This window comes from Neolamprologus brichardi, chromosome 5, assembly GCF_056152115.1.
Source record: "Neolamprologus brichardi isolate AB-2024 chromosome 5, ASM5615211v1, whole genome shotgun sequence".
Lineage (NCBI taxonomy): Eukaryota > Metazoa > Chordata > Actinopteri > Cichliformes > Cichlidae > Neolamprologus > Neolamprologus brichardi.
This window is the reverse complement of record NC_142108.1, coordinates 30,070,177-30,213,342: the sequence shown is the minus strand read 5'-3', so window position 1 is coordinate 30,213,342 and position 143,166 is coordinate 30,070,177. Positions and strand designations below refer to the sequence as shown.

General features: G+C 40.5%; 8 protein-coding genes across 15 annotated transcripts in view; 5 read left to right on the top strand and 3 right to left on the bottom strand.

Moving 5' to 3' along the window:
• arhgap40 (Rho GTPase activating protein 40) overlaps positions 1-9,855 on the top strand; it is a 24,482-nt gene extending 14,627 nt beyond the window's left edge. For all 7 annotated transcript variants that reach the window (XM_087841012.1, XM_087841011.1, XM_087841008.1 and 4 more), the window contains 7 exons: positions 1,159-1,318; positions 2,072-2,154; positions 4,670-4,876; positions 5,644-5,784; positions 6,220-6,371; positions 6,507-6,562; positions 7,059-9,855. In XM_087841012.1, the coding sequence (XP_087697138.1) occupies positions 1,159-1,318; positions 2,072-2,154; positions 4,670-4,876; positions 5,644-5,784; positions 6,220-6,371; positions 6,507-6,562; positions 7,059-7,165 (906 nt within the window). In that variant the 3' untranslated portion in view covers positions 7,166-9,855. The remainder of the gene's footprint in view (positions 1-1,158; positions 1,319-2,071; positions 2,155-4,669; positions 4,877-5,643; positions 5,785-6,219; positions 6,372-6,506; positions 6,563-7,058) is intronic.
• Positions 9,856-43,505: 33,650 nt separating this feature from the next.
• slc32a1 (solute carrier family 32 member 1) lies at positions 43,506-48,193 on the top strand. The gene is made up of 2 exons (XM_006782743.3): positions 43,506-44,463; positions 45,612-48,193. The coding sequence occupies exons 1-2, from the start codon at positions 44,071-44,073 to the stop codon at positions 46,797-46,799; spliced, it is 1,581 nt and encodes a 526-aa protein (XP_006782806.1). The 5' UTR covers positions 43,506-44,070; the 3' UTR covers positions 46,800-48,193.
• A 1,712-nt stretch (positions 48,194-49,905) lies between these two features.
• On the bottom strand, positions 49,906-56,988 carry aurka (aurora kinase A). Its single transcript, XM_087841361.1, has 9 exons — positions 56,671-56,988; positions 56,154-56,219; positions 54,526-54,865; positions 54,397-54,439; positions 54,105-54,296; positions 51,150-51,288; positions 50,807-50,955; positions 50,496-50,670; positions 49,906-50,409 (listed from the first exon to the last, which is right to left on the bottom strand). Exons 2-9 carry the CDS (start codon positions 56,214-56,216, stop codon positions 50,227-50,229), a joined length of 1,284 nt encoding a protein of 427 aa, XP_087697487.1. The 5' UTR covers positions 56,217-56,219; positions 56,671-56,988; the 3' UTR covers positions 49,906-50,226.
• A 3,245-nt stretch (positions 56,989-60,233) lies between these two features.
• On the bottom strand, positions 60,234-66,353 carry prelid3b (PRELI domain containing 3). The gene is made up of 6 exons (XM_087841005.1): positions 65,563-66,353; positions 64,296-64,464; positions 63,081-63,170; positions 62,299-62,369; positions 62,081-62,183; positions 60,234-61,696 (listed from the first exon to the last, which is right to left on the bottom strand). Exons 1-6 carry the CDS (start codon positions 65,592-65,594, stop codon positions 61,580-61,582), a joined length of 582 nt encoding a protein of 193 aa, XP_087697131.1. The 5' UTR covers positions 65,595-66,353; the 3' UTR covers positions 60,234-61,579.
• Positions 66,354-67,291: 938 nt separating this feature from the next.
• On the bottom strand, positions 67,292-71,077 carry tubb1 (tubulin, beta 1 class VI). The gene is made up of 4 exons (XM_006782745.3): positions 70,987-71,077; positions 69,509-69,617; positions 69,258-69,368; positions 67,292-68,807 (listed from the first exon to the last, which is right to left on the bottom strand). The coding sequence occupies exons 1-4, from the start codon at positions 71,041-71,043 to the stop codon at positions 67,657-67,659; spliced, it is 1,428 nt and encodes a 475-aa protein (XP_006782808.2). The 5' UTR covers positions 71,044-71,077; the 3' UTR covers positions 67,292-67,656.
• A 7,264-nt stretch (positions 71,078-78,341) lies between these two features.
• Positions 78,342-114,590, top strand: LOC102788485 (guanine nucleotide-binding protein G(s) subunit alpha-like). 2 transcript variants are annotated; one of them, XM_006782747.2, is made up of 12 exons: positions 78,342-79,170; positions 81,079-81,151; positions 87,172-87,226; positions 87,873-87,992; positions 95,200-95,297; positions 107,728-107,782; positions 109,035-109,108; positions 109,238-109,296; positions 109,483-109,603; positions 110,450-110,580; positions 111,373-111,440; positions 112,056-114,590. In XM_006782747.2, exons 1-12 carry the CDS (start codon positions 79,032-79,034, stop codon positions 112,200-112,202), a joined length of 1,140 nt encoding a protein of 379 aa, XP_006782810.1. In that variant the 5' UTR covers positions 78,342-79,031; the 3' UTR covers positions 112,203-114,590. The 2 variants fall into 2 exon arrangements, with proteins under 2 accessions (XP_006782810.1, XP_006782809.1); XM_006782746.2 differs by having other exon boundaries at positions 111,373-111,461.
• Positions 114,591-116,983: 2,393 nt separating this feature from the next.
• Positions 116,984-132,549, top strand: ipo9 (importin 9). The gene is made up of 24 exons (XM_087841004.1): positions 116,984-117,260; positions 118,776-118,837; positions 118,946-119,032; positions 119,573-119,774; positions 120,017-120,105; positions 120,291-120,377; positions 120,537-120,656; positions 120,798-120,898; positions 121,317-121,375; positions 121,466-121,617; positions 121,710-121,808; positions 123,450-123,556; positions 123,639-123,778; positions 124,037-124,199; positions 125,513-125,739; positions 125,891-126,039; positions 126,444-126,572; positions 126,692-126,967; positions 127,088-127,254; positions 128,489-128,622; positions 128,714-128,833; positions 129,106-129,219; positions 129,341-129,417; positions 131,760-132,549. The coding sequence occupies exons 1-24, from the start codon at positions 117,113-117,115 to the stop codon at positions 131,868-131,870; spliced, it is 3,120 nt and encodes a 1,039-aa protein (XP_087697130.1). The 5' UTR covers positions 116,984-117,112; the 3' UTR covers positions 131,871-132,549.
• A 3,075-nt stretch (positions 132,550-135,624) lies between these two features.
• The window catches only part of shisa4 (shisa family member 4), an 8,800-nt gene continuing 1,258 nt past the window's right edge, over positions 135,625-143,166 (top strand). Inside the window, exons 1-5 of the mRNA XM_006782748.3 lie at positions 135,625-135,900; positions 139,000-139,177; positions 141,375-141,511; positions 141,593-141,784; positions 142,624-143,166. The exon at positions 142,624-143,166 is cut by the window's right edge and continues 1,258 nt beyond it. Of these exons, the coding sequence (XP_006782811.2) occupies positions 135,822-135,900; positions 139,000-139,177; positions 141,375-141,511; positions 141,593-141,784; positions 142,624-142,664 (627 nt within the window). The 5' untranslated portion in view covers positions 135,625-135,821 and the 3' untranslated portion in view covers positions 142,665-143,166. The remainder of the gene's footprint in view (positions 135,901-138,999; positions 139,178-141,374; positions 141,512-141,592; positions 141,785-142,623) is intronic.

Genomic DNA, 143,166 nt, shown 5'->3' with positions numbered 1-143,166 from the left:
AAATAAATTTCAAACCAGCCGAAATATTGACACTGTAAAATGTCAGAAATTCCAGATCAATAGAGGAAAATCAAATGGCTTCTGCCGACTTTAACTACAGCTGACATTTAGAAAAACAAGGTCCAATGAGACAAAATCGATACTGCTTTTGCAGCTGCCGGTGTAACGTATTTAATTTCTTACACACTCAGGTGACGGTGAATCAATTAAATATCAGCAGCCACTAGAGGGTGCCAGTTAGCTCTAGAGAAGGAAAAACAGCTAGAACAGATTCTGTGGTTGATAACAGCGATTACACAGAGAGATGTAACTGGATGGGTATTTGTTGAGTTTATTGTTTTGGCAGCAAATCAAACAGTTAAAATGTATTAATGCATTTAATGCTTACACAGCGTGACCCACCGGCGTCCACTGGCATTTGGTGTTTTGATTTCTGCTAAGGAAGACTGAAATACTAACACATGAGTCCAAAATGCAAAAAGTACAAAGACCATCTGACTAAGATGAAGAGAGGAATATATACTTGGTGACTGGAAACAAGGCACAGGTGGGAATGATTAAACAGGTGAAACTAATGAGGGCGAGGCAGACAGTCATAAAGGAGGGACAGGAACTAAAACAGGAAGTAACCAAAAAGAGTAACTTACAGTGAAACATGAAGACAGAGACGGGGAACACAGATTAAGATGAACAAAATTAGCACAAACATTATTCTATGAAAGTTTAACAAAATTAATTTGATTGAAATTATAAATGGATTTTAGTTTGTCTAGTCATCCAGTTGGTCCTGTTACATATTTTCTGCATGACTTTTCAAACACAATTAGAGCTAAAAATAGAAAAATGTTTGCAGCCTTACACAAGCCACAAATAAAGACTGTTGTCAGTTAAATGTGCACATATACAGATGCACTTGTGATGAAAGTACATGAAACACCTTTGACACCTTTGTTCTGAGGTCCATCATCATGAATACATAATTTATTACTATACGGGTTTTAAATGCATACAGGTCAATGTGCTTTCAAATTGTCAACGCTGAGTTATGCTGAAAATTTTAAACGATGACTGATCCTCGACATTATCTGTGCCGGGTCGATAGTTTGAATCAACATTTATGTCACGTAGCTCTTAAACCGCCGTCTTTTGTGTCTGCAGCTGCTGCAGCAGAACTTGGAGGCCAACTTCTACTCACGGCATGTCAGATGGGATGAAGTGAGTCCGAACGACGCCGCTGCACTGCTCAAGAAGTTCATCCGGGAGCTGCCCGCTCCTCTGCTCACCGCGGAGTACCTCAACAACTTTAGCGCCGTCAGGGGTCAGTCAAGACTAAGTGACAGCTCTTGCTGGATGCATTTGTGTTATATTTATGGCACAGTGTTGTATAACTAAGTAATTTGGATTGGACGAGAACTGTGTCTGATGTTTGTATTAATCCTTAAAGGTTTTCATTTTTAGGACAGGGCTTTATATTTACAGTGCAGCCATACAGTCAATCAGCATTTCACCGCTAAAGTACCCGAGTATAACTTGATTCATTCATTGTTGCCAGGTTGTATCAAATTACTGTACAGAGCATCAGCTCTTCTTCCCCTCCTCTTCGCACTAATCTGCTGCCCACTTTCGCAGACAGCTCAGCAGGATTCACATCATAATTATCGAAGTCGCTTCACCTCGACGGCAGCGCCGTGTGACACTTATCTATTCTACTCTGGCTGAAAAATTAAAATTAAGATGAACAAGTTGATACCATTTTAGGAAGTATCCCTGCACTGCCACAAATACATGTGCAGTGACACAGCTGTACTGTAGATCAGTGCATATGCATTAGTTTCACTTTAATAAAAATACAGATTGATATTAATAGAATCTAGCTGGGGTGTAGCTTGCGAGGAGGATCACTGCAATGATGAATGATGTGCGACCGCAGAGACATAAGCTAACAAACCTAATGGCCACCTGTCACACTGTCATTAATCCTTAGACATACCATTATTCTTTGTCAAAGAGAGGAAATGAATTACGTGTGCGTGTGTGTGTGTGTGTCTTACCTACTTGTTTCTTCTTTTAGAAATCACAGAGCTGAAACAGAAACTCCACATGCTGAACCTGCTCATCCTGCTGCTGCCCGAGCCCAACAGAAACACACTAAAGGTAAAGACAACACAACACAGACACAAACAGTGAGTCGTGCTCTCAGACGCAGTAAAGCCTTTTTGTTCTGGCAGCAATCCGTGCAGCTCCTTATTGTGGGCTTGTTCGATAATGGAATATGACTTTTCTGTTCACATACCACCTTTGTGCTTTTTATTTACTATGTTTACTCACTTTAACCTGTTATGATTTCGTTTAGGAGCACAGCTAAAACAGATCATTTTGATATATGTTAAGTCAAAGTCAAACTTTGTCTTTACTCAAAAACGAGAAAAGTTCTTTTGACGGCATAAATATTAATAACTGTATATTGTTTTGTGCTAAAGGACTCATATAGTTTTAATTCTTTAGTCACATTTTTTAATACTTGCAGCAACATTTCCAAAAAAGTTGTAATGCTGCACAACATGTAAATAAAATAACAGGAACAATGATTTAATCATTTGGTACTATATTTTAAACAGAAAATGTTCATCAAAGCAAATTTCATCAAAGCATTTAGAGATTCAGTGGCTTGCTTTAAAGAAAATAAAATGCTGTAATCTTCATGCAGTACTGCATTAAAAACAGACACAAGTCTGTCCTGGAGGTCGGTGCGTGGGCTCAGGAATACTTAGTAGGTGAACGCTGTCGGATAACTTGATATCCAACAAGTCCAGTTAAACCTCTGGATCAGAGCTCATGTAAGATGTGCTTTGGAAGAACATCAGGAAGAACACTCGCTTATTATTAGCACTCAGATCAAAGGTCAGAATGTGTGAAAGCTTCACATCTGTCTCATTAATGCTGAACAGCAGTGTTGGTCAAGTTACTTGAAAAAAGCAATCTTCCCCAAAAAAGTAATCCCATTACTTTACTGATTACTTATTTTCAAAAGTAATTAGTTACTTATTTACTTTAAAAAAAAAATACAACCTGAATAGGTAAAAAAGCGATAGATCTTTCAGCCCAATTCTATTTTTTCTGCATAACCCATCATATAAAATGTAATCAAATGAAAAAGTCTCTTTTTGAAACTAGTTTTATTAGTTTTAATCTTTTAAATTTACGCATGAAGCAAACAGTAAATTATATGCAACATTCTCTGACTGGAAGAAATTTGTTTAACATTTAAAACTATTTTCTGCACATTCCAGCATATAAAATAAAATATTTTTTGTGTGTTTACACTCACTCTTTCAAATAAATGCACGTAAAACACAGCAGAAAAGAAATAAAATCAAAGACTCAGCGGTCCTGTTGCTCTATTTTCACCTGTATAGCAGGCGGAGGTTTACCCTGGTGCAGGTGAGCCGCAGCGGTCAGCGGAAGGATCTGGGAGTTTCACATTCCCGTGGCAGCGTACTGTCGGTGCTTTAGTTTAGGTTTTTTTCGCTGTAAAAAGAAGTTTTCTTCCCACGCAGTGAGCAGCAGACGCTAATGTTTTTGTCACTTTTTACGGAATCAAACTCAAAGTAAGGTCAGTACGTCCACGCTTTAAACGCTGCACGTCATACTCTCCGCCGCATTCGTTATATTATCCGTTGTTGATCTGCACACAGCTGTTGCTACGAACGTCGCACTCGCTTACGTCATTGTCTTGGGACACTCGCAAAAAACTCCCGTTTTTAGTAACGCAGTAACGCAGCGTGCTTACAGGAAAGTAACAGTAATCTAAATACCTTTTTTGCAATAGTAATCCCTTCCTTTACTCGTTACTTGACAAAAGTAATCGGATTACTGCAAAGCGTTACTATTAACCCGTTACTGCCCATCTCTACTGAACAGTAAATACATTTAAGGATTCTCTCTTTCTCGGGAAAAGCCTTATATTATTTTATTTTTTATCAAGATGATACTAAACCACCTTCTGCATTGAATTAATCTTTTAATGTTAATCAAGTTTCAAGTGTTTTTGTAGTGTTACATTGTTCCTTTCACTTGCATGCACATGAAGAAGATCTCCAAGTTTCAGAGCCAAGTTCAAAGTGTAAAACACTACATGAATGTTACAGAATTTGTGAATGACCCCAGGTGTTAAAACTGTACTTGTGAACAACAGGCTCTGCCACGTTTGATGTCACACTCTACAGACTCTACTTAGATTTTCCACAAATGTATCCAGGATGACACTTGACCAAAAGCACTGTTTCATAACAAATTACTGTATTGCTCTGCTCCTATTCCACATTTTAAACACTCTGCTCTGTTATATAACCGCTTGCATTAACCATGACTCATTTTCACTAAACACAAGTATGCAGTCATCTCCATTTATAGCGACCAGGAGCTTAAAAGCCACCTGAACTAATTACTTTGACTCCAGCGTCACAGCTGAAACTTTCTGTGCATTAGCATACTTCTCAGCAGAGGTGTTGCAGATGATTCATTCACTGTAATCATTCACTTCATCGTATTTTGTCCTGCATCTAAGTGCTCTCTATTCGTTTTGAAAGACATTTAGCAATAGATCAGTGCATTAAAGCTCCGAGCTTTAACAAAAGGAAACCTGTATCTGCATCCGTGTTTGCTTTAGGCTCTGCTGGAGTTCCTCAGTAAGGTGGTCTCCAAGGAAAAGAAGAACAGGATGAACTTGTGGGCCGTCGCAACCATCATGGCTCCCAACCTGTTCCTGCATAAGGCCGTCCCAAGCAGACTAACTGAGGGTGGAGAGAAAGGACAGGCGGAGAAGGCGGCGGATGTTATGAGGCTCCTCATCCGCTACCAGGACCTGCTCTGGACGGTAGGACAGAGATCTGAACCTGCAGCTCCTGAGCCACATGCAACTCCTTTTGTCGATCTCCATAAACATTTACATTTTTGATTTATTGTTGTTGCACGTGATTCTTTAAATTCTCAAAATGTAGTAATATGCAGCCTATACACCAATAAGCCAATAGTATCGTAATAAACTAGTATTCTGCAAACTAAAATGTGCATGAAAGCTTATGTTACTGCTGGCCTGCTTGGTCTGATGCTGGACTGGAGTCCAAATCAACCAAAAATCTGATTTTGCAGCTGGTACACTTCTAAAGTGTTGTCTTCATTATCATTGTGGGCTAATTTTAATCAAAATCATTGCACAAACACAGGCAGGACTCAGAGCCGACGTAACTTTCTAGCTGGTCAGTTTTAAGCAGTAGCTATTTTTCCTCAACTTCTAAAGAAAATGATTGTGTTTTGTATTTTCACCCCCTGCAGAGTAGTCTTGTGGTAAAATAGTTTAATTATTTGCACCTTTTGGGCTCATTTGTACCTAATAGACTGTGTTACGTCCCTTTATAAGTCCCAAATGTGTTTTGAAGCTCCACGCAGATGTTTTTGTAGGGATAGGTTGCCAACTCCTGCTGTATTTACTTCACAAGTTTAATTGGTTTGACAAGGTCACTATAGAAACTTCCAGAGTGAGGCTGTGTTTTTGTTTTTTTCCTGCCAAACAGTGTGTGAATATTTCTTGGCATGAGAAATGTACTCGTCACAAATATTGTGTCATGTTGCTCCTCTCTCCAGATCCCTAATTTCCTCATGAGCCAGGTGCGTAGGCTGAACGAGAACAGCAACCGGCGTTACCAGTTATACGATCGTCGCTTCAAGAACCTGCTGAGAAAGATTCACACGGACAGCAGGGAAAAACCGGAGAAAAACTCCGAGGTGAGCTGGTGTCACTGCTTCTTTCACTAGAGACGCTGCATGCCAGGCCCAAAGGACCATTTGACATATGAGTATTAGAAACTTTCAGTTCAGACTGATGAGAAACTGGATGTTAAGGGTTTTCTTTTTTGGTTTTTAAGACAACAGAGTAGGTTTCAGCTGGTGGTGGAGCCGGACAGATTTCTGACATAAGCCGGTTTGGGATGAACAAGTGCACCATGTTTGTGGGAACTTCTACAGTGAACTGTTTTAGCAGTTCCCTAAATTCCCTTTGTAGAAAGAGAGGCATAAGTGTTCAGCTACTGAGAAATCAATTTCAAATACAATAACTGTGGGACTTTATACTATATAAGTATCGATGCGTTTGATATTCAAAGTTATTCCAGATGATGACCAAACAGGAAGAATAAATTGTGCTCTTTTTGGGTCCTGCAGCCACATCGTACAGTGAAAATCCAGGTTGGAGAACTGGAAAGCAGCACGATGGATTATCAGCTTAACTTAAATTCAAGAGCCTCCGACCTTCTCGCCCAGTTTTACCGCCAGTTCCTCAGAAGCCCTGAAAATGGAAAAGGCAAAATGCGCAGGTATGATATCACAATATAAAAAAATGTTTTTAATGCATCCAGCTGTGTTGCACGAATCTGTCTGCTCATACATGTGATTAGTTAAAAACAAAAACAGACCCTGATGCATGGTGTCGCGTGCGTGTCTCTCAACAGGAACGGCTCGGTGGCGCATTCCGACTGCGCCCTGTACGAAGTGGGCGGGAATATCGGTGAGTGAAAGTGTTCTCCGACCGGTGCGGCGCTGACATTTGCGTGTCTTTCTGCTCACTGAGCCCACGAGTGTAGCAAGGTCTTACGTAATGAAGTGTACAAGCGCCAAAGAGACACGAGCAGTGCATCTGCAGTTATCAGAGCAGACAAATGCTTATTACACACATGTCTGCGCGCTCACATGAGAGCTGACACAGTACAAGCGAAACTTTTTGTAATCTGCACTACTTTTGTGGTCGAAAAACTCTAATCTTTATGCTTTAATACAAGTACAAGGATTAGAATTGATTAAGAGTCAGCACATTCATAATCAGCTGACAGAAAAATGGGTAGAAACCATAGAGATGATATAAACAAGTTCATATTCTTTTTTTGTTAAAGGAAAAACAAAATCATTATGAACATTTTTGTAGTGATCCATGCCATAATTGTTTGATCAATAAATTAATTAATTGATATGTCTTGAAGTTCACTTTTTCTGTGTTATTTCTGCAGGTGAGCACTGCCTAGATCCAGACACACACCTTCTAGATTTGTACAACAGCAATCCTGGAGGAGAGTGGATCATCAAAAGGAGACCCAGCGGCAGCAGGGGGCTGTGATGGATGGACTGAACGAAAACTCAGTTTCAGACTAAACATAAAGGCATCAAGGTCTACGGAAAAATCAAATCCACACAGCCATCACTTCTTCATGTCCTGTTCATCCCGTGAGCAACAAGCGAGAGGGAGACAGATGGAGGAAGCGGGAACGGATAGATGGAGAATCTGCCTGGAGCAGAGCCTAAAAACTGTCTGCGATCACATGAACACACACTACACTCTGTCTTTCTCTTCCTGCCTCTCTCCATCTTCTTCTTTTCCCTTCGCTACATCATTTCTCTCCTGCGTTGCAACGCTGAGAGCCTAAAGCTGCCGACGCGACTCATTACTTCCAACAGAGAACCTGCTGCACAGAAAAGAGGAGAGCGACCGGCTGGACAGTTTGCTTCGCCATCTTTTCTCTCAAGCAATCGTATCCAACCATGAGCGAGCAGATGGGGATGCAGAGCACCTCTGGCTATAGAGAGCTCACCCCCTCTGTCAGGCCAGCATCTGCTCCACAAAAGTGTTTTTCTATCATGACTTATCAGGGCTTTGTAAAAAGATCAAACATGATACAAGAGTTTTATGTGCATGTTTGAAGAAAATGTATTGTCTAATGCTAAAAGTCAGCGTAAATATTTGCCCGCCTGCATCTCCAGTGATTAAGCTATTATTACATCATCATCTCCAGTGTTACCACTGCTCAGTCACTTGGATACCCTGGATATTCAAGTATTCAGTGAACAAGGACACATGTAGCAGGTCAACTTTCAGTCTTATTATGAAATTCTGGATTTCTCAACTTTTATCCTAAAAAAATAGTTGACCATGAAGTAATACATGAGGTGCTCCATACCTTGATTTCTTTGTTCACCCACCAGTGTTACTTTACCATAAATCAGGAGAAACACAGCTTTTAAAAGCTGATTTCTTTATTCTTCTATCCTGACTTAAGCAGCAAGTTTTCCTATTTACATTCTCTTTACATCTAGAGCTACTCGTAACCTCGTGTAAACAAATTTGAACATAAAACCCTTGGATCATTTTTTTGAAACAAAAATAATGAGAAAACAGCAGCATGAAAGAAGACACTGGGCACTTGCTGGAGCAGAAGCTAACCTGGAAACAGACAGTTGATCCAGATCGATCCAGATCGATTCTGCAGCTTTGATGACTTAAGTAAACAAAGATGGAGGTTTGTCGGTGTCAACTCCCTTCTTCACCTGTGCCATTCAATGAGGGAAAGAGACCCTGATGAACTGATATCCCTTTATCTGTGAAACCCTGCGATCTCCTGGGCATTAAAATTAAAGAAAAATCCTCAGACTTCCTGAGCTGCACAGAGCAGCGCTCAAAGAGACTCTCTTGGACACCACGAGATTTGGTGTTGCGACCTCAAGGACAGTGACTGTACCGCTAAAGGGAGTTGTAAAGGACACACAGTGAAGCTGGTCTTCTCGTCTTTTTTTAAAAAAAACACACGAATGAAGGCGAAAATGAGCAAAGTGACTCAAGGGGTGTACCGGGATTATTATTATTATTATTATTATTATTATTATTATTATTATTATTATTATTATTGTTATTATTTATATGAATGTAATACCGTTGTTGCTTCTTATTCAGTGAGTATTGTGTAGGATAGCGAGACTCAGTGTAACAGTATGATGTGTTAAGCTGCCCATACTCGGTGTGGGAGTTTGCAGTGTTTGTGCTCATAATTGTTCGTATGCTGGCGTTTTTTTAATGGATCTCTTTACATCTGTTAGTAGGAGAAGTTGTATAAATATGGCTCGTTCATACACACTTTAAGGATAACTCTCTGCAGTAGGACTGTTTGTTGTGAGGCTACTCGAAGCTTTTTCCGAACACAGTCGAGCAGCAGATGAATGTATTTAATATTTTGTACCGATCGCCAGATGCGAATCGTTTGCTCCTCGCAGACGGAGCCATGTTGGTGCGCCGCGGCCATTTTGTGGGAAGCGTTTCACACTCTCCACTCGATAGACGGGGTAATGACAGCCGGCCCGCACCCGACATCTATCACCGCCCTCCCCTCCATCTCTGTCGCTTCCCTGTAATGGACCATAATGGCAGCGCAGCATCAGAAATGCACACGGAGGAATCGCATTTCTTTGATAAAGCAGAACGTAATAAATGGGCGTTATAAATTCTGCTGCCCTGGACCTGATGACAGCAGTGTGTGTGCGTGAGTGTGTGTGCATGCACGTGTGTGATCAGCTTCATTACACAAGTCCAATTGGCCCGTCCCAGGGTCCCAGGCACAGTTCAGTGCCTCGGCACAAAGCGAGCTGATGAAACTGCCTTCTGCTGACAATCAGGAGAACTAGGTCACCTCTGAAGCAGCATCCCGGAGGGCGAGCACCCTGAGGAGCAGAGCACGTGGACACGCATTGTCTAAACACACACGCTGAACAACAGCGTAAACGGGGGCACAGGTTCACACTGCAGCAGCTTTCTATGATCTATGTTTGTATGTGAATGTATTTGTGTGCGTGTGTGTGTGTGAGAGAGAAGACGCTTCCTCTCTGAAACAGTGTTATCTGTGTGATTACCCAGGGACTCTCACACAACTACATGAAGGCCATTTACAGTTTTTAATATACCTGTGAAAATATTTCTTTTCCGTAGAAAGAAAAACTTTTGAAAAACGTTCCCTTTTTTTTGGTCAATAAATGTGAATCTCATGTTGTGTGAAGCATGATTTATTTTTTCAATATGAGTTAATGGCTGTCGGAAAGATTGCATCAACAAACGCATCATTCATCAGCACTACAGTTACAACTGCCACCTGTCATCCATTCCCTGTGCGCTTATGCACCAGCAGAAAACAAACCATAGACACGTGTGTGAAAACAGAGAAAATCTGGTGGTGAAGCATTCGTTTAATCTGCTGCAATAATCAATAGAGAGATTAACCTGGTAATGTGGGCGCGCGAAGAGGCCAGAGCTGCTCTGTTCCTTGATTAATCATCACCAGCTCGCCTAGAAAAACCATTTACGACTAAGTGCCTCATCAACTTCGATTATTCAAGGTCTCAGCGTGTCCAAAAGGGCGCGTGGAACACAAAAAGAGCAAAACTGATGTATCATATACTGTTCGATCATTCATTCTTCCAGTTTTGGCTTGCAGAAAATTTGATTTTAAAGATGCATTTTATATTTTTGGAGATAAATATTAAGCTTCCACAACAGCAGATGGAGTTCGTTGTCTTATTATTGTATAAGTTTGTGATGCCAATGTAAGTGTGTAGAAGATATCTTGACAATTGGGATTTTTAAAACAAAATCTAAAAGAAAATGACAAATATTTCACACATAATCCCCCTTCAGACCCTACTTTTCTGAGAATGTGCTGTGTGTTTGGTTCCTTTTCAAGCCCCATTCACTCATTTCTGACAACAAGGAAAAAAAAAAATCAGACACAGCAGCCAGCCTGCCAGACGTAGGCCCCTTTGGCCTGCTCCAGATCTAAATTACTGTAATCAGCGGATGAATAGCAATCAGCAGCCTTGTATGAGCTGCTGGCAGAACGCCTGACCCCCGGCTCTCTGCACCAATCAGACCGCCGCATCCCATTCACATCTAATCATGACGTGCGCTCAGAGCTCGCCACTTCCCTCACAGTTGATGGAGGAAGCACTCTTCTCCTCCTTTTTATCTTTTTGTGTCAGGTTGACCGGATTGAAGAGGGGATGACAGTTTTAAATGAAGCTCCTTCCTGTGCTTACGTGGTGGCAGCCACGGTTTCCCTCCTGGCACTGGCTGTAGAGGAGCCACCACCAATGACAGCTGACAATTTGCACAAAAAAGTAAAAGTTTTTTTTCAAATCCTGCTAATGATGAGTTCAAGTGAAGCAGGAAACAGCATTGCTCTAAAATTAACAGGTTTACGGGATTGCAGCTCGTCCTGATTGGAACAGGATGAGCGAGCGGAGAGTTTGAGCCAGAAGAAAACCTCACAGTCCTGATTACAGGTTTAAACCGGCTGAGTTAGAGTCAAGTATTGCTCGCTGTGAGTCAGGGCCTTAAACACCACTGTGTTGCCTTCGGTAATGCGGGGGCTTTATTGAGTTGAGGAGTACGTTTTATGTGACAAATTACACATTTAAAAAACACAGCTGAAAGGTTTCTGGAGCTCAAATTAAGGCCTTTTAATCATTTCTATATTTAAACAAACAGCAAAAGCAAAGAACAGATGTTACTCAAATGACTCCCAAAGAGAAAAGCAAATATTATTATTATATTGAAGCCAGTATTTCTCTTATATGTCATATATTTGCATGGCAGCATGTTTAGCCTTCAACAGCAGAGCTTTTTTTCAAAAAATGACTGAACAAATTTTATTTTGGTAAAACCAGAACCACAATAATCAGACTTTACGGAGCCCCGCAGGGGACATGGGAGAAAAAAAATTAAGACGGACTTTTGCGAGATCTCGCAAAACAAACTCGGGATCTCGCAAAAGTTTTAGCCGCATTCTTCGGAGGCCGCCAGCTCGACGCCGACCGTGATGGTCGAGGCACGATGTGCCGGGAAAGCGGTGTTCCTCCCGGCTGTAGTAGGTCCCGACCTCCCGTTAGCTTCGAGCTAGTGGATGTCAGATCTCCGAAAACGTCGGAGCACTTTTTGATGTCTTGTAAACCTAGCAGGTATCTGACGTTTACACAACTACATTCACGCCTCAAAATATCTTAAAAGTGTATTTTGTGACCCAGAAAGAGTAATATTACAACTAAGTAGCTGCCGCCATTGTTGGAATTCAACTTTTGCGAGATCTCGCAAAAGTTTTGCAAGATCCCGAGTTTGTTTTGCGAGATCTCTCAAAACTTTTGCGAGATCTGTTGTTTTGCGAGATCTCGCAAAAGTCCGTCTTAATTTTTTTTCTCCCATGTCCCCTGCGGGGCTCCGTGAGATTTCACTTCATTTTACAGCTCTGAAAAATCCAGCATGTGAAGCAAGGCACTCAGATGAAGGTTTTAAAGTCAAGATGGCCTTCATTAAGTCCAGTAATTTAGACCTGATACAACAGTTACTTCAGTTGGATGTTTGAGCTTTGATGTCCAATATGACGTGTGCAGATTCTAGTTTGTTGACTTGTGCTGTGTAAATTAAAAAGCTTTTTTTTTTTTTCAAAAAAGCTTTGAAATACATATTTTTTAAAACATTTTTCTTCATTGGGGCTTATGCCACTTAGATCAAATGCCTAAAACAAGGGTTCTAAACAGGATTTGCCAAACTGCTGGGTGACGTCATAGTGTTCAAGCTTGCATTAATACAAAGTGCAGCGTACAAGTTAGGTGCAGCTGGACCAGGTCGGGTATTTGGCTCTGCAGTGAGCACCTGAAGGCTCCCTCGAGAGGTGCTGCTACATTATTGCACTAAAACTCTATGGGAAATGAATGCTGAGTAATGGAGACTAAATTAAATCTTTGAAACAATGAATTTGCTGATTTAAAGATTTTTAAAGATTTTTTTTAAATAAGGAAGATGGAGTAGATACAATATGTTTTTTGGGGAGAAAAACTGTATCTGGCACAGACGATTAGGTTTCTAGGTGTCTGAGTGGAGAGGATGAGTTTTTACTGATTAACAAACAAGAAGACAAGAAAACAAGAGAGGTAATAAAGGGGGGTAATGGAGGGAGAACAGGGAAGCTTATCTGCCGTGAACAAAAATCCCTCTGTCTCTATCACACGACTCACACCCTCCACTCTCTTTCTTACCCTCTGCCTCCCCCGACTCTATCCCACCCCTCCGCTCGCTGCCAGGGGTGGATCCAAGCGTTTATCTCCACCATCCAGCCCCGATGTTTCCTAGCAACAGAGCATGGATCATTTAACTGCCCCTGCATCCTGTGTTTCATCCATCCAGTTGTTACATATGCCAACTGCCTTTATTCACATTTTCTCTGCTTTTCTTTCCACCTCTGAGGCCTTTAAACTCTCATCAGGTTCTTGGTGGGCTTTTTTCCCCCCCTACTACGTCTCTCAGGTTTGCAGCACTCGAACAATATCAGTGCCACACTTGAGGCAGACAGACAGGCAGGAGAGGCTTTTCTGTCAGGATGTGTCACTCCAGGATCCAGCAGGTGCACACACACACACACACACACACACACACACACACGCACAATCAATGTGAGAAGACAAGGCTTGGCCCTCGGTCTGAAAGGCCCTCGCAGAATCAATTAGCATTTAAATTAATGAAGCGCGTAATGAAGAGAGTGCTATCACTCCTGCAGACAGCCGACAGACAGGCGGAAGGCTGATTGTGAATCTGCATCAGGAAGACGCACTGAAAGGAACATCAAAGATATTCAAATGGACACTTTGGCCCTTATTTTTCGAAGGAAATGTGCCAAATTAAAAGAAGAGCGGCTTTAAATAAACCTGCACTATGTATGCAGTGGTAATATAATCGCATTTCCATATAAAAAGTGCCATTAATAAAACACATAATTAAAGATGAAATGATTGCATGGAAAAGCCCGTTTTTATCTTTCAATATTCATCAGTGCAAATATGCTTAAAGGAGGCTGCCTCCGGTGAAGATAATGCTGACTGATTTATTCAGGCAGACAGGAATGTGAGTCCATTCTGTTTGAAATGTGTTCTTCTATGGGAATATATTCAAGTTTTAAAAAATTTAAAATAAAAAACCCACAATATTAATAGAATAACAGGTGAGGCACTACAAAATAGCAAAAGGTTAGAAAACAGGCCAGGATTATGATTTTCAAATTACATTCACATAAAAAAATACATTTAATTAAACAAAGGAAGCTTTTCCAAGATCTCTGTTCAGATAGAGAAGAAAAATGGGGTTTGCAGGAGAAACCTCTGAAAACTGCAGTTCCTCTAGTGGCCTCTTGAGGCTGGTTCCAAAAGGGAGTAAATCCTCATAGACTGTCCAACCTTATAGCATTGAAGCGCATATTTCCACCCTGGCACTAAAAACATTTTTAGACTTGATGCATAGATTTCCCCTATATAACAACTCTGAGTGGAGTCAGATGTTTTCATCTTTGCACCATAAGTAATCAGTGTTGGGGAGTAACGGAATACATGTACCGCCGTTACGTATTTAAAATACAAAATATGAGTAACTGTATTCCGTTACAGTTACCGTTTAAAAAGGTGGTATTTAGAATACAGTTACTTTGTTGAAATAAATGGATTACACGGCGGTACTTCCCTGTTTCATATTGTGGCGGGTCAGGACTGTTTGGGTTTTGTTTGACAGCTACGTTCTGTTGTTCCAGGTGGCAGCGTTACGGTTCCCATGGTTACAGGGTGACGCTCTCTCTCTGCGTGTTTCCTGGGTGAGAGAGGCCTTTTTGTTGTTGTTGTGCTAAGCTAATAGGCAGAATGCTACAGGTATAGCTCTAAAGAATGTAGCATCATAGGCAGCGTAGTCCGTGCTGCAGGGAGAATGGACTGCCATACACGTTATGTGTCTGTGAGCGAGGGAGGGAGAAAAAGGAAAAGTACGAGGAAAAGGAAAAAACGGGAGCTGGAAGCATGTAAATATAATAATTACCACTGCAGCCAAGAAGAGTGCCTGACGAGCCCAGTTGTAAGTAAGCTATTAAGACTCGACTGTACACCGTGTTCGTGTTTTCCTCTGAAACAATAAGTCCCGTTGGAGCAGCCTTTCAACGCCTCTCTCTGTCTCTGGCTAGCAAAGTTGACCCAGACAACAAAGTAAAGCTAGTTTTCGGCTACGAGCCCGACACAGAACCCACCGTATTAGCCAGAGGTCCCTTTACTACGGTTTGGAGCCGCGGACCTTCAGTAACAGTAATAAATCACAGCAATAGTACATTCACGTAGTTGTAAACAGCATGATAATATATTAAGTAATCCAAAGTATTCAGAATACGTTACTCTCATTGAGTAACGTAACGGAATACGTTACAGAATACATTTTGGGGCATGTATTCTGTATTCTGTAATGAAATACATTTTAAAAGTAACCTTCCCAACACTGTAAGTAATGCAAAAGCACAGACCCCAAACTAAGTAAATACATAAGCCTGCAATGTGCCATGTTGCAGTTGTTGATCCTTTGTACTGTTGAGTCAGATTCAGAGTTTCAAGCCGATCTGGGACATAAAAGTCTTCCAGCTTTAAGTCCCAGAACATTGCCCACAAAGAAAATAAATGGGAGTTTTATTAGCAGAAACAGGGGCACAATAAATCTTCCCTCCCACTTTGCAACTATATGTGAAAGCAAGGAAACGTTGGGAGGTAAATGGCAAATGTTGCATGGGGAAAATAATTACATGCTATAATGAAAGGAAAAGGAACCAAGAAGAATTTGACTTGAAAAATAAAACAAATAGAGCTGAATTATTTACATCAGCTGAATGTTTATCGCTCATATAGCCTGTGATTCATAGATGCCATAATTACCTCCATAGCTGTTTGTTTAACCTGGAGCTTGGCTCGGCTTTTTTCTTTCTTTTTTTTTTTTATAAATTTTATTTTCAGTCACAGCAGCATGTTAATAACAAAACATTGAACATAAAGTAGTTTGCTGTTCAGTATTTACAATACCCCAAAAGATAACAGAAATAGAAAAGGAAAACAAGCAAACAAACAAACCAAAGAAACCCCTACAAAACAACAAAAAACAAACAAACAACAACAAACAAATATAAAAATAAAATGTATAAGGGACATTCAGTGTACAGTTAACTATGATAGTGATATAGAGATATGGCATCTGGTCATGATAAGGTGGTCATTTTAAACGTTTCCATGTACATCAAGAATGGCTGCCATGCCTTAAGAAATTTGGTATATCTCATCTTTTCTAAATGTAAAAACCTCATGAGCTCTGCAAGCCACTGTTCATGTGTGGGAGGAGCTTCCTGCTTCCATCTTAAAAGTATAAGGCGCCTTGCAATAAGTGAAGCAAAGGCAATAGAATTCGAATAGTATTTTGGCAAAGTGATGTCTTGAGGTATCACCCCAAAGATAGCCGTTAGAACAGAGGGATCATATTTAACGTTATACATCTCTGACAGAGTGTTAAATATAGACACCCAATAGTTATGAAGATTGGGGCATGTCCAAAAGATATGAAGGAGCGAACCTGTTTCTGCTTTACATCTGTTACACAGAGGGTCAGCTCCTGGATAGAACTTGGCTAACTTTTCCTTGGAGATATGTAATCGGTGTAGGACCTTGAATTGAAGGAGCCCATGCCTGGCACATATCGAAGAAGAGTGTACCCTCCGGAGAAAAGATTGCCAGAGTTCATCTGTTATAGTCATCCCAAGGTCTTTCTCCCACTGTGCTTTAAGAATGGAGAGAGAAGGAGATTGAAGATCTAATAATATAGCATAGATTTCTTTAATCGCCCCTTGAGCTTGGCTCATCTTTTGAAATCAATCCCAGATCTATGAATTTTTTGAAGGAGGTTATTTTTTTTCAAGGCCAAGACTGGACAATTTGAGTCTTTGCAAATGCCACAACACCTTCAACATGTCCAGTTAAAATTATCCAGAAGACTCCAAAGCAAGTAAAATAGTTTGGAGAAGAGTCAGCACATCACTCCGGGCTCCCCAGCATGTGTGTTAAATAAAGATAAACAGACTGGTACTTACATAGCGCTTTTCTACTCTGAGCACCCAAAGTGCTTTCTTACTACAACCCTCATTCACCCACTCACACACACATTCACATAAGCGCTTTTTCCCCCGATGTCTAAGTGCTTTTAGCTTAACATTCACACATTCCCACTCAGATGGATGCACGAACTCAGAGTTGAGTATTAAGTATCTTTGATATGCAGATTAGAGGAGCCGGGGATGGACCCACTCCAACCCATTCTACCATCTTGAGCCGTAGAAAGGACAAGAGTACACTGGGATGAATTGATTGAAGTCCCAGGTCTAAAAAAAGTGTGTTGAACAGACAATTTTTTTTGAATAGAGGTTAATGCCTCATATATCTGTTTTCACATTACAGCTCATCTGTGTTAAAATGGCCAAAACATAAAAAGGGGTTTATAAAACAGCTTAATTTACAGATCAGTGTGTTTCAGTTTGTGGCCTTTACTGGGGTTACATTAAAACAGCATTTTAAATGGAACATGAATAAAGAAAAACAATACACCAAGCAGCAGGTCATCGGTCATCGTTATCCCTAACAGACGTGAGCACACAATATAACTCATGTAACATCAAATTACTGTATATTTGGTACATAAACAACACGAGTTCATTGAAAAAGGTGGCTGAGTTTTGACCCAAAAGTGTGTGTGTTTGAAGTCTGGCATGCTGCTTGTAAAACACTTAAAAAGCCTCCAGTATGTAAATTATAAAAAATTAAATAGAGAATTGTTCATATTTACCAGTCATAAGAAGACTAACAAACAGTGTTGGGGAGTAACGGAATACATGTACCGCCGTTACGTATTTAAAATACAAATTATGAGTAACTGTATTCCGTTACAGTTACCGTTTAAAAAGGTGGTATTTAGAATACAGTTACTTTGTTGAAATAAATGGATTACACGGCGGTACTTCCTTGTTTCATATTGTGGCGGGTCAGGACTGTTTGGGTTTTGTTTGACAGCTACGTTCTGTTGTTCCAGGTGGCAGCGTTACGGTTGCCATGGTTACAGGGTGACGCTCTCTCTCTGCGTGTTTCCTGGGTGAGAGAGGCCTGTTGTTGTTGTGCTAAGCTAATAGGCAGAATGCTACAGGTATAGCTCTAAAGAATGTAGCATCATAGGCAGTGTAGTCCGTGCTGCAGGGAGAATGGACTGCCATACCCGTTATGTGTCTGTGAGCGAGGGAGGGAGAAAAAGGAAAAGTACGAGCTGTCATCGAGCAAAAACGGGAGCTGGAAGCATGTAAATATAATAATAACCACTGCAGCCAAGAAGAGAGCCTGACGAGCCCAGTTGTAAGTAAGCTATTAAGACTCGACTGTACACCGTGTTCGTGTTTTCCTCCAAAAACAATAAGTTCTGTTGGAGCAGCCTTTCAACGCCTCTCTCTGTCTCTGGCTAGCAAAGTTGACCCAGACAACAAAGTAAAGCTAGTTTTCGGCTACGAGCCCGACACAGAACCCACTGTATTAGCCAGAGGTCCCTTTACTATGGTTCAGAGCCGCGGACCTTCAGTAACAGTAATAAATCACAGCAATAGTACATTCATGTAGTTGTAAACAGCATGATAATATATTAAGTAATCCAAAGTATTCAGAATACGTTACTCTCATTGAGTAACGTAACGGAATACGTTACAGAATACATTTTGGGGCATGTATTCTGTATTCTGTAATGGAATACATTTTAAAAGTAACCTTCCCAACACTGCTAACAAACCGCATCACACAAAGCACATAATGAAAGCGAGTGTAGCTGGTAAAAACAGTCAACCAAAGGTTGTTGGTTTGATTTCAGTCAGAGACACAAATCCCCTTTGCAGTTGTCAGCAAAGGCACCTTGTGTTAAAAACACTGGAATCAAAGTAGCTTTACACAAATAAAAACATCCAAACTACAGTAAAACTGCATAAATGAAAGGCCATTTTTACACATCTGATAACGTTTCACTGCCTCCAATGGACACACACACAAACACATGTACACACACTGCTGGAGGTACAGCTCACACAGGGACAGACACTCCATCCCCTGGGTCTCTCTCTCTCTCTCTCGCACACACACACACACACACTCGTTTTCATATCTTGGTGAGGACATCTCATTGACATAATGCTTTACCGTATTCCTTACCATCAAAAATGAAAAATAAACCTGGCCATAACCAAGCTGCAGCCCTGACACTAAAACCACATTTTTAGCCTCAAAAATGCCTTCAAACTCATGGGGACGGGCATTTTGTCCCTATAAGTGACTGCTGGTGTAGTAAAGTAGCATGCCAATTTTCTGTCCTCACAAAGATGCCTAAACATGTACACACCACACACACCACACACGCACAGGGAGACACACAGTGACACTTCAGACTGACAGCAGTTCTCAATCTGAACAAATCTGACTGTATGTATACATGAGCTCATGCATTCACACTTCAAAGAATAAAAGGAGGGCTTCTGCATGTCTTTGCATAGGCTGGCACACACACACACACACACACACCTTATCAGTACAGCACATAACAATAGAGAGCTTTCACCCTGAAGCATGATGTTGGTGCATCGTTCCTCATTTCCAAAACCCCACAAGGGAGGAGGGGGGCTGTGCTTCTCCTCCTCAACATGACTCATGACTCAAGACCACCACACCCTCCACCCCCGACACACACACAATGTGTCACTACCATCACACATAAATATACACATCAAATGCCCCCACACTTCAAATACTGTACCCTTGACATTGAAAGGAAAGGAAAGGAAAGGAAAGGAAAGGAAAGGAAAGAGCATTTAGGAAAATGGATGAATAGACTGTAGAAATTAAAGAAAATACAAGTTTTAAAAGGGACAGCAAGCAGAAGTGGAACGGCTGAACATGCAGCTCTGTCCTTCAGGTTTGCCCTCAAATGTCCAGCACCTCCTTGCACCACAGTCGTGATCGTGCAACGCAAATCCGTCATCCAATGAAAAACCACAACCTCAACGCACACCTACCACGTCATCGCCTCATTGTCCCGGCTGTCACTTCACTTTATGCTGCATGCGTAGAGTAGAGAAGCACCCACGCTGCACGACTCCCTCCAGGGGGCTTTTCCTGGCCACGGCATGGGGAAGGAGGGGAGGGGGGGAAGACATGTGGGTGGACAGTAGTAATGATGACAGCTGGATGCCGGAGGTTAACAAACCAGTCTCAAATATGTGTGTGTGTGTGTGTGTGTGTGTGCATGAGTCAGGGTGGGGAACACCCCTGTGATGACAGTGTGTGAGAGGATGATGTTGTGCTGTTCTGTTATGACAGAGAGACGGGACAGCGCGCTTCATTCAGCTGCAGACTGACTGTGGCAGGCCTGATAACAGCCATACAGAGAGGGTTACACACAATGCTGAGAGGCACAGCCAGAAAACACAGCTGGAGGATTTCAGTTGTTACACAATCTCAAGCTAACGCAAAAGTAGCGAGAGGCCAAAACACCAATGAGGACTTATATTTAAAAAATATGATGTTTATACACCAGATACAGACACCAATAAAGAATACAGGGCCTGAGGGTGGGTGCAACGTCTGGGCTCTATACTCTCTACTCGTGGGTCAGACTCCACCCCTCTTTGGTTTCAGCCTTCATGTTGGTGTCATCCACAATCCAAAGGTTTTAACTTGCACTGCTGGGTTAACCAAATCAGACAGACAGACGTATAAACACCTGTCAACAAAGCTGTTTGTGGCAGCTCCTGTAGCAGCAGGCATCCTCGGGACCACATTATAGTGCGATGTTTCACACACACTGGAAGAAACTTAGACAAAAACTAAATCAAAAACCGTTTCAAAGATATTTTAGCTTCAGAGTCAGGCAGCTCAAGACATATGTGTGTTAATGTTCAGCTTATACGCATTGTGGCAGCATCAGTCTCTACTCCACGGCTCTGTGGGAGCATCAGCAAGGAGGTCCTGAGAGACTTTTGGTTTTCAGGTGGTACAAGGGTGGAGTGTTTCTGCGTGGAGTTGGCGTGTTCTTTCCAGGTCGTCCAGTTTTTGTTAGGCTAACTGGCAATTTCAAATTGGCTGAAGATTTAAGGTTGATAAAGTGCTTGAAGTGTATTTAATAAAGTGTTTTTTAAATGCTATTAAAATGTGACTTGTCATAGGTGATTGTGATGAGATTAGAAAAGCACTACATAAATGTGAGAACACTGTATCCCAGTGAGCAGTATTAAAACATGTAATCTTATACATACTTATCATACACAGTTTTAAAAACTGATGTAACCATTGTGAGACTGAAAACAATTTTTTTGCTATTTCATATTTAAATTTTAGCTTAATAACTCCAGCTGTCCATTTTTCTAACACAGAGAGACCCACGCAGACAAAGGAAGAACATGTAAAAGAAACACACAGCCTGGCCAGATGCTGGATTTTAATCCAGGACCTTCTTGCTGTGAGACAACAGTGCTAACCACCAAAAAAAATGGTCACAATTGCTAATTTTGTGTCATTTTTTCAGCATTTTGTGTCAAAATTTCAAAAAAAATAACCCAAAGTTTTGACTTACGGGGATTAAGAAACAAGCATCCGTACATCGAGCTGGATATATGTGTTAAATTTAGAGTCAGACTCATTGGGTGAAGGGCGTGGTCTATTTGATGCATTTACATGACATCATCACCGTGAGGCCAAATTAATATTTAAACTTTCCAGTTCTTAGCCTAAATGTGATTTTTCTGGCTCGTTCCTGCTTATTTTGAGGCAACAAACAATAATTATTAATAGATACAAGAGTCACAGGTTTCTAATCCTTTTGGGATTTGAACCTTCATCAGTTCTAATATCAACATAGACAGGACTTGAAAACCAACAGCACATTTTTGAATCTTTTTGAAGTTTGTCATCTTCCTGGCTGTCAGGGCAGATTTAGTCTATAACCGATGGACTTCTACTGAATTACAATACAATAATATTGTATTGTATAACTGTACAGTGTGTCAGCACTCATCAGCAGCTAATGTAGTACCATGTCTTGCTGCTAGTCTGCAGTGTTGCCTCAAGCCTCTTTTTCTTAAAGTCAATTGTTGTCGCTCTCTTTTTTTTCTTTGTCTCTCCCTCTGTCTGAAGACATAACGAAAACATCACACACACACACACACACACACACACACACACACACATGGTCCTCCTCTCTCTCGTTGTTCTGCTTCCCAATTATTGTGACCATGGCAACTATCTTGGAATATGGCCTGTGGATACATTCACTATTACCAGGTCACTGCCTTGCAGCCTATCTGTCGTCCTATTGACACACTCAGACACACACACACACACACAAACTCCTTCTAGCTGCTGTCGGCTCCAATCATTGGCCACCGAGGAGGCACAAAGCTTAAAAGAGAGAGGAGAGAAAAATAACCATGGCAACAAATTTGAGGCAATTTCAGTAATAATATGAATTAGACGCCAGGCTGAATTATTTCGGGGAGGAAAGAAAAAGCTCTCAGCTCTTCTTTTGAAGCAATAGGAATAAGAAGATGCTGCAGAGGCCGTGTTTGTACAGTTGCAGCTTTATTTGAAAAAAACGGGTTTTAATTTGTTTTCAGAGACGATCTGATGATAACGCTCTGCTGTGATGATGACACTGTTTCTATTTTAATCTGGATGCTACATTATACTGGCCAAAATAGGACACACACACACACACACACACACACACACACAGTCACTCATACAGAATGAATGTCTGAACATAAATGGCAGCTGGCAAAACAGGCTTAGCCAAGCATGAAAATCAACATGAATTCCCACTCGGCTGGAGCTCGATGCCCTGATGTGGTGCTGCCTGCGACCCGTGTCCACGTCCCCAGACACCCCTTCACACGGTGGAGTGGAGAGCCACGCCACTTCATGGGGCGGAAATAATCTCAGAGTGTTTGAGAACAGAAATGATCTCAGATGATGCAAAGAGCAGCACGGCAGTGTAACTGAGATAAATTATACTTAACCAGACATGGAAGTTATTTATTAATCTTAAAAAAGCATTTTGGTTTGGGGGTTTTCATGGTACGTGATTCCTTTGTAGGGAAAAAAAGAAAAGTTTGGAATTCTGGAAATATTGGAGAGTAAATATTAGTGCGATTATGCAGAAAGAAAAATGTTTTTTTTTGTGCGTATTTGTCTGACATGGCTCCAAAGACATGCTGCCTTTATTAGTTCAGGTTCAGGTTACTCACAGCAAGCCTCTGTAACTGGATTCAGCTGTTCGACCTTTTAACAATTCTATTAACTGAGTTTTCTGTGCTTTACGCATAAATATCCAAACCACGACACAGAAAAAGGATCAACTTAGCACAGATTGCTTCAAGATATTTATCAGACTGAACCACCGTCTGACCATTAATGCATGTGATGTCTTGTGTATGACTTCATTTCCTAAAATCAATGTCCTCAAATCAATTTATGAGGCCGAGTTATATTTTTGCAACTTTCTGTCAAGGAAAAATCTCAGTTAGCTTTGTCTCTTAAAATTGGGCAGCGACTGGGTTTTTTTTTTTCTCATTTATGAAACCAAACCTGTGAAATAAATCTGCCACACTGACTCAGTTTCTGTGACTGAGTGAGAAGAGAATAACTGGCAGCTTTAGACTGTGTGCACACTGCAAACAGACCTCATTCACACCTCCTTCCGCTCTCTCGTTGAGCGATGCAGGTGCAATATGGAGGGCAAACTGATTCCCATGAGCACGAATTCAACCATCAGATGTTACACATTTAGTCAGGAGCAGAAGAAAATCACACAACAGTTGTGTAATCATTTCACATCAGTGAGTCATCTGCTGTTTTTTCCCCCCCTCTGACTGCAGACAGGAGCGACAGCACTGTAATCTGAACACAATGAGAGGCACTGTGTTGTTGGGTGAGGACTGACACATTTAACGTACTTTGAGGAGAAAAGCAAAAAAACTGCGGGACATATGCGACATAGACCATTATTCAATTATTAGTTGAATAAATAATTAGCCTACACACAGAGAGAATAATCGGCACCTACATTTTAAGACTAAAATCTTACAATTTTTGCTTCTTGAATATAACTTTTATCTGGTTTATTTCATAAGTAAGTAAATATCTATTTGTAGCCTTTCAGTATACAAATCACAAGGAGCTTTACAGACATGAGACCAAGATTTAAAGGACTCCAGGACAGCAAAATACAGGTGAAATAAGACAGAAACAAAATAAAATGATACATGAATCTGAGTTTGAAAAGGTGAGTCTTCCACTGAGATTTCACACTGAAGGCCAGAGAGCGAATGTGTTTTGGATTTTGGGATCTGAACATCTAAGATTCCTGCTGATGGCATAATGCAGCAAAAGTTCACTGATGTAGGCATGTGATTCACCATGCAGGCTTTAATCTGAAAACTTGAAATTGAATTTTCTATTTAGTGGGGAGCTGGTTCAGTGAGATCAACAGAGATGTGAGGAAGGAAATATTTGCAGCAGCATTTTGTAAAAGTTGTAGATGATGTAGGGCGGGATTACTGAGCCAGGTGAAGACTGAATTACAACAGCCCAGGTGAGATGAGATAAAAGCATGAACAAAAATGTCCAGATGAGATTTTACTGATTTTTCTCAACTGATGAAAACAGAGCAGAAGCAGTTCTTTGATATGCAAAACAGAGTGAACCCGTGAAGTTTCTCTTGCAGGTTTCTAAAAGTTGTTTTGATATAGAAGAGCGCAAACCCAGATTTGGAGCGGGCCGGGACACAAATAAGGACTTCAGCTTTATCTACTTTCAACCAAAGAAAGTTATCTGAAAACAAGGATTTTATGCAGTCCAGTTTTGTAGAATCAAACAGGTTAAAAGCAATCATTTGATGGCGGGTTTGGAGAAGGAACTCCATTTAAACAGGAAGAAGCCATCATTCAAACGTCTCGGTGAGGAGCAACAACACTGATTAATTGTTAGTTTCATTTTTGAGTAAAGAGGGTTTTTAAACATGTACACTTAGGACAGGAGAATAAAATGAATTTATTTAAATTTTCCTAAAAGGAAAAGATTGAGGTACAACGTAACACACTGATGGCAGATTTTCATCAGGGTGCTGCAATTTTCGTATGGCAAAAAATAAATACGTTTTTAAAGAAATTTGAATTGCTTTTAGGGTTTAGAAGAGGAAAAATCAAAAAGATGAAGCTCCAGTATGACGTTTATAGAAAAGGACAGGGAGTCAGTGCAGGTTGTAGCCCGGATCTGTTCCGTCTCCCCTCTTGTCTCGGCCACAGCAAAGTGTTTTTGTTCAACCTGCCAGTGTGCCATTTACACAGAGCTCTGCAAACCACTCCTCCCCTCTGCCATTTAAATCACACTGGGCTATGCTGCCTTGGGTCAAAATTGTCCTTTTTCTAATTGCAAGAGCAAACGAGTCTTTTAATAGCACCTCCCTTCTCCCTCCATCATTTAAACTGGCTTTGATGATAAGACACTTTAATTTTCCTGTAAACAAACTTATTTAAACTAAATAGTTAATAGAGGTTAAAATGTTACAAAATGTGTTCCTATATGTAAAATACGAGGAGGGGATACTTCTACTGTCATAATGTGCAACTTCATGTGTGACATGATCATCATCTCCTCCTACAAAAGCCCATAATTTACAGCTGCTGTTCAGCAAATTCAAAATGGGGCATTCAAATGAAGCTGGGTCTTTTCACCCTTCAGAAAGCACCAGCTGTAGGAGAAAGCACTGACTGAAAGTGGAGGAAAGGAGGGGAAAAAAAGGGAGAGATGGAGAGAGTGAGGGGGTGCTATTAATCTCTGTCATTCACAATTCTACAATGAATTGCAGCTGTGGCTGCAGATAAAAACTGAGCTTTTCTCTTTCTTCTTCTTGGGTGATTATCTGCAGTCAGGTGCCTGGATGGAGGTATGATCACAACAAAGAAAGAGAGCGCTTGCACGAAGGGAGGAGAGGGACAGGAGCAAGGGCAAGTGAGGGATACGGGAGGATAAAGATTAAATAATAAGACAATGAACGAGGGAAAAGAAAGGCTTGTAGAGAGGAAAGCAGGAGATACGAAGGAAACAAAGAGAAGGCAGAACTGTTAATGACGACCAATAACAAAGAGACAGACACAGTCAAACATACTCAACAATTTCAGAGCTTTAAACAATTATTATTGTGTTAGTGGCTAATAAGAAACCCAATTTCCAAATGAAACACCAAACAATTTGGTCCAAAAACATCAGCTAAATTTGAAAGATTTATAAAAATACAGACTCTAAGTGATGATTTGAACTTTCACATAACCAGAGAGCATTAGACATTTTGAGTCAAAGATTCACTTATAATGCTCCAATGTTACAAGTAATTATAATACTTTTATTACTATTGAGGACAAGACGTGGGAGAATATTGACCCTCTATCTTGATACATTTACTTCAAAGGTAGCACCTTATGATGTGGTCTGTGACTCCTCTAATTAAATGGAATTTGAATGTATTGTATTATATGTACCTTTAAATTCTTAAAGGTATGCACACGAGGAAGTAACGAGTCAGTTTTACACGACACGAAGAAATAATTATACTGTAATTTTTGTGTGTTTTAGAGAAAAAGAGACACAAATGATACTGGAGTTTATCTGGGAGCATTTTATAATAAACAAATTGTGCAGAACTGAAGGACTGAAGTTTGTCCCAGGTGCCATAGGTGAGAGGCAGGGTACACCGTGGCTGTATCCCAATTCAGGGTCTGCAGCTTTAAAGGCCGCATTTTAAGGCCGATTACGTCACAGCGACGCGACGAAGGCTGTCCCAATTCAAAGGCTGCTCAAAATGCGGCCCTCAAATGCGTCCTTCATTTCCCTGAATTTTAAGGACGTGGCGGTGTAGACTTCGTGGCCCAACATATCCCAGAATGCATAGCGCAGCGGTGGGTGTGGATAATTTTGTCATAAAAAACGGCGGACTAGGGGCGCCAGAAGAGTCAACTTTAAGTAAGTACTGATTATTATGTCACTTATTTATGTGCAAATGTTTAATAACGAAGAACATGAAAACATTACTGTTGGCCACATGTCGGCAAAGTTATGTGACATTAGTGACGTTTGTACTAACTTAAAGCCTTTACTTTGAAATATACGCCGTTCAATAGCTGACCTTAATCTTACAGAGAACGATCAAAGCTCATGTAGAAACAAACAAACAAATGAACAAAAGATTTTCTCCTTCATTTCTGTCAAACAAAGCTGTATGAAACGTTTCCAGCTGTTAGTATCATGGTTGCTAGGCAACCTGGGCAGCGCAACGGAGGCTAGACCGTCCCATCTCACAAGCCTCGCACTTCCGGCCTTAGCGGTCCTTAAGTACGCGACCCTTGAGGATCGTTGAGGCTGCGTACTTTAAGGCTGCAGACCCTGAATTGGGATACAGCCCGTGTCCAGTTCAGAGTCCCTAATTGACCTAACTTATTTGGAGTGAATGAGCACCCAAACAGACACAGATCATACCAACTCCACACAGAAACGATTAAAATCCACAACCCTCTCATTATCAGCCAACAGTGCTTACCACCATAGCACGACCAGTCCAATAAAAGAGTAATGCTAATACTTGTATATATTAATCTAGTCTGATCCTGGCCTGTAAGGGCAATAAGAAAACTCAGGAACTCACCAGAGTCTGTAGAATGTGTTCTTTGGAAACCATGATGCTATGTTTTATATATGTATTAGTGCTGTCAGCGTTAAAACGTTGTTAACCCCATAGCCGCATTAACGTGGCAAATCTCCATTAGCAAGTTATCACGGATTGCCCTGTGCGTTGGGCTGCACAGCATCAATGCGTTAGCACGGTTAGCTCGTTAATGTGTTAGCACCATCAAGCCCCACGCATGGGGCGATCCGCCCTAACTTGCTAACGGAGATTTGTCGCGTTAATGCGGTTATGGCGTCATTTTAACAACATTTTAATGCCGACAGCACTACTATTTATATATTTCACTTACCAGACCAAGGTGTTAAAGCCGCTACAGAAGATCTGGAAACAGGCTGAACACACCACCATTGAGCATAGTGCTAATCCAGCCAGGCCATGAAGTGAAGTTCAACCACAATCCTGGCAGATCAGCTGATTTCAGGTCTAGTCCACTTTAGCTGATGGCTGAGCTGACACCCTTTTGCATATAAAGTGAGTTAATGTCATAAAGGACTGACTACATTACATAAGCTGCTTAAGCCTGCTCACAGTTGTTGCACATTTGCAAGCCTCTTTGCAACCCACCTTCACATAGTTCCTCCTTCTCCACTGTTTCTCTCTTAAACGGGGCCATTTCTGTTGATATTGATGTCCGTTTCTCTTCTGCATCCAGTCTTCTACATATGTACACAGAAAGGCATGCAGGTCTCCCAGCAAAGCCATAACATCTAATATAAATAAGTGCAGACACAAATGGCAATCTTCTTTTGACTATAAGTGGTCCTGGCTCAACTACACTAATGGTGGTGGTGTTGATACTAATACATTCAGAAGAGGTGGGGGTGAGGGTTGGGGTCATTAGAGGACAATACAGAGAGTGGTGAGATTGAAATGCAATAAGTCAGCAGTGAGAGTCATATCTGGATCGTGTGAGAAGAGGGAACGGGTAAGGAGCAGATATGGAGCTGTTTAATATTGTTTGCTGTTTATCTCAACTAAACAGAAGCGCACGATCGAGATGGTATCACGTCCACCTGAGGGTGAAAAACGGTGGAACCGTGATAGGCCACATTCAAGATTGAATTAGGGAGAGGTGCATGCTGATAGTCTGAATTCTGTTGCTGCATAAATGGCCAGATCTGGTTTTTATAGGAATGTAAAACACAGGATTAAATAATGTGGGAGCATCAGGTCCTTGTGGTTATGCAAATGGATTCAACTTTCCAGTCCTGTGACTGAATATGTGGTTACCTCAGATAATGTCTGCTACTTTTTTAGTAGCTATTTTGGCCGCATGAAGTGTGTCACGGAAGTGGGATAGGGACCAAAAACGGCAAGACATAGAGTCAGGACAATGCACAACAAGCAAAATAACCAAGAAAGAAAACGATCATGGAGCACAATTGGATAATGCTCACACTGGCTGGTGAAACTAACAAGGGAGAGACAAAAAGTCACAAAGCAAAGCAGGAAGTAAGAACACAACAAAACACATGAGAACATTACCCTTGAAAGTAACACAGGAAATAGCAAATGACAAAAACCTAACACTGCCACATGAACAGTGTCTGTCATGGAAATGAAGACAACTGGACTTCTTGAAGATATTTCACATCTCATTGAAGAGGCTTCTTCTAAAATCTGATAGACAATCCCAGGTATTTAAACCCAGTGACATTTTCCTCTTGGGTCACATTCTGAGGTAACCTTGGCTCATGTCACCCTGTAATCATGTAGGTCAGCGGTCCCCAACCGTTTTTGCGCCACGGACCAGTTTATGCCCGACAATATTTTCACGGACCGGCCTTTAAGGTGTCGCGGATAAATACAACAAAATAAAACTAGTACCGGTACCGAAAAAAATAAGATTTATTCATAACACACGTGAAAAGACCAAGGAAAACCGAGTTAACGATAAAAACGATAACAAAATAACACTGAAAACCGATAAAAACCCTGAAAACCATACATTTCACACCTGAGCCCAAACAGTACCAAACGACTCACGGACCGGTACCGGTCCGAGGCCCGGGGGTTGGGGACCGCTGATGTAGGTCAATAACTTTGCAGTACCTTGAACTTTCATTGGTTTTTAGAATCTCTAATTTCCTGGTTAGAAATAAAATTGAGGTTATTTTACCCCATAGGTGTCAAACTCTGGCCCGTGGGCCAAATTTTGCCCGCAGCCTAATTACATTTGGCCCGCAAAGCCATACCAAATTACTATTAGAGCTGGCCTACTGGTATTATACAGCTAATATATATATTGTTTAGTATTAAGCTTTGCTTGTTCCATATTCAGTTTTTCAGCAAAACGTGTTTGAGTCCATAAGAAAAGATTCATTCTTATATCTAGAGGAAGATTTTTTTTTTCAATAAATATTAACGTTAGCCCGCAACTTTGTTCCAGTTTTGAATTTTGGCCCACTGTGTATTTGAGTTTGACACCCCTGTTTTACTCCATCTTAAAAATCTTTGACTACATGTTTAATCTGGATGCTATTACCTTTGCCTCCAGTAGCATCTTGGTGTCTAGGGCATGTCTTTCAGTGAGACCACGAACAAATATGTAGGACTGCCTTCATTCATTTACGCAATATCCCTAAAATTAGAAGCATCCTATTTCAGAGTGATGGTGAAAAACTAGTTCATGCATTTATTACTTCTAGGCTGGACTTAAATGGACTCCTCACATAGAAAATCCTGAGTAATCAGACCCCATCTTATCTTAAAGGCCTCATAGTACCATCCCAGTAGAGCACTTCACTCTCAGACTGGTTTATCTGTGGTTCTTAGAGTGTTTAAAAGTAGAACGGGAGGCTGAGCCTTCAGCTTTTGGGCCCCTCTTCTGTGGAACCAGCTCAAGGGTTTGGATTGGGGGAACAAACACATTCGCTTCTTTTAAGATTAAACTTAAAACTTTCCTTTTTAAAAAAATAGTTAGGGCTGGATCAGGTGATCCTGTATCCTCTCTTAGTTACGCTGACTGCTCGGGGTTTCCCATGATCCATTGAGTGTTTCTTCTTCAATCACCTCTTTTCACTCACTATGTGTTTAATAATAATTAGTTATTAATAATCTCTGTCTCCTTCCTTTCACCTTCTCACAGCAGATGGTCGCCCCTCCCCAAGCCTGGTTCTGCTGGTCGTTTCTTCCTGTTAAAAGGGGGGTTTTCCTTCCCGCTGTTGCCTAGTGCTTCATAGAGGGTCCTGTGATTTTTGGGGTATCTTTCAATATAAAGCACCTTAAGGTGACTCCTGTTGTAAATCCATCCATTTGCTTCCCCTTGTCCTTTTCAGGGTCTCGGGGGGCCTATCCCAGCTGTCATAGGGCGAGAGGCGGGGTACACCCTGGACAAGTCGCCAGTCTGTCGCAGGGCTAACACACAGAGACAGACAACCATTCACGCTCACACTCACACCAATGGACAATTTGGATTAATCAATTAACCTATCCCCACAAACTGCATGTCTTTGGACGGTGGGAGGAAGCCAGAATACCCGGAGGGAACCCACGCAAACATGGGGAGAACATGCAAACTCCACACAGAAAGACCCCAGAATGATGAACTCAGGGCCTTCTTGCTGTGCGGCAACAGTGCTAACCACCATGCCAGAGTGCTGCCCCCTGTTGTAAATCGGTGCTATATAAATGAATAGGACAGAGAAGCCTTTGGTATGAGAGCTGAAATGTCTTCACGGACCAAAAGGAAGTCTAGTTTGGCTCCAATCTAGTCTAGTTAGCCTTCACATGAAGGCTAACCTTAAAAATGACAACAGAGACGGGGTTATCCAGAATGCTGGAGAAACTAGATATACAAAGACACACAATGTCAACGAATTTGGGATTAACCGTTTAAAGCCTAAACCATTAAATAATCACCATAAAATTCCATTTCTTTGAAATTTTTGTGTTTATTGAAATTGTCCAAGTGCTCCAGCGCCCCTGAAAAGGATAGCCAGAAGCGAACAGATGGATGGACAATTTTTTAAATTTGTATCAGATTTGCTTACATTTGCTTACAGTTTGTTGCTTTAAAATGTATTGTGCTATTTATTGATGTTTTTCAGGTTGGGGGAAAAATCACAGTGATGATGTAGCGCTCTTAAAAACTCAAATATCTGAAATATGATACACTGGGCATTAAAGGGTTCAGATGCAAAACATCAGTGTTGGGAAGGTTACTTTTACTTTTTTTTCCATTACAGAATACAGAATACATGTCCCAAAATGTATTCTGTAACGTATTCCGTTACGTTACTCAATGAGAGTAACGTATTCTGAATACTTTGGATTACTTAATATATTATCATGCTGTTTACAACTACATGAATGTACTATTGCTGTGATTTATTACTGTTACTGAAGGTCCGCGGCTCCGAACCGTAGTAAAGGGAGCTCTGGCTAATACGGTGGGTTCTGTGTCGGCTCGTAGGTGAAAACTAGCTTTACTTTGTTGTCTGGGTCAACTTTGCTAGCCAGAGACAGAGAGAGGCGTTGAAAGGCTGCTCCAACGGAACTTATTGTTTCAGAGGAAAACACGAACACGGTGTACAATCGAGTCTTAATAGCTTACTTACAACTGGGCTCTTCAGGCACTCTTCTTGGCTGCAGTGGTTAATATTATATTTACATGCTTCCAGCTCCCGTTTTTTCCTTTTCCTCGTACTTTTCCTTTTTCTCCTTCCTCGCGCTCACAGACACATAACGGGTATGGCAGTCCATTCTCCCTGCAGCACGGACTACACTGCCTATGATGCTACATTCTTTAGAGCTATACTGGTAGCATTCTGCCTATTAGCTTAGCACAACAACAACAAAAAGGCCTCTCTCACCCAGGAAACACGCAGAGAGAGAGCGTCACCCTGTAACCATGGCAACCGTAACGCTGCCGCCTGGAACAACAGAACGTAGCTGTCAAACAAAACCCAAACAGTCCTGACCCGCCACAATATGAAACAGGGAAGTACCGCCGTGTAATCCATTTATTTCAACAAAGTAACTGTATTCTAAATACCACCTTTTTAAACGGTAACTGTAACGGAATACAGTTACTCATATTTTGTATTTTAAATACGTAACGGCGGTACATGTATTCCGCTACTCCCCAACACTGCAAAACATACACAACAAAAACCTGGGATCGTAACATCGTGTTTGTTAGACATGAACAGAATGTCCACTTCACATGAAAACAAGAAGCCGTGGTCAGACGGCAGGGAGAGAGACTGCTGACAGGACCTGATTTGTGTTGCTGTCAAAAAACAAAGGTTAATGAATTTGGGAATGTAAACCAACCAAGAGAAAAGATAGTATTACCTACATATATCAAGTTATTTGTGTATTAAATATACAAAGGTTTACATTATATCTTACAAAGGGGTTGTTTTACCTGTGGAGAACCATTCTAAGGTATTGAAAAGCCTATAAGATGTGAAATTGTGTGCTTGTTCTGTGTCTATTTGCCCTCTGCAGTCGTGCATGTGCTCCTTTATGTTCTGCTCAAACAGGACAAGAGGGAGATCAAAAAGCAATCGGCGGTGAAATGTAGAGACACAGGACGAAGGAGCCTGAGGGTCAGCGTGGAGCGGGGTCGGAGAAGTTGGGCTTATTGACAGGTTTGTATGAGACGTGTTACTGCAGTCACCCTCGGGGATGCAGCTCACTATAGAACAAGTAAGGCAGAAACCAACTGGAGAGATTAACCTCTGTGTGTCGATGAAAGTGAATGAAAGATGGACTCGAGGGAATAACAGAAACACACTTGAGTGACTTGCGGATCGGTACTGTTTTTACAGTCTTTTGATTGCACTCTCAGTCAGCTGCTTACTTTAAATGATGTTTAAATCGATAAATCAACGTTTTTTTACGTTATTTTTACACTGGCTTGACTGCTTTGGTCACTGTCACATTTAAAATCTGATCGGATGACACCCAAAGAGTCACGAAGAGCAGATTATCTGAATCATCTTGAATCCTGCCCAATCATAGCTATTATTTTTACTTTGAGAACTTTGATTTAAAGCCAGTTTTTAGGACTCAGAGACAGCTTGTATACTGCATTATTATGTTTGAATAAACAAACCTTTGATTTTATATATTTCAGTTTCTTACTGACAGAAAATCCCACAAAAACACTAAACAAGTGTTAGATTACACAGTTGTGCACTGTACTTTTTTGCAAATGTTACTGATTTTTTCGAGGCTAGCATCAACTGGAAATTAGAAGATATTTAACATATCAAAAATGTTCATTCCCACTAGACTCTATAGCTTAGCATAATTCACAACAATCCTTATTCATCTTCGGCAGGCCCAAAATTCATCCTCTGTTTGAAACAAGATGCTTTAGCTCCACCTTAAACCAACTTTCTCCTCATTGGCTGACCTTTGCAAACAGAAGGTTTAAATAGCAGAGAGGTGGGGCTGGTGTGTTCCCATCCACAGATGGCCATATTAAGCATGGCCGCTCTCACTGACATGATACAGATCCAAGGGTAGAAAACTAAATTTAGAGCAGTCTGAACTCCGGGCTATTTGGAGCTTTCTTGAATTTGCGATTTGTTTTTTAAAAATATTTAAGCTGCCACTTATCTCTATAAGAAGGTGAAAGTGGCTGAGCTCGGACTGAAGCTTGAAGCAGTCCACAGCTTTACTGACCTAAAGTCTAAACATAGATCAGTCATTGGCCTGGTGTCGCAGAACAATCATAGCTCTCGAAAGACAAAACACCTTTTGTAGCCCGGCCTCAGTATTTGTGCGATGTCTCGCACATCAGCGCAGAAATCAATAGTAACACCCATTCTCCTGCTGTGTGTTGTGCATTTTTGTGTGTTCCTGTATGTGCGTGACTCCTGTGGCTGAGCTCATGATAAGTGCTGGAGTATTTTTTTTTTTTTGCTCCTGCACTTGATTGTGCTGCTGACAATAGCAGTTAATGACAGCCCAGAGTGGCTGCACGGTTCGACTGCTGGGGGAGGGGAGGACACGGAGGGGAAAAACCCATTTTCAAAAGCATACATGGTTTTTGTTCCTAAACCTGTATGCAACATGGCCAGCGGTTGCCTCTATTAGACTGCAAGCACTCTCCACGAGCACGGCGAGTTTCAATTAAATCAAAGCTGTTTGAAGGCCTGCCGACATCACAGGGGCTGAACAAAAAGCTTTCAGCAGGTTGTGAATGTAGTCAATTGCAAACAAGATGTGCATTTCAATGACTCATTCAGAGTGGATGGGGAGAGGAAATGGAGGGGTTACGCTAATAAAAACACTGGGATGCATTAGAATAAACAAAGCATCGCTGCTAATTTAAAAAATAAGGGATTCCCTGTATCACTCACCTGAATTTGTTTCATCTAATCTTTTGATCCAGTCTCTTGTTAAAAGAAATATAGCAATTTAGGCTATCAGAAGAAGCACTTGGCATATTTTTTTTAAAACATAAAGGTTAGCAAATGCAAATAACTCCAGGACAAAAGAAATAACAAAATATTCCAGTGGGGGTTTTTTGCTTATGGATACAAAACCTACAATTTATGTTTTTCTTCTGTATAATCTTAGCTGATTTTAAGATGCTTCTGTACTGAATAAACTATGGTTACATTAATTACTAGAAGTGATCACATCCTCTGTTAGATGGACAGTGTTTCTTGAATGGCAGATGGAGTAAAGTTAGCTTTTTGCCTGCGACTACGGTTTAGTGAAAGACCTAGCAGCAGCTCTTGAGCTCGGCAGAGCCCTGGGTACTAATTAGAGGCTTGAAAACTGAAAAAGGTGGACGGTAGGGTACAAAAATGAGAAAGAAACCTGTCTCAGGAAGTCAAATATAGTCATGGAACCAGAAGAAGGTGAAATTCTGACTGAAGTACACCTTGAATAAACATTTTGAGTCCATCTGGGTCCAACAACTTTTTAGCGATAATGTTTGACTAAAATAATATACATGACTTTAGAGAATGTTTATCAAAAATAGCGTTATTGGGAAGGAAATATTATCTGCTGACAAAAAACAGTCTTTGTCTGACTAGACGATCACAATGATTTGTCAGCTACAGCCTTACTTGTGCTTTTTTGTGTGTGTGACATATTTTGATAATGAAACCAAAATCTGAAAAGTACTCTTATGATTTCTGTACCCACAGTTAATCAAGTGACCTGGTGATGCTGTCTGTGTGATGAACAGGAATCTGTAGTTAGCATATCTTAGCTTAGTTTAGCATAAATATTGACATCAGAGAAACTATCAAAAGCTTCCTGCGCATACTTGATAAGGGAACCTTTGAGCAAACTGTTAATTTACAGCTAGTTTAAAAGTAGCGTGTACTCTCTGCTGTCACAAGTGACTTCACAGCCGCTGGCACGACTGCGTCACACTTTCCCGCCATTTCAGTGACGCCTTAGAGATTCTTACATTATACAGCGGGAGATGCTAACAGCTTTTAAAGATGAGGCTTTCAAGAGAAAACTCGGAGATGTCCTGTGACATGATAGGTGTCGCCACTCAGAACTTCCACATCAGTGCTGGTGTGAGGGTTTGGGTTGTTTGTTTGTTTGTGTGGGGTTTTGCAGTTTCTTTAGAAAGTCTCTTCTTTTCACGCCATTGCAGCATCTCCCTCTGTATAATTTGGAAATATCTGAACTCCTGTTCTTCTGGCAGACGGTACAGAAGCCTGCAGACCAGGACCACCCGACATAGGAACAGTTTCTTTCCCCTCGCCATCTCCCTTCTAAGAACCAAATTCCTTGTATGTGTCTGCACATATACTTGGCCAATAAACACGATTCTGATTCTGATTCTGATTCTGATATATAATTGAAATGGAAGAAAACTTTTTGTACAATTGCATCTTCTACCCAGCAACCCCACCTAAGCCACCTTTGCCAGGTTACAAGCTGAACCAAAACAAAGCCTGGCTAGCACCAGGAGTAGTGACATCACTTTTGCTGTGTGCTGCTGTTGGTGAGGGTAGCATCAGGTATAAACAGGCCTTTGTGGGACTGTGGTGATGACACAGTCACCACACACAATAACCAACTATAAACTATGCCTTAACATTCAGGTATTGGCTATTTGGAGGAATTTCTGTTATAGCGAGTAATTATTTATGGAAGAAGGTAAGTTTTAAAATTCTAATAAAAAAAATAAAGACTGTCTCCAGCCAATAAATTTAATTTAATTTCTGTTTTCTTCTCCATATAAAGTGTTCACACCTAAAGTTCACTGAGTACATAACTAAGTAACTAGGTTTAGACTGTGTTTAAGTAGTGTTTATGCTAAGGTAGCCAATCTATAGTTCATATTTAATGTATGTTTATATAATAATGTGACAATTTCAATAAAAAGCCAACATAAAGTGTTTTAGTAAACCACCAGAACAGCTATAATTATTTACGTTTCTGCAAATCAAAGGAAGAAGTGAACACCAATCTTACTACAGGTGTTCCCTGATTTGGTCTTTTGATGATGATGGTTGAGACGACTAATACGCTTATCAATAGGTGTTTAGCTGGGTTGAGATCTGGTGATACGCTTCACATATTTTTTACTCATCAAACCATTCAGTGACCCCTTTTTTAATATAAACAGAGACCATGGGATAAAAATGATCATTTAGAATAACTATTGATTGTGAGTGAATCTTTCCTCCAGTAAGTGGACACTAGCTGTATCCCTCCAAGCCACCAGATCCCATCTCTGACATCAGAAGGTGAGACTCTTAAACCAGATACCCTGTTTTTCTATAAGGTGGCTACATGAAGCCATGTACATTATAAGCAGAGATGGGCGCGTTACTGTAATCCGATTACTTTTTTCAAGTAACGCGTAAAGTAAGGGATTACTATTGCAAAAACGGTAATTAGATTACCGTTACTTTCCCGTAGGAACGCTGCGTTACTGCGTTACTAAAACCGTGATTTTCTTGCGAGAATGTCTCATGACAGTGTGATGTTCGTGACAACAGCTGTGTGCAGATCAACAATGGATAATATATCGAGTGCGGGAGAGAGTATGAGCGTGCAGCGTTTAAAGCGTGGAAGTACTGACCTTATTTTGAGTTTGATTCCGTAAAAAGTGACAAAAACATTAGAGTCCGCTGTGCGTGGGAAGAAAACTTCTTTTTACAGCGAAAAAACCCCCCTAAACTTCCAAGCAAGCACGAGTAGCTACAACGTAATGACAAACTCACAGAGAAACTGCGGTATCCTTCCACTGACCGCTGCGGCACACCTGCACCAGGATAAACCTCCGCCTACTCTACTCCTGCTTTACAGGTGAAAATAGAGCAAACGGACCGCTAGTCTTTGACTTTATTTATTTTCTGCTGTGTTTTACTTGCATCTGAAAGAGTGAGTGTAAACACAAAATTTTTTTTTTATATATATATATATATATATATATATATATATATAAATTTTTTTTTTATGTGCTGGAATGTGCAGAAAATAGGTTTAAATGTTAAACTAATTTCTTCCAGTCAGAGAATGGTGCATATAATTAAAATTTTGCTTCATGCATAAAGTTAAAAGATTAAAACTAACAAAACAAGTTTTAAAAAGAGACTTTTCCATTTGATTACATTTTGTATGATGGATTATGTAGAAAAAGTAGAATTGGGCTGAAAGATCTATCGCTTTATCACCTATTCAGGTTGTAAATCATGTTTTTAAAAAGTCACTAAGTAACTAAGTAACTAAGTAATTAATTACTTTTGAAAATAAGTAATCAGTAAAGTAACGGGATTACTTTTTTGGGGAAGTAATCAGTAGTTAATTACTGATTACTTTTTTCAAGTAACTTGACCAACACTGATTATAAGTGCTTTAAAAGATGAACTGAAAGCTTGAGCTTATCAGGCTCTCACTCAGGGAGTGTGTTGTGCTTCAGTATGAAACACATGTGAGCCTTTCAGCTCTCTCAGTCAAAGTGCAGCCTGATTCAAGCGTGGGAATCCCTGTCAGAGCGACAAGATGTCGCTGCTTTCATGGCATAAAACTTTAATGAGAACAAAACTGTTACACATCCGTTAAGCAGCCACTGAGGTCTGCTCCTTTATTGACTTGACTCTGGATGACAAGACCACACACACACACACACACTGTTAGACAACAAACACACGAATAGGAGTTCCAACTGTGTTGGAGAATGGAGATTAGGTGAGATAGATATTTATGGTTCTTGCTGTGCTATTCATCTTCATACAAATATTATGTCTGACAAAAATGGAAATGAATGGCTAGAATCATTTTTAACTGATTAATGGAGCATTTTAAAATAATAATTAGCTCTGTTAATAGACTACTCATGTATTTTACCTGAGGGCAAAATACATGATCTCAAGTGTCAGATATACACCAGACACCCTACATCATTTGAGCTGAGAGAAAAACACGCATGCCCAGGTCAGAACTGTGTCTGGTGATGGCTGAGATTTTTTTTTTTTTTTTATGCTGGCAGTGTGTGAAAAATCGATGGTATAGCTTTGTGCCAGCCCCGGGCCGTGCAGGTCCCCGCGGACTGGCTCCGTTTATTGTGCTCAAAAAAAGGCAATTACAATGTTAATGTGTCGCAGCAGGAGAGTGAACCCGAGCCGATCCGGCAAGGGCGACGTCAGAAGGTGATGGAGAGAGCGGAGTCACCGTGGGTTAACAGCAAAACAGCGTCTGGGGAGCGTTTTATATCAAATACACAAGCAGGAGGAGAAGGAGTACACTCACCAATGCTTTCAGTTTATATTAATAGTATAATATAAAAGATAGATAGATAGATAGATAGATAGATAGATAGATAGATGATAGATAGATAGATAGATAGATAGATAGATAGATAGATAGATAGATAGATAGATAGATAGATAGATAGATAGATAGATAGAGTAGAAGAATTCCTCTTGCTATTTGTCATTGTTCTCGTGCAGACAGAAGCCACCAAGCAGGACTAATACAAACCCATCAATGTGGAAGTCTCACGGGAGCCCATAATAAGCCATTAAACAGGCGCATTAGGAGTAATGAAAAGGCTCTTAGTGGTTTACCACTGCAGGCCACCTGGATTACTCTTCGTGGAAGTGGGCGGCGGCTGTGATTGTCTAACGGCTCGGCTGCAGCACAGTGAGGTCAGAAAAAATATGATAATGTGAGCTCTACTCTGCATATCTATACAAGCTTTAAATGCTTGATTTGTAATTAAAATGTTTAAACTACTGCGAAAGGCAAATTACGCACAGACGACGTGGCTGATACGGCAAAATTACGCATTCATATGAACACATTTTGACGAGGACCTCCTCCTACAGAAGGCACCGGTAGCCCACTTTGAGGGACACCTGTCTGGACTCTCAGCTGTGCTGCTGGTGTCAGTTTGACTTAAGTGTTTTTGTTTGGGTTTTTTTGTAATGCGAGGTTTAAGCGGTAATACCCATAAAGTTAATCTCACGCTTTTTTCTGGCCTAATCTACAGTTTAGATTCCAGGTATAACTATATAATAAAGTTGCCTGAACCCAAATCCTGCAGTAATATATATAAAAAAAGACAAAGACACTCGGCTGAAAGTGATGCGTGGTGGAGCTGTACCCTGAATTTCACGTGGCACAGAGACTCTTTTTTCTCTGCTTTCAAAACGATTCACAGCAGACAACACACAATCCAGTCGATAGCACAGGCAGAGCGCTACCTGTAATTGTGATGCAAATGTTAATGGACTCTGAGGTCCTCTGATTAGCCTGATGTGGGCTAATTTCCCTGCTCTAATCCCCAGAGAGCGAAGAGTGCCATTTCACCGTCCCTTATTAATTGAGGAGTGTTGGGGTGGTATTTTCTGCCTCGCTGAGCAGGCGCAGCAGCCAGACAGTCGTGGGTTAAATGGAAGGTAATATGGCACAGGATCCAGAAATCTTAACCAAAAAAACCCCCACATTAAAACGGCCACATGTGCGCGTTTTGTTGGCATCACTGTCTCGTGTCGGCTCGGCTTAGTTCGTGCGTCAAACACACAAACACACAAATAGTGGCACAGTGCCATATCTTTCTATTGTTTCATTGAAAACATTCATGGCTGAGCTGAAGACGCTACAAAAGCAAAAGTTGACTAATTGTATTCAGCGATGCCATGGTAACATAAAACCACTGTTAATCTTTGACACTGCACCGGCGTAAAGACGTCAGAAGCCCAACATTATGTATAATTTTCCTTTTGATCCAATAGTCTGGCTTATGGTGGCCAACAAAAGCAAACTGCCGCCCCGGTTTATCCGGTTATTTATTTGTTCGGCCTTGTTCTCGGAATGATCTTTCTGAGAGAAAATGTTTCCTGCAATCGAAAATTATTTTATGAATCGAGAAATGGGGAGGGGCGGGGGTGGGTGGGGGTCTTGTGCCAGCTCACCCATGTGTGTAATGCGAAAATTTTAAAGAAAAAAAATGGAGGGCCGAGAGGGGGCTGAGATACTGAGGAGAGAGATGGGAGGGAGGGAAAGCTGTGCATGCGGTGGGGGTGCGTGGGCTGCAATACTGAAATAAAATGAATCTGAGGACAAACTGAGATCACGATGCAATTTTGGATTCTTCCACCACAAAAAAAGGCCGAATGGCAACGTAGATGACTCGAACATGTGAGTCAACATACAAAAGCAGCGCAAACTAGACAAAGAGCTTTGATCGGTCATATCTGTGTCGACAGAGATGTGGATCCTCCTGGGACGTGGCACCCTGACCCTCTGACGACTCTCGGGATGGGTGATAAACTGGGGGGGAAATCACTTTCTTGCAAGGATATCACAGCAGCGTGCTGGGATACAAACACAACCAATACTGGCATCGTTACCTGTGTATGAAAAGTGCGGTTTGAAACCCTTAAATCTTGCTCATTCCGCCAGTTTATCATTTTAATAATAATAATAATAATAATAATAATAATAATAATAATGTGACAAAAAAGGGCTCTTATTTGTTTGAAAGTTGTTTGTTATCCTTGTGCACGATTTTGCGTCCCCATGCTTGTGTGGGACTCATCACATGACCATAAAACCAAACTTTACTGTAAAGTCAGACCAAATATCCACAAATGTATTATTATTATTATTATTATTATTATTATTATTATTATTATTATTATTATTATGTGTACAGCAGGTCGTGAGGAGGTCTGCAGCCGCTGTAACCTGCTGGCTGGTGGTGTCACGGCTGCTCTTTTCATCTCGCAGCACACTCCATCAGACAGTGCGGAGCGCAGATCAGAGGAGGGCTGCAGCCCGCTGATAACAGCCTCTGTCATTAACTCCTTCATTCAGGCCAAGGGAAAGCGGCCATTTTCGTTCCCACAGCTGGAAGTTTAAAGGGAAAAAACGGCACACAAAGGCGCGTTTGCCTCGTATTTTCTGATTTAAACGCACTGATTTAAAAAGGGCTGAAGCTTTTAATGCTGATGCACAGGCCCGATAGAGCTCAGGCCTGCACTCCAGTCTGAGCCAGTCAGCGCGATCGTCGTGATGCAGTTTGGCTCCGGGGTGGATTTGGCTTGACACCGTTCATTTCTGCTAAAGAGGGAAGAAAAATACATCTTTCTAGCTATTTTGCTACAAGGTTTACATCACGCATTTTATTTGAAGCAAAATGGTTAATTATAGTTTAATATAATGGCTCTTAATGGTTACGGAGTGTTAAAAAATACTAGGGAAAAACAGTCTGATACATACAGATACTTCTCTCATTAATCAACTGACCTCTCACACTAATTTGAGCAAAATAAATAAATAAATAAATAACACCGTGAGAGTCTTTGTTGTGGTATTGTGGTTGCTGTTTGCTGTATGATGGCCAACTGGAGATGAGTCAGCTGTATTTCTAGGGAGATGCATTTCTGGTCTTATCGGGTTACAAGCTATTGAAGAACTCAATGTGAACGCTTTTAATAGGCCGCATTATTTATTCTCAGGTCCAAGTAAATGCTCTCATCAATGGAACTCACACAGACGGCAATACAGCACGCTGTCTGTTAGTTCAGGCTTCTTTTTTGCTTTTTTGCTTTTTTCTCGTACCGAGCAAGGCCCCGGCTTTGTGTTACGGCGATGAACTCTGATACTGCAGCCTGAGGAAACACTGAACATGGTGTGCACATCGCACAAAGTGCTAGTGACAAGGCAATGTCAACAAACCGTTTACAGCAATTTGAGCCTTTGTTACCGCCTCACTTAACCTACATTTACAAAAACAAATAAAAGCCGAATGATTTCAAGCATTTTTTGTAAAGATGAGGCGAACTCAGATCAGCCAAAAGTTAAAATAACGAAATTTATTAATTCTACTTACGGTATGTTTAGAGGATAGTCCTCTAGACCTGACCAGACCCAATCATCTGGGTTTAATTCAGGCTGACATATCACTAATTCCCTGTCACGTTTTTCCTGTTCAAACTACGTATTTTATTTTCTTAATGAATAAATCTCGCAGCGAAATATAGTTTTCTTAAAGAGAACATCGCCACGGGTCAGACTGTAACATCACAGATGCAAAATCATGAATGAGTGAATGTGAGTGAATGAATGAGTATGCTGAATGAAGGCTTCAGCCTGCAATAGAGCCACTAAATGAGCTGCGGTTTTCAAACACAAGCTCAAATTCTACGTCTTACCACCTTTTAGCAAAGACAAAACGCGCGAGATCATATCCCCTGATCAATCAATCAACCCCAAAGCGATGCTTGAAACCCCGATCCAGGTAATCCCAGAAATAATTAAGTTAACTATTACGCTGCTCCGCGTCCTCTTCTTCTTAAAAAGAAATGACATTTGATAAAAGAAGAAATAATTAAACCTTTTATTCCTACATCATACAATCTGGTCCGGAGAGCTTGGGGTTTCGTCAAATTCCAGCTTCCTTTTATATGGGTAAAGTTATGCAAGGTTTGAGGCCCCCGGAATGCCATTGGTTGTTGGGATGAGGTATTATAGATTATGGGTTGGGGGTGGTGGGGGTACTGCAAGCACCTCCCCTAGAAATGCAGCAAATCTCTCCCGTTTTCTCCTGGTGGGGCACTGGGAGGGCTGGAGACGTGCTTTGCATTGGCAGGCTGGTGAGGACACGTGTCTCCTCCCTGCCTCCCCCCCGGGCTCCACGGTACCGCATTGGCATCAGTAAAGGCACCTGAAAGACGAGAAGTAACTCCTGGAAGCGCTGCCTGCCACCTTATAACCCAAAAGAAAGCGATCTTACAGGCCTGCAAGAACCTGTGGCTCGCCTTTTGTCGTGCGTAAAGCTTTTGCGCACGCCGCTGAACTGCCTCAGAGACTGAGAAGGTGCGCTACGCGTCGAGCATCAGAGCGCAGTGCCAAGATGCAGAAACGGAGCAGCGACGTCTGAAGGTGACATGAACCTGGGGATAACGACAGGCTGCAGACGAGCAGTGACTAAAAAGTGGAGATAGCAACTGAAAACCGACGGTGTCTTCAACCAACATTTGCGCTTTCCCTCGTGGCTTTATCTAATGCAGAGAATCAAGAGCTGCAATCCAAAGTAGCCTAATTTTTTTTACTGACTGGAGGAGACAAACACTAATTAAGCTGCAGACAGTTCGGAATCCGGAGAGGTTCGAAAAATGGCGACGTTAATCAGAAGCAAGCTTTCCAATAAACTGACAAATGCAGCCACGGCTGTGTCCAACAAATCCCAGGCAAAGGTGAGCGGGATGTTCGCCAGGATGGGGTTTCAGGCCGCCACCGACGAAGAGGCTCTGGGTTTCGCCGCTTGCGATGACCTGGACTACGACCACCGGCAAGGCATGCAGATGGACATTTTAACATCCGATGAAATGGGGGGAGAGGGGAGCGGAGATGGAAGCGCACTGGAGGGGGACAGCCACTACCAGAGGGACGGCACCGGTCCACCGCACTCTGCCTCAAAGGACGGAGATCCGACGAACGAGTTGACCGAAGTCAGACCAAAAATCACCGCTTGGGAGGCGGGCTGGAACGTCACGAACGCAATCCAGGTAAAAACGCACTCCCTCCACGGATTGTTCTGGGTTCCAAATGGCTGAGCCGCTTCCGAAGCATCCGAGAAATTCGAGATAAATAAATATCTATGAACACATCAAAATAATTATACACAAAGAAAAAAATCAGCAGGCTTTTCCCTTTGAAGCAACTTTGTGAAGTGGCTGGTTTTTAAATTAAAGTCTGGCAAATATCCACTTTCTTTAAACCTTTTAAGTGAGTTCTCATGATCTCTGATCACAACAGTGCAGAGATTTTTTAGACGTTTATGCGCTATAAAGGGGGGGGGGGGGGGGGGGGGATAGTTGATGCCCTGGGCCCCCTCCTTTTCTCGACACGCACATTCTTTGTCTGGAGTAATGTGCTGTGTAGCTGATGCACGTCCCCGATAAATGCTCTCACAATACTCCGCGTGGGAATAAATAAGTGAATGGAGGAATTTTTGTGTAGACTCTAGAATAAAAAGAAAACCAAAATCTGCATTTTAAAAATGTTTTATAATTTTGTTTATATTAAAATCTAAATCCAGTTAAGTTAAAAGTAAGAATAACACTGTAGTTATGCAGGAAAATTGGTTTTATGATCAAGTCCAAGTGACATTTTGGACTAAAACCATAAAGACGCGGCTGAAAAATATGAAATTTCAAATTACAGAGATCAGTGTGTGCAAAAAGCTACATTTTGAAAAAGCATTTATTTTTTATTTTATTTTTTCATGTGGGGGAAAAAAATCACCACTTTAAAGTGGAGGATTTACTCGAGAGAGCCTGTGTGTACGCGTGCGCGCGCGTGTGTGGAGGCTATGCGACAAAAATCCCTCTAGACGCCTTTTTATGCTTTATCGGGGCTGTGGTCACGGCAGTCACCCTGACGTCAGAGTGTGTCTCCTCCAGCTCGTGATGACGTCAGAAGCGGGCAGATGCGCTCAAAGCCAAGTGGAAAACCCACAACATGAAAAGGGGAGTGAGATTCACTGAAGGGTCGGGCAGAGCAGCTTCAAAGCACACATTAAAACACCATCTAGTTACACGAATAAAAAATACTATGATAAGAAATTAATTAATGATTAAATTAATACTTTTCATTTAACAACTTAAAGCGCACAGCGTAATATTAGCGATGCTTTATTTGTCTGTGTTTGTAGGGGATGTTCGTTCTGGGCCTGCCCTACGCCATCCTGCACGGAGGATACCTCGGACTCTTTCTCATTATTTTCGCCGCTGTGGTGTGCTGCTACACGGGGAAAATCCTCATTGCCTGCCTGTACGAGGAGGACGAAGACGGACAGCTCGTCCGTGTGAGGGATTCTTATGTGGACATTGCCAACGCTTGCTGCGCGCCCAGATTCCCGGCTCTAGGTGGCCATATCGTGAATGTAGCCCAAATCATAGAGCTAGTGATGACTTGCATCCTGTACGTGGTGGTCAGCGGTAATCTCATGTACAACAGCTTCCCCAACATGCCAATTTCCCAGAAGTCCTGGGCCATCATCGCCACCGCTGCTCTCCTCCCCTGCGCCTTTCTCAAGAACCTGAAAGCCGTCTCCAAGTTCAGCTTGCTTTGCACGTTAGCCCACTTTGTCATTAACGTCCTCGTTATAGCGTACTGCCTCTCCAGAGCGAGGGACTGGGCCTGGGACAAGGTGAAGTTTTACATCGATGTCAAGAAATTCCCCATCTCCATTGGGATTATTGTGTTCAGCTACACCTCGCAGATCTTCCTGCCGTCTCTGGAGGGGAACATGCAGAAACCGAGCGAGTTTCACTGCATGATGAACTGGACTCACATCGCTGCCTGCATCCTCAAGGGTCTATTCGCCCTGGTGGCCTACCTGACCTGGGCTGATGAAACCAAGGAGGTCATCACAGACAACCTGCCCCCAACCATCCGAGCTGTCGTCAACCTCTTCCTCGTGTCCAAAGCTTTGCTGTCGTATCCGCTGCCGTTTTTCGCTGCTGTCGAGGTATTAGAGAAAACATTTTTCAACGAAGCGGGACGCGCCTACTTTCCAGATTGCTACGGAGGCGATGGACGCCTAAAGTCCTGGGGACTCACTCTCCGATGTAGCCTTGTTGTGTTCACCCTGCTCATGGCGATCTATGTGCCACATTTCGCCCTCCTCATGGGCCTCACCGGCAGCCTGACGGGCGCAGGCCTTTGCTTTCTGCTTCCCAGTCTCTTCCACCTCAAGCTTTTATGGAGAAAGCTGCTATGGCACCAGGTTTTCTTTGATGTCGCCATCTTTGTAATAGGAGGTATATGCAGCATATCTGGTTTCATCCACTCAATGGAGGGGCTCATAGAGGCTTTTAAATATAACATACAAGAATAGATGCAAGCTATTGCTGGAACTAGATGTTAACTGCAAGTCTCCATTTAGTGAAAAAAATAAAATAAAATAAAATAAAATTTAAAAAACACATGACTTCCTGGCGAGCGCAGTCCCTTCTGCTTAATTCATGCGTAAAAGTGCGCGCAGAGCACACGCGGACATTTTCGCACTCATACAGTGCTTGCATCAGTCTACACACACACACACACACACACACACACACACACACACACACACACACACACACACACACACACACACACACACACACACACACACACAGTTGGTGGCAGTGAGGGAATCTAATGCATCCACAACACACTTTAGCCTACGGACAATACATGTTGTATAAATATGCCAACAAGAGTACATATACATATTTTCCAGTGGAGTGAACGTTTACAATATCGACCTTAAAACAAAATTGCAAAAAGGGCAGTTCGCCTTTTCGTCGCTCTTGTGGTGCTTCCCCACACGAGACTTCACTTCATGTAACGCTCGAGTTTGTGATGGACGGACTTGTTGTGATTTAATGATGTTTAAGATGTTTTAAAGGGATTAAAACACACGCGCGCGCACACACGCAACACCACTTCTTTTTTTTTAGGTGATTCGCAATTTGACTGCGGGCTTTGAGTGTGGTGTTAAACCCCAAATCGAACGCCTGTGCATCTAAAAGATAAAATAAGACAACGGCAATAACCGATAGAAACACACGACGGCGTAAAGACGATAAAAAGTAATTGTGAAGTTTCCTGAGAAATACGCAAAAAATTACTTTCCCCGATTATTTAACATTCTGGCAATGCAAAATATCAGAGAGTACACAGCAGCTAAACAAACTATGCATTGAATGTATGATATTTTAGACACAAATACATTGAAACTGGGAAGTGGAAATTTAATAATCCTTTAAATTTCGGTTCATCCTCGTGTAACAGTAACGCTTTGTTGATAGGCCTGGTTTGTTTTTTTTCTTCGATATTTACTTTAATTCACTTTTCAATCGGCAATAACGTCCAGCCCCACAGATCTCAGCAACACGGGGAGTATTAAATGAAATGATACACACACATAAGAAATAGAACGAAAACACGCACATGCACGCACACACACGCGGCCTGTTCGTTTTTTTATTTCTAATTAATTTTGAAAATCTCATGTCTCGGAAAAAAAAAATTCGGTGTCTGAAAATCTAAAAGAGAGAGATCGTTAAAGAGGAAAATGTGCATACAGACATTTTTCATTCTGTGCAATCCAATGGGTCCTGTGGAAATGTTATAAAACCGTATGTGTAGTGTGTTATTGTGGTTTCAAAAAGATGGAATGTATATCTCAAAGTCGTTATCATATATCGTGAAAATTAATATTAAAGAATAAAGAAATAAGTGAAATTATATTGTAAAAATGTGTGTGGTTTTATGTAAAACGAGAATCGGTCAGAACATGTATTTTTTTTCTCTATAATAAAAGATAGAAAACGATGGTTAGTCGCATTCATATTTGTTAAATTCAAACTGAGGTTAAACGCGCAGAGTTAAGACTGCGCAGGCCCGTGACTTAGAAAGATAACCATATAATGTGTGTGCGAGTGAGTGAGAGAGGAGGGTATGTGGTCATACTACTACTACTACATAATCCGATTACCGTTTCAGCTCCACCCGTCATAGACCTGAGTCTGCAGAGATATCCACAGCGCGCACGTTTTCCACCAGGCCTCACATTCCTGCGTGTTCACATAAAATGTCGACAGATTTTCTGCTGCAGGCACGCATCAGGGCCTCGTGGCCGACCTGTTCATCCACTCTGTTGATTTTATCCCGCCTACTCTCAAGCTGTCAAGTTTCAGCTTTACCAAGTGCGCCATACTAGTCAGTCAGGTATGGATTTTCCTTATAGCGCGGAACCCATCAAAATGAGTGCGCATTTAAAGGCGGGGTTACTGCAGAAAACAGATTTTACAAAGCTCACTAGCTTGAATGTGATTTATGGCTCTCAAAAGGTGGAGATGCTTCACAGGTTTAACTGCAGACAAAAACAAAAATGAAAAAGGCTTAGTTTGGTTTCTATTACACGTTGAAACCAAACAAAACTCCATCACGCATCAGTATTTTAAGTGAGCCACCCAAGAGAGCATGACATGATAGAACCAGAATTTACGGAATGTATGGGTTGAAAATATTAACGAAAACAACGAATTTTGTTACTAAAAATGAGTCTGATCGTCCCGTGATGATCTCAGTGACACATGGCAGGGGAGCCCCCTAGTGGACACAAACTGCAAATACCAGCTGGAAGCAGAGAGATTTATTGACTCTATTTCTTAAAATCTTTTCACAATAGCACGAGTTCTTTCGTGACCATTCCGGGACAAAACGACATTATTTTTACTATAAACACAAGACTGCACAGTTGTTCTTGATGCTTTATTAAATACAACTTTGAAATAAGCTGTATAACCATGCTGAGGCACGCCATCCACGGCTGTGGCTCAGGAGGCAAATTATCTACAGATTCAGTCCCAGCTCTTGCATTACGCTTGTCAGATGGTCTTTGGCCAAAAGTATAACTGAATTCCAAATTGCTTGCAGGCACACTGAAGGCAGCATGTAGTAAAAAGTTGGTTGCTTATTGAGTAGAAAAGCTCTACAGACTATGTCAGAGAATCCGAAATAAAAGTGTGAATTTCACAACAGGAACGAACAAAACATCCTGGTCAAGAAAGGTCAGCAAACCTTTAACATGTTTTTCATATTTGGCACATGCAGTTTTAATCTGTGACTTATTGAAATTAAAGTCAATTCCACTTATTTAGGACTCACACACACACTCCCTCAAAACAAATATCTAACCAATCCAATTACCTTTCCAAAAAACCCACAAGTCACACTTACATCACAAATAAATGAAACAGGAACTTTTCATAAATGATAAATTCTTGTCCACATAACCAGCTCCCTGTGCAGCCTGGACACAGCTGGCGGTGTATGAAATCAATGAGAGCGCATCACTCAAACGTCAGTGTGAAGATGGGTTACCAAGTAAAATAACTGAGCCTGAAACACAAAAACTGTTAAATACACACTGGACAAATTCCAGAGTGAGATTCTTTGATGATAATTTATTTTTTAATTTCAAGTAACAACATTTTAGAAAAGCTCAGTAAAACTCTCATAATTCTGCAGACAGTAAAATATTTACAGGCAACAGAATGCCACAGAAAGAAAGTTCAGGTAAGACAGAAAACATTAAGTTTAAAAAAAGATAACAAATACAGCTAAGTGGCTCAAGATATTTGCAAACCAAAATACTGTTCCACCAAGTGGTTTTAAAGTCAGAGATAGAAGCAGATTTTCATACATCAGCTACACCCTCGTGTTTATCTTGTACAGTCTCCATCAGACGTGCGGTCGTACGTAGAGACCAGTCACTGGCCGGGCTCTTCACTGTTTAAGGTTGTTGGCTTCTTGGTCGAGTACTCGACCACCCAGGGGTGGGACAGGACTCCCTGGATGGGCAGTCTGTGCATAGGGTTGTGCTTCAGCAGCCTGGCAACCAAGTCTTTAGCTCCAGCACTGATAGTGGCCTGTGGTGGGTAAGAGTACTCCACCTGGAGGTCAAAGACAGAAAATGGGAATAAAAATTCAACTTTTGAGAGAAGCCGTAGAGCATTTCTATACTGTGGTGGTGTCATACCCTTGAAATCCTACGGTAGGTCTCCTCGTGGGTTTTTGCTTCAAATGGGGGTTTTCCAACCAGGAACTCGTAGCAAAGGACCCCGAGACTCCACAGGTCCACTTTCTCGTCATGAGTTTTCCCCTCAATCATCTCTGGAGGCAAGTAGTCCAGTGTCCCACACAGAGTGGACCTCCTGAAGAAAAGAGAAAAAAAAAATGTTTGTTTCTTTTTAATCATATACAATTTCTTACCTGTGTAGGCTAAATCATTTCCATAGTTTCACCTTCAACTTAAACGTGATTAAAAGCAAAAAAGTTGCATGAACATACCTGGAGGACGGGGTGTGAACAGACCAGCCGAAATCCGCGATCTTGAGCTCCCCATTGGCCCCCAGTAACAGGTTCTCTGGTTTGATGTCCCTGTGGATCACCTTTTTGGTGTGGCAATAGTTGAGGGCATCTGCTAACTCCATGATGTACTAGAACAACACATTAAGCACACAAGTATTAAGCATACAACATGCATCACAGAAGAGATGCTTTTAGTGAACGTTAAACATCCTGGAAACACGATTCTCTACAAATAAAAGGTTATTTTCACTCTGTAAAACTAGGGAAGCTCCTTAGATTATAGAACAAGAGTGACGAAAAGATCTTAACTCTGCACTCTTACCGTGGCGCTTATGTTCTCGGAAAAATGTCCACAGCGCTGCAGCTCGCTGTACAGCTCTCCCCTGGGTGCAAACTCCAGGATGAGGTACACACGAGAGGCATCGTGGAAGTAGCCATAGAGTCGCAGGATGTTCGGATGCCTGTAAGAAAATCAGGACCATTAGATATTTTGACAATCAACATTTCAAATATGTATGGACTCCCCAAACTAAACTGCTATTCATTACTATGGTAAGGGGTAATTTTTCTGAAGGGAATGTGTAGTTGGCATATTTTAGTGCCATTTTTCTGCAAATGAATCCATGTGGTCATACTAAAAAAAAAAAAGTTGGGCATATGGAAGTCCACAGAGAGTCTCACACTCGCCATCTGATGATCGGATTTGTTGAGATCCAGAAACCATAGCGTGCCTGTGACGTTCTCCATATCTGAAGTAAAATCCAATCACTCTGAGGGAAAAGGTTTTAAACCTGACTGATCTACAGTGTTAACATTTAGATAAACGTGAAAACCCCACAGCATCTGAACATTTGTCTGACAGTGACATGAAGAGCAGTCTGATTTCCACAGATTAAAATAAATAAAAAATATATAATAATCAAAAAGATAAGTTATCATCATACTAACACAGGTCCTCCCAGCCGTGCAGCAGGAGATTACCAACACAGCCAAACAGAACACAAACCACATTTACACACTTTCATATGTGATGAGCCTCATTAAAGCGATGGACCCATTCATACAAGAGACAAAAGGCATTCACAGGTTAAACTCTAAAACCATTCGCTGTTGCTCGTAAAGAGTTAAAATCATCAATCAGCAACATAAATATTCCTAAAACCAACCAGATATTAGTTATGGGCTAATGTTTACTTTGAGGTGTTCACCTCCTGCCCACGTCTTCTTGGCTCATTTATTTGCATTATTACCAGTCGTAAAAAAAAAAATTCCTGCAATTGAGATTTAAACGACATTTTAATACTTTATTTTCCTAAATTTAAAATTTAAAGGTCTGTATTTTTAAGCCAGAACCCCACAGACACATTTACAGTCATTACAATTACGAAGAAACTAATTCAATGCAGTTATACCCAATATGAACAATGAGCACAAGCCACAGATAATCTTCCATTTTGGAACATGTGTCCTAGACTTAAAAAACAGACTTTATTATTTATGACCAGACGAGTGTCTGAGCCCGTGCACAAACTCAGAAGCAGCATTTAAAGAGTTGGAGTCAGAAAGCTGTTTTTTCATAGACTTCTAAAAGGACTTTCTGCAACCACATCCATCACAGTCTGCTGGCCTTCAGGAGTGCAGGGTTTGTAGGTACTTCTACATCTGCTTAATTTTTCTGACCTGGAATCTATGATTGTGTTTTATACCCTTTGTTTGAGACTCAAGACCAGGACTGGGCATCGTCACCAACTTCTACAACTGATTCTATTCTGATTCGCAAGGTCCCGACTCCATTCCATTCAATTCAACTTAGAGTCAGAAATATTATAATTATAATCATTTATCTTTGATTCGTACTGTCCAAAGAATGCTCTAAAAATGGTAAATTAAAAATATTTCATTTCAAATTACTTGAAAATTTCTCTGCAATTACAAACTCAGTGTAAATCATCTCGGTATAAAAACAAAGCTGACACCTGTGAAACGTCATCAGAAGTGCAAGCCTCACAGCTGATGCCTTTGTCTCAAAGTAGCTAATGATTAAACACAGAAAAATATGAAGGAGAATTTCCTGGCCTGGCGTTTTATAGCAGAAAGCCACTGCTGGAACTAGTTATTAACTACAAGTCTCCATTTAGTGGAAAAAAACAAAAAAAACAACTTGCTAGCGAGTGCAGTCCCTTCTGCTTAATTCATGTGTAAAAGCATGCACATAGCACAAGCGGACATTTTCACATGTGATCTACTGCAAATATTAAAATAGCCGCAGTACATTAAAAACAAGAAAACCATGAATCAACATACAAATTTTGCAATTTGGCAGAATTTGTAAAAGCGGAAATTTCTGCGATATGGAACAGCAGAAATATCTTGTCAGAGGTAATTTTTGGGAAAAAACAAAACAACAGCGGCTAACAACGCTGTACACAACTGTAGACTGGTGCAAGGGAATAATGCAGAAAATTAAGACTTTTGATGGTAAACTGGTCTTGAAGTGCTGTGCAGGAAGTGTGATTTTGTTGTGGTGGAAGCAAAACGGCCAAAGTAAGAGTGAACTCATGACGATGTTTTCAAATGTAGTTCTGATCTTCTTTTGCTGCTGGTTCAGTGAATTTTGGTCAGAGAGTAACGGAACCTGCAGTTAGGGAATGTGTGCGATGTCGGCTTTCAGCATCCAGCGGCATGTCTGCATACATGCTGTCGGGTCGCGCTTTGTGTTTACATCTTTTTGTGGAATCAGTTCACCAGCTCGTTAATCATTTGCCGTTTTACCCGTTTGGTGGTTGTTGAAATAGTTTTCTAGGCTTCAAGCTGAGATTCTGACATGTCTACCAAAAATACATTTATAATTTAAAAATCTTTTTTAGGATTTAATGAATCGATATCACATTATTCATATTAAAATATTTTGGACCAGAAAATAGTTTGTTTTTTTTTTAAACTCACTCCTACTCAAGACAGTTTTGAAAAATCAGACAAGGATCCAAGATAATTTGAGTAGAATAATGCTGTTGTGCTGACTATCAAAGTCATTTCGCTTACTTTCCCCACAACAATCAGTCACTTCAGTTTGACCCCATCTATTTTCCCTCATCTGTAGCTCGACTGCAGTTGGTCTATTCAACTTTTTCAATTCAATTTTATTTATATAGCGCCAAATCACAACAAAAGTCGCCTCAAGGCGCTTTATATTGTCTACTCACCACAGTTTGAGAAACGCTAGTCTGGGGAGTAGTTAATTACAATTAACAGTAAAATATAATTCGACAGATGTTACCTGAGGTGAGACTGGATCTCCACTTCTCTCCTCAGCTGGTGCTCCACCCCAGCCTTCTCCAGCTGCTTTTTGAAGAGCACCTTCAGGGCCAGGATGAACTTAGTCTGTCGCTCCCTGGCGAGGTAGACATTCCCGAACTTCCCCTTTCCCAAAGGACGACCAATGTCAAAATTTTCCAGACTCCATCGTGTCCTGTGTGAGCAGAACAGCACACAGTTACAGCAAGAGCGACATAAACTTTAACCTGTCATAAAAGTATATGGATGAGACAAGGAACCACTCTTAAACGTACTTTGATGTAGAGGTTTGTGCGTGATCGTTCTTGGCAGGTTTGTCTGGACAAAGAAAGAGGAGGATACATTTTAGCACCCAAAACACAGACACAAACACCATTGTTTTCCCAGTTTAGTATTACACTTACCCTGTGGCTTCTCTGGCTTTTGTGGTTCCAACTGGGGTTTGGTCAGGTTTGGTTTAGGAGCTTGCGTTTTCAGCTGGTTTTGCTGGGTGCTGGGTTTGAGCTGTGTTGCTGCATTTACATTCTGAGTAGCGGGGTTCACATTCTGATCAGCAGGGTGTGTCGACTTGACAGTAAGGGGCAGGTTTGACACTGGTTTCTGGTGACTCATAGGCCTCTGAACGCGCTGAGGTCCATTTGATACACCTAGAACTCGCTGATGTGGGGTTGGTGTGACTACAGCCTTCTGAATGGGCTGTGACTGCTGCAATACAGGAATCCGCTTGGGCCCATCACTGCTTGACTGCAAACAAACAAGATAAACAATAATAATAATTGAAAAAAGCTTCAAGCTTTTTACTTTTTGAAAGTATTATAAATTAGCTTTACCTTGAAAAAAAATTGTAATTTGAAATTCATTTCATTTCTAAATTTTCTTAACCATCTATTCGACCTAGTCTCTCACTGAGCACATCCTGGACAGGTCGCTGGTGTGTCACATGGCAAACAGAGACAGAGACAACCATATGCTCTCGCCAACGTCCAATTTAAGGTCACCAATTCTGCTCATATTATCAGGATTAACAATACCCTTTGTGGTGTAGTCAATATGGTCAGTTTAGTTTATTTATAAGCTCATTTAAAAAAAATAACTGCTGGCTACCATCCTGTACAACTGGATGGGTAAAATACATAGGTAATAAAAATAAAATAGATTTTAAAAAGAAAAAATGAGAACATGAGTAAAGCAGTATCAAGAAAAAGTAATCCAATTAGAGTTAAAAGCCAATGATGAAAACAGGTTTTGAAAATGTCTAATGCTGGAGGGGTCCAGATGTGCAGATGCAGTTTGTTCCACAATTTAGGAGCAAAAACCTGATCAGCTGTTTTAATCTAGGAGAACCTGCTAAGCAGATCTCCGTGATCTAATGGAAGTATGCAAAGTTAGCAAGAAGTAAGCAAGAAGGTGCAAACGCATGCAATGCCTTAAAAATGATATGTGGTCTGTCTTGCACATGCCAGTTAAAAGTCAAGCTGCAGCATTTTGGACCAGTTGCAGTCAGGGTAGTGACAGACTGTCACCTGAAAAGTCAGGACTCTAAAAATCTGAAACTTTGATATCTGTTTACCTTTGTGAGTTCCCTAATCTGAAGGAAAAAAACAAAAACAAACAAGTTTTAACAACAGCATTTATCTTTTACCTCAAAAGACAAGGTTATCTAAATTAACAAACACCAATTATGTTTTGATCACATCCATAGATGGGATCAGTGGATCAATACTCCTATGATCACATACAAGTGCTTAGTTCTGGCCATGTTCATTTTCACCCATCCAGCTTTGTGGGTAAATTCTCTCTTAGCTCCGTTTTTGGTGATGCATATGTCGAGTCTCTATATACACTAGATCTTCTTAATAAGCCATATAGAAAAGTGTCCAAAGACACTGGTATGCCTGGAAGCGCAAATCTAATACCATACACAGTAATCAAGGATATTTACCAAAACAAAACAAAAACAGAAGAAAAAGAAGAAACAAAAACACACATTTAATAAAAATTTTCAACCAGCCCCGGGTTTATGATGAGTTACCTTAATTTCAGGCCTTTGAAGTTTCGTGCCTTTTGGCATCTTGTGCATAGCAGTAGAGTCCATAATCTAATAAAGAAGTAAACGGAGACAGGTTTTATTCAAAGAAATTGTTTTTAAAAAAAAAAAAAAGTGATTGGAATTAAGAAAAACATGCAGTTTGTTTAACTCTTTAGTCTGTCACATTTCTTCTAGCTAAGGAGGTTGGAAGAGACGCTTTTCTTTTCAACCTCCTTAGACTACGATGACTGAGAACCTTCACAGACATTTCTTCTAGCTTACAAAAAACAAACAAACCCAATAACAATCCTGTTTGGATATAGACGCTCTTGTATTCATGTCTGAAATAACTGTTTAAAAATGTATATACAATTTACAACGTTTATTCTGTCAGGAAGATTAACAGTAGCCATCATCGTCACGTTGTTGCCGATTAGGTAAAGTTAAATTAGCATCCACACCAAAACACCACGTTAAACATCACCTTTTTGCAACAAGCTAGTTGTATAAAACCACTTACCTAAATATATTATTGCAATGACCCGATTCAACGCTAAACGATAATTTTTCTAGAACATAAACAGGTCGAAAACAGCTCCAAGGGAGGCTAGCTAACAGCTACGTCGGCCAGTAGACCACAGCTGGCGTTTGTGGCTCGCTACAAACATAAGGACTATCCAAGAAGATGTTACGACGAATCTACCTTAGTATCACTTCTTTTTTCTGAAAAATACTACATGAGTGCTAATAAAACAATAAAGTCGAAGCACAAAGCTGTAGCAGTACAGCGACTGACTGAGATTGGCTAACTCTCCGAACACTGCTTGTTTAATTTCAAACGGCCCTCGGTTTAAAACCTTTAAATACAACACAGGCTGCTATTGGCTGAGGGAATGCTCAGTACTCACTCTCCATTGGCTAAGGCTACACGCGGCGGCCGGTGGAGAGTGACGTACAAACGTCGAAGTGAATCTTCCAAAACACTAGGGGGCAGTCCACAGACACTGTCAGTACAGGAACTCTTCCATACCACATGCTATTACACTTAAGGATTTTATTATTACTTCGGCGGCTTGAAAAAAAGTTTTTTCCCAAATATAAACTCAGAAAAACAAGTAGTTTCATAGTATTTTCTTTCTTTTTATTACTATCAATGATATCGCTTTTGAAATCTATTTAAATTTATTATTTTTGATTACCAGTAGATCAGAAATTACAAAACGAATTTATTTGTCTTTATATTATTATAATTATTATTGAACGACTTTCTTTAAAAAGAAAATTAAATCAGCAACACATATAAGGAATAAATACAATGCTTAAGTAAATAAAAAAATGCAATTTACATAATCAACTGCAAATTATAAAGCGAGTTTAGAGCCCTCCTTTTATTTGTTTGTGTTGTCTAAATTACTCTAAACTATGTATAAAGCCTTTTATTTATTTTATGTTTCTTTTTGTTTTTGCTAGTTTTAAAACTTTGGCTGGAAAATGTAAGAAAAACAACTTCTGACACCCTCACAGATAATTATTACACAAACTAAAGGCTTATATAACCGAGAGGCTTATATAACCGAACAGCAAATGATTTATTAGAAAACTACGTGGATTTTTTTTAATTACATGTCTTCAAACCTTTGCTAAGATGTGTATTACTAATATACGAGAAACTACATCCACGGAGAAATAAACATTAATTAAGGAAATGTGATTTCCTTTGCAAGATATCTTTGGGCATCTCTTGGTGGGTAATTAATCTAATTACGTGGTGATGAATCCAGTTTTATCAGTACAGTAGGGTCAGATATATCCAGCAAAACAGGCTTCCAAGAGATTCAGAATAATCATAGGATACTGTTATGATTTTTGTGGATTAAGAAAATAACTTATATCCCATTTGTGATGTTTTATTGAATTGTGCTAATGACTCAGACACAGACGATAAGGACATTTTCTCTGTTTTCAAATACATTATGAGAATTTTATTTTCTTCATGCAACTGGTTGTGCAAGGGCAGCTTACATTCTTCAATATCACTGATGCGCGTCAGTGACCATTAACTAACTATCTAACCATTAGCAGCTAACTGGCCAGAAAATGTATTGAAAGAAATCTCATTATGTCCCTGGAAGTATCTGTAAATAAGAGAGCAGGGGCATGCAGATGTGATGGGTGTGAGGTTAGGTCAGCCGAGGTTAAATATGATTTATTGCAGTAATCAGGGCTGCAAGACAAGTGACACCAAAGTGCACCATGCACCTGCAGTGGTGATGCCATTTTTGGTGTGCATCACCTTTTGTAAGGACAACACTGAGAATAAACTATCTATGTTTATTCCGTTTGAACTGAAGAGCTTTTTATATGCTATTTATGTATTTATATGCTTAATTAGAATAAAAAGTAATGCATTATAAAAGAAGAACAACTACAAGAAAACAATGTATACTGAAAAATAATATATAAAAATCTATCAAAAAAAATTGCACCATGTTGAGAAAAAAAAAACTAAAAACGTAATAAAACAGTACTTAAATAAACACAATTTCAGTGACTTGCATAAGTTTCCATTCACACTGTTCAAACTGGTTTGGTATAAAAATGTGTGTATGATGGTGTAAAACTGTTCCTTAGAACAGTATTTCTCAAACCACATGAGTGTGTGACCCATAGCCAAGGGGATCTCAAGTAATTTTTGAAAATTTCAACACCTGTAAGAGATCTCAGCTAAGTTTGAGAGCCGGCCTTTACCATAAGGCCCATGCTTCTTTGAACTGTATTTGCTTTATTATTATTGTGTACTTTTTCCATACCAGATATGCAGTGTTGGGGAGTAACGGAATACATGTACTGCCGTTACGTATTTAAAATACAAAATATGAGTAACTGTATTCCGTTACAGTTACCGTTTAAAAAGGTGGTATTCAGAATACAGTTACTTTGTTGAAATAAATGGATTACACGGCGGTATTTTCCTGATTCATATTGTCGCGGGTCAGGACTGTTTAGGTTTTGTTTGACAGCTATGTTCTGTTGCTCCAGGCGTTACGATTGCCATGGTTACAGGGTGTCACTTTCTCTGCGACTGTGTGTTTCCTGGGTGAGAGAGCGTCTTTTTGTTGTTGTTGTTGTGCTAAGCTAATAGGCAGAATGCTACAGGCATTGTAGCCTCATGGGCAGTGTAGTCCGTGCTGCAGGGAGAATGGACTGCCATACTTGTTATGTGTCTGTGAGCGCGAGGAGGGAGAAAAAGGAAAAGTACGAGCTGTCACCGAGCAGAAACGGGAGCTGGAAGCATGTAAATATAATAATAACCACTGCAGCCAAAAAGAGTGCCCGATGAGCCCAGTTGTAAGTAAGCTATTAAGACTCGACTGTACACCGTGTTCGTGTTTTCCTCTGAAACAATAAGTTCCGTTGGAGCAGCCTTTCTCTGTCTCTCGCTAGCAAACTTGATCCAGACAACAAAGTAAAGCTAGTTTTCGGCTATGAGCCGCGGACCTTCAGTAATAGTAATAAATCACATTCATGTAGTTGTAAACAGCATGATAATATATTGAGTAATCCAAAGTATTCAGAATACGTTACTCTCATTGAGTAACGTAACGGAATACGTTACAAAATACATTTTGGGGCATGTATTCTATAATCTGTAGTGGAATACATTTTAAAAGTAACCTTCCCAACACTGCAGATATGGAACACAGCTGCTCATGCACTGGTTCAAAATAAATTAGTCTGACTTGGGGTTCAGTATTTTTAAAATTTCAATAATCCTGTAGAAATATGTCACCCAAAATATATAAAATATGAATCATTTCGTCTTCCACAAACATTTTAAATAATTCTTTTTAATTAGCATCATTTCATTTCCTTCATTTTTTCCCAGAAATTGTAACTGCGACATTTGTCCACTACGTGGCAGCATGTGGCGCCTGCATGATGAAGTCAGAACTTCAAGCATCCTGTCAAATGTGCAGCGTTTCCCGTTTATGTCAGGTAACTCCTTCTGTGTTTAAAATATACAACCATTGCCTCCAGCAAGAAACCAGAAAACAAGAAAGAATATCTGACAAAAGCTCTTAAAAAAAAAAGGGTTCAAATATTTTATTCACACATTCTGCATTTGGTGAGAATCTTTTACACAATAACCCATTTAGAAAACAAATTATAACGTGAACATGTTGTTTTGCCTTTAAAAATCAACCAAACTCATAGTTTACTCTTCCAAATTGTTTTTTTTTTTTCAAAAATAAATATCCCTGACATAGATAAAAAATATTTATAAATATGTTATATACAGAAAGTTGTGCGTTTACCATCGCCACACAGATTCCCACTATGAGACTATCTCAAACACAGAGTATCCACTGAAACAGTTTTATCAAAATGCTTGCTTAGCACATGTAGCAGCTTTTACTAGTAATAAGTGTGAAGCTTTCGGCCCCGGCATTCAGTGATCATGCTTACAGGATTATGCATGTGCTGATAAAACTACTTCAGTTGAAACGACCTCAGGTTTAGTATGTAAAAAGAAGTCTGACCCTTGTTTCTACACAGTAAACAGATTCATGTTTATGTTACATTAAAGCAGCATTTGAGAAGGTCTACTATACATTTTTAAAAGTATAAATATGGCAAGTACTTTGATCCCTTAATTTCACTTAAATACCCCAATGACATAAGTTACTACATTACATCAGTACAGTTTAGTATCAGGCTTGCATTCGTACCTAGTACAGTCTGTTGTTGTAACTGAGGTCCCATACGAAAACACTGTTGAGGTGGCTCTCTTACACAAATAAACCTTACTGTGGTCACTGTGGATAACCCAAACCGTTTAATCTGACCTGCTTGCATGCATTTGTGACATTCGGTGCGCTTGACCTGCCGCCTCCATGGCTAATATCAGCCATCATTTCTCAGTGTACGCATTTGTTAGAGTCACTCCCATACGTCTCACCATGACCTGTTTTTCTGCTGTAAACGTGAAGCTCAGACCAGAGACGATGTGCTGGCATTCTGACACATTTCTGCCAGATGAAAACACACCTGGAGAAGGCATTTGTAAAGACAAACAGCAGCGTCTGCATTGGCACATTTCTTGTGTTTCCAGTCCTTCCACATTGCACCTTTTTTCAAAGACACAAATGGCAGTAGTGTTTAAATGTCCCTGAGTGAGCCACCAACTTTTCAGCGCCCTATCAAAGCAGTCCCGCCAGGCCGCATCACTAGAAAACACTCAGACCTCCTTTAGGCAGCAGTCTCCGGCTTAGAATATAACTGGTAAAAGTACACAGCATGCCAAATTGTACCCTTAAATAATACAAAAATCCCCAAAGCACCAAACAGGACCAGAGTATCATAGAAGGAGGCTGGCTGTTCTGCTGTGCAGTCCAATCTGAAACTTAGCTGAACACCAGAGTTGGGTGTCATTTCTCTGTGACTGCAGCAGCCATCGGGGTGCGTATGGTCCCACGTGCTGTGGCTGCCAGCTCCTCAATTTCTGTATTCAGTCGCCTGATAACCCACTCCACAGCCTCACGGCCCTGTTCGAGAACAAAGTGAAATGTTAGTTCATGGGAAAATGAGTTGCATCAAGTAGAACAGAAGAGACGGCGTGCCTGAAACACGTAAACCCACTTCATGCAGCGACTGGTCTGGAGAGAACGTTAAGCTGTTGACTAGTCATCTCGTAGTTTTTAAAGATTTTTCCACACAAGTACTTTTGGATGTACAAGTGAAATGCCACAAATCTGCTGCTACTGCCCCAGCATAACAGTTATCATCTCCCTTCTTTTCTTGCGATTTGCAATGGCTATAAATACCTATATGTAATTACAGCTAGGTTTTAGTTATTTAACCAACACTAGTCACATGCAAAACTACTTAAAACTTGACCAATCTCAGTACAGTTTGAAGGAACCTCTTACCTTTCCAGCATTAGTAGAGATGGTGCTGGCCATAACTCCCTCCAGGTAGCTGCTGAGACTGACCCCTTTCACAGAGATGATAGCCTCCTGGGTCAATATTGTTCTAAAAAAAATTGTGAAATCAAAGTTTAAAAAAAAAATGCCTTGAACAATCTGACACTTCAAGCTCAGAGTGTTTATAACACATGTTACATCAGTGTAACAGTGTTAAAACTTACTTTTCTGGATCTTCAGGGTGTGGTTTATATGTTAATTTTTCATCCACAGATACCATGTTTGTGAATGTGATCTGGAGAGAGGGAAATGCAAATTGTGAGATTATGGAGAGATCATGGTTATTGTCCTACTGCTGTAAGGCATAAGTCAATTGTTAAAACACCAGAAAAGGCATTAACAAAAAGAAAAAAGAAAGAACTTAAATTCTTCCATTATTGCAGGTGCGGTGAAGCAAGTTCACAAGAGACTAGTTACAAATCAGAATACTTATTAATCCATAAGAAAATGATCTGCAGATTATATGGTGTCTCCAAGACAATAAGAACAGTAAGAGACTGAACTAAATCAAAAACATATCAGACGTGAAGATTTTCATGCTCTTAATAAGTTGATTGAATCACAAAGTTGAAGTTCTTTTTTAGATCCAAAATACTCTACATGTGCCTCTAAAGTTAAAATGCACTCTGCTAAGAAGTGACTTCTCACGCAATTTAACAAGTTGGACTTGATTCCGGGATTAAGTCACAGAAACTCTTCAGGTGTGTGCATGTCAAACAGGTCTCATAAGAACATGTAAGAAAGATTCTCCCATTCTTAGCAGTCAGAAATGAAATCAGATTTGCCAGCATCATGGTCTATATTCAGCTGGCAGCACAATGAGGTACGACCGTAAAAGTGTGCTTTGATCCGTGCTCCGTAATCTGGTTTTTCACCCACTGTGAGCCAAAAAGCAGGAGGTGTTTATACAATATTTATAATTTTTTTAAAACTTTTTAGTACTCACATTTGAGGACTGAAGTTCAAAAGTCTGCTCTTTGGGATCAATAACTGATTGTTCCTGAACATAAGTGTATGTTCGTGCGTTACCAACGAGCTGAGGACAAAAAGAGAGATACATTTTACACAAACCTTAAAAGATATTTCAGAAATGGAGCAGATAATTCAAAGATAATTCAAAAAAGTGAGGTTAGAAATCCTAATTGACCTTCTAATGACTCTAAACTTCATGTGAAGAAGTGTTACTTAATCTGTGTTTTAAGTAGAAACATGAAGGCTGCAGCTGAGTAAACACTTTGTGTTTTCACTAAATTACTACTTCCACGGATTACTTCCAAAAGAGGCTTTTTGATACCACGACACTTTAATGCCAGTTAAATTATCACATGGTGCAAATGTTAACTTCTTGTAACTCATATGCCATATTTTCCAGAGTACAAGAGGCAAAATAGACTGCAGTAAGAAAAGGCTGATTCCACTTGCTTGAGCTTCAAATTGATGATTTAGTTTGCCACAACTACAACTCTCCTAGGAGACCTTTGTCACAGGGCATCATCCATAAGATGGATCTAGTTCATACGCAGACACTGAGACAATCTGATTAAAGATTACATTAATACACTATCAATCACCGGGTCATAGTCTGTCCTTGGAATTACAGAGGCTAGTCATAGATGTAGTGAGTGAGCATTCCTCCACCCGAAGAAATCCAAGCAAAGGTCAGGGCTGAAGAACAGCACCGGATTTCCTAATATTTAAACAGTTAAACAGTGTGAAGCACATCAGCTTTCTGCAGTCTTATCATTACTGGCTTCAAAAAGTGAGAGTCAGAAGGGAAAAGTTCAATGACATGACAGATATTCAGAGGCTTCCGTCACTGCTCCGATTCAGGTGACTGCTAGTTTTAACTGGGCTGACATGCAAAGACGGAAAGTTACATCACATGGCGTAAAGGGTTACATCTGAGCAATGACAGAAATGTCACTACGGTGTCCTGTACAGCACGAGTCATGGCACGCAGCCATGAACCCGCCTGGGCAGACAGGTCAGCTGTTGCTACTATTCCTGGACAGAAATAGCCTGATAACCTGTTAGTTTATCGCTGCACTTGTTGAATGGAAAGCCTTAACCTCTCACCATTGCCACGCTTCTATCTGCTTTTTCTATCGTTTGATAAGATTGTGTGTTTGTCAGTGATGCACAGCTGAGTTTTGATACTCACAGATTTCACTATGGATGGAAGCCCCCACTCTGTGCTGAGCAGTCTTTTACTGTGGAGGCGTCCTTGTGTGTCAATTTCTCTGTCCAGAACATCCACCCCAACCACACTGGGGTTCATGGGGTTTGGGTACTTCTGCATAGCAGCTTTAATCACCATCTCCCAAGGGTGGCTGTTGAAGCAAAGCAAAATATTAATATTGTAACAAATAAAAACTGCCAAATACACATTTTTATGTCTTATACATTATATTTACACAAACTGAATACAGAGCTAAAATAATTCTTTATAAATTACCATTTTATGTTGGCTATCAACATTAAATCCAATATCAGCACTCATTTTATCTCATACCTATTAATTTATTCTCTTTCCTTTGTATAATATCTCAAACTACTCCTTTGCGTTACATTTTGGTAGCTATTCTATTTCATTTAAGCAATTTGTGTCATGTTTTTCTTCTTTTTTGGCTATATGAATATATTTTCCAACACTGCTAAAGCGAGTTTGCTAACAATACACACATTTAACAATTAAATGACTAGTGAATTAACCACTACTCAGTAACAAAAAAAAAATGTTTTGCTATTTGATCATTTTACAAAAAAGATTCGAACTGGTGTTTAAAATATTTAATGTGTCAAAATATTTTAATGAGTCTAAACAATTTCCCACTTTCCAATTTTTCAAAATATCCATCCAAAGTTGGTTAAGTGGATATATAATGTTTGAACAAAACATCAGTAAAGAGCGCTCATTGAGTAAAAATGTTGTTTTGAGTGGTTGCCATGCACTGGCCCGTTGCGTAGTGACGCACACGGAAATGTAGGGGAAAGGTTACGCCCCAAGGACTGGACCTGGCTGGCTGATTATGCAATGACAAAAGCATCTGTAACCAGAAACCGCACACACCATGGCTATGTTAATACTTTGACAATCACCTATGAACTTGCGTGACTTCTTTTCAGCATTACATTGTTTTTAAAATTACACACAGACTGACAACGAATAGAATACGTCTGGTACTTCTCCTTAGCTTGTCATTTTAGCATACAAGCTAGCGACAGTAAAGTTATACCGTAGACAGGTTATATTTCACTTACATAGTCCCGTTAGTTATAGTTAGGAACATCGTCTGGTTACAGTTTTGTGTTATAAACCCTACGTGTGTTGTTCAGCGGATTAAAACTAGCGTTACTTAAGTGCTGAACCACACACCGAGCTCCTGCAGGCCGGACATAAAAACGCTTTGCAGGGGTAATTTACTCACTTGAATATGTGCTCTGAGGTCCAGATCTTCATGGTTTAGGTAGGTGATCGCTGGTGGTGAAAGGGGGCTAATTTAAAGAGCCGGTAGACTGGCACAGACGGACTGACAGACCGGGGTGAACCACGTTCAAAGACAACCGCATGTCTCCTCCCTTCATACCAGAGCAAGTCACGGGTGCGTGACGCACTTCCGCTACTGCGGCACATGCCGTACAAGTCCGCTGACCCTGGAATAGAAGAATAAGAAATAGTTTATATATTAGTTTATATAGTTTATAGTTTATATATTTATAGTCCATGGAGAATTCACTTAACCGATGTAACAAAAGCGTGATTATAACATATCACCTTAAGTATGCATAATAAGTTTTTTTCCCATCAGGCTTGGCAGGCTCTGTGAATATCGCCCTTGTCTGTTACACAACTCAGCTGAAGGTTAAGACCTACTCAGCTGATGCAACAGGACGGAGTCACAGGTCAAATCTTCATGTAATGGTTCAGCACTTGGTTATAAGTGTGCAGGCTCTGTAGATCCTGAGTCTTTATTACGGTCTTAATTTTCTCTGCGCAATTAGGAAGTGACAGACTTGTTTTACTGAGTGAAAACAGGATTTATTTCCACTTTTCCTCCCTTTTGCTCAGTTTTCAGTTGGGTTTAGTTTAGTTTATATAGCAAAAAGTTACCCCCACCCCTCAAAAAACAAATCTTTATTGGCAGATCTTTAAAAAATTTTTTTAATATATATAGAACTGTGGGTGGTATTTCTCAGGAGCAATATTTTAGAAAATTTGCAATATGCGTTACAAAGAAAACAGCAATACTCACATTTCCTTTAAAAAATATTTTAGTTTTTTTGTGTGCAGTGTTTTTTCAGTCAAGTTTTGCTTCTTCACAAGTGTTCTTTGAAAGTGTTTTGTCATACCTAGTTCTGGCTCAGAGTAACAACCTTGGGGTAAATGGTCGTCCTTGTCAGTGCGAAGATGAGCTACTGGACTAGTTTGGGAACTGCTAGTACTGTGAGTGCTGTGTCAAGTAAAAACTGGTGTCCTTATCTCTTCCAGTGCAAGACAGTTCCAAGTAATTTTTTCAAGCTGAGTGTGATATCTTGTGGTTAATTACATAATTATTCAATAAAATTACAATAAACGTTAATGCTGCTGGACAGGATTATGTGAAATAAAGTTGGTTTTTTTTTTAACATTTACATAGCTTTTGAGTTATTACTTAATACTCAAACTATTGAGAATGAGAAGTAATATCTCTCTTTAGTCAGTCCTTTTCTTTTTTGAGTGATATTAACCCTGCTTGCGTTTTGGTAAACATGACAGCTGTTTTTCCTTCCTAGCTTTGTTGCTACATTGTAGAATTTGTCCTCTGTGGGGCAATACTGCACTTGTCACCATAACCTATGCCCCCGTGTGATTTACAGACTTCTCTTTAATCCCAGTGCAGTGTGGCTTTATTGCGGTTGAACTTGGACATCTTGGCAGCATGTGTACTTATCTCAGAGTGCAGCTAGTTTGTTCGAGTTATGAGTAATCTCTATGCCCCAGGCTCGTGAAAGTGGGAGGAAACTGTGTGACAGCCTTAGCCGGTATCAGTGTCAGTGTGCTGTCAGAGGAACGTCCATCAGTAGAGCTGAGTTTAGTCCAATTTAGCTTAAAATTGTGTCACTGAATTAAAAGTAAAAATATGGTTTTCCTTTTTCATTGTTGGAACAAAATTTCACTCTTGTTTTACTGTTTTTAATTGCTATCACAACTTATGCAAAATGCAAACGATACTGGTCAAGCAGTGTAAAGGTGACACTTCACGTTTAAAGCTGATGGATATATAGTGCTGCCAAAACATTACTTTTCATATATACATGCAAAAATAATATTTAACAAATTTACTGTGAAATTTAAAAAAAATCTAGACCTCGAAAACGCACATTCAAGCACACAATCATTTTAAGAATACAAAGCAGACAATCACCATTATTGTTGCAAATATGTTGCAGCACCTTTTATCGCTTACACCAACAACAGACGCGACAAACTACAGAGTAAGAGTTCGTTTTAATACCAATATTCCAACATTTTTTTCTATCTTCTACTCATCTTTGGCTTCTTTGCTCATTTCAGTCACTGTTTCCAACGTAACCTCCACCTTAGACTGTGCCTTTCTTGTTGCTGTTGCTGATGGTGAGGGTCCCTCCTCTTCTTCCTCTTCTGGTTCCCAATCTAGATCAGCAGTGGCATCTTGGTACTGCTGGTACTCTGAGACCAGATCATTGAGGTTGCTCTCTGCCTCCGTAAACTCCAATTCATCCATACCTTCCCCCGTATACCAGTGGAGAAACGCCTTCCGTCTGAACATCATGACGAACTGCTCGCCCACTCTTCGAAACACTTCCTGAATGGCTGTGTTGTTGCCAATGAACGTGGAGGCCATTCTGAGGCCTCTAGGCGGGATGTCACACACGGCGACCTTCACGTTATGGGGGATCCAATCCACAAAGTAGTTGCTGTTTTTCTGCTGGATGGCAAGCATTTGCTCATCCACTTCTTTGGTGGACATCCTACCACGGAAGACGCCAGCGACCGTGAGGTAGCGGCCTCTCCTCGGGTCGCACGCTGTCATCATGTTGCGGGCGTCAAACATCTGCTGGGTGAGCTCGGGTACAGTGAGAGCTCTGTACTGTTGGCTGCCACGTGGCGTCAGAGGGGCAAAGCCTGGCATGAAGAAATGAAGGCGAGGGAAGGGCACCATGTTGACGGCGAGCTTCCTCAAGTCGGCGTTGAGCTGTCCAGGGAATCTCAGAGAAGTCGTGACCCCGCTCATGGTCATGGAAACCAAGTGGTTGAGGTCCCCGTAAGTCGGCGTGGTCAGTTTTAACGTGCGGAAACAGATGTCATAGAGGGCCTCGTTGTCAATGCAGTAGGTCTCGTCAGTGTTCTCCAGAAGTTGGTGGACTGACAGCGTAGCGTTGTAGGGCTCCACCACCGTGTCAGAGACTTTAGGCGACGGCATGACACTGAAGCTGTTCATGATGCGGTCGGGGTACTCCTCGCGGATTTTGTTGATGATGAGGGTTCCCATTCCAGAACCAGTGCCGCCCCCGAGTGAGTGAACCAGCTGGAATCCCTGCAGGCAGTCGCAGCTTTCACTCTCGTTCCTCACCCTGTCGATCACCTGCTCCACCAGCTCTGCGCCCTCTGTATAGTGGCCTTTTGCCCAGTTGTTCCCAGCTCCTGAGTTTCCTGTAATGCCAGAATAAATGTATGTAGGTCAAGGATGCTGATAACATGCATCACAATTTTAAAAAGAAAAGAAATTGTGACACTTTTCAGTTCTAGGGCAGTAAATGTATCAACTTTTCACAGGTTTGCAATAATTTTTTTATCAGTTTTACCAGTTTTACTTTCTGAAATTCAATAAGTCAAATTCAGTTGTTTTTTGTTTTTTAAATAAAGCCAAGATGGAAACCTTATTATTTTCTTACTGCAAGGCTAATATTCTAAAAATAATATAACATTTACACTGTACAACTCTATTCAAGAGCTTTCTAAATCCAAAGCACAACATGTAGTGTATAATATAGTAAACTGCATATAGCCTCCTTTCTCAAAAAGTCATGAAAATCAAAAGCACAGAAATGTGAGACAGAAAGTTTCATAGTTTCAGAGTTTGCATATTATTGATTATCTCACCATGGATGAAGTTGTCTGGTCTAAAAAGGGCCCCAATGCGGCTTCCTCTTACACTGTCCATGGTGCCAGGCTCCAGGTCCACCAGTAGGGCCCTGGGGACATATTTACCACCTGCAAACACAGTTGAAGTTTTAAAAAAGACTTCATTAATTTTAATATTGTTTATTTGTAAATTTGTAAACAGCTGGAATTTATAAATAAAAATTTGAAATTTATCAAGCCAGATAAAGCAGCTCAAGTTAATAACGCACCGTGCGCCTCGTTGAAGTAGACGTTGACCCTCTCCAGTTGGATGTTGCTGTCTCCTTCATAAATGCCTGTTGCATTGATCCCATGTTCTTCACTTATCACTTCCCAAAACTGCCAAAAGAAATAAAAGCATCAGTATAACATAGATAGAAGCAAAAATGTTTGCAGATGCAGAAAATTAATACTTTATTTAACACTTTTGATGTTAAGGTCTTTAAACGGTTTCTTTAAAAAAATATTTTGATCACTGTTTACAGTATTTACAACCATAATGACCATTAAAACAAAAAGGTGTAGGCTAAAATATCAGGCTGTTAAATCTACCGTTTTTTTTCTAAATAACAAGAAATTTATAACATCTCACCAAATTAATAGATAATAAAAAAAAATGAAAACCATACATCAGCACTAAAGTTGGTTACCACATTACTTTTAAACATTTATTTTACATTTTCATATTGAAGTACAGAATCCTAATTCTTCAACACAAATGTTCCACAAGTTAATCCCTCGATATTTGTCCGGACCCCTACTTTTCCGCCCTGAGTTCAAACTGTTACTCTCTCATTTCAAACAGCCTCTGAATGCACTTTAGATTTAGATTATTTTGTGCTTTGTGTTTTGTGAGTATAGGATTAAGATTAATAAAATTTTCAGGGTGTGTAGTTTAACAAATAAGGAAGTGGTTGGTTCATTTATGATTTTTAAAGCTTTCTTCTGTTGCATGTAAATCGGATTAAACTGGAGTTTATTTACACACACGATGTGCAGAATTTGCTATTGGACATAAAATTAGATGGTTTTTCTTAAATTGCCTCAACTCTGCAAAAATCAACAAGTTTGTTCAACTTCCCACGTACGCAATATATTCGAAATGACTTTAATTAAGTTGTGCTGACTGCTACAATAATTGACTTTATCTTTTAACATTTTTTAGTTTTACGTATTAGACACATCGGGTTGTACAAATGGAAATCTTTACATAAACAATACAGAATTAATAACAGATTCCCCAAGCTCAGATCTCGAGTTGTACAAATGGTAAAGTTATTTAAAGTCAGCATCTTGAGTCAACTTTAAAAGTATCTAAAAGTGTTATGTTTTCAGCTTTATTATCTTGTAGTTTCACTCTCTTTTTTGCGTCAGCGACGATAAAAATGTCACACCCAGTGCTCGCACTGCAGTTCTCATTTTAGCTCTTATCTTTAGCCTGAATGCCTGACAGGGAACACCCAGTGTCACTCAAAACTGTTTTTGATATGCAAAGAAAAATTGCATGTGACAATATACACCGAAATAGAAAAAAGCAAAATAATGCGGCCAGTAAAGAAAAGTATTTTCTGTCATTTTATCTCAACCACAATTAGAGTAAAAAGTGGTTTATAGTCAAACTGATTCATCTTTAAATAATCTTTTTAAGAATTACATGGGAAGTTTTAACGACGCTAATGCATTTGTCTATATATTTTATTTATTTTACCTTTGAGCCGATCTGGTTGCCACACTGTCCAATTTGCAGATGTACAATTTCACGCATGATGGTCGGGCTACAGTACGCAGAACAGCTGGTGGTCTGTGATAGTCTCCAGTCCTCCTGTCAGCTTTTATAGGACAAGAAATGATGTCACCAGCAGTGTCAGGGAGTCACCCCTGCTGATAATATGTGAGAGACCCATGATGGAAACTGTGCACAGAATAGAGGCGTTTACCATTCATTGTTTATGCTTTAGATTTGTTTTTATATCTGTATGTTTCACATATGCAAATATAAATAGCTAATTAGGAAAAAGGCATGGCATATTTCCTTTTGTATAAAACTTTGTAGACTTGCAAAACACCTCTACACTGAAAAAAAGGCCAAGTTGGATTTATTTATTTCAATAGTGGACATTTGGCAGAAACTTAAACAACGGAGTTAAATCAACACAACTTATTCATATTCAATAAACCTGTGCATTTTGTGTTGATAAAATGCAATTGAAACATGTTTAGATGAAGTAAGGTGAGCTTTTGGAATATTTTAATACTTTGCAATATTGTCATTTTGATGCAGAATTTTCTTTTGTCCTTGACAGGTTAAACCACGATAAATAGCAATAGCATACACATGATTTTCCTGCAGTTTGAAACCTCGTGTGATCTTGTGATTTCATTGGTCCAGCAACTAACCACTCTTACTAGATTGTATCATGTCATCTCAACAAGAACAAATTAAGTTGTTGACTTTATATATCTATATTTATAGATATATAAACATAGATCCTACATGATTTAATTATGTTCAAGATAGAAACATGAAATTTTTGTGTTCAAATTACAAGGTAGACTTTTTTAATGAAACAACCACCCAATTTACTTTTTTCGGTATACCGAAAAAAGCAGAGGCAGCCTTCCTCAAACCACGATCCCAAGCACGCAAGACTGAAATCCTGTGCGATGTGGCAAGATTTAACATTGCTATATTATTTACTTACTTCGCTCGAACACGATATGAACAATTTAATCTACCCTCTCTGCATATAATGTAGTTTCTACACTATATAGTTACACTTAACTTTAAAGCATGAGGCAATTGTGTTAAATACACGCAAGATGCTTACATAAATCCAAGAGATGGCCAATCCCTATTTTTCAGTGTACATCAAACTTCATAACACTTCTTTCTGTTAGAGTCTGTTATTATAATAAAAGACTGGATTAACAAAGGAAAAAAGCTGATGTACTAATGCAAAACACGACATTTTATTGGATATAAAAAGAACATCTGAGCTGTGCAGCTGGGCAAAAGCAGGAAGGAAGTGAACCAGAAATGAATGGAAGCTGGTGTGTTTCTCTGGTCAGCGTCAGATAACACTCAATAAGCATGCTCGTTTATATATAAGAAGAAAATAATGTTAACATTGTAGATACATCTGTTTGCAGTGAATGTTATATGTGTGAGAGATGCTACCATCTAGAGGATTTATGTAAGCATAACATGATATAACTTAATAAAGTTATGTCAAATTGGTTTAAACAGAATGAAACCATCATTATTGTTACTATAGTTGAGAGAAGTGATTTAGAGATAAACAAAGAGGACAAATGTTATTCTCCTGTTAAAGCTTTTAACTTACTTTATTAGTTACTGTGCACAGAAAATATCATAATTATTTAAGTGTAAGTTTTCTCCTTGACTGTACCTTCAGTACAGGTCAGCATAAGGACAAAGGCTCTATTGCTCACACCTACAGAAATGCCACATGTGGTCAAATCATTTGTGTTTGTTGACATGTTTACTGTCATAGTTCCTGCTACCACCCACTCTGACAGTTAGCAGGTGACTGTACAAAGTTCCTGTCAGTATACTGGCAAAACTTTATAAGCGAAGTGCACGTGGTTTGCGACGACAAAAACGCCGTCGAACTGAGAAAAGTTTTGTTTACAGAGATTTTGAATTTATATTGCTTCTGAAATTGAAGTTATTAGTCTTTTTTCACTCGTCTGTGGGCATTCATTAGTGAGCCACAGCAGCATTTAGTTGTCATTGATGACCTTTATGTGTTTTGCCCTGAGCTTGTTTCTCTTGCTGTTTGACACATTTATGGAGGGAGGTGTGTGTGTGTGTGTGTGTGTGTGTGTGTGTGTGTGTGTGTGTGTTTTACATGCATCTGTCTGTGATCTAAAGGGCAAAGAGCCACTTGCATATCTAAATCGCCAGGAGGTGAGTGAAGATGACAGGACGTCGTTTTTTTTGAATGGCTCTCAGTGTCTGTTTAATTACTTTAAATAATTGCAGCTTTTTGCAGCTCGTCAGTGAGTTTAGGGTAGAACCATTATGAAGTGTTATGTTTTTCCAGATTTTCTGTCACATATGCTCTTACAATGGTAAATGCACATAGTAAAGATGGCAAAAAATGGATGTTAATAAGGTCACAGTATAAGGAATAAGTCCAAAGTTCAGGCTTCAGACTGCTCTTAATACTCTGTTAAAACTGTTTTTTTCTACTCCGGGATCTGTGCGATGTCAGTGATATAGCCCTCAAAGCAAACACAGTGTGATCTCACCCACTAGCTACTGATGACCTGTTACCTCAAAATTTCTGATGTACCTTTTACCTCATGTTTAGCATTATTGTTGTCATCATTTTGGTGTTTTGAAACCAGATGTGATGAGCTCACTCACGGACGGTCATTAGCTAGTGAGCGTATCCCGGATAATCCTTTTGAACTCGAATAATGAGCAAAATTTACCAAATAAAGTATTTGGTAAATTAAATATTAAAGTATTTATTACAAGTACATGTCCATGCAACAGTAATGTTAGGCTTGTTAATGCCGCTGGCAAACCTATATACTTAATCAGAGTGAGAAAAGTGAATAAATAAATAAAACATATGATGCTATTTATATGCTAGGTGGTTACATGATGGCATAAAATATCACGCATATTTAAACTTTTGTGGATATAAATGATAAATTGTTGTCCAACAATAAAATGATACTGAGCTTTTTAAAGGTTGTTTTGCATGAATAACAACTAAAAACCGGTCATTTTAGCACGTTGCTAGGTGGTTCCTTGGCAACATGATGACATTGTAATATCTGATATAGATAAGAACCTCCGGGGGCCTATGATGTACCTGTGTGCCAAGATTGGTTGTTTAGCTCCTGATGCTCTAGGAGGATAAACAAATAATCGTGCAAACAGAGATTTTGTGTGTTATTATAGAAGTTTGTTTCCAGCAGTGGAAAAAAAACAATCAAACATACAAACAATTTTTCAGCCATATGTGGCTATATCAGAATTTTGACTAACTCAAACATCTGAGGAAAAAAAGGCTTGAATTTCTGAAATAATAATTCCAATTTTGACTTATAGATGACAAAAATAATTGTTCTTTCAACTAAATAAATAAACTTTTTTTGCGTAATAAAAAAAATAAACTTCCGTTATATCAAAGTAAAGATGGCATGGAACTATTTATTGAGTACCTAACGTGGAGGTGGAGACTTCTAAGGTTCGAACTTTAATATTACTACATCTTGTTTTTGCTGGATGCTAAATGCACATTTCAGCTTCATGATTTTTTTTATAGACATAAGATATATATATAAAAAAGGTCTATCCTAGGCTTAGCGTTAACCATAACATACCCTAAAAAGTGTTGGTAGTCTCTCAATGCCAGATTAATAAAAACCATGAGTTACTAAAGCAATGTGACCTCAGTGGTCTTTGGCAAAGCCCTGTAAACGCTGTTTCAGAAGCTCCATTAGGTGTTGAATTGGTTTGCAGACTGTGAAAGGCAGGACATGATTTATAGATATCCTTCTCCTCCTGAAGTCCTCTATCAGAGTCTCAGCATTTGTTTTGCATTGACTGTTGTAGTCTTTTGTAATTTAATGAAAGTTCCCTCGCAGCTTTTAAAATGCGATTCCAACAGGGCATCGCTACTTTCTTTTTCGTTCTCAAATAACTGACAGCGCTAATTTGACTTTCATAATCACTGTTTAGTTGGGAATGAAGTGACAATAATAATGTTACAAACGGAGAGCTTACTTTTACTTTTTCTATTAGATGTGACAACGTGCCATTAAAGTAGTAATTTGTACCAAACCATGTGATACATTTGCTCTGAAAGGCTGCAAGATTTATCACTTTCTTTTTACACTGACTTTTTTTTCCATTTTTGCCACCTGAAGAATTTGCTAAACAAGATTGTTGCCCTTCACTTATTAACTGTTGATAGTCGCATATTCCTGTTATTAGTAACCTAGCGGCGTTACTGCGATTGAATGTATATGGAAGCATTAACCTCTTTATGAGCCGATATTTGAATAACTTGATGTAAAGTTTGTCAGAGGTGTTGACTGAGGCGGCGGACAGGATAATAATCATTTTGCTTCAAAGAGGGCGCCTCTCCCCTTCTGTACCTCTGCTTCATGACGCTCCGGGCAATCATGTGATCCGACCCTGCTTCATTCCAGATGCGTCAAGTGGCATGCAGGCGGAAACGAGCATTACTCTCACATTACCCTCAAAATAAAAGCCAAAAGTACCTTCTCGGCCTTAAGATTTGGTGGGTGGGTTAAATGTATTGATGTTTGTTCTGTTTTCGCAGTTCAGGTGAAACGTTATACTTTAACACACACACACACACAGACACACACATATATATATACTAAAAAAAATAATGTATTTGCTAAATATATTTTAAAAATAATTAAAACTCCACTTGTGTGGCTGTAAGTTTTGTGCAGTTCAGAGAGAGGATTTTAAAGAAACTGCAAAAATCTGTGAAAAGAATAAATGTTTCACATAGCAAAAGTTTCAAAGGCTGTTTTTTTTCCCTTCAATTAATGCTTGGATGCCTGATTTTTATTTTAAGCTTTTTCTGGGATTTTCTGTTGCTGCAGGGCTATATTTATCAGGAACCCTTTGCCCTGAGCTCCACATAGATTTGCATGGATTAGTGAAGCAATGTCAAATGTCACATGTTAAATTAGTAAATAAAATAAAATATTGTAAATATTTCCCTTTTTTTTTACACTTATAGGAGTACTGGGGTTTCTTTGAGACCTCTGGACAAATTAGCCAAGGCTCAAATCTAAGCCTGTTGACGTTCCCTTTTATTAAATGCATGGTTTAGAATTCTAAAGACCCTGACCCCTGTATATTTAATGGTGAAAAGTTAAACAAAACAACAACATAAATTGTCTTAGTAAGGTCTTAGACCACCATGTGCCACCAGATAATCCCTCAAAACCCAGATGTTCAAAAGATTTTCTTGCATTTGGTGGTAACAGTGGTGGAAAGTGCTGTCTAAAATTGGAAGTCTAAATTTCCAGTGTTGGATGGGGCTGAGAGCACATGACTGTGGAGGCCATTTATGACACATCACTGTGAGGACCTTTGCTATCAAAACAAGTCACAAGCTATTTGCATTTTTTAACCCAAAAAATTCCTTTTTGTTCTTCTGCAAAACATTAAGTTGGGATTATGACGGCTGATGTGATTTTTGTACTCAAATCCTTTAATGACTCATCGCTACCTATAAATCGGGACATTGTAGAGCACCATCATTGAGGTAGAAATGTATAATCATAGGATAAAGGTCATCATTCAGCCCAACTTCCTATTCGTGCCACTTCCCTCAAAGGCAGGTGTTCTGAAATGTCAGGTGCAGCCGGTGTATGATGGTGAAGTTTAAAAATATAAGGTGAAAAAAAAAATTATGACTTTTTTTTTTCCTTTTGCAGGGGAAATAACCCCATCACTATTACGTTACCTCCATTGTAATTACCGTTTTATGTTATTATTACTGGTTATACACATCAGTCCACAAGTTTTTTGTGTCTGAAGAAGGCCACAACAGAGACATTTTGTAAATTATTATGAAAGCTTGTTTTCAGGCCACGGAAAGAAATAAACAAAACAACCAAAACAATTTTAATTTTTTTTGCCAGCCATAGGCCAAACATGTGGGATAATATGTAATTTTCAACTTACTCAAACTTTTGGAAAAAGAAGTTTCAAGAAGTTATGAAGTCTAAAATTTGAAATGAGAACCAGTAATTTTGACTTGGATGGCATTTTTTTTTTAATTAATTAATTAATTTTTCAGTCAAAATAAGCTCCCATATATAATAGTAAGAAATGACCTCAAATTAGTGAACTGTGAACTGAAGGTCCAGTATACAATCAGCCAATGTTAGTCTTGTAGAGTGCAAAAATACAAATAAAATGAAAACACAGAAAAACATTAAATCAAAGATGTGTGACCTAACTGTATACACACCCTGTATTTGTTTTTGTGTGTGTAAATATGTCAGCAAAAAATACTTAAAAAGGACGAAAACATCTATTTTTAAGTGATTCGTTTCTGGGTAGTTCCGCTTATGCGTCCATTCGGCTTTTATTGTGAAAGCTTCCAGCGGAAGTCGAGTTTCTCCGTCCCGGAAAACTTGACCACGGTTCTTCGTTCCCAGGGTTCCGTGAGAGCCGTTTGCCCCACCCCGCCTCTACAACGCTATCTATCTCAATGTTCAATTCTCAGAGAAAAAAAAAAGGTGGGCAAAAATAATTCAGGGTAACACAGCAAAGAAACGAGTCTCACCTCCCCGACCGGTTCATCGGAGCAACCGCGGCCTGTCGGCGGTTAAAAATGACAGCGTCGCCGTTGGACCAGTGATTGAAAACACCGCGGTATGTTCATGTATCATGCACATGTAACCATAATCTACCATACGGATTCAAAGGGAATACAAAAATCCGAGAGACTTGACAGCGCCTTGTACCTGCGCCAAACGGGAAAATAACGGAGGATTTTCCACGAATATCACCTGGATATCGCGCTATATTCAAGGACATCCAGCTGCCAAACACCGCCTTAGCTCGGCCCCGGAGAAGCTTTCTGATGTGAGGAGAAATATAAATTGACGTTACGGAGAGAAAAAGGACGGAGAAGGGGCCTTGTTTCTTTCCCCCCTTTTTTTCTTTTCTTTTTTCTTTTTCATTTTTTCTTTTCTTTGGGGGGTGGGGGGGTTCTCGTGAAACCTCAGGAAAAAAAAGCCAAGCACCAGCATCTACTTACGGGGTAGAGGAAATAATTTGGACATCGGCTAAAAACTGGATCTTATTGATAAGGCTCCTATATATAATGTGACTGTTGTGGTGGAGACAGAAGCCCGGGTTGTAGCCTGATGATTCACATGCCGTCATTTTAAGAGAAAATATTTATTTTTTAATTTCTCCCCATCCGCCCTGTTAATGTGCTTTTTTTCCCTGGCCAGCCTGAGATAGGATTTCAAATAATAACCTGAAATTATATTTAAAGGGAGAGTCGATGGAAACGGGGCTCTTTTTGGTTGTGAGTGGAAATGAATTGAACGGCAGAGTAGTGAGGCATCTGCCAAAGATGGGCTCCGGAGGAGACATTTGCTGAGGAAGATTTAACATCAAAGCTTGAGAAAATATACATACGTGTATATTTAAAACAAAGGAGGAAAAGAAGGGGGGTTTAAAAAAACACCTTTAAGGAAGCTGGACCCCACCACCAGCACCATCGCCACCTCTAGACGCTCATTCATGTGCAGCCAGAAGCTGGAAATTTTACATCCACTCTCATATCAATGTTGATGACTTCATTGCGGATTTACAGTGGGGGGAAAAAATACAGGAATCAAGCATCTGAGAAGGGCGGCATCGTAGCTCTGCTCCTTTCTGACTGATCTGTTGCTGATAAATTGCCAGTAAATATCCACACCCCCCCCACCCCATCCCCTCCTCCACACATACACATTGTGCCAAAGCCTGGTGAAGCTCACTGTCTACTACCTGGCGTCTACTTCTTCTGCATCTGGCAAAATACATGTCACCCATTTTGAGCCAGGTGTTCCTCTCTTGGGCCAGTCTAGGAATTTGGGATTGATTAAAAAAAAAATCCTCTCTTTTCTGATCATCACCCTCTTCTTTCACCCACCTACCCCAACCATATCAACCGCCCTGCCTCCAAACCCCGAACCTGCAACTGGGTTTTTGGGAAGATGGGCTGCCTTGGCAATAGTAAGACTGAAGACCAACGAAATGAGGAGAAGGCACAGAGGGAAGCCAACAAAAAGATTGAGAAGCAGCTCCAAAAAGACAAACAGATATACCGGGCAACTCACCGGCTACTGCTGTTGGGTAGGTTTTGTGAAATTTAACATTACTGTTTCCATTTTGTTCCTACAAAACAGCATTTTCACCTGTTTAACTCATGTTGGTGCCACTGTAGCAGACTGTACCCATGAAAAGTGTGTAAGGACCACTGTTACAGCAAGGCGTCAAGAACTGATGCAACGCCATGAAGTCCCGACTAATTCGCTTCAAGCGTCTTGGCACAGGACAGTTGAAAAAGCAGGCCTGTCTGCATTCATGGGATATTATGGAGCATGATTGCAGAACATGTGAGAGAGAGGGGGGCAGACAGACACCAACATCTGTGTGAGGGAACCACACACACACACACAGGCACCACGCAGAGGCCGGGAGGCCACTCGCGGGCGTTTGTGCATGGCTCTTTCTCACCTCCACACATGTAAAAAAACCAAAACCAAACTTGTGATCTGGTTCATTTGTGGCTGCAGCGTACATCCTGGTTGAGCCTAGTTTTCATACTGCATATGACATACTTTTTTTTCTCTCTCTCTCTTTTTGCATAATCCCTCCACACCACCCACTCTGGAAATTAATATCCTCTAATTAGCCATTATTTGGTAAAGCTATTTTTGGCCTCATCACGAGAGCCTTCCTGACATGATGCAGTGCGAACCTTAAGGCCAGCCCTTGTGCTGGACTACAGAGTGCAAATTAGGATTACTAGTTTGCCTTGAATGCCTGTTTCTCTCGCTCTACGCCTTCTCTGAAAAGCAGGCCTGTAACCTGGCTGGCTCCTGGTGCTTGGGGATGGAGATGTGATGGCCGGGCTCCTTTCACACTCAGTTTTGCAAGGACACGTTGAAGGCTGTTCTTATCCAGAAATTTATTTTCTTAATTATTAACATCAGGGTTCAGGGTCTAGCAGTTTTTCTCCTGAATGACATGCTCGGGGAGAGAATAGTTGTCTACATGTTGGAGCTTCTTTTTTTTCTTCTTCCTTGGTCCTTGTCGCCTCTGGAAGAAGGGGCAGACTTTGGTGAAAGTGCACGTGTCGTGCATCAGCCTTCTCCCTATGTAAAACTACACAAGCTAAATGTATTTACGATTCAGTGTTGCATAAAATGCGTAGTACAAGTTAAAAGTAGTATCCTAGTGTTTAGTGCTTTGCCAAGGTGAGGTAGAACAATTCATGAAGTTACCTGTGGTTCCCAAGATAAGGGTTTGGCCACCCGGAGTGGGTCACAGGAGAACTCTAAGGGGTCATGAGGTTTGCTTTTCTGATCTGTGTGTGTTGCTTTGTGACATAATGGGTCTCAAAATTGTTCTTTAAATGAGACGTTTAAAGGGGAAATCTCTCTTTGGAGGAACTGCCTTTGGAAGAGGTCACTAGCCAGAAGTGGCAGGAACCACCGGTTTAATCTTTAACAATGCAGTGTGTATAATAAGCTGACCTTTTTTTTTTTTTAATGTAAAATCAGAAACTGCAAAGTAACAAATACATGAAGTAATGTTTTAAAAAAGGATATTTCCTTCTTAAACACAGTGAAGTAAAATGCACTGTCGAAATGGGAATACTCAAGTAAAACTCAAGTTTCTTCATACATAAGATAAGAGCAGTCAATGATAAGAGCAGTAAAAAGAGATAAGAAAAGTAAAAGGTTTTTAGGTTGGGTACATCGAGGTCTCGCCTTTTGGCTTTTGTGTAACATGCACTGTTTAAAAGTAGGTAAGGCCTGTGACAGGGCATGTCTGTGCACAATGGACAGGACTTCTCTGCTAAGGTGCAACATTGTTGTAGTTCAAATCATTATAGGCGTCGCTGTTTAGTGCTTCCAGGACTCGTCTAACCTTGGAACATCAAAATGCCTTCCATCTCTGCTCCTTCCTGGATATTTTAGTTGCTTGTACAACTTCAGGAAACTCTTGTCTGACTTGTTGTTTCTCTGCTTTCAGGGGCTGGTGAATCCGGGAAAAGCACGATAGTCAAACAGATGCGAATATTGCACGTTAATGGCTTCAACGCAGAGTAAGTTTCGCTGGTTCCCCCTCAGTTCACTATTCACTAAACACTCCCACAGTTTCTCTTTAGAGGAAAGGAACCCATTTAGATGGATATCTGCTCAGGTACTGACATATTTGTTGACCAAATACCTAAATTATGTAATGATGTTTTGGAGAGGGGTAATGGAGCATTAAGAAGATACCACTGATACAAAATACCTTTCCCACCAGTCTTCAAGTTTTCAGGTAGAGCAGGAGACTTGGTTAGTTATTACTTTTAAAATCGCCTTAAATACAGAAGTAAAAAGAAGCATTGGATGTTACTGTTCTTACCTATAAATCATTTCTTTAACCATATATTTAGAAGTGATGAATTTTTATATTATAGCTAACAGTAATACTGTATTTGAAGTGTTAGTTGGACAATGAAAGAAAAAAACAAAATGTTATTGGATTCATTGTGAAAATGGTAAATCAGATTGACAGCCTTTTATGATAACTGTTTAAAAAATATTCTATACATGTCTATACACCAACAAATTCCATATATATATATATATATATATATATAGTATTTTATCATAGTGGGTTAAACCAATATGCATCAAGTGCAGTATTTTAAGAGGCATTTACCTTTTTCTAAAACCTCGTAATGCAGCGAGTGTAAACTGTTTTTAGATTGCAGAAGCACTGCTGCAGTAGTTCCTTACTTTGTATTAACTTCATGCACAGCAGGATCTTCTGGTTTTTACCTTTTCTAAAATCAGTAGCGATGCATGCTGGTTAAATATACTCCACATTGTTTATAAGAATTAAAACAGACTTCCAGGTCCTTATGTCACAGCTCGGCTCGACGCAACATAAAGTGTAGACTGAGTCCAGAGTTTGCAGAAACATTGGTTTTTATTTTAAATTACTTAACCTCAGCTAAAGACGACAGCCCGGAGAGCATGAAGGTAAGAAGTGGCATCTTTCCCCGAGCCAACCTGAGGCATGCCTTTATCCACGCCTCGTCAGGTGTAGACAATTGAGAATTAAGCCTCTGCAACACCCAGAGGCTCTTTCTTCCAGAAAACCATTGTTAGTAATGACACCTGTCGTTAAGTGCACTGACGTCAACGTGACGTCGGCAGAGCACGTACTCGCATTCTAGCTACGATTAGCATCAACCAAATCAGTGAGGAGACAAACTCCAGTTTGTCCTGACCTGTTATGCTTGTCATTTATATGCAGTCTACAGTGGCTGAAAGATAAATGTACACCTTGGTGTCAGTATAAGGATAAAAAAGTTTATTTAATAAGATGAATATTTGCTAGCCAAGTTGCATCAGATGGTCTTCTGGCCAGTGTTAGCTAACATTAGCCTAACTGCTGGTATGGACAGATCACTGCCCAACATAGCAGGTGGACATCCTTCTAACCAACCATTTCCTTTCTAACTTAGATACAATAGAGCTTGATTTAAACATTTCCATGGTAACACCGATCTCCTGTCAATCATACTGGTAGAAGATCGCTGCCATTTGATTGGTTATATATTTTTTTTCTGTAACATGGTGAATATAATGTCTTTAAGGAAGGTTGATATCATACCATCGTTTCACAATATCAAACCTCGTGTTATGTTCACTTTGGATCACTACAGGATTATGGCTCATAATCAAAATCCCTATGGAGAACTCAGCTGAACTGTGTACCATCTGAAGTAACATGAGTTTGTCTTTTTTTGTACTTACTGCAAGTTTGCGTTGGTGTCTGAGTTGTGCTGTGAGCCAGCTGTTTGTTAACATTACTGATAAATAGACGCAGTGACTGAAAAAGGTTGCTTAGAGAAAGTTTAAGCAGCAAAATGCCTTTTAAAGGTAATTACACAGCTTTAGATGTGCTTTATGTTGTCTCGCATTTATAACAAAGAAATAAAAGGTTTTTCCTTTTGGTAAACTGTAAAATTTACTAAACATATTCTCACTTTTTCAACCCGATGTTCTTAACAGAGGGGAGGAGCGCCTGTCATTCCTGTGAGTTAGGAAAATAAAGTTGTTGGGGGTTTTTTTTGTATTGTTGTGGAGCAAATAGTGAAAAGTTGTGTGGCACAGGAGGAAGGCTTTGTCCTTGTCAGCTTTTCATGTGGAAACATGGCTTTGGGTGCTTTTAGCCACCCTGTCTTGTGAATTTCCTAAAACTCCTTCCCAACTTGATGCAGTGGAAATAAAAGTCACATTTTTCTATTCTTAATCATCAGTTTCCTTGAAAGGGATTTTGGGCTAGAAGCATCATCATGTGCTTATTTTTGGGTCGCATCAAACAGACGCTTCTCACAGACCCAGGCGCCCCGGTGCAGTGATGAATTCCCAGTCTCTGTTAGGGTTCCTTTTCACTCTGTGGGTTTCCCCCTCTGCATGCAAGGCTTTGCCATTCAGTGTAAGGTGCCGGTAGTGGGATGATGATGATGGTGGTGTTTAGTGACACACCAGGAAATGGGTGGGGGGCACGAGAGGTGACTGAGCAGGACAGCTCCCTTTAATAGAGGTGATCTGTTATTTACTTATTTATCTTGTGGGGGTCCTAGTGTGAAGAATATAGCCTTTGAGTGAGTTTCATTACATTCACATGGAGCCTCAATTCCCTCACTCACGTTGCTTCCTCACATCCTAGCTCCTCCCAGCTAGGATGGAGGTGAAGCTGCCGTGTTCTGCGTTGTTTGCTGCTTGCTTGTATGCTTTTGATTGGCTGGGATTTCTTTATGGGTAGGGTTATATCACCACATGCTACTTTGGCATGTTCTTAACAATGCTTGCAATCACTTTGTTGTATTTTCAGGCGGGTGGGAGTGTTCACATAGATGTAGCCAAAAAGCATCAGGACAATATTTTTTTTATTTAATTATTTGTTTTTTTTAGACAGGCTACAACTGTTGAGTCAACCAATAAGCCAACTGGAAGAAAATATAAACAAGTTAGACAAAGAGAATGAAACACATGACAAGGTTGGGTCGCAAGGTAAACCCATAGACTAACATCAAACTGAGTATTTGTGCCATCACCATTTTATTTGTTTTTTAAAATAAATCGAGACATTATGAGTGAGAGATGGATCTGACTGTGAAGCAGAGGGACGCGAGTCATAGGCTAGCAACTTGCTTTTTAAGCTCACTTTAAAGCATACCGTGGTAATATAGAATGATGTTAATAATTTGATATAAAAGCTGTAGCCTTTACAGTTAAGACATTTCATCAAAGCATCTATTCCACAATACAATTTGATTCCTCGAAACTCGGTGCTTGACAGCTTGATGTCAGTTGAGCCCTACACTAGAGGTGCTGTGTCTCGCTTTTACAGGGCCTTACTAGATATATACAGTCCTTCATCTGATACTTTTAGGGAGCAGTGGCAGGAAGAACTGGGGTTGGATGTTACTGATGATGTTTGGCAAGAGTGCATTAAGAATATATATTGTAGTTCTATAAATGCTAGACATTGTCTGATCCAATTTAAGGTTGTGTATAGGTTGCATTTTTCTCTCACTAAAGTGGAAAAAATATATAAGAACGTTTCAGCCCTCTGTGTTAAGTGTTCAAGTGGTCGAGGAACTTTATCTCACCTTTTATTTCAATGCCAAAAACTACAGCTTTTTTGGAATCATTTGTTAGATTTTCTGACCAAAGCCATTGGCAGGGAGGTCCCATGTACCCCCTTTGCAGCATTATTCGGGGTGTCTGAACCGGGATGGGCAAGGGACAAGACAGAGACAGGTTGTGTCAATGACTACACTTGTGGCTAGAAAGCTGATACTTCTCTGCTGGAAGTCTGATAAACCTCCTACCTTCGAAATGTGGTTGAGAAAATTTGGAAATGTACTCCATCTGGAGAAAATCAGCTTTACCTTGTCTAACCGAGAGAGTGTGTTTTATAAGATTTGGCAACCAGTCATTAGCCTGATGGATAAACTTAAGTGAAATGTACTCTGTTTTAACATTTATGTGTGCTGTATTACCACCTTGTTGACTTGCCGTCCACCTTCTATTGTGTTCTTTTGAAGGTGATTGTTGTATACTGCTCAATTATAAAATCAATAAAAATATATTGAAAAAAAAAAGCTGTAGCCTTATGAATTACAGCCTGTTATCTAGGAGATTTGATTTAAAGCAGCTGAGTTTAGAAACTCACATCATTTCTTTTAGATTAATGACAGTTTAACTGGGAGAAAGGACTGACTCTGTTGGACTTGGTAGGTCAACAGTGGTCAACAGAGTGCACTCATGGTTGTACTCGAGTGTTACCTGAGCAAAGCTTCCTTTAGACCGTAGAGAGATCACAAACTCAAACACAGTCAGGTTTTATTTGACCTTTTATCAAGTTACTCACAGACTTGCTGTTAGTTAGTGATTACTGACTGTGACACATATGTTCATAGCAGGAAAAGTACCTGAAGCTGCTTACAGCATGTGTTTTGGTGAATTTTGTCACATAGAGTCAGCGACTGGTTTGACCAGCAATCAGAAAGGAATCGATTCATTTTTGCCTTGAAAAAACAAAACAGGGATGTGTGCAAAAATCCTGTGAAAGCAACTGTCTGAATGGATTTTTGTACTTGGGATGGATTTCTCTTTTTAGCCGGATTGCGTTTCATGTCATTAGTTTCAGTGCGTGTTCAGGTCTTCTGTGCTCTTTTGACTTTTTCACCAGTCAGGAATATATCCTACTGACATGAATTTAAATGCCAATTATTTAGAGAAATTGGGTGCTTTTTAAAAATATTTGTAAATATGCAGACGAAAGAAATCTGCACAGCTGTGTTGGTCTCTGTATGGAGAAATAGTCATAGGTGAGAATGAGGATCACTGCAAAAATTCACATCTGGAATAAGGCAGAAAGTGCTCAGAATAAGTGACACAGGGTTGTTTTGGGGAATTTGTGCTGCTGTTGTGTTGCCTGTTATGATATAATTGTTATTAATCCAACTTATTATCAACAACGCTTGAAAAGATTTGAATATCAATTAGAAATGACCAGCATTCATCCCAGAACTATAATATTTTTGGTTAAAATATTGACATATTTTACTATTTCAGTGCCAGACAGCGATGGTAGCTGATTAAAATGCCCACATGTGCTTTTATATTAACATGTGAAGTGGCTACAACTGGGAAGTTTTGTTTACATTTTACATAGGACGCATGAGCGAGAGATATCCACCCATGCCTTTAATTTAAAATCTTTCCCCTCAGCACAAGTTGTACACGCTTAATTTTAGGGTTTGTATTCTTGCTGTAAGGTTAAGTAGCCCATTGTTGAGATATTTGTGGAATTCATTATCAAATCTGAATTTCAACAACCAGACTTTTGTGTTTTGTCAGGACACATTTGAAGGAATCCAGCACTTATGTTTCTGTGTGACGTCAGTGCTTCGCGATATCAGCAAAGCTCACAGATTGCATGAACTGCCACGTTGTGAAATTCTGTTTATCTCTACAACGACAAGGAAGGACAAAATGTGGACCGTATTATTTAATTTAGCAGTACTTTGGGCTGCTTGGTGTTCATGACTTCTCAAACTATAGTACAAAAATGTACTATAACAATCAACTAGCTGTGTGGTTTAGTGTTTAACGAATGTCAGTGTCAAAATGAAGACAAGCTCTGCTGTTCTTGTTTGGTATCAGCAAAATTCAGTGGTTGCACTTGGTCAGCAAATAAACAAAATATCTGTGTATGTGGGGCAGTCGTAATACTGATGTCACATATAATTTAGCTCTAGGCTGACAAATACATCCTGGAGAAGTTAATATTACACAGCACATTTCCACTGGAATCCACTGGGACTGACATCTCTGTGTAATTACAGTTTTTATTTATTTAAAAATATTGTTTCCTGTTCCTGTTGCACTGCGATGGCCATATTTGGATTCATAGCTGTACAGGAATATTTCTTTAAATGTCATCATTCACTGTTAACCTTTGCAGCTTAGGTCAATTAAAGCTAGTTGCCATCTATGCTTTTAAGTGATAAATAAATAAAGCACATGCGAACTCTTGTCTTCACAGGGAGAAAAAACAGAAAATTCATGATATTAAAAACAACATTAAAGAAGCTATAGAGGTAAGACACTGTTCTTTTTTCCTTTGATAGATGAATGATGTTTGTTTGTAATGTTCTGTCTGATATGCAGGTTTTTGGCTAAAAGAGGAAAAAACATGGATTATAGTTTCTTAAAAAAATTAATAAAAAAATCCAAAACTCAATGCTTTATTCTAAGCGAGGAGGCTTTCAGTCACACATGCCTTCAGACCGGTCAGCGACCCCATGTGCGCTCCCAACCAGCTGGGAGTCGTTACAAAAATTTGCTGCACCACAACTCTCCTTGCTGTTACTTTGGGCAGTACCACATTGTCACAGTCACTTGTAGTTTGCATCATCTCGTCTACAAACACCCACTACCCACTCGCCAGGTGGTGGAGAAATTTCAAAAAGTGTGATGCAAACTAGAAGCAACCTGCTAGCGACCAAAGCAATCAGGTGGAGGCTTGCGGTGCAGTCTCGGATACCTCCAACCACATGGGGAATACAGATTTATCCCTAGCAGGTGGTGGTTGTTGGCGATTGCTGAACAGCCTCTAAGCGTGGGTGACTGAGGGGCTAAGATGATGAAAATTTGTATCTAAAGCCGTTTTGAGGCAGTGTAAACACATTTATGAATAATATTAATGAATGAGGCTTTTTGTGTTTGTGTTTTCTTTTCATACAGACGATTGTGGCGGCCATGAATACGCTCACACCTCCTTGCCAGTTAGCCTGTCCTGAGAACCAGTCTCGGATTGATTATGTCCTGAACCTAGTAAACCAGAAGGATTTTGATTTTCCTACAGTAAGTTCAACTGTACTTCATCTCAGATCTCTGACTTTTAATTGCAGTTTGTTTCCTTCTGCTTTCATTCGAACCTCTTGATCTGTGTGTAAAGAAAATAATGAATGTCGTGACACAATGAAACATGTGATCAGACAATAAAACAAAATTGAACAGCACAATTTTTGAAGAGCAATTTGGTTTTAAACAAAGCTGCTGCAAGTTAATAAATCCAATCTCTTTTTCCCCAGTGGGTGTTTTTTGTTGTAAAACCGGTCCTGCTATTTTGCACTAACAGGTGTAAATGTGTCAGATTCTCATTACTAACCTGCTGAATCTTACAGGTGTTCTGGCTAGTTGTGCTAGAGGTGAGTAAGGTATCACGCGACAGCCTGTATGAGTCCGCCTGGTGTGTTTACGTGGTGATTCAGTAATTAGCAAGTGTGCTTCCGCTTGGGAGGTTGTCAATTGAATGAGCCTCTCACCTGAGAGTACCACACCGCCGATTAACTCTAATTGTCTGTAATAAACCTAAATGTGTCCAGAGGGACATGTCTTCCATAAATGCGTAGACCTGTCTGCTCCCAGCGGCCTGGGAGGAAGTCGACGAAGGTCCCACCACTGATCTGGAGATTGATTCATTGATTTATTTGCTCATGTCTTTCTGTTATTAAGATTAGTTGATCAAGCATATTTTACAAAGTAATGTTCACCCTTCACTGGACGCCTCTTGGGGTTGAAATCTGCGGCTACAGAATCAGTTTGTGTGTGAAGTATTCTGGCTTTAAATTTGTGTTTCGCTACTGAACAATCTCCAATATTTCAGTAAGTAGACAATAACCGCAAAATTCAAGCTTTTTTTTGTTAACTATCTAACAGTGGGCAGTTAATTAAATTTCAATTTCAATTACAATTTTGCATTTAATGATTATTTAAAAAAATAGATTTTTTTTAAATTACATTGATCTTTAATTGAATCTGGCACATTGATTACTTTTTTGCATTTTTACTATAGCGAATCAGATGTTGAATGTGTTTCCTCCACCCTAAAAGCCCAATCTCTTACTTTAGCTTAGCTAGAGCCAAGATCATGCAGAAGGAGCAAAAGTTGAAAATGTTTCAATAGGTGAGCTTATGTTGGGAACAGTTTGTTGCAGCTATGGATGAGGTGGTCTCTCACCTGGTCCACTTTTGGGGACAGAGGGGTCAGGAGGTGTTGACTCTCCGTTTCTCTGTGCGTCGCTGCGATGCCGGTGTTCTGTCCAGTCAGCATACGTTCTCAAAGCAGCATACACTTTGGTTTATGACACCCTGACTTGCCGATTTACAGTTCGGCATACAGACCTTTTGTCGTCTGTCTGCCGAACTGATGGCTCCTGTTCACATGGTGGAATTATGTATGTATGCTACTCTGATTCGTCTGCTGAGATGATGGAACGACCGGTTTCCTGAGGTGGGTTAGTGTATGAAGGTGCGCTAATACTGAAAAACACACCATTATCTCTACACCAGATCAGCCTGTGTCCTGCCCTGCATCCATCTCCCTTTCTTCATTTATCTGATTGTTTTTCATTTAAATTATGTACTAATTTAAAATTTAAGGAAATCATACATTCAAAAAAGTGTTTTGGGTTTTTTTTGGGGTTTTTTTTTTTTAACACGTTCAGTAAATGCATATTTAAAGTGAATGAATATTTTGTTTTGGCCCTATACGTATCCCCATTATCTGCTGACAAATCTGACAATAAGATTATGATCATGCAACCACACACAGTGTAAAACACGTCCTTTGCGTTTGGGACGCCAGCTATGAGAAGCTGGCAATCACTGTTAAAGCGGGGATTCAAACAACCAGTTCTTTAATAGTGATAGTTTCTGATAAACGGGAGAAAAAAAATCCCTAACTTTAGTTTCCCAAATGTGAGTTTGCAGCTTTTCTTTTTTGTGATCTTATACTTTCTATGTTTATCGTATATAGGTCAAATTAACTGATGAGTAAACCTCTATAAGCAGAAAATAAATGACACTCCTGAGTGCAGCATTACTCAGTTGTTGTCTAACAGGGGAGTGGTTACATAGAGTGAAAAGAACAGAGTCTGTGTTTTTCCAGCACGGTGGCCTTAGTGTTTAAACTGGTTGCTCCTTTCGTGTACATTTGTCTTGTACATTTGTCATTTACAGCTGAGTTTCCAGTAAAGAATGAGCGTATTTGTGTGTAAGCAAAAGGAAGTCTCCTGATATTGTCTCTGTTACGTCATGGCAAATTTATTATGTGGGCCTATCTCGAGCTGACCCTTCCCTCGGGCTGTCCGTCACTAGACTTCCACTGCAGGAGGGAAAACCAGAACTCTTTTTTTTTTTTTTTAATTTTAGGGTGTTGAGGATTACAGTAACAAAAAGGATTACAGTCCAAACGTGAAGGCAATGCTGTTAGTGAAGTACTGCTGGGATTTTTGAAAAGTTCACAGTGATAGCTGGTTATTTAAAGCAGTGTTTAAAGAGCATCAAAAATTGAACAGTTTGTCCATCTGAAAGCGTGTTTGTTGAGGAAAGAGAAATGATGGGGTCGGCTCCTTCTCCTCAGCGGCCTCCTCTTCCCGCTCCCCCTTGCCTGGCCTTAGGGTCTACTGGAAACCAGTTGGACTGGTTGACGCTGCCTTTCACTGTAGACAGACAATAAGCATAGAGCTTGTGTTGAATATCCACAGACTTTTTGTGAATTTCCCCTCGAAGCTTTATGTCTAATCAACAATCCTCATGATTATTATTCACTAAAATTTCTTTTTCCTTGTAAAAAATTAAGCACTGAACTTTTTTTTTTAACTTAGTCTTTGTAGACTGATTTTTGCACACCTGTGCTCAGCTGTTTGCACACAGCATACCCTATCCTTAAAAGCCTTTCGATGGTAAAAAGAAAAGGAACGTTCAGGGAGAGGAGCAAAGGAGTGATCCCTCTTTCAGGACAGACAGGTGGGGTGTGTGTGTGTGTGTTTACAAATTCACCAACCTTCACTTTCGTTTTACAGTAACAAATATGCAGGAAGTCTTTAAATGAAAGTGACCATGAAAAAGTAAATAAGGCTGAGATGCATCAAAAAAGGATGGGAAATAAATAAAGGTCATCTGTGGATTTGGCATAAAGATTTATCTGTGTTTTATTTTATGCTCTTATCATTTTTTTATTGTCTAAGTGTATTGATTTGCAATTAAAAATAATATATAAAAATAAAAGACTTATTCATACAGACACCCCAGCCTTAATAAACACATACACTACTAAAACATATAAATGATACTTTAATTCTAATTCTGTAGGAACCCTTTTAACTATAATTAAACGATAACTGCAGCACAGCATCTCAGATTGGGTCTATAAGCAAGCTCCAGTTCTTAACATGAAAACTTTGCATGGCTATTGTAGCTTTTTATACAGCAGGAAGTTTACAGTCCTACATAAACTGTAAGGGAAAGAAACTGGTAATAAAATAACAAATTTATTTGTAAAGCCATATTTACATATTACTGGTTACTGTATTATTTAACAAAATAAAGTTAAAAAAGAGAATAAGTGAGTTAGTTGTTACTCCTAACTGAAACACTTCTTTTCTTCTTAAAACCAACATTTTTAGCTGATTAACAAGCTGGTCTGACAAAACAACCAATGGATACAGATTTCACCCAGATTTGAACTTTCCCACTTTTTTATGTTAGTTTAATTATTAGATTCTTTTGGCCTTTTCTTTTTGTAGTTGAGCTGATCATGATAAAAAATTACATCCTTTGTAGTTGTTGGGTTTTTGCTTTTTGGCAGGGTAAACAAATTATTAAACTAAATTATATTTAGCAATATTTATAAAAAGGTTTTTTTCTTTGCTGCAATTTAGTTCAAATGGTGCTTATTGCTTTCGATTGATCATTTATTCTAAAAATGTTCATCTGCTTCTATTTTCTTAACTGTTTATCCAGTTTAGGGTTGGAGGAGCATTAGAGCGTTTCCCAGCTCACACAGCTTTTAGCTATCCTAAACTATAAATTCAAAGCCCTTAAATCCAGGATACAATTACAGTGTCACTTGTTTTTACGTCATTACATTCAGTTTTTCTAAGTTGGTTCAGAAGGAAGTTAATGTCATTGTCACGATCATTAGACCTTCTGAATTCCAGCACGTCCAAAACGTTGCTCTGAGCTCTTCCCACAGTCTACAGGGATAAATTAAAATAACATTAATAAATAAGACTGTGTGTGTAAAGACAACAAGTAAGTACATACAGTTCACCTGTATGCATGCACTTTGGGGACGATCAATCAATCGGATACAGCGAAACGTTAAAGTTAAAACCCACATGCGTAAAATAAAGTAAATTCTAAAAACTGCAGTGGCGGATACATGACCAGTTAGTTCTTCTGTTAAGTAACAACTGTTTCCTGAGTTGAGCAGTGCCTTTTGAAAAAGTGTGACAGCACCTTAATGCCAAACATTTATGTCACGGGCAAAATCTCACTTTGTGCAACATGTCAGAAGATCAAAGGTTTCCAGGGTTAACTTTTCAGATGAGTGTACTATGAAGCAAGATTAGTGGGTTTCTGTGGTATGCCGAGCTGAAAGCCAACGTTTTGTGCGCTAATTGAACCTAGCTAGATCACCACAGTCGTTTCAGAATCACCACGTTTAGAGCGTGCTCTAAGAACGATAAAGATTTTCTGCAGAAGGAATGTGTTTTATACATGTAACCTGTTGATCCATACCTTTAGGAAGCAGACTCGTTGGGAACATGTGAACATGCGAAAGGCCCCGTGCTGCCAACCTTTCTCAAGTTTGTTTTATACTCTGCGAACTGCAGCTAATTGTGTTTTTAGCCTATGAGTTAAATCGTGTTCACTTTGATCTGGTGACGAATTAAACGTATTTCTACATCTCGTGCATTAGGTCACGTGACCCACCTGAATGTACTGAGTAGTCTAAAATATGTTTTATAGTTTCACACTTTGCACCTTTTGTAGTCATCAAGTTAGAAACACACAGCAGCTTCTGATAGCGTACCATAATTAAAAAAACAAACAAACAAACAAACATGCATTTTTGTTTAATTTCTTATATCCTGTATGTATCTTAATCACCCATCCCTCTGTCAGAAGTAGGCGACATTCAGTCTCTAAATTTTGTTTGTAGGAATAGTCGAGGGATACATCAAATGCCCCCTTTTTACATGAGCGTGCACAGAGCCTAAAACAAGAATGGGTTAACAAAGGGAGCTAGTTACCCACCCTCCCCAGCTAATGTAGATGAAGCCTAGCTATACTGGACTTGCTACATAGCAAGTTATATCTCTCAGAGTGTTTTGATTCTAGCCCAGCTCATAGCCTTTAACTAGTCTTTACTTATCGGACCAACTCTGCAGTGATAGGTGGAAAACACAGTGCCCAGCATTTGGTTAACAATTACACTGAAGCTGGTAACACTTTTATGGCGATTTTCAGTAACTTTGTCTACGTTACTTACAAAAGGCCACTTCTATAAAGTGAAAGGCTCAGCTGATAACCCATGACTTCTACTCATTCCATTATCCTACTTAATCCTTCCTGATTTTTTTTAATAGTATACAGTTTAACTCTATGTCTCATAATGGCTTGTTTGTGCCCGTCTCTATTGTATGTGACAATTCTAGATCACAGTGAAGATAGGCCCCTGCGTAGTGACAGTCTAGCCTTGTGTCGGTACAAAGCTCTCCGTTTCTACATGAACTCTGTGAACTGCTCTGTTTCCTGCTTATATCAGTTTGCTCATCTGCTGCTCCTCGGCGAGCCGGCCTTTAACTCCGAACTGAGCTGGGGTGTATCACTGCCCCCCTCGGCTGTCCTTAAACGGTTTCAGCCATCGAGAACCAGATGAAAAATACAGCTGTAAGAAAGGGACACAGGCCTGACCAAGATCACACTCAACTTTTTCATGTATAACTAGTCACTAATATTAGGAGCAGATCATTAGTTTGTCGGTCCTTCTGTATCCCGCCTTGTAAACGCTACATTTCGTGAACACTTTTCAGGCGATTTCTTGAAACCAAACTCGGTTAAACTGATTACATTATAGTGATCAGGGTCACAGTGAGATCACAGGAAATGATGACATTATAAACAAATGCTTAATCCAATAAAATAATTATGGCATTTTATATTTAAAAGGTCAAAGGTAAACTTCACTGTGACATCAGAATGTCCTGCAAAAGCTGACTAAATGCGACAGCAGTAAGTGTTAGTCACATTTGACCAACTTTAACTGCTTTCCCTTTATTATCGTAGGGTCTTCACCTTACAGTATAAAGCGCCTTGAGGCAGCGGTTGTTATGATTTTCCGGTATATAAATATAACTGAACTGAATTGAAGTGAACATTTGTGTGACGAATAGAACGTGTATACGCTACATGTGGTTGCAAACAATTATGTGTTAAGGCTAGCTTAACACATATTTTGGGCTGTTTGCTCAACTTTTGGAGGTCAACACAGCACATGTTGCTTCCTGTGTGAAAGGCCCTGTAAGTTAATGATATCCAACATCTGTAATGCATAATGCGTGGCTCAAATGGCCCCCAAAAATCCAAAAACATGCGCCGTTGAGAGAGAGAAAGTGAGAAACATACATACCAGGAGTTTATCACATCTGACATACAACACTGGGTGATTTAGCCAATTGTAACTGGGTAACATAAGTTGACAGATGTAAGCTGAATTGCTAAAACGGTATGAAGTCTTAACTTTTACTGCCTCTACTTTGTTTAAAATGTCTAACCTGTCTGTCCGGCGCCCTTCATGGTCCCCTCGCCTCACAGTGAACAAAAATGGGGAAAAGTTGGAGATAAGCGTCTCTGCAAATTAGATCACGTTGCAGTTATTTAAAAATCAGAACATCAGAAATATTTTGTCTCATTTGATAATAATGACGTCTGGCTGTAGTTTCTCCACACACCCGCCGAAATCTGGGCGTGCACTTCTCCAACCACGCCCGTGCATTCCCAGAAACTTTGTGGATATGTGACGCATGACTATAGAGAGGGAGATTTGATTTACTGTAAATCGTAATTGAAATTAATTAATGCAACTTCAGGTGTTGGTGGAGGTTAACGACCATAAGGTGGTAATTCTTGTTTTTACAATCAGTTACCCTGTTTCCAGTCGCAGAAAGCTGCAGATCTCAGATATGTTGCTGATCCAAACAAGCTTTTGTCTTTTCAGGAGTTTTATGACCACGCAAAGATCCTCTGGCAAGACGAAGGTGTGCGGGCATGCTGGGAAAGGTCCAACGAATATCAACTCATCGACTGCGCACAATAGTGAGTCTTTGCTTTTCTTATACTATTTTCACCTCTGTACGTACACTAGCAGTTAAATACGGGCACATTTCTAAGAACTTCCTTCTTCGGGTTTTGACACTCAAAGGTGAGACATATGAACCATTTAATGAGTGCTCAGGGGGGGGTTTGGGTTCTTTCCCCTGTGGTTTATGTGAGCTCAGTGTGTGAAGATAAATGGTGATAATGAATGCAGTGCTACTTTGTCAAGTGTATTTATTTTGGCTAGTTTATTTTAGTAGTTTGTAGATCATTTCTTTAGGCTGGAAATAATGATGTGGTGTCTCATTTTTCTTTTCTTTTCTTTTTTTAAAGGATTTGTGGACTTTATTAAGGTGTTGGTATTTTGTTAGTTGGTCCACCACGTTAGTATTGACTGAAATATTTGAGCTACCATTAAATTGGTTAATATGAAACCTCCGACTCACATTAGTTGTCCCCAGTGGATATTTCCCTTGTGGGGACACCAGGAGATTCCCTTTGTAGTTTGGACTAAAACCTTTCTATAAAGGTTAAAGCCACTTTCAGTATGAAATGTTGCAGTCAGTCTATACTTGCAGTTGTGGCTTGTTTATGCCAAAAATGACATCACAGGTGCTGGTGTGCAGTGTCCTTTGGTGACGTTTTGGTTTGCCATGCACCTTCTAGCTTTTGTAACCTGAAGCCTGCGATGAGATGTTCTGCAAAAAAAAAAAAAAAAAACTGCTAAAAACGTAGCAATCGCTTTGTTTGCATACTATTTTGACCATTTAAATTTTCTTCTCAGTTTTGACGCTTACCCATGGACGTGTTCACATAGCTTATTTATTAGAACATGGATTTTCCACATGGTAACGAGTGCTGTTGAGAGCATGCCAGAGCAACAGGTAGCAATAGACCCTACCACATAGAAAACTTTATAGAAATATTGAATCCTACAGACAATAACTTTGTGCACGTGAAAAACTGAAAATGAAGGCACGCGCCGCATGTGGGCAAAGGCTTGATATTCAAGTGTTTATCATTGAAAAGTACACTGCTACTTCTTGTGCCCACATTTATGACTATGGTGCTGTGTTGGCGTCACAGTTCCCTCAAGCAGCCACTAATGTGTCAGGCCAAACTGTGGCATAATTAGTAAAAATGTGTTCATTGCATTGGTTCAACTATTGTTCCTATTTTGTGCTAATTAGCAAATATTAGCTTAAATGTTAAGCTAAGGTAGTAAAAACGGTAAATGTTAGTGTCATAGCGTCAGCATTTAGCTTAGAGCACCTCAATGCCTCCGTAAAGCCTCAAAGAGCTGCTAGCACGGGTGTAAAGAAGCATCACAGATGGCCGGTGTTGGTCGCACCAATTAACTGCGATTTTGGTCATTTTCTGACTAAAATTTGTGCTCACCCAATCTAAAGTTTCCATGGTGCTTGGTTACAGATGTTCCTGCTGTGAATTGGACTGTTGAAAGGTTTTGTTTCCATGTGCTGGCAATTGGTTTTTTCTGTCAGGTGGATTTCTGGTTAGTCTTTGCTAAACAAAGTGCAGACCTTTTGGATGGTGATAGTGTGTGTGTTTTCACTGATGGGGAATTGGTTAATCTTCCTGGAACAGCTTTTTGTGTTTTCTGCATTGAAATTTGGAACAAATTTAGAGGAACGTTAGCTTCAACTTCCCCAACCCGTGCCGCCTGACTCTCCCTCTGCTGTTCCAAGCATGTTATCTTTCCCTTTGGTCTTTGGTCAGTCTGGCTTCATTATAAGACGCAAAACGATCACATGCGTCAGAGTATGGGACGTGTGCTGACTGTTTCATTTGTCGTTGTGTGTTTAAAGCAAGTATCAAATATAAAAGCTCTCATAGCATTATATTCGTCATTTATTGCATGTTCATAGCATGAAATAAATGACTAGATATAACGGTGATGCTTGAATTCAAATGGCATATTTTACTGTAGCAGCTGGTTAAGGGGGAACTATTTTTAAACTGCTTCACATATATTTAGTTATCGAGTTTCTAACCTTTGGGTTTAGATCAAAAGAGGAAGGAGTGAAGCAAAAAGTAAAGTTGTTCTGCACAAATTCATGTTCAAATTGTAAGACTTTTGATATGTTACAAATAGTTAAATCAACTATTTGATGAAACGCTTAATGAAGGACTTTGTCTCCCAGGATTTACTGTTAATCTGCAGGGACTACATGCCACCAGGTCCACCTTCAGCTCTGTGTGGCATGTTTTACATAAAATCTCACTGTAGTAACTCAAGCAATCCAATGAATGAGGAGTGAATTCCGTATACATTTCCAAAAAGTAGAATTAGAAGTCCTACTGCATGTGAAGTTGTACTTATTTTTGATGAGTGTACTCGGTTACTTTACACCGCTGTCTTTGTGAGCGTATGTTGTCATTGGGGGGTGTGTATGCATGTCATTTCCATGTTGCAAATGCGACCACGGTTGTTTGTCGCAGTCACAGTTGCGTGTGTGTGGCACTCTTATGTTTTGTGGGAGGCGGGTGGGCTGACAGCACAGGCTGTCAGTGAGATGATCATGAAAAACCATCACTGCGAGAAGTGTGATTGAACACATGTGGCGTTTCACGCATCTGAGGAGAGACAGCGATTGAAAATGACAAAAGATCGAAAAGAGAGATTGAAATTGAATGAGGGTTTTCCTCTGTTGCAGGAACCCTCTTCTCCTCTCCTCTGTCCTCTCCTCTCCTCTCCTCTCCTCTCCTCTCCTCTCCTCTCCTCTCCTCTCCTCTCCTCTCCTCTTCTCCACACCCAGCAGCCCCAGTGTTATGATGGATCAGATGTTGGGCTGGGTGGCCAGACCGGAAGTGCTCCCCTCCCCCCTCTCTGTGCTTATGTAAACGGAGAAGCAGAGAAAGAGAGAGGGGAGAGCTATTTTTAACCCAGGCAGGCTGCAGAAGGAGAAAGAATGAGCGACTGTGTTAGAAGAGAGAGACAACTTCAGCATTATTGATGAAGGTTGTTAGCATTAAATGAAAATGTCAACCCTGGATCAGCGCAGGAAAAGTGAGGCCCACCACGTACACCTCCTGCCTCTCTCTTTGCAAAGATCACCTGACTCGTGTCATGATTGGGGGGGGAGATAAAATCAGGAAAAAAAGGGAAGAAGAAGTTGACATGGCACTGATGCTTTGTCTCTGTGTGATTAGAAGGAAGTCACTGAAGCTTCACCGGTTCTCTTTTTGCTCCGTCATGCTCCGCCGTGATGCGTCGTTATTGTTGCTGTTTTTCCCCGACGTATTGAGGATGCGCTCTAACTGTAAGATGTTCACATGCAAAGTCCGCTCAGTGCCTCGTTGCCCCCTCTGCCCAACAGGGCTGAGGCGAAGGGTTCGTTTTGTGTCAGATGACGAGGCCTGTTTGTCAGGTCTCTATTGTCTCATCATATACAGTATAGCAGTGTGTAAGTGTCGCTGTAAGTGTAAGAATTTTCAAGATAAGTGGAAAAGAATTTTTTTTTTATTTATTTATTTTTTCAAATTGCTTTACTCATCACTTCACAGACTCTGTTACCTCATACACATAACAAAGGCAAATCCAAGCTTCTTTTGGGCGCTCCCTTGCTAACAAACAGCATGCCACAGTGGATGGCTTCCCATATTTGATTTCTGATTTTTATGCTGGTTATCCTTCCTGACCTAATCTCCGAGGGTTTTTTGTCTCCTACTCGTCTTGAACCAGGGATCTTTTGCATGTCGGACAAATGCATAAATCACAAATCTATGGGCATAGTACAGCCAGGTGTATTATTCTGAGTTTCTTATATTATTTATATAATATTTCTAACCTTGAAAATATCCAGGTTTGCAGTGGTAAAATTTGCAAGACAAAAATGGTACATATATCCAGAAAATAACAGGAATTCTTTGAGATTTAAGACACAAATTTATAAGAAACAGATGTTTAAAAGAAAAAAAAGATGCTTTTATTTTTGCCGAGTTTCCACATCTTTTCAAAGTGGGACGTTGGAGGTTTTGTAGGCCTTATTTGGCGAGTCACGAATACACAACAGTGGTAGTACAGACTGCACTTTCTACAGTTTTACTGCTGCTGCCATGTTGGATTCCAAAGTTGGAGTTGGTGTGACTTCGCTGACTTTCCGAGTGGGAAGTCCAACTGGAGGGGGTGTTTGAGCTGAAAATCCAGTGGAATTCTGACTTTCCACTTCAAATGGCATGCAGCGTCATTCCTAATATAAGATATACTATTCAAATATAGTCTTTTTTTGCAGTTGGGGTTAGCAATAAGTGTTTATTTTATAATAACCCTTACATTTCTTATCATCATAAGAAATGTAAAGCATTTTTAAAAACCTCTGTGAAAGGGGAATATCAGCTGTCCAAAGCGTCAGTATGGTGAGCGCAAATTATATTATTATTTTAAGAAAGATTTAATTGGATCAAAGATCCAGTTGAAACGTATCTGACTGCTGTTCCCAATTTTATAAACTTTAGGAAATATAAGGTTTGCTTTATTTTTTTCCCTAAGGGCATGCTGGGTAATCTGGCCAGGTAGTATGGCAGTGTGGAGGAGGCTCTGTGGCTACAGGACATTCAACAAGATGCCAGAAAAAAGAGAGGGATTAAAAAGAGAGACTTAGATACTTGTTAACTCTGAGAGAGTTAAATATTTGTGTGGTTTCTTTTATTTACGTGGTATTTATTGTATGACAACATGCAATTGTAAAAAGTGAAGCATGGCTAATCTTTTGAAAATACTGCATTATTGCTCAAAAATATTCCCAAACTTTTTCAATAATATCATAAATTTCACGCATTTTTTCTTGAGATTTTATTTTTTTACCTAAACCTCTGTAAATTTCAGGATTTTTCCTCATTAATTTACCAAATTAAGAGAAATCACAATTAATTGTTGAGTAAGTACCTGATTTTAAATATGTCGAGTCTTGCACATAATTTTGCAAATATTTATTTATAATACACCTCTTTTATTTTATTTTTATTTTTGATATTATTATGGCTTATTGGAGGATCAACTAACTGTTTTAAAGTCATGTCCTTAGTTGTAGCTTCTTGTCATCTCAGTGAAACATCTAAAGGTTACACCTTTTTTCCATGTTTTGTAACTTTAGAGTGGGTGGTAAGCAGATTTCATCTTTGGACAGAGACAGATATGCTTCTAAGCTAAGTGGCAGCTTGCTTTTTGTCTGCAGAGGCATCGCTCCTCCATCTCTAAAAAGCAAATTGCCACCAATTCTGAGCCCTTTCTTCAAATGAGAAGTAGAAAGACGCTTGTACTTGTGGCCTAAAGACAAAGAAATAATGCAAACATGTGGCAAACAGGAAGTTATGGAAAACTAAGCCAATAATGAGATGTTGCTGACCAGTTGGAGACGACTGCATATTTGGAAAAGTGAACAAAGCTGTACATACTTTAGCACATGTCCTTTGTAAGCTTTGCACAGTCTTCACTTTTTGTGGATTTTTTGAAAATACCATGAATCATTTTGTGTTTGTTTATGATCATTGCTGATCATATGAAGATTGTTTTCTTGTAAGCTCTGTTCCTCACACCAAGAGGAAAAAATTGACTGGAGATCATTCTTTTAACTTTAAGGCAACATCAGCCTGAACTTAAACATTTGCTTCCCTGACTTTGTAACATGTAACAAACTGTACATCCAAAAATAAGTACGTTATTCATGTAATTCATCCGCAGGGGTCTTGTTTCATCTGTCTGACCCTGCTGTCATTTACACCGTCATCCTTCTTTACCTACCCTCTTTCTTCCTGTCTCACCTCATTACACACACCTTCAGTGTGGAGTGGAGCTGTCAGGAAACGGATAATAAGTGAAATAACGTTAATTGAGTTCACAAGAACACATTACGTAGCTGCTTTTATTCTCAATCTGTGAAAAATATAAATGAAGCTGTCAGACTGACTTTTATTTCTTTTTTTAAAATGATTGATAAAAATGATTTGATGCAGAGCGTGAGCCTTCTTCCAGGATATGCACAAGCATGTAAGGCAAGCATAATTGTTTGAGCTTTTCAGCCATGTCGACACACTGAGGTCATGTAAAAAAAACCAAAAAACTGCTGTAATCAGACAAGGACAAGTTGCCGGTATAGTAGCCGGTGCACAGCTCCTGGTGTGTGGCTTAGTAAACATGGAACAACGTAAAATTGGATAAATGAGATCATTTAGTCTCATGAACCAGAACGATATTGATGTTGTGTATTGTTTAGGTCTCCTGCTTTCTTATTGTCTGACTGCTTTTTTATTTTTAAATGACAGTATAGAGGTACCCGTTGTGTTAAAATATGACGAGGAGTACCTGACCTGAAGCTGGGAGTGAGAAGGTGTTTTATTTTTACAGGCTTTTATTTTGAAGGACTCTTGCAAAACAGACTTTTTTATGCATTATTTTATGAAGCATTCCTTCCATATGCAACACTTTATTAACAAAAAAAAATACATAGAATCTTAAACATGAGCTCTAATGAAATGCTAATGTTCCATTTCTTCATATATTAAAGTGGATAAAGTAATAATGTATTTGGGGGGAAAAGTAATTTTCTGTTACTTTGTTAAAATTTAGTTGTGCCGTCTATAATGCAAAATAACGTCAGGATTTTGCATAAAATTATATAAACAGAGCCACGCCATAGATTTGAAACACCAGATGTAGTGGATGTTTGATCTCTGCTATATATTTTATTGTTTGGTTTTCTTCTTCTCAAATGTTAGGAGCGTCTTTTTTTAAATTGGGGGTGTTTGTAACTGTAGGAGAAGTCACTCAGAGACGTTACGTTTGTGCCGCCTGGCCGTGATACCGGCCGAGAGTTACCACCGTGTTTATTAATTGTGGATTCTTTGAAACGTTGTCGCAGCGATAATGTGCCAGAGTCCCCCTAAAGTACTTCTTTGGCACCCTCGTCCTCCTCTTCTCTCCCCCGTCCTTCCTCTGCTCTCGCCTCTCTCTGTCTCTCCGTGATGTGTGGCGGTGTTTGTGCAGGGACAGAAAATGGCTGAGATTGAGTCTCTGACTCATCCTGAAGGAGGAGGGAGGGGAGATGAGGGATGGGGGCAAAGACGAACTGATTTTTTTTTTGTGTTTTGATGGGGTGGCAGTGTCACTGTGTGTTATCCCGAAGATGTTTAAATGAAATTTCCAGGTGTGTGCAAGCTGCAGATGTTAAACGTGTAGATGTGTTTGGAGACGGGCGGCTGTGGGAAACTTTGCTGCTGCTGCTGTAATCTCGCCGTCTTGTGATTTTTCTGAATGCTGTTTAGATGTCCCGTGTTTACTTTGTTACTTTTCCTTCATTTTTCTTCTTGTCGTTGTCTTTCTTTCATTCAGTTTTGTATTCTTTTTTACTTTACTGTGCGGGATTTGTATTTTCCTTTCCGGTCCTTTGGGGGGTTTTCTTCATTTTTATGCCTTGTTTAAGGTTTCTTCGTGACTTTTCTCTGGGCTTTGTCTCGCTTTAAAAAGTTTTCTTCATGCTCTTGTTTGTTTCTTTGTTGCTTTCTTTTATTCTTTGATTTCTGATCATTTGTTCATCAATTAATTTCATTTTTTGTCACGTTTCTTTCCCATCTTTGTCAGTTTCTTTAAAGTTTTTATGCTCTCCTTTTACTTTTCTCTTTATGTTCTTTTTTTTCCTCTAAACTTTCCATTCTTTTATTAATGTTTCACTTTCCTGTTCAGTTTTTTTTTAAATCTTTGATTCTTCTTTTTCGTTCTCTTTTTGTCTTTCTCTTTCACTCTGTTCTCGTCTCCTCATACCTTTCCTACTCTTATAATCTGTTCACTTTTCTCTGTTTTCCTCGTGTGTTAGTTCTTTAATTGTCTTCCTTCTTTTTTTGTCCTTTTCTTCTCTCGCGCACTTTTCCCTCTGTTTCCTCTAACCCACTCCATTCCCTGAATTTCTTTCTCTCTGTCTCTTTGTTGCTCGCTCCATTCCTCTCTGCCTCTCCGTCCCCCTCTTCTTCTTCTGCCTTTCTTCCCTTCTTTTCCCTCTCCTCTCTCTGTCTGTCTCTCCCTCTCTCTGGCCTCTCTCCAGCAGCACAAGATTTGGAGCCGATTGTCTATTTATAGCGCCTGTGGTTCTGTCGCCATGACAACCAAGCTGGAGGCCAGGGCGCCAGGGAGCTATTTTTGGAGCAGCTCTGTAATGTCAGACATAGCCTTCTCTCTCTTTCTTCCCTCTCTCTCTGGATGTGGTGTGTGTTTGATTAAGGATCGGCTGGCGAAGCCTTCGGTTTGGTCAGCTCGTCACAGTGTGAAGCGCTAACGTACGAAGAAGCGGTAACCCCCTCAAATCTTGCACCGTCCCCCTCCCTCCACCTACCTATTACCTCCACCTTGAGAAAGCACCGAGACCATTTTTTTGGGTTTTTTTGTATTTATTTTTTTGAGTGGGCTCGGTGCTTCAGAGGCTTGTAAAGCTTCAGTTTTCTCTGTGCAGCTGAGATTGATTTCAGGCGCCTGAAGTGACACATTTGAGTGTCTGCAGTGAGATTTGCAGCAACAATAAAGACACAATTTAAAGCCCTGTTAACATAAAAAAAATACTAAACTACTTTTTTTTTTTTTTTTTAAAATCTGAAAAAACAAACTTAAGTGTTAATAAATGGCCAAATTATTGTCAGTAACATTGACACTAAACTATATTTAAGGATTTAATACTTAAATGTACAATTTTAAAATGTATCCTTTTTTTTTGTAAACTTTTAATAATCTTTTAATTTGTTTTCACAGTTTTCCTGTTAATCAGCTTCTCAGTGTGACAGGAATGTGCATTTTCTGTATTTGTAAAGGTTTTTGAGCATCTTCGTTTTTTACCTTTGTGTAAAGACATGGTGGTTGAACTTTTGAAAACTTGCTTGGACATGAATAGATTTGAGGAGATGTGGAAAGAGGCGCTTTTTAGGGACGCAATCCTGCTCGCTGATTTGTGTGTGTCTGCGTGTGTGTTGTCACACAGCGGAGCTGCTCGGACGCGGCGGGGCAAAGTTTTCCAGATGTTGTGTGTTTGTATCTTGTTATACTACAAACCCTGATACAGGTTAAAATACTGTAATTATTACTCTGGTACTATTAAACTGTTAACACGGTTAATGTGTTCTTTGATCAAATACTGGCTTTTTTTTTCTCTCTCTTTTTTAAAGAGACATTTCATAACTGTTTCTCATATGAAGGTAATTTAAAATTAAAGTACTATGATCTGAAAATTTGGCTCCCTAAAAACATAAAAACCTGCTCCGTCCTGTTACGTTTGATCTGTTTCTGTTTTATCCTTACCAGCTGTAAGGTTGCAGGCCGGACGACACAGTTGTGTGTCAGAGTAATCTAATACTGAGTCGTAGACGTATGAAAGCTCATAATCTGAGTAATCCTTTGTTCTAATACTGCCACTTTTGCAAGATAAATGCATTATGGGAGTGTTGTCAGCTTTGTTGGGACAGTGCGCTGCTGCTGTTAAGTTTTTGTTTGTTTGTTTGTTTTTCAACACATGAAAAAACAAAAAACAAAAACAACAATTTAAAACAATTTCAACTTCATCATGTTCAAAATTACACGTGCAAAGCAGATCCAGTTAAAAGGTGTTTTCATAGCAGTCCAATCCTGGAATAGGCTTTAATTATTGTAGCAATAATATAGAAGAAATTTGGAAATTGAACTTTTGTTAAAAAAAAGTCTATTTTTTTTAAATATAATTGATAAAACATGTGATTTTTATTTTATAAATTTGAACAAGCATATTTAAATATCCCTCAGGGTTGTTTGTGTGGCAATAAAACAATGAATCCAAATAAAGAATTGAAGTAAATATGACATTTTAAAAATATGTAAATGCTAGAGTATTTTTTTTTTTCACAATCGTGGCCTACATTTATTGTATCTGCAAAAAAAGAAAGAAAAGAAACCCGAAGAAAACAGAAGAATGAATTTTAGCTTTTCTTGTAAATACTGGGTCATTTTTAGCCACCAGACAAGTGACCTGTGTATATTTCCAGAGTTTAAGTCACCCTGTCTGCTACCCCAGAATAACCCTGTGGATATACATAACACCGTAGACCTCTCTGTTACTGGGGCAGCCACTATTATTTAGTTCAGCTTAGTAGGCATGGTTATTATTGGCACTTCTCCTATTAATAGGGAGAAGTGCTAAAAATTGAGCAGTGTGTTTGTCCTGGGCGTGTTGATGCCTCAGACCGGAGCTGTAGATAAACAAGATTTTGGCCTCAGCAGATGTTGGGGGCAGGCATGTTAACTCTCATCATTAGAGCTGCAGCTTTCACCTTCACCCAAGATGAAAGTTCTGTTGTTGAGGTGCTCACTAATAATGTAATGTTATGGGCTGAAGTTTGACTCGAAGGTGCTGAGGTGTGGGAGCACCTGAGCCACTCGGCCCCTGCAGAGAGCGGCTGGTACCAGACCGGCTGACTGCCTAATGGTCTTTCTGTGTGTTTTACATGAATATCTGTGTCAGTGCGCATTTGTGCAGAGAAATGCGCATGGCCCGCTCTTTGTTTCTGCGAACCCTTTCTCCTCCCTCTCCTTCCTGGCTCAGGGGTCTTTTTGTCCGTTTGTCCAGCACTGTAGCGCCTGCAGACGCAGCCCCCCGTTCCTCTCAGTGTGTTACCTGCAGCCCTTCTGTCACATTTCACCCCTGCCCGCAACATTCCTTGTTATCTCAGAGGGGGCTGCATACCTGTTCTCTGAGAGGCGGCTGCAGGCCAGTGTCTTGCCTTGCTAGTTGTAAGAATCGAGCGTAGACAATTATTCAAAGCAGACAGCCGGGCGGGCCGAGGAACAGAGCGGGAACGCAGTATGTTAGCGACTACTCTGTAACAAGCAGTCAGGGATTACTTAAAGCAGTTTTGGTTGGTGAAGCTTTGCAGAGATTTAAAATAAAATTGGTTAGATGAAGTTGCAAGCAGTGCTTTAACACATCAAAGCCATGTCTGTTAATTTTTTTAAAATTAGCAAGCATTAACTGTGTGGCTACACTTTAACACCACCGCACTATAACCCTCATTCCTGCTTAAAACATGCTTCTCAGGGGAAAGCTTTAATATTTAAATATTGTTCAGGAATTTTGTGAAGTAGAAATGCATTGGAATAAGGTACATTAAAGTACATTAAGGTTAAAGTACAATAAGGTATAATAAAGTACATTTAGCGTATTTGGTGTCTTATTTTAACAATTTGTATGGAGGTAATTTTCAAGTTTCTTTCTGCAGAAAGACTCCCTTTGCATTTCAAGCTATATCTGTCGGGGACCCCTGTAATTATTTGTACTGCATTTCAGGTCCATTCAGTATTTACTTGAGATCTTGTTGTTTAATATAACATGGTAACACACACGAGGAAGGGCTAAAGTTTAATATGCAAATGTTTAAGTTTGAGAGCAGAATCTGTGATTGAAACATTTGCATGATATTAAAGCTGCGATTGTGAAGTTTTCAGCTCAGTTTCTGTAGGAAAACTGCAGCACTTGCGCTCGATCAGTGCAGGCGAGTGCGACGCTGCTGCTTAAAGATAATCACCAAATTCCTTTCGGTATAACTGGCCTGAATTCAGCTCACTCCTCTTTCCATGCCACAGCTGAGCAACTCTTCTTTGATAATGTTTACCTCTTTACATGTGAAAGTCCTGTCTGGACAGCTTGGAAGTTTAATTTTCCACCTTCATTTTATTTACATGCATGTGCAGTGGCTCGAAGGGAGATGATAGGGAAGTTGTTGTTTTTTTTCCTGTGTGAAATTTAGGCAATCTCATTAATCCTGGTGTGCATGTACACGACGGGTACTAGTGTGAAAGTGTCTGCGGTCCAGACAACTCCGAAAGAGTCGTCAGGCTGCCTCACACACCTTGAAAGCAGACACCCGTTCACACAGACCATTAACATGCATTTGGGTAGGCGCTCTTCAAAATATGAACGCGCTGTAGGCCTGCATACCCACCCACGCACACACACACACGCACACACACTTCTCCTTCTGTGCAAGTACTACTACAGCGGCTCCATTGACGAGGCTTCTTCAGTCTGACAGAGCAAACGGCTGCCGGTGACTCAGACTGGCTGCCTCTGATCTCGCTGCGATTTCAAACACTCGCCCCCTCGTGGCCATTCAGGGACTCATATCCTCCATGTTTCCCGAGCTCTCACTGCCGTGCTCGGCAGCAGCGCTCGGCCTGTGTTTGTGTGCGTTTTTGAAGCCAAACTCTTCCAGTCTGATAGGTTGGTGAGTTAAGGAGGATTTTAAGTTGCGTTTACAGTTCAGTAGGTTTTATTTTGAAGATTACTGTGGTTAGTTAAAATGGACTGATTTACTGTGAAAGTAAGCAATACATTAGTTTTATTGTAATATTGTATTTTTCCTATACAGTTTCAGCTGAGATTTAAAAGCTTTTGTGTTGTCTTTGCAGCTTCCTAGACCGGATTGATGTGGTCAGGCAGAACGACTACACACCCACTGATCAGGTGAGGCAGTCAGCGCTCAAACACCAGTTATAACAGTTTTTATTATTTTTATTTAGTTTTATAAGTTTCAATTATATTCTGTTATTTTATTGTTTAAAAATGTTCACCAGTGTTTAGTATATTCTATAATATTCAAATTGAGCAAAAACAAAAATGGAGAGTAGTTTTTGTTTTCTATTCCAGTTAATCAAAATGTTTTTTTCTCTTGTAGCTTTCATTTTTTGAGTTTTAGTTCACTGTAATAACACAAACAGGATTGAAGGTGATGAACCACCAGAGCAAAGCCTGCCAGACATTTGCATTTATTCACCAAACTCAAATAATTCCTGATTTTCAGGTTCCCATCATGACACACTCATGCTCTGTGAATATTATTTGGAGGCACCTGTGCCTTCCCTTCTGTGACGTGTCAAAGTTCAATCTTGGGGAAACTCGAGTAAAAAGTGTGAGTGTGTTTAACTGTGAAGCCGGAACCAGACAAAGGATGTGAACTGCAGTACACGTCATATCATACGTGAAACGAGCGTGTGCAGATGGTGAAGTTCACGTCCCAACGACCTGTTTGGACGTGGAAAGCAGGAAGAGACCTTCATGACGGCATTGTAATTATGCATCACCACTGAGGGCAGCAGAGCCGTGCACGGGGCATGTTTGCATATAGAAAATGTGCGTCGTTGTGTTTGCAGAAAATTATAATTACCACATTTGTGGCAGTTTTTAAAATCATAGTTGGTGAATACTTTCTAGATTTTTATGTACAATCAGCTGTAATTAGCGTAGAAGCGAGTAAGAACAGTGCCGTGGGAAATGGAAAGTGAATATAGAAAAATTAAAAGTAAAATGAGTGTGAAATTTATCTGCTTTTATTTGATTTTATTTGAAAATTTTGAATTTGATTGTTTTTGACCTGTTTTTACAAAAAATCAACTCATCTACAAACACTATTCATTATTAGGTGTTATTATTCAGTATGTCTTATTGAAAACGGACTATATGCACAGCTTCTTTTTAAAATTATTTTATTTATAATGTGTATCAATACGGATAAGTGCATAATATGAACTGTGCCACACATCCCGGCATTTAAGTTTAAAAGCTGTTCCTTAGATGGACTTTGAAGACGCACGCATCAGTTATCTTTATTTGTTTTATTTCCTCGCGAAAGTCGACTTCTTGCCCATTTACTGCCATTTTTTTGCTTCATCGTCCACTTGTGCTTCCTTTAACCCTCCTACTTCTATTTTTTTTTCAGGACCTGCTAAGATGCAGAGTACTGACATCTGGGATCTTCGAGACAAGATTTCAAATAGACAAAGTTAATTTCCAGTGAGCAACCTCAATGTTTATTTATCACGATGTGTGCGATAGAGCGAAAGTAAAAAAAAGTCAAATAAAAGGATTAATACTGTTATAAAAGTGTAAATATAAAACTTTTTAACTTCCTCTGTCTCTCAGTATGTTCGACGTTGGAGGTCAGAGGGATGAACGGCGAAAGTGGATCCAGTGTTTTAATGGTAGGAGATGATCCTGAATTATTTCTGAAGTATCTAACACTCACTTTGCTGCTTTTTTCATGTCATTGGGTTTATAAAGTTACTAAAGCAGATATATATGTAGTGTTCCGGAATTTGTATCTAGAGTTTTTGGGTATTTTTATTCATAGGGGTTTTATTAATCCTGCTCTGTGTTGTGTGCCGCAGATGTGACAGCTATCATCTTTGTGGTGGCGAGTAGCAGCTACAACATGGTGATCAGAGAAGATAATCAGACTAACAGACTACAGGAAGCCCTCAATCTTTTCAAGAACATTTGGAACAACAGGTCAGAGACAAATTTTTCTTTGGACACATTTCTTTCTTTTCTGTTTTTGTCTGTTTTTGTTTGAAGGTGAGGAGACAAAAGGGAGTCATAAAAACCAAGAAATGTTGCTAAAAAACACTATAGAAACTAAATGCTGTGACACTTTGTAGAAGGTGCTTTCCAGACATAAGAGCAACTTAAGAGCGAAGTATGTAATTGCTGTGACTGGTAGTTTTCCATTGTTTGGGCTAAAAGAAAGTCATATACAACAATACAATAAAATAATAAAACTTTAAGACTTTGAGTTCAGAGGAATGCCTAGTTACAAGCCATCTTGCACACAGCAGGGAAATACGGGGGAAAAAATAAAGATAAAATAGGATCAAAAGAACATATGAGACATGACGTGAGCTTTCTGTTAGCTGTGCAAATGAAAACACAAATCAAGCTGGGAAGGTTTGTCATCTGAGGGGCTGCTGCTTTTGCTAGTTTGGTAAGAGAAGTCATTTCTTTTCAGAGATAAGTACAGTAAATTTAAACACAGTGCTCGATACGTTTACGTGAACGATGCACTAAAAAAATTCTTCTGAAAATCAAGAAAATGTGAAATTTCTGATTCAGGGTGTATATGTAGGGGGACAAAGCTCTGAGCAGACACCATGTCCGCCTTTGACTCCATATGGGCTGTTTATGGCAGAAGCTCTAAGACCTTTTTAACCCAGAACTCCAGAGAGTAAATTATTGCCGTGTTCTCCAGCCAAAGTCTATTAAAATGTAATTTCTACTTGAAAAACAGTGACTCTCCAGCAACACATGTTTTGGGTCTGAAACTAACCTTGGTCTGAACTTGCTCACTTCCCTCCGCAGGTGGCTACGGACCATTTCTGTAATCCTCTTCCTGAACAAACAGGACCTGCTTGCTGAGAAGGTTTTGGCAGGAAAATCTAAAATTGAGGAGTATTTCCCAGAGTTTGCACGCTACACTACGCCTGATGATGGTAAGGCTGGCGCTCTTGGATCTGCTCATCTTCATCTTGCTGTCAGTCTTTTTTTTCCCCCCAAACATTATCCCTGATGATGCACAATAAAATCCCCAGAACTGTCCACTTTAATACAATAATATTTATATAGCTCCTGTTAGCAACTTTCATCTCAAGGAACAAGTTAGAGAGCGTACAACATCAGAGGGAGAAGCTGTATTATCCAAAAGTTCACTATGAGCAAGCACTCCAGAGAGACCACCAGCAGACCGAGACTCAAAGAGGGGAAACAATCCAGAGATGACAAAGAAGCGGGAGCGTGGCTTTAGCATGAACAAAAAAACTGGAGAGTACACTTTATGATGTGCAGATGTTGCATATAAACCGACCCAGAATAACAAAGGGATGGTTCATGATCACCTAACACAGTCCTCCATGGGAGCTGGTTCCACAGCAAAGCAGCCTGATAGCTGAAGGCTCTGCCTCCTGTTATTCAGTTAGATCGTGTGTCCGTGTGACTTCACGGCCGGAGCTCTTGGTTAGTTTGAGTTCTGAGTGCTCCATCGAAATGTCACACATGCTAACGCCCGCAGTGCACTGACATGTTAATATGTAAACATGCTGAGGTTTTTCTCCTCGCGCTCAGTGAGAATCAGTAGTTACGGTCCTGAGATCAAGTAAAGTATTGGCCATTTTTAGCTGTTTAACTCTAATGTGGTTTATTCTGTGGTAACAGTGCTGCACCGTGTGACTATTTAACGCTGCGGCGTGAAGGTGACTCGAATGTGACCAGATTTCTTCTTCCAACAGCAATACCGGAGCCAGGTGAAGATCCCCGTGTTACCAGGGCAAAGTACTTCATACGGGATGAATTTCTGGTGTGTACAAAAGTCAAAGAGGTAAAACCTGTTTTGCCTCTTTGACTTTAGTTTCCCTTTTTTCTTTTTTTTATATGACATAAACGACTAATATGAGGTTTGAGTTATATTCCTGACAAAATTCCTTTAGAGGCTGATTTACATTTCCAAATTGGCTTGAACTCCACTCAGTCTCTCTACTCTGGCACTGCTGAAGGAGCTGAACATAGTTTCAATGTTTTTGAGCATTTGATGGACCGCTTATGTCCCAGAGATGTAGATTTTGTCACTACACCAGAGTACACAAACTATCCATGTGTATCAGTGGGGAGTATAATACCTGCCACTGGAAAAAAAAGTTCTCCCTCAGTTTGGTGTTAGAATAATTATATTTTAATGAGTATACTGCATATATGAGTGTTCTCTGATTTGTCGCCCATGAGGGTTTTTTTTAACTTTGGATATTAGGAATGTATGACAGCTCAATAGTTACATTTAAAAAATACATGATAATATAGAAACGGTAATATACAGATCCTCCCTTCTATATAATAAAAAGTGGTAGACAAGTTTAGATCTGCGTTACTCTGCGGGCATCGTCAGTACCAACTAGTCTTTGTGTGACTCTTTTCTCAGAGGATCAGCACAGCCAGCGGAGACGGGCGGCATTACTGTTATCCCCACTTCACCTGTGCGGTCGACACAGAAAACATCCGCCGCGTCTTCAATGACTGTCGCGACATCATACAGAGGATGCACCTACGGCAGTACGAGCTCTTGTGATTGGCAGCGGCGTCCAATCCTACTTAACTACCTATCATCATACCTAGCTAAACACCCCTCCCGACCAGTTAGCCAATCCACTCATCCACTTCCACCAACTTCACCTAACATCCGAGCAAGCAACTGAGCGCCTTGCCCTGTCCTCCACTCCGATACAGCTTCTCCCGATAAACACAACTGCAGAAAAGCTGAACAGCGGAAAGACTCTTTTCAAAACAAAGGAAACGTTGTTACAGATACACCACATCATCAACTATCAGCCTGGAATGACTGCTGTACTCAGCCACACTTTGACCCAGGAAAGAGGGTCAGGACTGGAATCCCTGAGTGTAGGCGAACTCTCCTTTTAGCGCTCTCTCAGTTAAATGAACACACATGCTCACAGGTACACAAACACACACAGATATGAGAGACGACTTCAGATAGGCTTTAATACCGCAGTAAGACGCATACACTCTCACAGAGCCTTTCAAAAGTCAAGTCCTACTGCTTTCCAAAGTCGGCAGAGGCTAAATTGAATAATGCCTTCTGAGAGGGACGAGTTTATTCACCTAGTGCTGAACACGAAGGAAGAGAACGGCGGACGGCGAGGGTGGCAAAATGATACAGAGGAGGGCTGTTTTGTGCCCAGGGATGGACAGATGGACTAATTGACTAATGGCTGCCTGCGGACGTGAGCGTGACTCTAACAGAAGACCACACGGCTCTTCAAGAATCCAACCAAGGAGGGATGCAGAAAACAACAACAACAACAGAAAAAAAGAAAAATAAATAAACAAGATGAATATCATACAATGCATAAACTCATGCATACCAGTGAACTTCATGCAGTGCAAAAAATCCAAGCTATATATATAGATATTTATATATGTGTGTATATAAATATGTATATATATATATATAAATATATAAATATAAATATTATATATTCCTGTAATAACGCAATTCAACTTTTAAGTTTTTGTTAGTTTTTACCCCATGTTGTGTGTGGGTGTACACTGTGTGTGTGAGATCTGCCTTTGTGCACCATTTAAACCTCCAACAGACACACACACACACACATATATATAAAATATATACATCCTCGCCCCCTTTGCTCCTGCTGCTATTTGACAACTATTGAATACGTGGAATTTTTATTTAACAAGGAAACCATGACGACGCAAAAGGAACGTACGAAGTCGAAGAAACGACTCGTCGGGGCTGGATGCGACATTCTGACCTGGGAGCACACACGGACACACTAACACACACACCCGTGCACATGCACTCACAGGCCTCCTTGTCCACACTATGACCCACCTCCACACCCTTTACCTTTCGTCTTGTTCTCTCACTTCTCCCATTCCCACCTCCTCCCTTCCTGGCTTTAAGTACGTCTGTCTTTATTTTACTGCTGGACTATTATTCCTGTACAGACTGTAAAATGTATTATTTTGTACAACTTTATTGAAAAAAAAAATAACTTGTAGAAGATCCCTGTGCCTTGATCACGACTGTACGTGTAAAAATGAGCTAATATGTAAGTTATGTTTCACTGCGCTGTACAGCTGGACGGGTCTGTCCCACCTCGTCCGGGCTAGCTCACCCCTCCCGCTGGGGAGGGTGGTTGTGGGGTGGAGGGGGACGGGGAACGGGCATCGGATCGGGGCGGAGGCCTTTCGTCTGTTGCTTAGTTTCCATTTTATTCCCACATTTGTTTGTTCGTTGATTCATTTGTTTTGCTTTGACTCTCCTCTGGTTTATATGATAGCGTTGGAAAAAAGAAAAATGAAGGAAAAAAGATAATAAGACACACCACTTTAATGCTGTGTAGTGAACGATACTGAATCCTAACACAATTTAATATATATATAAAATATATGTCAGATTTTATATTTTATATATATGTACTGTACACTTACCTCCCCATCACCCTTGTGAGCTGTCGCCCGGGTTTCCTTTGCTTTCTGTCCGTAACCTGCAAATATTTTCAGGTGGTGGCGATTCTGGGTGCAGCGGGGTGGGTGTTCATTTCTCTTTTTTATTTTTAGCTTTAACTCATTTGGAGAGGAGGGAAATATCCAGTTGCAAAACATTGCTTGTTTCTACATAAACCAAATTCTTTTTGCTCAAACAAGAGGAAACGGTTGTTTTAGTCTTTGGTTTGTTCTTAGAAATCGGTATATTAGATCAACATTACACGAGCTGAAGCAGTCGCTGTCTAACACCTCAGCCACTCAGTGAATCCAGTCTTTAATGATTGGGGGGGTTCATATTTTATTAACCTTATTTTCTTTCTTTCTTTTTACCACAAGTGGTAACTGTTCAGAGTATATCATGTTTTATTCATATAGAGAAAGAACAAAGAGTGCATAACAAATTAAAAAATAAAAACAAAGTCACATATACACTCACCAGCCACTCTATTAGGTACATCTTGCTAGTACTGGGTTGGACCTCCTTTGGCTTCAGAACTGGAGCTGGAAAAAGATTCCTTGGAGATTTCAGTTTATAGTCATATGACAAAATCACACAGTTGCTGCACATCCATGATGGAAATTTCTCATTCCACCACATCCTAAAAGTCCTCTGTTGGGTTGAAATCTGGTGGCTGTGGAGGCCATTTGAGTACAGTCAATATTTTAAACACGTTGAAGAAACTAGTTTGAGATTATTCAAATTTTGTGAAATTGTGCTTTATATAAAGGAGATGGTTCAACTGTGATCATAAAGGAATGGATATGGTCAGCAACAATACTTGCTGTTTAAAGTTTGGTACTAAAGGGCCAAGTGTGTGCCAAAAAATGTCCCCACACAATTAGACCACCAGCAGCCTCAAGACACTCACACGGCAGGATCTATCCGTGCTCTCATGTTGTTTAACCCAACGTCTGACGTCTGCAGAAAACAAGACTCATCAAGACGGAACATTTTTCTGCATACCTTTGTTGTAATGAGTTATTTGGGTTATCGTCTTACCTGTCTTGCCTTCCTATCAACTTGAAGAAGACTGGCTATTATGCAGAGCACCTCTGCTCAGTGGATATTTTCTGTTTTTCAGACTAGTAGTAGTAATTTAATTAAAAAAAAAACTCAAGATAAAAATTATTAAAAGAAAATCAATTCTACAAATAGGAAAATATAGAACAACAGAAAGAGCAGCATGTTCACAATGGACTTGACAGAAACTACGAGGCACCTCAGACTTGACTAAAAGGTGAGTTTCGAGAAATGATTGCCGCTTTCTGGATGAGCCCCGCAAAGTCTTGTCAACTTGGGTTCTTAGTCAAGAGCTGGGGTCTGAAAGAAGTTTGGAGGAGGACCTCAGTGACCTAGAGCCACAGTATGGTATTAGTACTATTGTTCTATATTGTGGTGCTGGCTGATCCATCGAGTGCTTTACAAGCAAATGATAAATAAATTAAATCTGTGATTTAAGATCATCCCAAAAAGTCAAACGTTTCATGCCATTATCGACTAATGTGGCAGAATGGCAGATCCACATGTTGGCAATAATAAATATTTTCTCTTTGAGAGATGTAGCCAAAGAGTAACATGTAACGAGAGAGAAAAGGGAATAAAAGAGGACCTAAGATGGAGCCTTGAGGAGCGCCACATTTAATGTATTTTCTGTAAGAATATAATTATAGGCCTGGAAACCAATGTCCCTTCTTTAGTTTGGGACATTTGTTTCCAGGTCCATGGACTATTGCTTTTACCAAGGTATACCTCATAAACTGGCAACAGAGTGTAAGGTTAGTTTTGATACTCTTTTTTTCGCTTTTTATATTTACATATTTGCCAAAGTCACATACGAGTGGGGATTTTACAAAAAATATATATATATATTTTGTAATTGAGTTTCTACAATATTTGCTAGTTTTCCATAAGTCAATTTTTCATGTATGTTGTACATCTTAGAGCAGTGACTAATAACACATGATTTTTACATTCAGACATCCAAACCGCCACACATTTTATGATTAACAGTGTGAAGGGAAAGTATTAGGGATGTAAATGTAACAGCCTTGCAAATTGCACACCCTGTTTCGCTGTAGGATTATATGGAGAAGCTGGTAGCTCAGATTCCTCCAAGATTTTGCAAGTTGTTCACACTTAAGGTTGGGCTACCGTTACTTTGACCTCTTGGTGAGACAAATATAAATATATATAACTCCATCCATCCATTTCCACTTCTGTCATGGGGCCAGGTGGGGTACACCCAGGACATGTTACCAGTCTTCTGGAGAGCTACATATGCCGTATAGCGCATAGAAACTGTTATGCCATAGCAGATCATCTGCCTCTGGCTCTCACCCCAACTTTCCTCTGCATGTCCTTCTTGACTCTGTCCACTATCCCTCCTCAGCACATGTCCAAACTAACTATGTCTCCAAACTGTTCAACCTGAACTATCAATCTGATTAACTAATCTAATCCTGGCCACTCCTGATGAAATTGTCAACATCTTCAACTCTGGCACCTCCAGCCTCCTGTCTTCATGTTAGTGTGCCACCGTCTTCGTACCATACATCACAGTGGATCTCACTATCTAAGTTTCCGTGAACCATGCCTGCAATAACACAAAATCTCTAATATAGCCTTTTCTATGAGAGCTCTACTATACGCAATACTACAACTAGTATAATAATTATTATTATTATTATTATTTACCTGAGCTCAAAATCATAAATTTCCTCCGCTCCACCAGAGGGCGCTAAAATATAAAAACAAAAACAAAGGGAGAAAAACACGTGGGCCTAACCGGACGACAAACACACTTCCTCCCGCAAAAACCCCGCCTCCGCGTTTCCATGCATTGGCGCGCTTCGCCTCTGTGGCCGTGGCTCGTCGCTCCTCCCCGGGTGGTGGTGCTACAGCTGCTAGTAGACTGACTGTAGCGGGCTGCGGGTGAAAACACAGCAGGCATGAGTGCAGCGGGTAGCGCTCGGCCCGGTTCGGTCCAGCAGGGACTTAAAGAGGCTCTGATCGAGACGCTGACGGCCATCCTGTCCCCGGTCCAAGAAGTGCGCGCCGCCGCGGAGGAGCAGATCAAAGTGCTGGAAGTGACAGAGGGTGAGTGGCAGCCGGGGTCTGAACAGCGCTTTGAGAAGTTAACCGGGGTGTTGTCGCTTATTAACGTGGGCCTCCGCTTCGCGCCCAGCGACCAGCTGACGGCCGCCGTTATTGGGGCTAACTTTGTGACTAAGCTAGCAGTCGTTACGTTAGCTGAGCGACTGTCCTGGCTCCCCGGAGCAAACATTAGGCCACATTTCCAGGAGTTGGTGATGATTAAAATAATGTGATGATTGGGTTTCGAGACTGGCCGGTTGCTTTGCTCAGGCGATCGGTTCGGACTGCCGGATGTGTCACAAGTGTGGTCAGTAGCTCGGACCTAGTTACCAAGTTTGATGAAGCACATGGGAGCTGTGTGCACCCCGGCCTCAGCAGCACGGCGGCGGGATCGACTCTGGGTTCAACATCTGCGTCAGTAAACCAAAGGGAAAGACAAGAGTCGCGTGGTCTTTTCAGCCAGGTGCGCGTGAACATCTTGATAAAAAATATCACCACTTTATTCTGTCTCTCTCTTTTTTTGAGAGCAGCTACTTTGGTCACGTTCACGCAAACTCCAAAATCCGCCGTTTGACCGCCCGGACAATAGTGGATTCGCCGCCTGCCCAATTTTAAACATTCATTAATTGCGCCGTCACTATGGTAACAATCGAATGCCTTACTGACAGATTGTTTTTTCCCGCGAAGATGTGTCCCGGGGGGCAGGGGCTTTGCCCAGACTTCCAGCTTCCTGCACCATCAGGACCAGCAGGGAGGGCAGCACACACAGGATGGCCAATGAAAGAGCTGCTAGTGTTTCAGATGGAGTGGGAAAAGTCTGAGGCTTCAGTGAGGAAACCATCAAAGTCACAGATTGTGTGTCAGAATTGTATTAATGAGGGGGGAAAAGAAAGTAGTAGTGATGCTTTTACTTAGAACATGTTAATGTAGATCCTGAAGTAATCTTGTGTTTTTTTGATAGGGAAATAAAAAGACACTTTCTGTCTCATTTTTTTAGTAAATTTGGACAGATGGATACTGTAGCCAGGGGGTGTAGCTCTGACTCTGCTAGACCTCCCATTGTTTGTCCTGCAGTCCTCGTGCTGCTGGTGAAAGGCTAATTGTGCGCACTGATGTCGGCTGTACTGCAGTATCGCAGCGAGCCGACCCTTTCCGCTGGCCCCGCTCTAAGGCAGCCACGCTATGGGATTGTCAGCACTAACATTGTCTTCTGGCGCCTGATGTCACCCTGATGTCTTTGGCGCCCTGCATGCCAGGTTCAGACTAAAGCTCGAGTTTTTCCCTCTGCCTGTACGGTGTGTCTCATGTCTCTTACTTAATGTCACACACTGATCCCTTGTCATCCTGTTGCTGCTGAAGGATGCATATTTTCATATTTTGCCAGGCTCTTTAAACCATAGTGAAAATTAATAATGGAAATGTGTAGGATTAGCAAAAACCTCATTTATAAATTCAGTATTTATGCATTTACTTGTGTATTTATATCCTGTTGTCCTTGTTGATTTGTTCACATTGCAGAGTTCGGCGTCCACTTGGCAGAACTCACAGTCGACCCTCAGGGAGCACTTGCCATTCGTCAGGTGAGCAGGAGAGAAAGTGAAAAAGAAAAAAATGAACCTTTACAACAAACACCACTTTTTCTGTTGTTCCTCATCATTTTCTTGTTTGTGTGGTTGGCTGTGGTACAGTTGGCATCCGTCATCCTGAAGCAGTATGTGGAGACTCACTGGTGTTCCCAATCGGAGAAGTTCAGGCCTCCTGAAACCACAGATCAGGTAAATCCTGCTTCATCCTCAATCTCAGGAAGCATGTTCAGACATCTCAAACACTTTTAATTATGTTGCAAATTCAAACTTTAGCTACATCATTTCTCACTCATTATGACAATGAAAAAAAACATGTTTTAGGCCTGCTCTGCTTCAGGCACTGCTCATCACCTGGCTAGTATTATTCCAACAGTGCAATGGCAAAATGATGATTCATCATTATTGATCTATAGGCCACATGGTGCCTATAGTATCTGAGAGGTGGCTGCCCGCTCAGAGAAGTATAATAACTTATCCATAATTGAGAAGAAGTAACAGCAATGCTTATAAATCCTGCAGTGGTATTTAATTTGCCCTTTTTAAGAACAGCCTATGGTATCCATCCTCGTCTCAAAGAAGGAAAGTAATTGTAAAAGTGACCTATGTCTGATTATTAGTAAGTATAATCAGTGGTCAGAGTGAGGGAGGGGAGGAGCCGATCACCCGACTCTACACCCCTGTTACACGATTGAAGCCAAAGCGAGTCGGACTCTTGTTGTTCCCCTCCAGGCGAAAGCCGCCATCAGGGAGCTGCTGCCCAGCGGTCTGCGGGAGTCCATCAGCAAAGTCCGCTCCAGTGTTGCGTACGCCGTGTCGGCCATCGCCCACTGGGACTGGCCTGAGGCGTGGCCGCAGCTCTTCACCCTCCTGATGGAGATGCTGGTCAGCGGAGACGTTAATGCCGTGCACGGGGCCATGAGGGTGCTCACGGGTATGTAGTAACATATAAATAACACAATAAGTCTTTATCTCCTTAGGGAATTTTAAAGGTTGCACAAACATTTGATCCGTTTTGGAAGTCGACGCTTAAAGTGACTGTGATCTCAGGAGCAGTTGTGTTTTTTTGTTGTTTATTTTTTGAGCTTAGACTACAGCTAAGTTTTTGAAGATTAGCTTTATGCATTTCCATTTTTCAGAGTCTTTTGTTTACAACTTTTTTTTTTTTTTTTGCAGAGTTTACTCGAGAGGTGACAGACACCCAGATGCCGCTAGTAGCTCCAGTCATCTTACCAGAGATGTATAAGATCTTTACCATGGCAGAGGTACTCCTATATCTCCTTATGTGCTCCTTATCTCTATCAGTATTGAGCCTCTGGATGCAGGCACACATTTTACAGCTGTCAGTCTGAACAGTCCTATTTTCTGTGACTGTCATTAATGACTGTGCATTGCATTTGTGTGATACACCAGCATGGATCGCCTCCCTGAACTGTTTTCACTGTTGCAGGTTTACAGTATTCGTACTCGCTCCAGAGCAGTGGAGATATTCACCACCTGTGCCAACCTGATCTGTGCTATTGAAGAGCTTGAAAAGGTGAGGCGGGGTCAGCAAACGTTTCAGTTTTAAGTCGATGGCCTTTCAAAAAGGCTTCTACTCATACATCACTTTTATATCTGCATTAAAGCGGAAGGTATGGACCTGAGTCGCTGTTGCTGTGTTTTTTAATAATCGTTCTTATTGACCTGGGTGTAGGGTGCAGCCAAAGCGTTGATCTTCCCTGTGGTGCAGCAGTTCACAGAAGCGTTTGTCCAAGCCCTGCAGATGCCCGATGGGCCCACGTCTGATAGCGGCCTCAAGATGGAAGTCCTCAAGGTGAGAAACTCTGTGCACTTGGAGCTTTTTGCAGGACTGATTATGATCTGCAAACGTTAAGTCAGTCTTTTAGTTTTCTTTTTGTCTGTGGCTACTTTCCAGGGTTCAAATCCTTGTTTTCTTTGCTTATTCGTCTCACAGGCAGTGACAGCATTGGTAAAGAACTTCCCCAAACCCATGGTGTCCTCCATGCAGCAGATATTACCCATTGTGTGGAATACACTGACTGAAAGCGCAGCTTTATATCCTTTACAATGTCATCTATGTGATAGCTGTTTCCTCGCTCCCAGCAATCGTTTGAAGAGCATTTGTTTTAGGGCTGAAGGAACACTTCTTACCTCGAGGTTTGACTTCCTTTTGGGCATCTTGCAGATAGACAGGTCATTTGCTGTGACTTGTGATCTCTTGTTTATTTAACAGTTTCTCTAAACCACTAATCCACATTACTGTCGCAGTTTTTAATGTATGGAAATCACCTGCTTACTCAGCAGGATCAAAACCTCCTTTGACATACTTAAAGAAGCACTGGGGTGTGACGAGGTAATGGACTTCACAGACAAGCTGTCTGTATAGGGTCATCTCATATAATAATTAAATTTACAGCCATTAATGAGAGAAAAACGTTTTTGTGAGTGCATTGATCCTTAACCAGATCTTCACTTATGTGAGAACAGAAGTGAACGACACAGAGGAAGTGGACGACCCAGTAGACTCAGACGGTGAGCAGAATTCAAGTCTTGCTGCGTTACACATGGTTAATATTGTTATCCACTTATTTATTTATTTGGTTGCTTGTTTTTTTTTTGCAGGTGAGGTTTTGGGCTTCGAGAATTTGGTGTTCAGCATCTTTGAGTTTGTCCACACGCTGCTGGAGAACAACAAGTTTAAGAGCACGGTGAGGAAGGCGCTGCCTGAACTCATCTATTACATCATCCTGTACATGCAGATCACTGAGGACCAGGTGAGAAACGACTGCAACATCTGGTAGAAGATGCACGCATAGGTGGAAGTAAAAAAGAAAAAACTAAGTATATTTGTGTTGTTTCTCTTCAGATCAAAGTGTGGACAGCTAACCCGCAGCAGTTTGTGGAGGACGAGGATGATGACACCTTCTCCTACTCTGTCAGGATCTCTGCTCAGGACCTGCTGCTGGTGAGAGAACAACAAAACAAATTATCACTGCTTAGTAGGGGTGCAACGATACACAAAATTCAGGGTTTGGTTCGATACTTTGGTGTCACGGTTCGATATTTTTTCGATGCAAAAAAATGTTCATGCCTTTTAATTTGTCATTTATTAAAATTATAAATATATATTTTAACTCAAAAGTACAGTTTTTAAATTTAATGTTGCTGAAACAACAAAGTAATAAAAAAATAAATCTATCTGATCGAGGAATCACTCATCTTTGGAAAAGAGAGTTTATTACAGAGAAATGTCTCTTTCCAAAATAAAAGCTATACTATATGCTTCTTCTGGGCTATATTCTCAGCAGCATATTAAACATATCAGGTCCCCATAAGGAGAATCATGTGCTAACGGCTGTCTAAATGACTCGGCTAAAGTTTGTAGCATGCGTGCTTGTTGTTTTTGTCTGCTTCCACTTGTCTTTGCACTAGGATGATGTCACGTAAATGTGCAGTCATATTCGTTGTGTTCCCACTAGCGCTGTCCGCGTTAATCTCGTTGAAATGACATTAACGCCGTAACGCGGCAAATCTCCGTTAACGAGCTACTGCGGATCGCCCCGTGCGTGGGGCTGGACGGCGTCAAGACGTTAACAAGCTAACTGCGCTAACGCACTAGTTCCCTACAATTGAGCATTGCGTGGCACATCCAACATACTGTTTTACTTTAGTCCATGACGCGCTTACCTTCAGGGTCATACTTCACATGAAAACCAAAATAGGTCCAAAGGCCAGATCTGAATGAGGGTGGGGGAGGTTCAATTTGCCATGTTGCAACTAGCTTAGCTTCTGTCTCGCTAGCTTGCACTGCACTCAGTGCAGCCTAGGCGGAGTAGTCGAACACAGATCCACTGAGCGCTCAACACAGACAGCATCGTAAGAAGAAAAGTTGATAAAATAAAATTTAAAAATTGTATTGTTCATACATATGCCTACCGACCGAAAGCACTGTGTTGAACGGTTCAATATCGATATGAGTATTGTTGCACCCCTACTGCTTAGGTAAAGCAATCTTATTGGATAAAGGTCTCAGGTATGAGGGCTGTTATTTAATTGGCTGACAGATGACGGCTGCTTTTAAACACAGCTAGGAACTTTTTTTGTAAATTAACAGCCTCCTTGATCTAGTTTAGTTTGACTGACTTGAGCCATTTCAGTTCCAAGATGGTTATAGAGATGTATTTCAATAAGTTTGCAGGTTTTATCTTACAACTTTCAGTTATTATTTATATAAAATGAAAAAGAATTACAAGAAGTCGAACTTATCTGAGGCTGTAAAGCAGAGAACATGAGGACGTGTGTGTCTGCCAGGCAGCTGTATTTAGACTGAGGGAAACAATCCTCTTGGCTCTGCTTTTTCTTCTCCTACACACACACACGACCTCCACAGACACTGGAGGCAGATTTTAAAGCTGTGAAAGAAATGGGAACAGTTTTGTTTTTGTTTTGTTTGTGTTATGATAGAAGAGGTTAGATCTGTGCAGTCAAACACATCCAGAAGTTTGTTGTGGTGTCAAAGTCGTACTTGCTCATCATCTCGCTTTTCAGCCTGGGGTTCGCCCTGATCAGGTGTATCATGACGGTAACCTTTGACCTCTTTTTGCAGGCCGTCGCTGCAGAGTTTCAGAATGAGAGCGCAGCAGCGCTGGCAGCAGCTGCAACCAGACACTTCCAGGAGGCAGAGCAGGCTAAAAACAGTGGCAATGAGCACTGGTGAGGGCAGACTCGGTCACAGCCAGTCTGGCTTTCTTTGTTTTCGCTTTCTGTTCCTTATGTTGCTTTTATTTTAAAACAGGTGGAAGATCCACGAGGCCTGCATGTTGGCCCTCGGCTCAGTCAAGACCATCATCACAGAGAACGTGAAAAATGGCCGCATCCAGTTTGACATGCACGCTTTTTTGGCCGGCGTTGTCCTGGGTGATCTCAACCTGACGCGTGAGTCCGGTCAGCAGAAAAACAGGAACAAAGCTCCTGAGTTTTTTCTGCAAGAGCGTGGAACTTCTGACGAGAACTAACTTTGAGTCCTTTGTTATATCTCTGACCTCGAATGATCTAACAAGCCGTGAAATTCCCCCATAAACTATAAAAGACTGCATTTTAATATTTTAGGGTTTTTTTAACAAGTCAAACATGAAAATGGTTATTTCACTCTTTATGTTTCTCACCTCATCTTGCTTGTTTTTTCTTTCCCAGCGGCGTCTCCCTTCCTTCTCGGTCGTGCTCTGTGGGCGGCCAGTCGCTTCACAGCCGCCATGTCTCCCGAGGTCATCCAGCAGTTTCTCCAGGTCACAGTCAGCGGCCTCCATGACTGCCGGCCGCCCTCCGTCCGCATCTCCGCGGTCAGGGCCATCTGGGGGTGAGCTAGCCGTTCATAATTGTAACCAGGTCACCGCCAAAAGAAAACCATCCTTTTATTTTGTGATTGAACAACTTTGTCTTGGTCCACGGTACAGGTTGTAGCCTGTTACATTAGGGAGCTGTTTAAAAAAGCAGGCAGGTATCTCAGATTTGCACAAAACCTGGGAACAGAAGGAAAACCACTATCCTAGACTTGTGCGAATCTCATAAAAGATTTCTAAAGGAAACCTCTAAATGTCCACTTTCAAGCATCTTGCTCTCTGTGGGTCTGCCATGCCATCATCAGTGACTTCAGGAAGTTACTCAGCCACAACATAAATTAGTAAGGATGCAACGATACCAATTTTTTCAAACCGATACGATACCAATACTTGGATCTGAGTACTTGCCGATACAGAGTACGAAAACCGATACTTCTACCACACACACACACACACACAAATACAATTAATTGGAAGACAGGTTTTATTATATTCCCTGTCGATAAAAATTAAAATCTTAATAAAAATGACCACAAAAAAATTTCAAGTGAAAAATAAGCACTTCTGTTAAATTATTGCAGAGTCTCCACATTGTAATTTTACGAAATATCACTGAACTATTGGCACTGTCTCGAGCTTTCAGAATAATAAATAAACACTTCTGTTTGGAATAAAATAAATACAAATTAGGTTTGCGAATAAAATAAACTTTTAAATTATTGCAGAGTGTCCATATTGTAAACAAACAAACAAAATAATTATTATTAAATAAATAATAAAATATAAAAAATTATAAAATAAATAATAAATAAAATAATAATTGGCCCCCTAGTGGCCAATCTAAAAAACTACAACAGAAATGACAAGCCACCCTCTGATTAATGAAATAAGTTGGTATCGGTTCATGGTATCGGTTAACTTTTACGAGTATGAGTACACACACATTTTACAGTATCGGTATCGGTGCATCCCTATAAATTAGTTAAACTATTTAAGTGATATTAAGATAACTGACTAGTGGCTGTATGCTTAACTTTACCGAACACGTTGATTTCTCGTCTAAATTTCAACAGGTAATCAGATAAGTTCACTTTTTTCAGCAGCTGTGCAGTTGGGTTTTATGTTTCGCAGGTTTTTCGCATCATATCGTATCCTTTCCTCATCTGAACTTGAGTTGTTTCATGGTTTCTGTGCTTGTTAGTTTCGTCCATCACTAAAATATGAAACAGATCATGAAGTAGAGCCAACAGTCCCGCATGAAAAGGTGTTACCTCAAAGCAGTGACTGCAAAGTTAAAAAAATATTAAGGATGCTGCGTTCATGTCTCCAGGTACTGCGATCAGCTGAAACTGTCGGAGAGCACACACGTCATTCAGCCCTTCCTCCCCAGCATCCTAGAGGGACTGGTTCAACTGGCCGCCCAGTTCAGCTCTGAGGTGCTGACGCTGGTCATGGAGACGCTGTGCATCGTCTGCACCGTTAACCCGGCGTTCACCACCAGCGCTGAGAATAAGATCTGCCCCCTCACCATTGCCATTTTCCTTAAATATAACAACGGTACTTGACTCACACCTTCTTTGACTGTTGAACTAAATTCCCAGCATGCTCTGGTCATCAGCACCTGGTTGCAGTTGTACAAGCTTTTCCAAGCAAAGTGCTTCCCGGATGAGGACACGATGTGATAAGATTTGTCTCCTCGTGTCCTCAGACCCTGTGGTGGCATCCCTGGCTCAGGACATCTTTAAGGAACTGGCACAGATTGAAGGCTGTCAGGGCCCCATGCAGATGCGTCTCATCCCCACGCTTATCAGCATCATGCAGGCTCCACATGACAAGATCCCCACCGGACTGTGCGCTGTAAGTACCGGGTGGCATATACAAAGCTGTTCAGAGATTACGAGGTGCAATAATGTGTGTCAGTCTGCTTTTATAAAATAATTTGTTATGTTAGTTCAAAATAACTTATTTGAAATGATTGCACAGTGACGTTTGCCACATTTAAAGAAGAAAAAGTATCCAAGTAAGAGTCTTCATGTAACAGTGGGCATAAGTATTGCTTCAGTCAGCGTGCAGACCAACAAAAACAAGAACTGGCCCAAGAAATGTGGATCAGTGGAAGCCAAAAATGCCTTTTGTGGGGTTTTTGTGTTTTAAATATGTAATACTTGACATTTTCTGCATCCAGCTGAGACGATTGCTGAGGATAGATCATGATTCTTTCTGAAAACATCGGTTTCTCTTTCTGTTCTGCTCTGTCGCAGACGTCCATTGACATCCTGACCACAGTTGTCAGAAACACCAAACCCCCTCTGTCAGAGCTGTTGGTGTGCCAAGCGTTTCCTGTGGTGGCACAGTGCACCCTGCGCACTGATGACAACGCGATAATGCAGGTAAACAAAACAAAGACTCAGCAAAAGGTCCAGAAATAATTCTGTCACACGTGGTCACTTTAACTGGGTAATATGTAGCATGTGGTGTAACACGTTGATCACTTCGCTCCTCTCTCCAGAACGGCGGTGAGTGTCTGCGGGCGTACGTCTCCATCGCTCTCGAGCAGGTTGCCCAGTGGCGGGACGACCAGGGAAACAGCGGCCTTTGGTACGTCATGCAGGTGGTCAACCAGCTGCTGGATCCCCGGACGTCCGAGTTCACTGCTGCCTTCGTGGGCAGGTTGGTGTCCACTTTAATCTCTCGGGCTGGAACTGAGCTCGGTGAGCAGCTGGATCAGATCCTCCGAGCGATTCTGAGCAAGATGCAGCAAGCCGAGACCCTCAGTGTCATGCAGGTAGGAAGGAAAGATGGTTGATGGCTTTGCCGAAGGGCCGCAGGCTGAATTTCTTTATTTTAATTGAGTTCCACTGGATGCCGGTGTCTGAACCACCTCCTGTTTCTCCTCCCTCTCCAGTCTCTGATCATGGTGTTTGCCCACCTGGTTCACTCTCAGCTGGAACCTCTGCTGGAGTTTTTGTGCAGCCTGCCTGGACCGACAGGGAAACCCGCCCTGGAGTTCGTCATGACCGAGTGGATGAGCAGGCAGCACCTTTTCTACGGGCAGTACGAGGGGAAGGTCAGGTAAGAAAACTGCAACGATTTTACTTTGGCCTACAGTGAAAGAAGATCTGAAAGGAAGAACATGAAAACCTTCAGCTTTGAGTTCAGGCTGTGTTGTGTTTTAACCCTTTAAGACCTACCATAGAACCAAGTCGGCCAGAGCTTATATTATATTTTTACATGCTGTGGAGCCATTTTTGGGAGCATTTCAAGTTGCTATACATCAATACAACCATTACAGCCCAGATTTTAATAATATGTATGCATTAAGTGCATAGTAATTACATAAATTGCAAAAAAGTGCAATAAACTGCAAAAAAATTTAAAATCATTTTTGTTTTTTTAACATATATTTCTAGTTAGAGAAATTTAAGAGGCTTATCCCTCAAAACTGTAAATACAAAAAAGGTGCACAAAATAGTTTCCCACCACAGGAAATTTATTTTAAGTCTCTTCATAGTTTTATTTTTTAAATACACCAATTTTTATATACTGCAGGAAAAACAAAAATAAATATTATAGTGCAAATTTGCAAAAAAGCAGCATATGCATCAAAATAAACTATTTCCAGCAGTGCAATATGAGTCCTAAGCATCCCAGAAACGACACAGAAAGTCATAAAGTCAAAGATAACTTTTAAAAACACCAGTATAGGCTCATGAGGCCCTGATGGTAAAAAAACTACATTTCCGCAAAATGACGTCACTTCCGGTTTCGGGCAGGTCATGGCGGACATGCGATAGTTCGCGCTGATGGACGTAGGAAGTGTTATGAACAGCTGATCGGATCGGCAAAGCGTGTTTCTGGAATATTATGTTTTTGTTGCTGCAAGTGCTTTTTATGCAGTTTTTGCAAAGTTATATGTGGAAGGAAACTGTGACCGAGGACAAGCTGATGGCATAAGATGTAAGTACAACTCCTCCGGTTTCATATGCAAAAAAATTATTGCGCTAGCTTACGTGGTTGCAGAGCTACCAGGCTAGCGTGCCCGCTCCCACCGGCTTTAAAGGGTTAAAAGTGATTTGGATGAGTGAAAGGTGGATCTCACTAAGAACCTGAATACACAAACTCTCAGCTTTGTCTATTATGGACTGTATCTGAAGAAGTGAACACCATGGTGAAAGCACTCATGCGTTTAAAACAAAAGTGCTTGTATGAATGGGTGAACAAGGCATGTTGTATAAAGCATTTTGAGAGTGTAAAAGCGATGTATAAGCACGTGTCCATTCAAATGTACTCTTTTGGATTCCTGCAGCACGGTGGCTCTCTGCAAGCTGCTGCAGCACAGTCTCAACACTGATGATAAACGTCTCCAGGACATTGTGGTGAAAGGTGAAGAAATCTACAGTCCAGACGACGGCATCCGCACACGCTCCAAATCTGCAAAGAGTAAGACACTAAATGATTTTGAACTTGAACAGAGAGACTGCTGAAAGCAGAAGTTTTATCACGAGAAAATGCAAATGTTTCGATTGAACAGATCCAGAGCGTTGGACCAACATTCCTTTGCTGGTGAAGATCTTTAAGTTGATCATTAACGAGCTTTCGACGGTAGTCGAGGCAAACGCCAGCAGGACGAACGCCGCAGACTGGAGCCAAGGTGAGTCAGTATGTACTCGTGGACCCCAGTACACCGTCACCAGAAGTCAGAAACACCACACAGGCCTGTTGGGGGAGCTCCAGTCCTTTTACAAATGCACTCATTAAATCAATTATATTTGTAGTTCCTGTTAACTCAGGTCTCTAGAAGTGCATCATGTTGGGCAGGTGACGCCTTCTTCTACTGAAAAATCGCAGTTTGTTCAGTTGTTCTATTGAATTGCTGGGACAGCAGACCTTTCAGTAACCAGCTGTTATTTCTGCTCATCTTAGATTCCAGTGGTATGTGGGAGGACCAGGGGGAGGACGAGGTGGAGGATGATGACGACGAGGACGAAGGGCTGGCGGGGCAGCTCCTTTCTGATCTCATTGCCGCTAACAAATACGGTACCAGTATCTCCTCACTGGATTTCATCTTAATTTCTTCTAAGAGCAGCTCCCTCTCTCTCTCTCAGTGTTCACGACAGAACGTTGTTTCACCTCAGCGAATAAAATGTTATTTTTATAGATGACGATTATTACGAGGACGACGATGAGGATGATCCAGATGCCTTGAAAGACCCCATATACCAGATTGACCTGCAGGTAAGTGTGTTACTTCAGATCTAAGCGTGGGCGGGACACGCTGGTTGGAGCTGTGGAGCAACAGAGAATAATAATATGAAAGCCAGCTTTTGTGTTTTTACTGCTGGAGCTGGTTTCCTCTGACATTTTATTGGCCTCTCTGTTGTCTCTCACTTAGTCAAACACAAGTCAAAGACTTCTGCTGGTTCCCTTTGAATGAGTAACAATAATTTAGATATTTATGCCAAATATCATGTGGATCGAACATTTAGTCTTCATTGATAAACTATCAATGAAGACTAAATGTTCGATCTACTTGCTCAGATTAATCTTCACTGGTTGATGCATAAGCATAAAAACATGGATTTTTGCTATTTCATAAATGAAAATGTCTGCTTGAGATAATTTAGCCTCATTTAACACAACTCTATTTACAGCGCTGTACTTTTCTTTTGGCCGTAGCTGAAATCTACTTAAGTGATGCCAACAGCATATAGTTTAATAGTTTAATCATTTATATAGCACATTTAATTACAACAGGAGCGTTGAGTGCTGTAGAAGAATACAACACACCTAAAAAAACAACAAATAACTCTCATGCTGTATTAAAAGCCAATAAATAAAAATGCGTTTTAAGATAAGATTTAAAAAGATTGACAGTGGGAGCCTGTCTGATGTGTAGGGGTAAATTATTCCACAGCTTAGGTGCTACGACTGCAAATGCTCGATCACCTCTATGAACCAGCCTCGACCTTGGTACGGCTAAAAGCAAAAGATCACTTGATCTAAGAGATCTAAGGGGGTATAAGTCTGCAGGAGTTCAGATAAATACCCGGGAGCCTGTCCATTCAGGGCTTTGTAAGTCAACAATTAAATTTTAAAATTAAATTCTGAAGCGGACAGGGAGTCAATGAAGGGAGGCAAGTACCGGGGAAATGTGTTCACATCTTTTAGTACGTGTCAGAAGACGAGCTGCAGCATTCTGGACCAACTGCAGCCTTGCCAGGCAGGTCTGGCTAACTCCAGCGTATAGGGAGTTACAATAGTTCAGCTGGGATATAATAAAAGCATGAATCGCCCGTTCAAAGTTTTTAAAAGCTAAAAATGATCTCACTTTAGATAAAAGCCTGAGTTTGAAGAAAGACCGCTGTACGACTGAGCTAATTTGTTTTTCAAAGGTGAAATTGCTGTCAAATATAACCCCCAAATTTTTGGCATGTGATTTGACAAAAGGCTCAAGGCTGTGCAGGTTAAAATTAGAAGTGTTGGTCCAAAAATTATCACTTCGGTTTTGTTCTCATTGAAGTTAAGGAAATTAGAGGCCATCCAGGATTTATATCTGTGTATATATAGATTTTTAGCAGTTGCACATAAGTAAACCTCCTCACTAACTACCTTTCTGTTACCCATCGTTCAACCCGTGTAGATATTCTGCTCACGTGTTTGCAGCTTATACTGCCATCTTGAGTATCAATAGTGAGCTATTCAAAGTATTAACAAGGGAAATATGTATTGACTGTATTATGCACTTAACAGCCACTTTATTAGGTCACCTTGCTAGTACTGGGTTGTACCCATTATGCCAGCAGACATACTGTAATACATTATGTTCATATATAAGCTCCCCGAGAGGCTGCAGCCCTTAAGAGTGGCCGAGGTCATTGCTGCGAGTTGACCAGCGTTTTCTGCCTTAGATTGTCAAATCAGATGAGAAGACGCTCTAATTATAACAGAGCTTTAGGATAAAATGGCGTCAGGCCTGCTGGCTTAATGTTGGAGACGAGACACGCAATTTGCACTTTCATCTGCTGGTAAACGAGCTTTTTTCAGGATGTATGGCATCGGGTCGAGTTGTGTACTGTTGAGGAACCGAGCCATTAATAATGTGTCGGAACAACGGTGTTTACCGGCTGGTTCGTGTTGAACTGCTGCTGTAAACGGGGTAAATTGAGATAAGGCTGATAAGCCCTGTGAGTGCCGACTAAAACTGAATTCCATGAAAAAGTGCGTTATTGGTTCGGCTTTTTAAAATATGCTAATGTGCTGCTTTTCCTGTCAGTGATTACGATAAGTTCAAGGTTTGGGTTGTACAAAGAGTCGCTGTGACAGCTTTGAGACCATCTTCTGAATCCTTAAATACAAACCGTCCATTTATTTTTAGGTGGGTACAAAGACTGGCCGGAACCATTCGTGCGTTGAGTCGCGGGTGTAAAGTCACAACACCAAAATCTGATCGCTTTATCCTCGAATCCAACTGAATGTTTGAGCTGAAGCTGAAGAAATGTTTAAGTTGTTTTCCCCACAGGAGTTACCAGCTGATTACACTGATTTGACCTCCACTGTATCCTCTGTCTCCTCTTCAGGCTTACCTTACAGACTTCCTGACACAGTTCGCCCAGCAGCCGTGCTACAGCATGTTCTCAGGCCACCTCAACCAAGCCGAGAGACAAACCCTTCAGTCTATAGGCCTCTAGCCCCGCCGTCTGCAGCTCCAGCACATCATCTTCCATCATCAGCCCCGTCACATGACCCTCACAATGAATTTACAGCAAAAGAAAAAGAAAAGTTGATAAAAGAGGAGGGGGATGGGGTGGGAAGAGACTCATGCACGTGTCCATAGCTCTCCTGTTACTTCATTCTTGTGATGGGATGAAGGACTCTGTTAAAACGAGCAGCGTGGCGAGGTGAGCGACTGCACCGGTCAGTTCCCGAAGAGAGTCTCGCCATTTTGAAGGAACTTCAAACTGGCCGAGAAGGTTGAACCTTGATGTATGTACGGACTTTTTCGCCACGTGTTGTTTGTAATTTAGCCCGTTTATTTTTGTGTGTGTTTCTGTACAAACGAAACGAGCGAGGTGCGAGACGGAGAAACACTTCCAGGAGAACTTTACGTGGACTGGAGGAAAACAAAACACCGGGATGTTCGAGAGGGAGAGAAACATTGGCGGCCTTATATTCCATAAAACGGACTGTTGGCGACAGGAAATGAAGCGCTTTCAGACCCGCTGTCGTGTATCTGGGTACGGTGGGTATTTGGGAATTAACACTGTTGCCATGGTGATTCACAGCCTTGTCATTTCCTTGTACCCATTGGCGTTTGGGATGAAAACATTTCTAAATAAAAGTCCCAGCAGGACATTTTCAGAATGATCACCAGATGTCTTTGTGTCCGACTGAAACAGAAAAACGTTTCACCTACTCGGACTCTGATTGCTGACATGTCTGTTTTGACCTTTACTTTGAGTCCAGGGTGGAACAAAGCAACAAAATTATTATTAAACTACAGAATTAACAACTAATCACTGATTTAAAGCAGCGGTCCCCAACCCCCGGGCCTCGGACCGGTACCGGTCCGTGAGTCGTTTGGTACCGGGTCGCGAGAGTTGAGGCTCAGGTGTGAAATGTATAGTTTTCAGGGTTTTTATCGGTTTTCAGCGTTATTTTGTTATCGTTTTTATCGTTAACTCGGTTTTCCTGGGTCTTTTCACGTGTGTTATGAATAAATCTTCTTTTTTTCGGTACCGGTACTAGTTTTATTTTGTTGTATTTATCCGCGACACGTTAAAGGTGCGTGAAAATACTGTCGGGCATAAACCGGTCCGTGGCGCAAAAAAGGTTGGAGACCGCTGATTTAAAGAAAACAAATACAGGACTTAAGATCTCACAGGTTTGCCACAAACATAAAAGCATCGTCAGCTCAGCAGAGTGCAGTGTCTCAACAGGGCTACGTCCTGAGGCTTAAGATGCAAAATCTAAGAAGCCGGTGCTTTTCAGCTGTGGCAGATCTGGAAGCCCAAGAGGTAAAAAGAGAAAAGCAGTTCTAGTCAAAAAAAGAGGCCAAAGGGTTGTGGATATAACGCCAATATGCAAACAGATTCTTTGAAAATGAGTTTCCGGTAGATTGGTTTCTATTTTAATAGAACTCATGACTAAATTTTCAAAGAAACTCCAAAAGGATGTGATGTTCATGCTCCGGAGCTCCTTACCCCAATGCACCTTTGTGAGCAACACAAGCTAATGTGGATTTAAAAACAGAATCTGCTAATCATGAATGTCAACATGCCAAACAGCTCAGACTCAAACACGAACTTCACACGAGGGCTAAAACCACAGGGGGGTAAACGAGGCTAAACAGGTGCCAGGTGTATGGAGTATGAAATATGGTATGGAATGGGTGACATATTCCTCCATATTGTCACCCACGACATCAGTTATGACACAATGAACAAGTTACAGATTTCACAGGCAAAGGATGTCTGAGAGTGAATATTTGTCTATGAAAAGAGGAATGTGCAGAAAAAAAGATTATACAAAAATTAGATTACACACAGTTTATAACAGAGCAGTGAAAAAGTATTTGTCCCCTTCCTGATTTGTTATATTTTTGCATATTTGTCACGCCGACTTGTTTTACAAATTTTAATATGAGACGACGATAACCTGAGTAAATATAAAATGCAGTTTTAAAATAACCATTCCATTTATTAATGGGGAAAAAGCTACCCAAACCAACCTGGCTCTATGTGAAAAAGTCATTTCCCTCCAAACCTAATAACCGCTTGTGCCACCCTTGGAACTGCAATCAAGCATTTACGATAACTGGAAATGATTCTTTCACGTCACTGTGGAGGAACTTTGGTCCACTGTTCTTTGCAGAGGTGCGTTGATTCAGCCGTATTGGAGATTTTTCTAGCATGAATGAACTGTTTAAGGTCACACTAAAGCATCTGTCCTCCTGGGAAGGTTCACCACTGTTCCAAGTTTTTTCCATTTGTGCATAATGGGCCTTGCCGTGGTTCACTGGAATCCCAAACCCTTAGAAATTGCCTTTTTAACCCTTTCCAGACTGATACGTGTCATTGAATTTGTTTCCCGTCAGTTCTCGACTTCCTTCAGATTGTGCCGTGATGTGTTTTTGAGATCTTTTAGCTTACTTCACTTTGTCAAACAGCTTCTGTTTAAACGAGAAGATGGAATAACTTTTATCACATAGGGCCAGCTGTGTTTGGATAACTTATTTCCCTTAATAAATGAAATCATAAATTAAAAACTTAATCTTGTATCTACTCAGATTATCTTTATCTATTGTTTATTTATTTTTTAATGATCTGAACCATCTAAAAGTTTGTTAATATATAACACTACTTAGATGACTATAAAACACCACAAAAATGTCCATAACACACATTATCATTAAGGGTGTTTGGTGTGTGCAGAGTGGAGTGCTTCTCCTTTCAAACGTGTCATGTCTCCCAGCTTAACAGATTGCAGCAAAGCTACTAAGAAGGTCAAACAGGTGAGCGGGATCAGCTGTGTGGGCAGAGAGAGTATTTGAAAAGTTTTCCATATCTCTATGTAGTTTACTTCCACTTAATGAAACTTCATATAAATGAGGTTCACAGTTGCATATTTTTACAGAAAAAATAATGAACCCGGGCTTATATGGCTTAGTTAAGTGGTTTATTTTAATCTCCTATAAATAACAGGTTTTTCAAACATGTGGTCATTCCACGGTTTAAGGATATTTAGTACCAGTGTGACATTAAAGAAAGCAGTTTTTTCAGGTACTTGCTAAAATCCAGACAGTGCAGGCTGGGGGTAGGAAGACGCATTCAAGGAGGCTCGAAAACGCGAGCTCTTAACGAGACATCCTGCAATATACTAAGCATTCAAAACGACGTTCACGTCAGTTATGGAACGCCAGGATTGACATAATGCATTAATTAAATACACCATTAAATAATTATTTAAATGTGTCAATAATTAATGAATTAAATGTGTCAATAATTGATTAATTAAATGTGTCAAAAATATTTATTTAATTAATTCCCATTTAAATTAATTATTTCCAATTTTAATTAATTATTGCCACATTTAATTAATTATTTAATGGTGTATTTATTTAATTAATTCATTATGTCAGTCCTGACGTCCCATAGTCAGTGATTATGCTTTTTGATATACTGCGCATCATGCAGATAAAGACCACTGTGCATAATGAGTACCTTTGATATGTTTATTGCTAATAATAATAATCTTTTTGTTAAATGTGAAAGGCTTACTGTGTATTTGCGTATTTGAGTAAAAAGATGTGTTTCCGTTCCATTATTATTTGTAATTATACTGATGACGCGGTTTGGTTTTTGTTGTTGGCAAACTGTCGACGGCCGAGTGATGGGCCATAATTCTAACGTTTCAGTCGGTCCGTGAAGGCAGCACACCACTCGTCCCGGGTGAGCGGCGTCACAGCAGCGCTCTGTCATTTCCACGGATAAATTACGGACTGTCAGAGCCGTCCCGTCCCCCGTGCTGTTCCCTGGCCAGGATAATGCACGAGAACGACCGTTAGCGCGCCTCTTTCTGCTCGTGCACACTGATGAGAACATCTGCTCTTTAAAATTACTCGGTTTAAAATCCAAACGGGAATGATCTTTCCGGGGGGAAACATGCCCCTCATCTCGGTGACTTTGGCGATGCTCGCCGTCGTCCTCAGCACTTCTCAGGGTAAGATTGTGGCTTTCCATCCAGGCCCCGCCGCTAGCTAACGGCAACGGAGTAACGGTTGATCCCTGCCTCCGTTTTATTTTTTCCTTTTCTTTTTTCCCCTTTCTTTTCTGCGGCACTGCTGCTTATTTATCCCGCACACCGAGCCGCAGTCACCGTGATCTCAAAGCGCTTTTGGCTGTTTAATTGTTAGCCCCGAGCCTCGGTGTTTATTTTAGGCCCAAATCACTGGAACTAAACGCTGTTCAGCGGACACGTTTAGCTTTCACTGGCTCCTTTATGACGGGAACTAGTCGTGCTGCAGTTCATGTATATATGAACTGAACTGCCGTTGCTCGTTAAATCTACTATAGTTAGCGGAGAACCGGGAGCTAGCTAGTTTTGACTCGTGCTTTACCGTTAAGATACCTGTTCAGGTGAAAATCTGATTTATCTTCATGTAACTCATGGCTGATACTGCGCTAAGTGACTCAGACGTGTTTGTACATACTGGAGCAAAATTATTAGTGTGTTAAAGCTTAATATATCAATAGAAATAAAAAAAAAAGAAGCTTTATTTCATATTTAAAAATAATAATTAATATTAAGCATTCATATAGAAAAATGCATATATGAGCTTTTAGTGGAGTTGGGTGACGTATCAGTTGGCTGATAATATACAAGCTTTTTACATTTAAGCAAGAGTTATCCACATGTAGTCGATGCAAAGAGTCTTTTCCAAGTCTTTATATATTTTATACGCAAGAAATAACCTGGTATGTCGCTATTGTTATATATGGTGTCTAATATGTGGTAACACAAAGCAAAAAAAGATGTTTTCTCCAGCAGAACTGCTCAGACTAGAGTTTAAAGACAGTGCTGGAAGGCTAATACTTAAAAGTACTTTTTAATATAACTTAAAAAACTGTATGACTGCACAGATAATACCAGGCAGTATATATATCAAGATCTGAATAATTTTTTGCGCTTTTAGATCTGCATCAGCTGCTGCCTGGACTCTGTGTAGCATAGCAGATTCAGTGAGCATTATACATCGCTGTGCACTTTATGATCTGGCTTCCTGGCCCTTTAGACAGCCTAAGGGGACTACAACATTGACATACTTTTATATATAAAGCTACAATGCTCCCTGCTTATCTGTGAAATCTCCCTATCACTTGCAAACAGCTGTTCTGTTTGATTTTCGCTGGTCTTCACGGCACCCAGGATTTCTGCAGAACCTGGTAGATCTTAAAAAAATGTCAGATAAAGCTGAATTATGATCTATCTCTGTGATGCGGTTTAAATCACTGGTGAAATAAAGATTAAATATATATGTGGTTTATTTTTCAATCCCCAAGTTTGCATAATATGTGACGTCACGGTGGCCACGTCTGTCTTTTGTACAGTCTGTGACACAAACCTAAATTTAAAAGTTTAAATGTTTATTGCCGTAGTAATTGCAGTTTGTAGAGTGAACTACACTGCATTGTACAGACCACGCTGGTTTAAATGGCGTGGACTGATTGATACAATCAAGTAAAACTCCTGCCAGTATGATGTGCTAAACTTTGGTTCATAAAGTTAAATTAAAACCTCTTTAAATGGTTTCAAATACAGAATATTGTAACAGAGGTAGGATTCACTGCAGCAGGGCTGCTTCTGTTACTCAGCAAGTTAAGCTGTGTCGCAGTTGGCCCAGTGGTGCTTTAGAGACAGGCCACACCAGGGCTAGCATCTAAATGATACTGACAGCAAACAGTAATATATATTTTTTTAAATTAAAGCTTGTATAAAGCTGGACAACTTGCATTGTCAGGGCTAACACTCAAAGGTCATGAACCAAATTTAGTGTCAGCTAGTTCAGGAGCCAAGTCTATACAAGTCTTGGCTCAATACTGTGGCCTAGACGGCCTTTGTGAAGTTTCCATCAGTTTAATGCGCTCTGCTCAGTACGGAAAAGCAGCTCTCTCAGGCTAAATGTGTCATCTTATTTACATACGGGCTGCAGCTCGGGTTGGATGACCTAGTGTAATGTTTCTTTCTGTGTGGAAAACAAAATCACCAGTACTGTAGTAAAGTTATGGGTTTTTTTTTTAATGTAAACACAGTTTTATTAAAATGCCTTTCATTTATTTAAGCGTAGCACACATCAGTTGTGTTGTAAAACTCTTGGTTTTGCAGTATGTGAACCAGTCGTGTGTAGTCAACCCCCCCAAAAGCCAAATGTGAAGCAGAAAAACCCGGAGTGTGTCGGTTTTCTCCCGGGCTCCGCATGAAAACTGATGGATAAAAAAGCAGTGAAGCCTTCACAAACACACTGTGACCTGTAATTTAGCGCTGCCTCAAATTATACGATGTGGAAAGGATAATCATGCGTTCATTTTTCAGCTTAATTAAGGGCTTATAATGTGTTTATTCTTTGAGGAGACGGCATGTGTTTCGCAGGTTTGTGTGAATCATCATTTTTTTGTAAGCCCGTCGACTGCGGAAAATAAACTGAGTTTTCTTTCATCCAGATTTTGTGGTGGCTGTGTGTGGATCTTCCTTAATAGTGGCAAAAATTAAGGCCTTAAATTAACCGTTAAGGTCGGTTTTCACTCAAAAATGCCAAATATTTAATACGTACTTCATATTCAGATGAAGGACTTTGGTGCTTTGCCTCGTCTTTTAATAGAAGAGGTAACTGTCAGATTTACTGAGAGTGAAAGGGATCTTTAGTTACAGTCATTCAGGTCCTTTAAATCTCCTGGGTACCTTCCAGTACTGGAGCCCGAATCAGTTTTCAGCCTCTGCCACAGGGAACTGCTGAATAATGCATTGTGACTGTCTGGTCTGGAATAAGAAAAATCTAAGAAAGAAGTGCCAGGAAATGTTCAAAATACATATTTATGATTTGCTCGAGGCAACCCTGAGCTGCATCTGTAAATTAACAGTCAGGACATTGATACAAACAAACAACGGCGTGTCAAAAAGGAAGATAATCACTTTAAAGGGCCATGTGAAGTAGCGCTTGCTGTTTTCCTCATTTCTCTGCTTCCTTCCATAGCCAGTTATTCGATCACTTCCCCTGTTGTGTCATCCTCCCTTTCACTTTGTGTTGCTCTTGTTGTTTTGCAGTCAGTGGGAACGAGCAGTGTCTGTGGTATGTGGATAAAAATGGCACCTGGCACAACGGCTTCGACTGCCCTCTCATCACGTTCTGCTGTGGGAACTGCAACCGACGCTACTGCTGCCTGGACGCCTTCAAGATGATCACGGAGAGAGAGCAGAAACGCTGCATGCTCTTCCAGTTCAGGTGGGTGTAGACGCAGCAGCAGGGGCTTCAGTTTTATTACTTATTTATTCATTTACTTGACACCAAGCGTCACGGTTTGTGTTCTCGAGTCAAGGCAATCACTGCAGGAGCTTTTTATCCCCTCGAAGCATGGGTTTCCACAAAGCTCCAACTTAGATTCCAGACCTTAAGCATCGACGCTCAGCTTCTGGGCAACTCTCAGAAAGTCTGTGAAATGTCATTATTTCCAAATAATTTGTGACACTTGGTTAAATAAACGGAGAAAGGAGGATTTGCAGATCGTTAGCTTTAGTGCAAACCTATAAAATGTTGAAAGTGAGAAACAGTATTACTGAAAGGATTGGGATGGGGCCTTAAAGACGGGAAAGGTTGTGTAAAGCCACGGAAACAGCTAATGGATCGATCAAAGTTTAGGATAATTAGCAATGGACAGTTATCCTAGAAAAGCTGAAACTGTATATTCATCCATCTTCTTAGATGCTTATCAAACTTAGGGTTATAGTGGGGGCTGAAGCTGATGGCTGCTGACATTGGGTGAAAGTCCATGTGCACCATCACAGGCTAATGGGTTAAATCTGTGCTGTAGGTGCATCGTAACCACAAACTTCTCTGAAATCCCACTTTGTAACCTGCGCTGTGAACCTCTCTGGAAATGTAACAGCCCACAGTGATTAGGATTGGCCGGTTCTGTACTGTCGATTCCTCCTGTGCATTTCTGGCTAATTCTTCACTGCAGTTTTTTAATATGAATCGTCACATTGGTATAAGGAATAATAATCATAGCCACAATATAAGGATTCACAGATGTCAGGAAATTCCTGGAGGTAGATGGCTGAAACTATCAGAATGAAGTTGTAGAAATCTACGCAGAAGTGGAAAAACTTGAGGGACAAATACTTTCGACTCTGGAGGGAACAAAAAACTGACCTCAGCCAAGAGAGGAAACCCAGGACGGTAAAAGAACCGTGACAGTTTATTTGTTTATGTCGTGGCTGGCACCGCATATTAAACACTGTGACACAACCACAAGGTAATCGACGCATAAAACGCCACGCAAATGCACAATGGCTGGACATGGCGTCGGCCACTTATGTGGATTACATCGTAGTGAGAGACAGACAGCCACGCAGTGTCACATCCACATCTATAGGCCGATTTAAACCTACAAATTAACCTAACGTATCTTTGGACTTGCAGAGAACACACAGGAACCGCAGAGGAAGCGTCTACTTATACGCTTTCATGGCACTGTAAACAAAAGGATATTGAAGATGGATGTTAGCTGTAGATTTATAACTAAAGCCAAATGATAACACTTGTTAAAAAATGGTAAAATGTAGGACACAATAATTGTAAAACATGTTTTCTGTGTGTTGCAGTGAAATGGAGTAAAGTCATTACACCTTAACTCTACTTAGTAACTTATTTGGAGCATTTGGCTTCCTCCCCTGGTTTTCAATCAGGAAGTAAAAAATGTAGTTTAGAAAAAAATTAACAAGTAGACCTTTGAGTTTGTTTTTCACACAAACCATTAACAGAGTCAAGAATGCTCAAGTAAAAGTCCTGCCACAAACGGGTTAGACTTTGTTACAAATGTCACTGTGTCCCCTCTTGTTGTGTTACGTTGGGAACAGCTGGATGAGGTTTATGGTCATGCATAGACTTGTGCACGGTCTGTTCTGTTGACTATAATATCTGGTCAGTGGTGGCTCAGCTTTCTGTGACTCTCCTGTAATGAGAGAAATCTTTTAGCTGGGAAAAATACCGACGCTAGTCTAAGCATGTTTGTATCTGAGGCTGCAGCATGACAGTTTTTCTCCGCAGCATTTTAAACCATCCGGCACTGTTCAGCACCCAGCAGATAACGTGTGGCTTATTGAGCCTGGTGGGAGATCAGATCAGTGGGCAGAGGAGGCTAAGATAAAATGGAGGGCTTTGTTGCTTCTCTGAGATCATGAGGTGGTGGAATCTGGTCGAGACAGAGAAGTGGAGAGTTTGAGGCGTTTTCTGGGATGCGACGTCGGGGTCAGTCTTCGCTAAATCGAAAGCTTCACATCACAGCCACCTCGGCTTTAATTCCCTCCAGAGTGAGTCATAATTAGCAGCACAGAGGGGGGAGGAACAACATGAGGCTGAATGATCAAAGAAAGAAAGGGAATCCTTTTTAACTTACTTCCTCCACTCTTCTTCTCCTCAGCCCCACCACTTTAGCTGGAATCGCGTCTTCCATCCTCCTCTTTGTGGCCATCATTGCGACCATGGTCTGCTGCTTTATGTGTTCCTGCTGTTACCTTTACCAGAGAAGGCAGCAGAGGGGCAGGACACCTTACGATGGTGAGATCTCTCGATGTCTATGCAGACGACCATGAAGTATGGATTTTCCTTCGTAACTGTGCGATCTTCCTCAACCCACAGCTCAGCAGATCCCCATGGCCAGCTACCCGGTCGAGCCCATGTACGATGCTTATGGTAAACCAATTTGCCCCTCAGAGTATCCACCCGTTGGTTACCCTATGGCGCCCCAGTATCCTGGCATGCCTCCACATTACCCAGTGATGCAGCCGGGACCGTACGCACCACGCCCCATGGATCCTGCATACAGCCAGGGTAAGACCTGCATAACTTCCCTCAGAGTGAGCTCACATGGCTGCAGGGTTTCCTGCTCATGTCAGTTTATGTCAAATCACAATCAAGAACAAAAACTGCTTTTGCATGTAAAGCAAAAAATGATGTGCCTACATCCTGTGTAAGTGGTTCTTTGGGTGATCACCTGATAATGTTTTTTTTAACTTAAATATTAGAGACTTTAGTGCCGTTCACCCCAGCATGTGTTGAATTTTGTTCTGTCCAATGGTTGGACATTGTCCTCTCTGATTAGGAACATTTCCTCCCTCAGAGGAGAACTGCATAGTCTCTTCACTAGTTTCACATTTGTAGCACATCTCTTTGCTACTTTCACAACATTGTGTCATATTTTAATAATGAGTCTTGCTAAATTTGAGGACTTTTCCCCTAATGCTCCCAGCCGATTAAAACCATCACTAATCCTTTGAACAGATTGGGACAATTTTCCAGCTGACTTGTGTTTAATCATGTTTTTTTTTTTTTCTTCTATTCTCCAGCAACTGTTCCCATAAACTGTAAAATTTAGCATGGACGTTTTCCGTGCCCTCAGTATGAATTTTTATAACTTTGTTTTTATCCAGCTTCATTAAATCACCAAATACATAAATATCAGTGACATTTAAAACTCTCTCTCACTCTTACCCTGTCACTATTTTGGTTTACCAGCCATGTGTATTCTGTGTAGTTGTAGTGTGTTTCATGAACATGCTTAGCTCTGAGCTAAATTACTGGTATAATCTGGGCAAAAACTTTTAGACTTACAGTGAAAGGCTGACTGTGTGTGTGCATGTGTGTGTCTTCCTTTTCTACTTGTTTTTCAGCCCCGCCACCGTACTCTCCACCTCAGTATCCTGGTCACTGATGGGCTCCTCTTCACGCACACAGCGGGACACTACTGCAGCTGAGCGAAGGGACTGTTTCAAAAGAAGGCAGCAGCACTTTCTCCCACACACAGACACACACACACACATGCACACACACGCAGATGCAGTTAAGCACACAGTCACACGCTAAAATAACCGCTACGGCTCGATTAGCAGTGGGTTGCCTGTGAAAGAAAACAGGAGGCACTTTAAGTTCAGTTTTAGTTGTTCATTTGCAGCGTCGTCCTACTTTTCCACAGTATTAATTTAAATCAAAGTCTGTCCTGCAACCTGACGCCTGACTCCTCTGGGCAGGCGTCACATGATCCTGAAAGCGAGGCGACTTCTGCGTCTTGGCGCTGTTTCACCAGCCTCGTGATCTGAAACACTCACCTCAGCGACAGGGTGTCGCCAAAAGAGAGTGCTTGTTACCCTCTAGAAAAAAACGCTGTCCCTCTTTATTTGGTAAAAGAAAAGAAAATGTTTTACCTCCTCCCCCTT

Excerpts from the sequence above, each read along its gene's own strand:
- LOC102788485 (XM_006782746.2), top strand. The coding sequence starts at position 79,032 with ATGGGCTGCCTTGGCAATAGTAAGACTGAAGACCAACGAAATGAGGAG. Across the intron at positions 95,298-107,727 it reads CTCATCGACTGCGCACAATA|CTTCCTAGACCGGATTGATG; the intron begins GTGAGTCTTTGC and ends TTGTCTTTGCAG. Across the intron at positions 111,462-112,055 it reads TGTGTACAAAAGTCAAAGAG|AGGATCAGCACAGCCAGCGG; the intron begins GTAAAACCTGTT and ends CTCTTTTCTCAG.
- slc32a1 (XM_006782743.3), top strand. The coding sequence starts at position 44,071 with ATGGCGACGTTAATCAGAAGCAAGCTTTCCAATAAACTGACAAATGCA. Across the intron at positions 44,464-45,611 it reads ACGTCACGAACGCAATCCAG|GGGATGTTCGTTCTGGGCCT; the intron begins GTAAAAACGCAC and ends CTGTGTTTGTAG.
- tubb1 (XM_006782745.3), bottom strand. The coding sequence starts at position 71,043 with ATGCGTGAAATTGTACATCTGCAAATTGGACAGTGTGGCAACCAGATC. Across the intron at positions 69,618-70,986 it reads GCAACCAGATCGGCTCAAAG|TTTTGGGAAGTGATAAGTGA; the intron begins GTAAAATAAATA and ends TTCTTTTGGCAG. Across the intron at positions 69,369-69,508 it reads CTACTTCAACGAGGCGCACG|GTGGTAAATATGTCCCCAGG; the intron begins GTGCGTTATTAA and ends CTGTGTTTGCAG.
- prelid3b (XM_087841005.1), bottom strand. The coding sequence starts at position 65,594 with ATGAAGATCTGGACCTCAGAGCACATATTCAA. Across the intron at positions 64,465-65,562 it reads ACCTCAGAGCACATATTCAA|CCACCCTTGGGAGATGGTGA; the intron begins GTGAGTAAATTA and ends TTGCTTCAACAG. Across the intron at positions 62,370-63,080 it reads TTGAACTTCAGTCCTCAAAT|ATCACATTCACAAACATGGT; the intron begins GTGAGTACTAAA and ends CCCTCTCTCCAG.
- ipo9 (XM_087841004.1), top strand. The coding sequence starts at position 117,113 with ATGAGTGCAGCGGGTAGCGCTCGGCCCGGTTCGGTCCAGCAGGGACTT. Across the intron at positions 120,378-120,536 it reads CTATTGAAGAGCTTGAAAAG|GGTGCAGCCAAAGCGTTGAT; the intron begins GTGAGGCGGGGT and ends ACCTGGGTGTAG. Across the intron at positions 120,657-120,797 it reads TCAAGATGGAAGTCCTCAAG|GCAGTGACAGCATTGGTAAA; the intron begins GTGAGAAACTCT and ends TTCGTCTCACAG.
- aurka (XM_087841361.1), bottom strand. The coding sequence starts at position 56,216 with ATGGACTCTACTGCTATGCACAAGATGCCAAAAGGCACGAAACTTCAA. Across the intron at positions 54,440-54,525 it reads AAAGCCAGAGAAGCCACAGG|ACAAACCTGCCAAGAACGAT; the intron begins GTAAGTGTAATA and ends TTCTTTGTCCAG. Across the intron at positions 54,297-54,396 it reads GCACAAACCTCTACATCAAA|GACACGATGGAGTCTGGAAA; the intron begins GTACGTTTAAGA and ends CTGCTCACACAG.